General features: G+C 39.5%; 2 protein-coding genes across 3 annotated transcripts; one reads left to right on the top strand and one right to left on the bottom strand.

Annotated features, from left to right (window-relative positions):
* The first annotated feature begins 5,479 nt into the window (after positions 1 to 5,479).
* On the top strand, positions 5,480 to 68,713 carry GUCY1B1 (guanylate cyclase 1 soluble subunit beta 1). 2 transcript variants are annotated; one of them, XM_027567207.1, is made up of 14 exons: positions 5,480 to 5,667; positions 6,296 to 6,369; positions 26,533 to 26,633; positions 28,381 to 28,499; positions 42,580 to 42,777; positions 50,268 to 50,498; positions 50,949 to 51,065; positions 51,787 to 51,920; positions 58,517 to 58,714; positions 61,666 to 61,903; positions 62,928 to 63,068; positions 64,945 to 65,099; positions 65,602 to 65,728; positions 67,502 to 68,713. In XM_027567207.1, exons 1-14 carry the CDS (start codon positions 5,665 to 5,667, stop codon positions 67,523 to 67,525), a joined length of 1,860 nt encoding a protein of 619 aa, XP_027423008.1. In that variant the 5' UTR covers positions 5,480 to 5,664; the 3' UTR covers positions 67,526 to 68,713. The 2 variants fall into 2 exon arrangements, with proteins under 2 accessions (XP_027423008.1, XP_027423009.1); XM_027567208.1 differs by lacking the exon at positions 5,480 to 5,667 and adding an exon at positions 5,966 to 6,053.
* A 21,787-nt stretch (positions 68,714 to 90,500) lies between these two features.
* ASIC5 (acid sensing ion channel subunit family member 5) lies at positions 90,501 to 138,742 on the bottom strand. Its single transcript, XM_027566268.1, has 10 exons — positions 138,703 to 138,742; positions 135,843 to 136,149; positions 124,994 to 125,231; positions 124,245 to 124,370; positions 121,270 to 121,419; positions 118,211 to 118,358; positions 115,502 to 115,558; positions 113,280 to 113,448; positions 93,747 to 93,838; positions 90,501 to 90,691 (listed from the first exon to the last, which is right to left on the bottom strand). The coding sequence occupies exons 1-10, from the start codon at positions 138,740 to 138,742 to the stop codon at positions 90,501 to 90,503; spliced, it is 1,518 nt and encodes a 505-aa protein (XP_027422069.1).
* Between the last annotated feature and the right edge of the window lie 5,437 nt (positions 138,743 to 144,179).

Consider the following 144,179-nt stretch of genomic DNA (forward strand, 5'->3'; position numbering starts at 1 on the left):
GAGAACAATAATTCATGACTTTACTAATTATTACTTCTTAAAAAGGCTGAGACTTAAAATTTTCATTGTTCCCCAACAAAGCAAAGTGCTTAAAGGTTTCCTGATATAGAAAAAGAAAGTTTCTACTGAATGGCCTTTAAAATATGTTTCAAAGCTCAAAGTAGCTGAATCTTTGACATATTAATGGTAAATCTATTTTTATTAAAAAAGTCTATAAATGTGGACTGTGGCCAAGGTACGACCAGTTACTTTTTATTTTAATCTGACTCCAGAAGCATAACATGAGAGCTGAATCTGGTTTTCATAAGTTTCCTCAGGAATATAATGTATTTTATTTAATTATATATATTCCAAATATAGGCGATGAGTTCATTTATCTTAAAGTTTTTAATTATTATAACATCAGCAGGATGCATCACTTTAAATTCTCTTTTAATTTCTTTCCATTTATTTATGGAGTTCAAGTATTACTTTTATTTTATATATATCTTATATATAGCATACATATTTATATAATGTATATATATTATATATATATCATATATATTATATATGAATATATATATATTCAAATATATATATGTATGTGTGTTTATAAATTTCAATGGCACAATAAACATTGAAAGGAATTTGGTACAAACAAGTAACTTCAGAAAGTGTTTCTTTTGCTCTTCAAAATACCTTTTTCAAGTAACTAAACTTGCAGTTAATTTGCAAATTAAAAGGAAATCTGAATGTCACTGCTTTAGGAATCTGAATTATTGAATCTCTGTTTTCCATTGATCCAGAACCATGTCAAATAAAACATCATCCAGAACTTACTTTTCTCTTTGCTCATAAGAATTCTGCATTCTCTGCTATAAGTACTGAGTGACTGTATTAGCGAAAATCATGGGAGAGGTGATTACTCTGTGCTTACCGAGCACTGAGCACCAGAAACTTCATGAAGAAAAAAACAACTGAGCTCTGAGCCATGCAGATGAAAGAAGCATATGAGTACCAAGTAAAATGTATAAGGAATCACTGAAATTAAAGAACATGATGCTCCACAACAGGATCCAAAAACAGAAGCCTTAATTCCCTGGTGAAAAAAACTGGCAAAACACCAAAAAGCTCTGAAAAACAATGCACAGACAGAAGAACAACCCCCAAAGGTTTGTTTCCTCTTTATCTCCAACCCAAGGTACGTATCTTCCCATCACTGGAAAAGCTTTGGGAACAATGCTTTCAATAGCTTAATGTTTAACTTACCCAACACATTTATTGTTATTAGCTGAAAATGTGAGTCATTTCAGCTGACACTTTGGAAAGCCACATATTAGCTTTTTGCTTATTTATTTTTCATGCATTAGATTGATCTCAAATAGTTTATGTTGACTCCAGGCAGGCTAAACATTCCCCAAGCGCCTCCTTTTCCTCTGTAGCTGGTTCTCCTCAGTTTGGCCATCCAGACCGGAGTGCAGTAATAGATTGTTTCCGAGAACACAGGACAATCTTCTTGTGACCTGACTGCTCTGCTCCTTTGTCAACAGCAGTGACAATGGGGAAGTGCTTGCAAAAGCCTATAACCCCTTTGGGGCCCCTCATGGCTGGGAGGTTCCCTCTTCCTAAACGTCATGTGCTCTGTATTATTTGTGGGCCAAACAAACATTGGCAAGGTTTCCTTTACACTCAGGTGAGTATAAGATAATTAGAATATAAAATATTGTAATTTGCTGACAAACGGGGCCATGAAGGCTACAGGGTGAATTCAGGGAGAAGAAATAGTTGGCAGGGGTGCTCATCCCTCACTTCTCGTGTCTTTGTCTAGGTGGACTTCCCTGATTTTCCGTCACAACAGTGCTATATTCTCTCCCTTTTACTTGCAAAGTCTAAGGTATAGGCCACTGCACTGCAGCACGCTCTGGACTGAGACACAACTTCTGTTCAGAAGAAGACAGGTTGAGAGATAACAAAAAGTCTTTTGAACAAGTTACAAAAATATTACATCTGCATACTTTGACAGTGGCCATTCTGACCGTGTGAAGTGTTACCTCCTTGTAGTTTTGATTTGCATTTCTCTAGTAATTAGTGATGTTTAGCAATTTTCATGTGCTTTTTGGCCATCTATACATCTTCTTATATGTATTTAGATATTCTGCCCATTTTTTTATGGGGCTGTTTGTTTTTTGGATATTGAGCTGAATGAGCTGTTTGTATATTTGGAGATTAATTCCTTGTCAGTTGCTTTGTTTGCAAATATTTTCTCCCATTCTGAGGGTTGTCTTCATTTTGCTTATGATTTCCTTTGCTGTACAAAAGCTTTTAAGCTTAATTAGGTCTCATCTGGTTATTTTGTTTTTATTTTCATTACACTAGGAGGTGAGTCAAAGAGGATCTTGCTGCAATTTATGTCAAAGATTGTTCTGCTTATATTTTTCTCTAAGAACCTTACATTTAGGTTTTTAACCCATTTAGAATTTATTTTTGTGTATGGTGTTAGGGAGTGTCCTAATTTCATTTTTTTACAAGTGGCTATCCAGTTTTCCCAGCATCACTTATTGAAGAGACTTTTTTTCTCCATAATTCGAAAAGACAAATGCACTCCAGTATTCACTGCAGCACTGTTTATAATAGTCAGGACATGGAAGCAACCTAAATGTCCATCAACAAAGGAATGGATAAAGAAGATGTGAGATATATATATATATATATATATAATGTATTTCTCTAGTAATATATATAATATATAATATTATATATATATATATATATATAAAATGGAGTACTGTGTGCACGTATGTGTGTTAAGTTGCTTCAGTCATGTCTGACTCTTTGTGACCCTATGGACCGTAGCCTACCAGGCTCCTCTGTCCAAGGGATTCTCTAGGCATGAATACTGGAATGCTCTAGGGGATTATCCCTAGGGGATCCTCTCAATCCAGGAATAAAACTTGCGTCTCTTTTGTCTTCTGCTTTGGCAAGCAGGTTCTTTACCACTAGGGCCACCAGGGAAGCCCACAATGTAATATTATTCAGTCATTAAAAAAGAATGAAGGAATGCCATTTGCAGCAGCCTGAATGGAACCAGAGACTGTCATAGTGAGTGATGTAACTCAAACAGACAGACAAATATCATATGATATAGCTTATATGTGGAATCTTAAAAAAAGGAAAACAAATGAGTTTATCTAGCTTAGCGGTTAAAGCGTCTGCCTGCAATGCTGGAGACCTGGGTTCGATCCCTGGGTTGGGAAGATCCCCTGGAGAAGGAAATGGCAACCCACTCCAGTATTCTTGCCTGGAGAATCCCGTGGACGGAGGAGCCTGGTGGGCTACAGTCCACCGGGTCACAAAGAGTCGGACACGACTGAGCGACTTCACTTTCTCTTTCACTTTCATGAGACAGAAACAGAGTTACAGATATAGAAAATAAATATAGCTAAAAGGGGATAAGGGATCAGGGAGGGATATATTGGAAGATTGGGATTGACATATATATGCTGCTGCTGCTAAGTCGTTTCAGTCGTGTCTGACTCTGTGCGACCCCAAAGATGGCAGCCCACCAGGCTCCCCTGTCCCTGGGATTTTCCAGGCAAGAGTACCGGAGTGGGTTGCCATTTCCTTCTCCAATGCGTGAAAGTGAAAAGTGAAAGTGAAGTCGCTCAGTCGTGTCAGACTCTTAGCAACCCCATGAACTGCAGCCCACCAGGCTCCTCCATCCATGGGATCTTCCAGGCAAGAGTACTGGAGTGGGCTGCCATTGCCTTCTCCATATATACTCTACTACATACAAAATAGACAACTGTTAAGTATCTACTGTATAGCACAGGGAAGTCTACTCTGTATTCTGCAATGGCCTGTTTAGGAAAAGAATCTTAAAAAAAGAGTGGATATATGTATAACAGATTCACTTTGCTGTACACCTGAAACTAACACAATACTGTATATCAACTATACTCCAATAAAAATTTTAAAAAAAGTATTATATCTGCATAGAAAAAATAAAAAGGTACAGAAAGTCATGATACAAAAAGTTAAAATCTTTTTTCCTTCAACCACTGGTTCTAGTAACAGATGATAGATATTGATTGCAAAGCTTTTCTATGCATTGTCCCAGAAAGTTACCTTTATATCAATATGTGTGCTCTTATTATACAAATTGCACCTTACTCTATACAAAGATTTTATATACAAAAATTGAAGGTGATCACATACATGTGTCACTTGTTTATTCAGCAGTGCATCTTTCTGTGTCATTATGTATCTAGCTTTTTCATGATTGTATGGAGTAATGGTCTATTTTAATGGTTAAAAATTAAGTTAATATTAAAAAACGGTTCAACATTGTAATAATTATATAAGTATGAAAGCTTGTATGTATGAAAGCCTCTGATTTATAAAAATTCCATCATTAGTAATAGAAATGAGTATTTTACAGGTTATTCTTCATCTTGTTTGCTGTTTAGTATTTCTGTATCAATTATGTTTCAACGTAGGCCTCTGGTAACAGAAACCAGTACAACTTTTATTGCTGTGACATTTTTCTCTTTTCTCATCACAGAATCTCATCCTGGCTTCTTGGCTCCACTGACACTGGTGACTGGAAGCAAGGCTTGCCTTTTCTTCCCTACTCTTGACCTAACCCCAGTCAACTGTGTCCATGCACTTCCGGCACAGTTCTCATCAGCAGACAGTTCCTGCTGGCTCATCTTTTCCCTGCAGTGGGGCTCAGGGCATTAACTAACCCAAGTACCTGGAAGAAAGGAGACGACGAGCTATATAATTAAAAGTCTGTTCCTTCGGTACTGTGCCTTTTCCAGTTCAGCAGTTCTCTCTGAGAAACAGCAACAGAGGCCAAATTATGACTGGCCAACTTCGGACTCTCTGAGTCGCGGCTCCCCGCTGTGGAGTGGGGTCAGGTGTTCCATCAGGATGGAGCCCCTGGACCTGGCAGGCAGTTGAGTGAGCGGCAGAGCTGATTTAGACAGGCGCTCACCCAAACAACAGTACTGAAATTTTTAGTTGGCTCACTCAGCTCGTCTCATTGACGAAAAGTGAAATGTGCTAAGGGGAGTATTATTAGCTTTCAGCTTGCCATAAACTGTTGAGGGAACAAGCCACAAAGGAAATGTTCATCTGCAGCAAGATGATAAACAGGAGGATGCCGACCACGAGGGCGTATTCCTTTTAAGGCTTATGCGTTGCAAACGACATACGCACACATACACGTTGCAAACGACACACACACACGTTGCAAACGACACACACACACGTTGCAAACGACACACACACGCACACACCCCTCCTTAGTATGTGTTTCCCCGAGGGCATATTTTTGCGTAACAATACATTTGGTGAGACCACAGCAGCTGCGTTCTCCCCGCCCCAGAATCGGTGCCCGAGCCCGGCTGCGGCCTCTCCACCGTCACTGCTGCGGCCTCAATCCTCGTCACGGAGGCGGGGGCGGGGGCGGGCAGGCGCGGGAGCGCGGCGGCACCGGAGCATCCGAATTCCCTCCGCGGCCGCCGATTGGGCAGGAGCCGGGAGGCGGTGGCAGCCCCTCGGCTCCGCTCGCGGTAGCTGCAGGGAGGTGGCCATCAGGGCGCGCCGGGCCGGGGGCGCGGGCTAGGTGCGGGGTCGCCGCCACCCCCTGGGTCCCTCGGCCGAGCCGGCGCTGACACCATGGTGAGTGGTCTCGGCCGCTCGGACCGCGCCTCCCGCCAGCCGGGCCTGGCTGCCTGAGGGAACCGGCCGAGCGCCGAGGAAGCGCGCTGGGGGCCCCGGGAGCGCAGCGCTGGCAGCGGGGCGGCCTTGCGTTTGCCTGCATCCAGAGCGGGTAGACGGGAAAGTCGGGGGTTAGCTGCGGGGGCGGTTGGTGCCTGGCTTCCCGGGTGTCCGCACGGCGCGCGCCTTCCCGAGCTCCGGAAGGGGACGAGCGGCCGAGGCGCAGGGGCGCCCGGGCAGGGCCGGCCCGCGTGTGTGGGTCTGGGCGCTGCGGCCGGAGAGGCGTCGGGCTCGCGCCCCCTCCGCCGAGCTCTCCTGGGGCGCAACCTGCCTTGGCGCGGGGACAGGTGAGCGTGGGAGGGGGTGGCCTGGGGATGGGGCTGACAATGACGGAGACGAGCTGCCCCTGAATGGGGCGGAGGTTGCGCCTCTGTACTACCCCTCCTTAGCACCCGGACCTCAAATAGAGCGGAAGAAGGGGGCAGGGTACTAGGTTCCCCGGCGCCGTGGCGGCAGTTGCGGCGGCCTGGCCCCCAATCCCCTTCCCACCGCAGCCGGTCCCTGACTCTCGGGTCTTCCTGTCCCGCAGTATGGATTCGTGAATCACGCGCTGGAGCTGCTGGTGATCCGCAACTACGGCCCTGAGGTGTGGGAAGACATCAAGTAAGTGTAGGGTCCCCGCGCCCCGCCGCGCCCCCACTTCCTGCCCGAGGCGCGCATCCTCGGAGCAGCCGCGCTCCCACGCTCCCCAGCCTGGCCGGGGGTGGCTGGGTGGGGCGGGGCGGCCCTGGGGTAAGGATCCCCAGGGTCACCGAGGCCTCTCAACCCGGCCGAGCGTGGGAACGCGCTGCCCGTGCCCTGGCGGCTCCCAGGCTCCGAGCCCGGGAGGCTCCCACGCGCAGGGGCCCCGGGGACCGCAGAGGCCTCCGCAGGAACGAATGAAGACGGCTCGCTGGTCGTTCACACAGTTTGCAGACTTGTACGATAAATAGGGAAGCCTTTTCCGTCTGCTGAAATTCACTTTTGAGACTGCCTATCGAGCAACTGTGAGTCGACCTCGTTTATTCGTCTGAAATAAAGTGAATCCCCCGCCCCGTTTATTTTTGGTTTCTATTACCGTGGTGAGGCAGGAAGGTATCCTAGTTTTCGTCTGGAGCTGTGAGCCCAGTGCTTGGGATGTGAACGGAAACAGCGCAGCCACTGGGGGTTTCAACCTGCTGCAGTGACGGTCACCAGCTCTCTGAACACCTTGAGCATTTCAGTCCAACAGAGATCTTTTTCTCTCTCTCACTCTGGTAGAATTTGCCTTTCACTTGTACGGTTTGACCACAACCAAGCAGCCACATCAAAAGCCACCATTATGTGGACTTGCATTTTGGGACAGCCCTGTAACTGTCATGTTCAGTTAGAGGGACAGAGAGTGGAGAATCCCAGGGACGGGGGAGCCTGGTGGGCTGCTGTCTATGCGGTCGCACAGAGTCGGACACGACTGAAGCGACTTAGCAGCAGCAGCAGCAGAGTGGTACCCAGGTGGACAGAGAACACACTGTTATTTACTGCCTTTTCCTGTGCTTACTGATTTCATTTTGTTGTATCAAGTAGGTGATGGCTTTCATGCTGTTTTTTCCTAAGTATATTACAGTTAGTGGCGGTGAATTCTAACAGGCTGTATTATGAAGTTGCACGACAGTGATTTCTTACACAGATCTGTTTCTATGGAAATTACCAGAATTAAATATATAGCAGTAGACTGCAACTTTTCCTTCCCTTGGGTCAGTATCCTTGAGCATTATTTCGTGTTCCCTGAGCCGTTTATGTTACCACGGAGTGCATCTGCATGCTATAAAGAGAAGTAGGGGTTTTGTGATTATGGGGGTCAATCAAATAAGAATCTAGGCACTAAAGCTTACTTTGGGACTTGAACTCTCTACCTTATTAATACCTTCATAATTTTTACTTTGCTTGGCAGATAGTTACAGAGAGGCAGGGATCAAGAGAAAGATTTTTCACAATGTAACCTATGTATAAGACTATTTTAAAGTCATTTTCTTTGTGAATTTATGAAGGCATCATGTATACCAACCATGTGGTAATTTCTCATCCATAAGATAGAAATTCCCAAATTTCCTAGTGGATGTGTGATGACAATGAATATATTCAGAATTTTCAGAGCACAGGATAGCTCTTGTGGTTAAACAGTCTTATGCATAATTGGATTTAGAACATGTGTCTTCCTCATTATAGATTTTGATGAAGTCCAATACAGAAATGAAAAATTGTACTTCATAGAGAAAAGTGTAGGAAATTTAGAAATGAAAATTATCAAGTGCTTCATTTATACTGGCCATATTTTCCACAGAGGTGGTCAGAAATATCTAACGATTTACAAATTCCCTTGATGTGAAACCTTAACTCTGCCAAATCACACTAAGAATGTTGTTGCATTCTTTTTACAAATGTATTAATTTTAGTTAAACATCAATATCTTCTAACTCATGAATTTATTTTTAAGTTTCATCAAACAGTATTCTTCATCTGTTTAAGTGCTAATAATTTAAATCAGATGAAACATTCTTTTTTTTTCTGGTAAAATGGAGCAAATCATATGAACCTTTTTCAAGGATTATGTGCCCCTGCAAGAGAAATGCTATTAGTTTTACTAGTGTTTGCAATTCAGGTATTAAGTTTGCCTTTTTTGTATGGTTTCAGCATCCCTCCTGTTAGGGTCCATTTTGTCTTGGATACAATTTAGTATCCGGATGAGAGAACCTTGCTGAGTTTTCTGCATGGAGGGCCTTAGAACAGTTCATTGTTGGGACCCCTGAGGGATCCCTGGAAGAGTATTTGCTTAGAGCCTCAGAGATCCTCACTGCCTGGGCCAGGATGGGAGACTTTGGCAGGGTTTAACTTTGAAATGCTCCCTGGGAGATTCTGAGTTCTCCTCTGACCTCACCACCTACTCCAGGGAGGATCTCTGTAGTCATGGGTCCAAGATACTTTCAGTTGTACCTTTTTATGAAAACTGAATATATGAAAAACACTTTTTTTTTCATCTCAGTAAATACCAAACTCCTCTAGCTTACTTTTTGCACTGTGAAAAGCTATCTAAATTGATGTTTATAAAATTTCATATCATACTCTTTTGGTGTAGGAGGAAATGGCCATCCATCCTTCTTCAGAAAGGGTACCAAACATTTAATGACAAGTAAAATCCAAAGTAACAGATTCCAGACAGAAAATCCTAAATGGTAAGAGCCAGAAATACTTCATTGTAAACTCCCTATCCACTTACACTCTTACCAACAGTATAACCATTTCACAAGAATTTTAAATTCCACTGTTAAAGAAAAAGAAAGATTGTCAAGACTGAGGGTCAGCAAACTTTCTCTTAAAGGGCTAGATAGTAAATATTATAAGTGTTGCAGATCAAGAGTCAATTTTGAAGATATTATGTGTATCATCTTTAAAATGTAACCATTAAAAAATGTAAAAGCCATTCTTAGATCCCAAAATGGCAAAACCCGGCAGTGGGTGGGACTTGACTCACGGATTGTCGTTTGCCCTCTGATCTAGATCATAACTGCATGTAAAAAAGCCAAAGAGACTTCTGAATCTCCCTCAGATCCTGTTTTGTTCGTTTCCTTTCAGTTTTGAGATGGCCCTTTCTGGAAGCCATGCTTCCTAAGTGATGAGAAATATCAATCATTGTTTCAGGAAAACATGAAACCAGGATATATGTGTGTATATATGTGTGTATATATCTAATATATATATATGTATATATTAGAAAAGCACCTAAATATGTAATTTAATAACCATTTCTGTCACCCTGCCATTGACCCTGGCTAGACTAACATTGATTCAAACTACTGGGTTCAGAATCTTGGTATGAGATTTGGAAATGAACTAATGGCTCTGTTACTTGATAAGTTTTGGAGTGAGTTCCTCTAGAAGACTGCCAGGAAGATGACTCCCCTGTGTAAAGAATGCATACGTATTTGGTATGTTTTTATGTGATTTACCTATACAGGACAGCATACTTTTTTCATTCATTGACTCAAGTCTTCTTTCATTCTCTAGTTAAGCTTATTTTTAAGGAGCATAGTCAAGTGTTTGAGTAATGAGAATAGAAAGTTTATGATATGTTAGTTTCTACTGTACGGCAAAGTGAATTAACTATACATATACATATATCCCCTCTTTTTGGATTTCCTTTCCATTTAGGTCACCACAGAGCACTGAGTAGAGTTCCCTGTGCTGTACCGTAGATTTTCATTAGTTATCTATTTTATGCATACTATCAATAGTGTATATATGTCAATCCCAATCTCCCAATTATTTCCATCCTCCTTTTCCCCCTTGGTATTCATGAATTTGTTTTCTACATCTGTCTGTTTCTGCTTTGCAAACAAGATCATTTATATTCCAATAAAAAATAATTAAAAAAAAAAGGCTGAATAGAATCACCTCCAAATAGCAATTGAGAACAAAGAGTGGCAGAACTTCCATGTTTTATGTATTAGTTTTTGTTTATTTTGGTTTTTCTTTTCTTTTTTAGCATTTTTAAATTGAAGTATAGTTGATTTACAGTCTCATGTTGATTTCAGGTATATAGAACAGTAATTCATTTATACATAAATATATGTGTGTATGTATATATTCATTTTCGGAGAAGGCAATGGCAACCCACTCCAGTACTCTTGCCTGGAAAATCCATGGACAGAGGAGCCTGGTAGGCTACAGTCCATGGGGTCGCTAAGAGTCCGACACGACTGAGCAACTTCACTTTCACTTTTCACTTTCATGCATTGGAGAAGGACATGGCAACCCACTCCAGTGTTCTTGCCTGGAGAATCCCAGGGACGGGGAAGCTTGGTGGGCTGCCGTCTATGGGGTCACACAGAGTCGGACACGACTGAAGCGACTTAACAGCAGCATATATTCATTTTCAGACACTTTTTTTCTTACAAGTTATTATAAAATACTGAGTATAGTTTCCTGTGCTCTATCTTTCTTTTTCATCTTCTTTTTTTCACAAAGGAAACCCATGTTGATTTGGAAAGCTTCCGCCAAAATGTGTATGATATAATCCTTGCTTTCAAATACAGTCTAGAGATATCAGACTGTTTCTAATCTTATTATATCTTGATTTTTTTTGCCTGTAACTCAAATGTGGAAACATTTGGCTGTTGGACAGTATATTCTGATCTTCCAGTTTTGAAAATAATGCTCCTTGGTGAATTTGCTAATCACGAATTAATCATTATGGTTCATGTAAGCAGATGCTTGGCTGTAGGCTAGTTATATGTGACTTTCCCAGTTGCATAAACTTCCCAAGACTAAACTCTATAAGGAAATGGATAATAACTACTTCATGGGGTTTTATATTGAATGATGTCTGCAAAGTGCTTAACACAGTTCTTGATGAATAAGTGCTTAGTAAATGGTAGCTGTTACTTGTGTTACTCTAGAACCAGAGTTTTCAGGTTTTCCCTTTCCAGGTCCCCTGAAAGATAAGAAGCACCCTTACATGACAATAACTGATTGATTCCGCATACTATAGCTGTTTAAGTGTGCACTCATTGCTCTAGGACAGGTAGTGACTTCTTGTCATTTGACTTTCTCTTTCCCTTTCTCCATCTCATGCAGCTGGTACCTGCCCTTTGGATTTGAGGTGCTCTGAAATGCTCATCTTCTCCTTCCCAGCTCTGAGCACTTTCATTTCTTACTATGATGGCCCCCATCGAGTTTTCTGCGTCTGACTGGTCCCACTTCTCCCCCTTCTGTACATTATGGGAAGACTTAATCTCATGATGTTTTTCTGCTGAAGCTTTACTTTGGAATCAATCCTACATTATATTCTTCCACCTCCCAGTCTCTATCTGTTATTTGAAGATGCAGTGTATGTTCTTTTTCTTTTTTTTTAATTCATTAGTTTTTAATATTTTGGATCCCATGTGTAAGTCATAACATACTGTATTTGACTTTCTTTGTCTGACATTTCACTGAGCATCATACCCTCCAGTTCATCCATGTTATTGCAAATGGCAGAATTTTATTCATTTTTATGGCTAGTAATATCCCATTGTATATATATATTGCATCTTCTTTATCTATTCATCTGTTGATGGACACTTAGGTTGTTTCTATATGCTCTTTTTTTGATTTAGTTTTGTATTTTAGGCTGTACCATGCAGCATGCAGGATCTTAGTTTCCCTACCAGGAATTGAACCTGTGCCCTCTGCATTGGGGGTGTGGAGTCTTAAACACTGGACTGCCAAGGAAGTCCTCGTATGCTCTTAATATTCATTTTATCAAAACAAAACCAAGTCAAGTACCATATTTTGCCTTGTTTTAATCAGATTTTCATATACCCGTGGCAATATAATTAAATTTTTATACCTTCCTGTATTCTTGCTCAAGTGGGTTTTAAAATATTAAATCCTTTTTATTATAAAAGCTGTTTAAAATTTCCGAAGTCCTCTCCTCACTAATTTCACATGAGTGCCACAATACCCATTTGAAGTAAGAAAGGCCTTTCTAGCTCATTTTTTTCCAACTTTATTGAGATATAATTGGCACATAACACTGTGTAAGTTTAATGTGTTTTATGTATGGTTTAGACACATTTTTAAATTGCAGAATGATTCCCACCATAATATTCACTGAAACTTCCATCCTGTGGCATAGTGACTATTTTTTGTGGTGAGAAGGTTTAAAACCTACTCTCTTAGCAGTGTTTAAGTCTGGGATACAGTGTTAGCTGTAATCACCAAGCTGTGCACTGATACCCAGACCTATTCATCTTGTAACTGGTTGTCTGTACTCTTGGAGCAACACCTCCCTGTTTCCCCACTTCCAACCCTACTGACCACTCTACACTGTTTCTCTGAGTTTGTCTGTTTTACTTTCTACATAAATAAGTGAGCTCAGTGCTCTTTGTTTAATGATAAAGTTGAGTCTCAGGAGGTGGAATGACTGTCTAAGGAATGACGTCAGAAAACTGTAGACTCAGACCAGGCTCTGCTCTTCTGATGGCAGATCTTCTGTTCCTTTTAAGATAGAAAGTGTGAAAAGTGTTAGTTGCTCAGTCATGTCTGACTCTTTGTGACCCCATGGACTGTAGCCCACCAGTCTCCTCTGTCCATGGAATTCTCCAGACAAGAATACTGGAGTGGGTTGCCATTTCCTTCTCCAGGAGATCTTCTCAACCCAGGGATTGAACCTGGGTGTCCTGCTTTGAAGGCAGATTCTTTACTGTCTGAACCACGGGCACAATACCAAAATAGGAGCTAATGAAGTGACATACAAACATGAAGCCATATTCATTTCATCCCCAGAAACTTCCTCAGTACAAATAAATGAATACATTGCTTTAAAAAATAGGTGAACTAGATAATTGTTACAATCAAGACCTTTTTCTTTAGAAAGACCTGCTGGTCAGCCTGGAAGGTGGAGGGAGGCCCAATGCGTCCACTGGAAGCCACCTACGCCTGTGGAACTGGGTGCTTAGGGCAGACCCCTTTTCATGACCCCCAGGGAACCCGAGGTCCTAATCTCAGGGCCTTTCTTTGATGGTCTGAAGTATCCCCCAGCCAAACAATCTGGGTTTTTGTTTTCCTTATATCTGTCATCTTTGCGAAATTGAAAAAAAATCATAGATGCATATTACTTAATTACGTGTCAGAGGAGGAGCTTTGTCCATTAACAGGAGCGGCTGAGGAGTGGCCTGAGGATCTGTATTCCCCTCTCATTCCCAGACCTGCATGGATGAACATTGACTGACCTTGGTCCTGGTCCCCACAAACAATGTCCTTCCTTCCCTTGCTGCTCTCCAGAGTGAGAAGGTCTTGCAGATGTTTCTTGTCAGTATGTTGGAAAGTGATGGTCATAGTTGATACTGTGCAGACATCACCAGGAAAACACACTTAAGGAAAACTCTAGAACCGGCCCAATTCAGAGGCTGATGACTGCCAGGATATAGGGCCGGGGGGCTTTTCCATCGTTGCTTTGTTTCTTTGTTCATTCAACAGAAAACAGGGGAAACAGTGTCTCTGTTTATGTCTGGCCAAGTGGAGTGGCTTTTTCTATATTGATACTGAGATTAGAGGCGTCTACTATATGAAAAAGGGAAACTTTTTTTTATGTGTAAGAAATTTTATTGTGATACAGAAATTTTTCTTATAGGAATGTAGCTTAAAGAGTAATTTAAAGTATATAGAAGGATTTAACCATAACGATATTGAACACAGTCCCTTATAATAGCAAAGTAGTAGGAACAGTGAAACTAATCAAAGATAGAGAACTGTTTATTTGTATACTGGTTTTAAAAGGTGTTTCAGAGAAATATAAGACACAACAAGGAAGAGGTGATCTGACACGCATTTTAAAAGGAAACGGATCAGTATTTCTTGAGAGGCCCGACAAATTTTTTCATTGAAAGTTTATTAATGAAATTAATTCAAAGTTAATGTCTTTGAAATTACTGAGATAATTATGGATTCAAATGCAGTACTAAGAATTGATGGTCAGAAGCCATGAACCTTGACCTTCTTTCCCCTAGTATGTTTCAAACTGTAGTATAATGACATTAATACATCCATCTTATTCGTATTTTTCAGTTTTACTTAAAACCCTTTATGTGTATCTGTTTGATTTTATCACATGCACAGGTTCACATATCCACAACCACAGTCAAGATACAGAACATTTCCATCACCACAAGGATCCCTCATGTTGTCCTTTATAACCTGGAAAGGGAAACATTCTGACACGTTTATTGTTCCTTTTTGTTACTGTACATTTGGTTGTGCTGGAGAGTCTGATCTGTTGCCACTTATTGTTGAGTCATGAAATGCTACCTTGTTCCTCTGACCACAGAGATTCTTTGTGGTCAGTCTTCAAATCAGCCAAACATGGGAACGATCAGCCCTCAAGCCCCACTTGCTCTCAGCACCCTAGCCTCGTGGGCAAGTTTTCAAACCAGTTTTCAAGTTCCTCAACCAGGCTGACCTTTCCCATCCAGGAGGGCGACACCTGTGCTTGGAAGGGTCTCACTCCATGCTCCCCACTCCTGCCCCCAAATGAAAATATTTCCCAGCCTTAAGGAGGTGAGAAAAAAATCTTACTTTTTTATTTTTTACATTTTTATCTTTAAAATTGAGGTATAGTTGTCTTACAATGTTGTGTTGGTTTCTGCTGTACAATGAAGTGAATCAGCCGTATGTATACATACATCCCCTCCCTCTTGAGCCTCCTTCCCCCCCTGACCCCTGCCATCTCGTCACAGAGTGCCAGGCTGGGCTCCCTGTGTTATACAGCAGCTTCGCACTGGCTGTGGTTTATGTATATTGGTGGAGATATGTCAATCCTACTGTTTCAATTCGTCTGACACCCCCAACCCATGTCCACATGTCTGTTCTATGTGTCTGTGTGTGTGCTCAGTCGTGTCCGACTCTTTTGCAACCCCAATGGACTGTAGCCCACCAGACTTCTCTGTCCATGGGATTTTCCATGCAAGAACACTGGAGTTGGTTGCCATTTTCTACTTCAGGAGATCTTCCCGACCCAGGGATTGAACCCGGGTCTCCCACATTGCAGGCAGATTCTTTTACCACTAGCGCCACCTCTACAAATCTTACTTAAGGTATGGCTTCTTTCACCTCCAGAACTGTACTTTTCCTTCATAGTACGCGCACAAGTTTCTACTTACTTATTTGTGCTGTTATTTGATTGCTCTCTGTCTTATCCCACCAAGCTGTAGCATCTATAGCTAGCAGAAGGCCTCTGTGTGTGTGTGTAATATATGTGCATTAATTATCTTTCAGATTTTCAGAGAATAGAGCACGTCTGTATGTATCACACGTATTTCTTTCCTGTAACAAGGATTTACTATGTCAGAATGGTGACATCTTCAGCTTCTATTTAATAAAATATAAGCTCTGTTGAAATGGGCATTTCTTATATAAGCAATAGCAGAAGATATAGCAGTAAATTATAACATCTCTATTTGGAAGGGTCAGAGTTCACACATGGATATAATAAAAGGATTAAGAACACTGCTTTTGGATTACCAATTGCATAAACCCTCAAGACACTGGGTTGGATTCAGGACAAGACTGACTCCTTTAGCAAGTGTCTCAAAGGCAGGCCTGTGTGGTTCTGTTTAAAGGCCGTGTCTAGATTGTAGATGGGCTTCCCTGGTGGCTCAGCTGGTAAAGAATCTTGCAATGTGGGAGACCTGGGTTCAATCCTTGGGTTGGGAAGATCCCTTGGAGAAGGGAAAGGTTACCCACTCCAGTATTCTGGCCTAGAATTCCATGGACTGTAGTCCATGGGGTCACAAAGAGTCGGACATGACTGAGCGACTTTCACTTTCACTTTCAGACTGTAGGTAGATGTCTATGATGCTGAAAGTAAATTTTGAAACCGGATGAGGATGCTCCCCAGGACCTGCAGTATTGACTCTAACAGCTCATGTACGTAGGACACTCACCATGTGTTCTGCAGTCGTGGTCCTTTTTAGGCTTTGTTCTTGTTAACTCACATAATCCTCACGCCCACCTAGAGGACAGATTTGTTCTTTATTCTTATTTTAGAAATGAGGGAACTGAGGCTTCATGACTAACTCCTACCTCAAGCCACCCATGTCTTAATCATCAGAGCAGAGACTGGGGCACAGGTGGGCTTGTAATGATAGTACTATGTGCTTTCCCGTAAACACGAAGGACTCAACAAGTTTCTCTTTTCCAAAGACAACATAGCATGAGGATGGGCAGCATACATGTGTGTTACTACTACCGTCTTTGTTTTTGTTTTCCTATACTTTTCACGCGCTTGTGCAGGTACATGTGGCTGTTACATTTTTAAAGGTGGATTTACTCAGAAATAGGGCTTCCCAGGTGGCACGAGTGGTAAAGAACCTGCCTATGCAGGAGACATAAGAGACTTGGGTTTGATCCCTGGGTTGGGAAGATCTTCTGGAGGAGGGCATGGCAACCCACTCCAGTATTTTTGCCTGGAGAATCCTCATAGACAGAGGAGCCTGGCAGGCTACAGTCCATAGGGTCACAAAGAGTCAGACATGATTGAAGCGACTTAGCACGTACTCAGAAATAGAACATCTACATCTACAAAGAATATCAGAGACTCAGGACTTTTGAGCAGCTTGTGCGGTTTTGGAAACACTCTGAGCTGTGGTGCTTGTGAGCAGAGTTCAGGATGAAGGACACACAGGGCTGAAGGAGTCATTTGTCTTATGAAGCTGCTGAACAGGGCTCCTTTGAAATGTTTGAGATTGTGTTTTCAGAACTGGGACAATTTTCTTATGAGATTGTCTTGTGCCACCACTGGACATAGTCAGAAAAAAATACCGTTATGTATCCAGAGTGGGTCTTTGGTTAAACCTGTGTTGCCTGTGAAAGGATGACTGTCATCACTTACGGGACTTGGATGAATGAAGACACTGGCCTTGGAGGACTGACCTGCACCATCTGGTGAGTGGTCAGAGCATAAGGCCTCTCTCCTCCAAATCCCCTCAACTTAGTGTCTTCTTTAGGGACTCAGGCTTCCCTGGTGGCTCAGACAGTAAAAATGTCTGCCTGCAATGCGGGAGACCTGGGTTTGATTCCTGGGTCGGGAAGATCCCCTGGAGAAGGAAATGGCAATCCACTCCAGCACTCTTGCCTGGAAAATCCCATGGATGGAGGAGCCTGATAGGCTACGGTCCATGGGGTCACAAAGAGTTGGACACGACTGAGCGACTTCACTTTCACTTTCTTTCACTTTCACTTTCGGGACTCAGACTTTCTGGGAATCTTCAGATCATGCTATTGAAAATCGAGGGGCCGTTAATACTTCACAACCGCTCCCAGAAAAGCAGTGTAGATTTTTAATTTGTAAATGACATAAGTAGTTATTATCTGTGCTTCATGGTGGGAGGTTTTAATTTTAATGATTGGACACAACCCAGCCTTGAGGATGTCCTTACCTCTCTGTAAATTAGACAGACCATCCTGGGATTTATTGTCAAGACTCTGCATACTGTCTTTAAATACAGCTTGTGGTGGGGTAACAGTGTTTATAGGATCAGCAGCCCTGGGAGCTGTCATGAGTCGGGTTGATTGATATGAGCTGATTTTTCTGCCTGAGACCAGACTTTGAGACTCCTGTATTCAAGACGCCTGTGGTTAGCCTCTCTGGTATTAGAATTCCTGTTCTCACACCTCCCTAGGAAGCTTCTTTGCCTACTAGCCCCCAGTTTCTGTAGTATACTTAACTTACCTGAAAGTTTTATAATAGCAGGAACTCAGCGTCAGAATATGAATTCAGTTTCTGTCCATTCACATCCCTTAGGCAAGGAAAATCCCTTAGGTTTGAGTTCTGAGAAATGCTGCCTGGATATTTCTCACAGCTTTTATACCTACTTAAAAAAGATAAATAGTAAAGACATCCCTCAGTTTGAGAATAAATTGGACTTCTACCAGTAATGTTTGATTGTTTGATTTTTGGTAGGAAGTTTGGAAATGTGTGGAGGATATTTAATTAATTCATTTCTTTTAAAACATGCACACATTCACTGAGTGCATATTCTAATCTAAGCACCTGTGTTTAGACATTAGTGATTAAAAACAAAACCAAAACCACAAAAATCCTACCATAATAAACATGCCCTTGTGGGAAAAGGTAATTTGTGTAAGTAAATGATCAATTTAAATTCCAGCAAATAGCCATCTCAAAAGTAAGTAGGAAATCAGTTGCTACTGGGAAAATTTTTCATGGGCACAGGCTCAATTTTCAAATACTTTTTATGGCCACAAATGTATAGAATAGAATTGTTTCCTGTTTTGTCTCCAGGTGAAAGTCAGGACTTTATTTTTAAAGCTCTTTGGAGAGATGGAGCTTGCTTTGTTTTGGCTGCCTGAAGTCATGCATTCTGTCAGCTAATGACACATTGCGTACAGCTTTGGTTTAATGGTTTGGATGCTGAGTGGACCCTCCCCCCTTCTTCCACTCGATGTTTCCTTGTCCTCCTCCTGCTCCCTGCTCCGTCTTCCCCACCTTCTGACTCTTGCCAGTTAGATGTTTGGGGCATTGAGTGTGTGAAGAGCCCTCTCCCTAGATGGGTTGTGCTGCTGTTGCTTGGTTCTGCCTATGAGGAGTGAGCTTGCGCGTCCTCTGGGGACATGGGGTGAGGCTGGTCCTTCTTCCCCCTGCTGTGCAAGGGAAGGCTGTGACCTGGGATGCAGATGAAACCAGGTCATCATCTTTCTATCTGGGTTTACTTGGTTGAAGAAAATGCCCTTTTACCTCATCTGGACTCACTTAGGCCAACTTAAAACAAAGCTCTCTCTAAATATTTATCACTGTCTGCAGATTTCTTTCATAAAATAATGCGCTAGCCAGAAAGAGCTAATGCTTAACCCCCAAACAATTGTTAAGTATACAGGTAAAGATAACACACCCTGCTGTTAGTCACACTGGAAATTGTGGAAACCTATATTTGTTTGGGTTTATCCAAGGGATTTTTATAATTATGGGAAACAACAGAATGTAATCACACAAACCCAGATCATTTGATGATAGCAGTTTCATTGATTGCCATTTGATAGATAAACAGTATTGAATACAATTTAAACCAATTTGCCTATGGCTTGATATCATACTTTTTTGTCACCTAAAAATCATTGGAGGAGAAAAAGTCTTTCATTTTCAGGAAAGTTTTCTATCATATTTCTCAGAGAAGCCTGTGTTTTCCTCACATGTAAAAAAGTATGCTTTAAAATGTATCAACATACAAAACAAAGTTGGTGCTCAAAAATATATTCTGAACAAACAATGAGTCTATAAAATTTGGTCAAGGTATATGGCCGAATTTGGGTAATTTAAGCACAAAAGGAACTCTACATGTAAAAAATAAATCAAATATTGTTAGAAATGATGTATCTGTATGTTTGATTGATCCTTTGCTTTTAATGAGAAAAACACTTGAAAGTTGTGGGATGAGAAAGTGAAGGACAGAGAATAAGGTAATATTACCTGGATTATGGACGGTGTTCATGTGATCTGAATAGTAGCTCACATCCCAACTTTTCCTACATTTGTTGGTCACCCTCTGTGATTCTGGGTAGCTGGTGAAAACACATTTTCTTCCCTCAGAGATCAGGTACATCTGAGGGATTGTTGTTATCCATCTGTGCTCTCTAGAGGCCAAAATGTTTGGCAGCATAGAGTCTGAACAAGCCTAACTTTACCTTTAAGTTAGAAGAAAAGCAGTGTTGAGAATTGAGACATTCTCTCAAAATGTCTACTGGCTCCAGTGCAAGTTGCTGGAGAGTAATTTTTTGGATATTTACTTCTTTTGCACTGTAAATTCTCCTGCTCAGTTTAATGGAGGAAACCAATTATCAATGAAATGTTTGTAATATCCTCAATTAGCTTTTACTCCGAAAAGGGAAGAATTTGAAGAATGGGCTACAGAAAGAATTGAGCTGGGTCCAGAGAGATTAGATCCTAGACATAAATGGTCTCCTGGAGCCTCTGCTCGGACATAACTTCAGGATGCCTCGCATGGTCACTACATACCCTTGCATCCTGCCCCTCCTCCTACATCCCCACTTGTCCCTTCATCCTGATCTCATAATAAATTATAAAATTTGCATATATATTATGTAAACATAATAATTTATACAGATTGTAATAATATATGACCTTAATACTTCCCTGGTGGCTCAGAGGTTAAAGCGTCTGCCTCCAATGCGGGAGACCCGGGTTCGATGTCTGGGTCGGGAAGATCCCCTGGAGAAGGAAATGGTAACCCACTCCAGTATTCTTGCCTGGAGAATCCCATGGATGGAGAAGCCTGGTAGGCTACAGTCCACGGGGTTGCAAAGAGTCGGACACGACCGAGCGACTTCACTATACACTATGACCTTAATAACATATGCTTATTGTTTGTTTCCACCAGCTAAAGTGTAAACTCTAGGAGGACAGGGATCTTTATGTTTCATTCATTGATACATTAAACATGCTCTGAAGAGTGCATGGAGCATAATAGATATTCAGTTATTTGTGGCAAGACTTCTCCCCCAGGGGAAAAAAAGAAAAAGGGTGACCCAAAGATTTCTGAGATGAAAGCAAATAAGGAATACTAAGTTTATTGAATAATTTATCGGAATTCAGTGTGAAATTTTTGAGAGGGTGATTATTTCCTTTCACGTACTACTATTTATACTTTAGGCTCCCTCCAGGGAGCATGTTGGGCTGATTATTCCAGGAAGTAAGGCTTAAAAGATAAGGGTACTTATTTTATTAAGGCAATAGAAAGAAGAGTGATGCATTGACTCATGGTTAGGGGATTTCTAGGGAAATGGCCATTTCTCTGCTTTATGCAGAATTTTGTATTCTGTTTAACAGTTATGAATTGATGACTGTTTCTGAAAATCTAAGTACATTACAAAAATTTATGTTTGATTTATTCCAGTTGGAAGAAAAAACGTAGGGCATAGTGAGAGCATGAGTTAATTTGTTCTTTATTATATATTTAATTAAAAAATTTTTATATTTTATTAAATACCCTATCACCAGTGTTTTATAGTTTTCTATATATAGGTCTTTAGTTTCTTTAGGTAGATATATTCCTAAGTATTTTATTCTTTTCGTTGCAATGGTGAATGGAGTTTTTTCCTTAATTTCTCCTTCTATTTTCTCATTATTAGTGTATAGGAATGCAAGGGATTTCTGTGTGTTGATTTTATATCCTGCAACTTTACTATATTCATTGATTAGTTCTAGTAGTTTTCTGGTGGAGTCTTTAGGGTTTTCTATGTAGAGGATCATGTCATCTGCAAACAATAAGAGTTTTACTTCTTCTTTTCCAGTTTGGATTCCTTTTATTTCTTTTTCTGCTCTGATTGCTGTGGCCAAAACTTCCAAAACTATGTTGAATAGTAATGGTGGATTGGAAGAATCAATATAGTGAAAATGAGTATACTACCCAAAGCAATTTATAGATTCAATGCAATCCCTATCAAGCTACCAATGGTATTCTTCACAGAGCTAGAACAAATAATTTCACAATTTGTATGGAAATACAGAAAACCTCGAATAGCCAAAGCTATCTTGAGAAAGAAGAATGGAACTGGAGGAATCAACCTGCCTGACTTCAGGCTCTACTACAAAGCCACAGTCATCAAGACAGTATGGTACTGGCACAAAGACAGAAATATAGATCAATGGAACAAAATAGAAAGCCCAGAGATAAATCCACGCACATATGGACACCTTATCTTTGACAAAGGAGGCAAGAATATACAATGGAGGAAAGACAATCTCTTTAACAAGTGGTGCTGGGAAAACTGGTGGACCACTTGTAAAAGAATGAAACTAGAGCACTTTCTAACACCATACACAAAAATAAACTCAAAATGGATTAAAGGTCTAAATGTAAGACCAGAAACTATAAAACTCCTAGAGGAGAACATAGGCAAAACACTCTCCGACATACATCACAGCAGGATCCTCTATGACCCACCTCCCAGAATATTGGAAATAAAAGCAAAAATAAACAAATGGGACCTAATTAAACTTAAAAGCTTCTGCACAACAAAGGAAACTATAAGCAAGGTGAAAAGACAGTGAAAAGAATGGGAGAAAATAATAGCAAATGAAGCAACAGACAAACAACTAATCTCAAAAATATACAAGCAACTCCTACAGCTCAATTCCAGAAAAATAAATGACCCAATCAAAAAATGGGCCAAAGAACTAAACAGACATTTCTCCAAAGAAGACATACAGATGGCTAACAAACACATGAAAGGATGCTCAACATCACTCAGTATCAGAGAAATGCAAATCAAAACCACTATGAGGTACCATTTCACGCCAGTCAGAATGGCTGCGATCCAAAAGTCTACAAACAATAAATGCTGGAGAGGGTGTGGAGAAAAGGGAACCCTCTTACACTGTTGGTGGGAATGCAAACTAGTACAGCTACTATGGAGAACAGTGTGGAGATTCCTTAAAAAACTGGAATAGAACTGCCTTATGATCCAGCAATCCCACTGCTGGGCATACACACTGAGGAAACCAGAATTGAAAGAGACATGTGTACCCCAGTGTTCATCGCAGCACTGTTTATAATAGCCAGGACATGGAAGCAACCTAGATGTCCATCAGCAGATGAATGGATAAGACAGCTGTGGTACATATACACAATGGAGTATTACTCAGCCATTAAAAAGAATTCATTTGAATCAGTTCTAATGAGGTGGATAAAACTGGAGCCTATTATACAGAGTGAAGTAAGCCAGAAAGAAAAACACCAATACAGTATACTAATGCATATATATGGAATTTAGAGAGATGGTAACAATAACCCTGTATACGAGACAGCAAAAGAGACACTGATGTATAGAACAGTCTTTTGGACTCTGTGGGAGAGGGAGAGGGTGGGATGATTTGGGAGAATGGCATTGAAATATGTATAATATCAAATATGAAACGAGTTGCCAGTCCAGGTTCGATGCACGATACTGGATGCTTGGGGCTGGTGCACTGGAACGACCCAGAGGGATGGTATGGGGAGGGAGGGGGCAGGAGGGTTCAGGATGGGTAACACATGTATACCTGTGGCAGATTCATTTTGATATATGGCAAAACCAATACAATATTGTAAAGTTAAATAAAATTAAAAAAAAAAAAAGAAATACCGTAAATCAGAGTCTTCAGAATTCCAGTGTGTTGACCAATGCTGTTTCATAATAAAATGTTAGTTGTAAAATGAGAAAAATTAGACTCTATTCTGCAAATCAGCAATTCCATTTCTAGGAATTTATTCTAGAATAAATTAGAATTTAATTCTAAACCTAGAATTTTCATAGAGAAATAGAAATATTAGCTACAAAGATACTGATTGCAAGATTTTGTTTGGGCTTGTGGAAAAAAAGTATTTAATATCGACTAAAACTTCAACATGCCTAACCAAAGCAATTTTATGTAGTCAAGGTATAGAAATATATTTATTGACATGAAAGGATGTCCATCAAATAGTAAGTCAAAAAGGAGGTTTAAAAACTGTATGATCTGGTATGTGTTGTGTTATATACAATTATTTTTAAGCATAAACAACTTGAATATAATATTAGCAGTGAGTGAGTGAGTGATAGTTGCTCAGTTGTGTGCAACTCTGTGAGGCCATAGACTGTATCCTGCCGGTCTCCTCTGTCCATGGGATTCCCCAGGCAAGAACACTGGAGTAGGTTGCCATTTCCTTCTTCAATATTGGCGCAGTGTAGACACATAATGCTTCAGGAGCTTAGAACATACTTTCATCCTCTCTCTACAGCTGTGGAAGGAGGATTATATTATTGGTTTCATTTCAGAAGAGAGGGGTTTTTAAAAATTTATTATATTGAAGTATAGTTGAGTTACAATGTTGTGTTAATTTCTTCTGTACAGCAGAGTGATTCAGTTATATATATATATCATTTCCATTCTGGTTTGTCACAAGCTATTGAGGACAGTTACCTGTGCTGTACAATAGGACCTTGTTGTTTATCCATTCTGTATAAAATAGTTTGCATCTGCTAATACCAAACTCCATCCCTCCCTGGAGAGAGATGCTCACATGCTTTCTGTGATTTGTCCAAGTTCATTTGACAGGTAAGTCCTGGGCTCTGAAATTCATATCTCCGTGCCCACCAAAATCATGCATTTCGTCCTACATGTACTGTTATGTGGAACTGCAGGTATATACATGGTCCACTCTGCAGAACACACAGTGTCTGGGGGAATCTCCATCCTACCTGAACATCAGCTGTCCTGCTGTTTGGAGCACACACTGTGTCATGGCCACAGGTGGCTGCTGTGACAGCTCTGCTTCAAGGAGGAGAAGGCATTGAGGCTGCGGGGTGGCATGGAGGAGCTGTCCCAGCTCCTGAGGTGACAGTTCACCCAGCTTCCCTCTCCCGGAGCTTCGGGGCTGAGACAGCTGGGTTGGGCATCAGAGGTGCAGATGCGCGCTCCGCCTGTGTTTGTGTGTCTCACCCAGACAAGGTGTCTGACACCTCAGGCAGTGTTTTGAACGATGGATTTTTTCCTCCTCTTTAGATGCTGGTTTGAGAAAAATGGGCTTCCCTGGTGACTTAAATGGTAAAAAATCCTTCTGCAATGCAGAAGACCCGGGTTTGATCCCTGGGTCGGGAAGATCCCATGGAGTAGGAAATGGGAACCCACTCCACTATTCTTGCCTGGAGAATCCCATGGACAGAGGAGCCTGGTGGGCTACAGTCTATGGGATTGAAAAGGGTCAAACACGACTGAGTGACTAATACTCCACTTCACTTGAGAAAAATCATCCCAACTCTATCAAAATAAATATATAATCATTTGACCACTCTTCAAATGATAATTCTGATTTCCTTTCACTAACCCCATGTGCATTTTGAGCTGCTGCATTTATTACGCGACAGATGTGATGGAAGATATTATCTCTCCACTGGGCACCCCAGACTCATGTGTTTAATACGAAGCTCTGGATCTTATTTCTTGGTCTGCATCCCACTGTCTTTCCTAGTTCAGCTCCTGGTGACTGCTACCTTCAGCTGCTCCAAAACTTGTGTCCTCTGGTGTCCTTCCCATCCTGTGTCCAGTTCATCAGGAACATGTGGAAGCTGTCTTCAGATTAGCTGGGGTTGGGGCTACTTGCTCCCTCCACTGCTTTCACTCTGAGTCCTGTCATCAGCCTTTCTCACCTGAATGTCCCAGTGGCCTCCTAGCTGGTCTCTTCCTCTGTCCCTGCTCTGTTCTTGCTCTGTCCTTTCTCTGACCTTGCTCTGTCTTTGCTGTTACATTGCTATGACCTTGTTATGACCTTACTATGTCTTGTACTGACCTTGCTATGACCTCGCTCTGTCTCTGATATGATCTTGCCCTGTCCTTCTCTGACCTTGTTATGACATTGCTATGACATTGCTCTGTCCTTGTTCTGACCTTGCTCCATTTTATATGCCTTCAGTCCATGCCCAGTGCAGCTGGAGGGTCCATCCCCTCATTGAGGCCTCGGTTGTTCCTCCCACACCCTGCCAGTGCTTTGCACCTGTGAGCTGCCCAGGCCTCTCAGGGCTCCCTGCAGAGATGCTTCACACCTGACTCCACTGCCAGCTTCTCCATGATGCTTCTGGTTTTGTACTTGAGCCCCTCCGCACCTTGACCAGCTTTACTTTTCTCCAAACTAGTTACCATTATCTGTCATCTATGTATCTATCTGTCTATCTATCATCTATCCATCTATCATCTGTATATCTGTCCATCTACAGTTCAGGGTTTCAAAGAGTTGGGCACAACTGAGCGACTGAATTGAACTGGACCTATCTAATATATATCTTAGCTTTATGCCTCTTCTGTCCCCTGTTTTAGAATACATTTGTCCCAAGAGCTCCCTACTTTATCCCACTAAAGGGTGAATCTCTAGGGCCTCTAACTGTGCCTGGAACACATAGGGACTCAACATATATTTGTTGACTGTTTACTTAATCAAAAGCTATTTCTTGATTATATTCATTATCGGGTATAGTTCTGGGCATTAGAGTACTATACAAATGTTATTGTTGTTAAAATTACTTAAATATATTATTTTTAATTTGGGGAGGGAGATGTGAAATAAGATTTTTTTTTTTTGATAGGTACATGAAATTGATTTAAACAAATTTGCCAGAAGTGAATTCTCTTTCAAATAAAAAATTATTTTTATATGATCATTGTAGGTGTAGTATCTGTTCTTTCCTTTCAACTTTTCACCCTGTCTGCCTTGTTTTGTTTTCTAGAAAAGAGGCACAATTAGATGAAGAAGGACAGTTTCTTGTCCGAATAATTTATGATGATTCTAAAACATATGATTTGGTTGCTGCTGCAAGCAAGGTCCTCAGTAAGTTGAACGCGACTTTCTTTCTTTGGCTAAGCTGCACGTCGATGTCCAAGGGCATGCATGGTCCAAGGTCACATTGTATGGTTGCACAGGTTGTGCACTGTACAACCCTGATGGGAGGACAGTCACATATAGTATTAGGCTCAGGCTACACTAAGTTGTGTTATTCTTTTTACAAACTCTTTAGAGAATAGAGGAGCTCTCTGCCTCTCCCCACAAAAAGCCATGCGTTGAGGAAGCAAAAAATTGTTGATACTTAATGTAATAAGTTAATGATGTAAAAATAACTTAATGTTGCAGTGTCAACATCACAGTAATTACAAAAATGTATTATGTAGAAAATGTTATCTCCAAATCTCTTTTGTAATCACAAGTTTTGTTAGGTAATGGTAAAAGAAACAAGAAACTGAGATCTACATGAGGCAAAACTCATGCAAAGAAGGCAAAGTCAAAAAAAAAGCTTCATTGGAAAAAAGTTGTTCTCAAAGTAGTATCTCTTATCATTGTAGTACTTAATTTATACCGAGGCTATAGTTTGCATAGACTAGATGGATGCTTTTTAGCTTTGTCAAAATAGCTAGAAGAGAAAAGGCTACCTTTTGTAAAATACAAGAATTACTGTAAAAGTATGGTAAATTGTTAATAAGAAAAATATCCAGCATCACTAGTAATCAAATTGACACAAATATGAAATAATTTTTATATAAATTTGGCAATTAAAAAATTAAAAATCTAGTGTAGTCAAGGGTAGAGTTAAAGGGGAAATCATACACATTTAAAATCTGATGGGAAAATTAACTGTTTTGGAGAATAATTTTGCATCATCAGTCAAAGTCTGTTTAAAAATGTTTAAATTTTAGAAATATTTAGAAACTTTTCATAAAGAAATAATTAGATTTATTTACATTAAGGTGTATGTGTATTTTCATTTCAGAGTTACTTATATTATCAAAAGTTGGAAAAGTGTGCATTTTGAGCAAGTAGGCATTGGTGAAATGAATTGTTGCATATCTGTGTTAAATAAGTCTGATTAAAATTGATACTAAGAAAAATTTTAATTTTAGGAAATAACAGTAATTGAATATTAAGAAAAAGGCAGGATCTTAGGCTATATATTATTTGTAACCTGGTTATTAAACATGCATATTTTTATAAAGAAAAATGATTTTGCACCCAAATATCTGCCTGGTGGCTCAGACGGTAAAGACTCTGCCTGCCAATGTGGAAGACTTGGGTTCAATCCCTGGGTTGGGAAGATACGCTGGAGAAGAGAATGGCTTCACACTCCAGCATTCTTGCCTAGAGAAGTCCATGGACAGAGGAGCCTGGCAGGCTATAGTCCATGGGGTCACAAAAAGATACAACTGAGCGACTAACACGTTCACTTTCGCTTTTCATCTTCATGTGCATTCTTGATGGTTTTAAAGATCTTTCTCTTATTTTTCAGAAAAAGTAAGTTATACCTTACATATAAGTTTGAAAAAGCTCAAAATTTTGTCACAGAACCTGAGAAACTGGTTGCTTTGCTTTTAAGTACAGACTTAAACTGTTAACGTGTCAATATGCTTCTTCTCAGATTTCATTGTATTTTCCTGGCCAGATATTTTTCCTATGATCTGTTCACTGTGCAAAGAAATTGAGGCTATTTAACATTTCTGTCATGCACTTATCTTTATTCCTGCCTCTAATGATTTTCTACTTCTAATACGTTTTGTTTCTGTTGTTGCCTCTCAAATCTATAAACCAGATCTCAACGCTGGAGAAATCCTCCAAATGTTTGGGAAGATGTTCTTCGTCTTCTGTCAAGAATCTGGTTATGATACAATCCTGCGCGTCCTGGGATCTAACGTCAGAGAATTTCTGCAGGTGAGCAGTTTGAGTTCCTGGTCCAAAAGTTCTGATTTTCTTCTTCTCCCACGTGGGCTCTAGAATCCCTTTGTTCAGTTGGCTGGATGAGTGTCTAGCTGCTGAAATGAAACCATAGGGGCATTTTCCCTAATTCACATAAAATAATAATTATTAGATGGTCTTGAGTACATTTTAGCATTTTTCCTTCATATTTTTTCTTTAATTTTTGGTTCTGACACTAAACGTTCAAGTTCTAAGCTAGTGGTCTCTGAAAGACTCAATGTGTTGTGATCCGTTCAACTGCTTTTTAAAAAATAAGTCTTTGTGCTGGTAGCTGTGCTTTTATGTATATAACCTGGGCTTGTTTTCTAAGTCATTCTGACTTTAAGTACTTAAATAATTCATCAGTATCTGTAAAGTTCTACCTGAAGCTAATTGTTTCAGGGAAAGAGCCTGCCACCAAAACAGGTTTGAGAATCATTGCTCTGAGTTACATATTAGTTAATCTACTCTGGAGAGGAAAATAGGAACTCTTCCAGAGTCGGTCTCAGGTGAAGTCAAGATAAATAGTATCACCAGAAGCTTTTGTTTTCTTGTTAAACTACTTAATTTTTTTCTTTTTACTAGTGAATGACACATCAGGTGGGAGACTATTTTGGGATCAACTGTCCTATTTTAAGCACAGGCATTTTTGAGACTCTCATCTTAAAATGTGCTAACATTGAACGTTATGTGGTTGTTTGTAAGGGATATTTCTAAACTGGCCGCTGAGAGCAGCCAGATCTTGCTGGAAAATGATGTCAGCACAAGACCAGCTGAACTGGAGCCCAGCTTGGAGGGAATGTAAACGACATTCAGTCCAGCTGCGTTATTGATTTAACAGCCAAAATAAGAACTTGAGTGTTTAATCAAAATGTCTGTTGTTTACATAGTGACATTTTTCTTATAAACTTAAAACAGCGTTAAATCAAGATGGAAACCAGTTTCCAGTCTCTGCCATGGATTTACCAAACTACTGGTGTCCAAAAAACCTGCCACTTCCAAATGAAGTCGCTGCCAGGAGACACTTAAATTAACCTTTAACAGGCTGTATTTAAATGAATTATTTTACCTGGATTAAAGTTTGAGATTTAAAGGTATTTTGAGATTTGGGGGGTTAGAATACATTCCCATTTTTAATATTTCTGTTGACTCCTGGTCACTTAAGTTCCAGTTGCAGCTCCTTTCTCTTAATTTTATCTTTCTCTCTCAATGGTCACATCTGTGTTGACAAAGCAATCATGCAAATAGTTTACTTTTACCTTTACTCATTGTGACTGTCTGCTAAGTGTCCAGTGGCTCAGCTGAGGACTGGCGACTCCTGGTGGTTTCTCCTGGTTCTAGAGCTGTCCTGCCTGCAGGCTGGCCTCTAGGGTAAAATGCACACTGGGCTTCAAAGAGAATGCAAATAGATCGGGTCTGTTTCATATTGATTACATGGTAAAATGATAACGTTTTGGGAATACTGAGTTATATAAAAATGTATCATAAACATCAATTTCACCTGGTTCTTTTTCCTTTTTTAAATGTGCCTACTAGAAAATTTAACATATATGACTGATGTTTGTGACTTGCTTTAATGGCTCCTAAAGCCTTTTATTTTCACTGGACAGCATTGTTTTAAATAGTTTTGAGTCCATTTTCATCAAAGTCAATAGGCAGTTTTAAAATTGCACACAATTTTATTTTATTAGCATTTTTTTTTTGGTGCAAGTATGAATAGTGAGGAAATTGGAAAGTTAGAATACTATAAAGTTTTCATTAATATTGTTTATGTTTGAATTTTTTCCTGGTTTTGAAATTGAATATCTTGATGGCAAACTGGTTGTATTAACATATTGCTTTCCTGAAAAGTAGACATTTATGGTATGAGTAGGCTAATTTCAAATAAATTAAATGGACTTTTTTAAAAAAATGCCTATGAAATAAAGCAACCGATTTTCATGAAGTTTTTTAAGGTTCTAGCTCACATATAAAAGTTGACACTTTTCATTACATAAAATAATAAAACATTCTTTATGGTAGACAGCAATCCTTTGTAAAAGAGTAGGATAAACTAGGCCTTATTTTAAAGATATGTAAAAGATTTTTTTGTGTCTTTTACCACTTGATTTTAACTAATCATTAAATCCTTAGAGTCTGTTTCCTAAAAACTGAATTTTTCAGAATCCTACCACTTGTCTTCATTTCCCCTAGCCTTCTGTGGGACAGTCCACCATTCTCTACAGAATGCATAGGTTTCCTCATCTCTCTGCATGACTGCTCCATCTCCTCGCCATTCTGTAACTAGTGATTTTTCTTAAAAGCAAATATATCTCATTCCATCATTTACTTGCTTAAACCCTTCAGTAATTCCCAGTTGCTCCTTGGAAATGTAAAAAGCAATTAAAATAATTGAAACTACTTACACCCCTGTCTGTCTCTCTTCTTCTCCAGCAGCCCAGCCAAACAGAATTTCTTTCAGACCATATTTTTTTCTAACTAGCTTTCTCCACCTTCTGAGCTTTTGCACCTGCTCTTCCCTTTGTCTGGACAGTCTTCCTGCTCCTTTTCACTTAGATTGATCTTCTTCATCCTGCTGGTCAGATTACTTCTTCCAGGAAGGTTCCACTCCTCTCTTAAGGCTCTACCCTGATGGAGTCAGGGAACTGACATTTCTCATGTTTTCACAGTGCGTGTGTCTCCCTACCCACAGGAGTTCTCACTGTAGATCATTTCCTGTTTGGGACTGGAATGTAAATCCCATGAGGCCGGGGGTTGTGTATAGTTCCTTAATGATAGTATCATCACAGATACTATCTGGGAATGAAAAAACATATTTTAAAAATGAATAGTTGCTGTTTATACAAAAATGGGAAACAAATACCCCAATAGCTCAAGATTAATTCTATTAAGGGTAAAACAAATTCATTTTGAGTGAGGCTATATAACTTTACTAAGAGATTGATTATAGATTGAAATGTAGAAGAGTAGACATACTCTTGGAGAAGGCAATGGCACCCCACTCCAGTACTCTTGCCTGGAAAATCTCATGGTCAGAGGAGCCTGGTAGGCTGCAGTCCATGGGATCGCTAAGAGTCAGACACAACTGAGTGACTTCACTTTGACTTTTCACTTTCATGCATTGGAGAAGGAAATGGCAACCCACTCCAGTGTTCTTGCCTGGAGAATCCCAGGGATGGGGGAGCCTGGTGGGCTGCCGTCTCTGGGGTCACACAGAGTCGGACACGACTGAAGCAACTTAGCAGCAGCAGCAGCAGACATACTCTAGACCAATTTCCTTTTCATATGGATGTGGCAAATTACTGTTTATTAATTAATATGCAACTGACATTACTTATATCTATTGAAATTTTCAAAATGTTTACCCTGACATTTCCATCTGATGATTTCAGGTAGCAATAAAATAGCTACTGAAATTCTAACATGGGAGACCACTGGCCATGCCCTGGGCCGGGCACCTCTGTTCACTTGCATCCTTCTGAGGGGGACTTCCTTGGGGGTGTCTCCCCCAGCCTCTCAGTTGGATACATTATTAAGAATTACTGTATTAAAATGCATATTTTTTGCTTTTCTTGAAATAATTTTTATGTTTTCTGAGTACCAGGCATAGTATATAATAGGCGATCAATAAAGAGTCTTTGAATGATGGAATTAGTTAATTCTGAGTTATATGTATATATTTTTTTATTTGGCCACTAATAGGCTATTTTATCTGGTTAATAACGCTATTCCTTTATAAAAATTTTATAATCAAGGATATGCTGTGTAGATAGTATCTGTAGTTCAGTTCCAGAAAAATACTTGTTTCTCACTTAGCTTTTGTCATTTCCTTTGATTCGTGTATTTAAACATTTTGACAATTTAAACAGCTTAAATAATGGACAATTCTCCTTTGAAAGGTTTTGCTGCCAATATAAAATTCCTGGTTCTGTTTACCCAATCTCCCTTGTGTTTTCAAAGTCAATTTAAGAATTTTTACATCATACCTATTTTTAATCTACCTCAAGACTTTCACAAAAAATAGCTAAAAATTCTAAGTAGGTAAAGTAATAAAATATAAGAAGCATTTTTATAAGAAGCTTTTTAGAAAATTACTCTTCTCTAGACATTACACAATTTGGAATTGATTTTTCCTAAATGTTCTATGAAACCATCAGTTTGTGGACTGTGATAAAAGTAGATAATCCTTGCAATTAATTATTATCCTTTTCCTGATTTAGTAACCAGAAATATGATTTATTATAAAAAGATAAACAAAAGTAGAAAGACATTTTGATTTAGGTTTTTGGATTTTATAGATTTTTTTTCTGGATTTCTTGTCTTAAAGTTTAGACTATATTTCACAAGAATTTTTTTCTCTGTTTTCGCACTTTCTTATTCTTGAATTAGGAATAAAATGTGGTTTCATGCTGCTTCTGTAGTAAATTTCTATGTGAAACTTCTAGTGTATTGATTAAAATAGTGCAGAGAATATATCAGATTTGAAAGTTCAATTAAATGCTGGTAAGGAATGTCCAATCTGATGGTATTCTACCCTAATCCACAGTCACCTTGACTTTTGATATCCTATTGCATTATTGCAGGTTGTCTTTTCTCAAAATTGCTGTAATATGATTGTACTTCTCCCCCATGAAAAGTTAGAGCTCGCCCATGTCCCCTGTGACAAGGTAGAGCTCCCATCCCTTGGATCTGGGGTGACTTTAGTGATTATTTGATCAGAAGAGTATAGCAAAAGGAACATTCTTAATACTTCCTAGGCTAGTTCGTAAGAACTCTTGAAATTTCCGTATCTTGAAGCACTTGCTCTTGGGATGTTCCCTAGAGGTACCCACCATGAAATGAGATACTTCAATACAGCAGCAGTCCTGCTGGCTGAGCCCTCGGGTGTCTGGGTGACCCATCTTGGGAATCAGCCTGGTGGAACATTATGGTGACTCCATGGCAAACTTCTATGTCACCCCACTCTGAGAACTTCCCACTGAGTCCATATAACCCATAAAAACATGAGAATAATATCATTGTGTTAAGCAAATAAGTCTGAGGTGCTTTGATATGTGGATAATTGGAACAGTATTCTGTGTATTTTCCCCTTTATTTTGTGTGTGTGTTAGTAAATATGTGTCCATATGTGCACATATTAAGTTGAGCTTTGATTAATCTGGGTTTGAAAAGATAAGATTGTATATGGCCTCTGGGACTGGAATCCAAGTCAGTTCACAGCTGGGCTACTGATCCACTTTCAGTGGTGTTATGTTATTATCATGTAATATATTCTTTACCTCCCCAGTAATTTTACAGATATAAAATGAAGCCTAGATAAGCGTGGAAGGCTGTCAGGTTGACTGCTGAAAAATAAAGGAGTCATATATAATCTTAGAGGCCAGTTAGGATTTAAATTATGAACCTGCTTAAATAGCATAGGAATCTCAGTAGAAAAACAAGCCAATACTCTCTAATCATTAGCTGGAAACCTCAGCTTCTTCTACTTTTACTGTGGGTTTGAGGCTGTTTCACTCACTCTCCCAATTCATATATATCAGAGTCTTTTGCCAAGGCCTGTGTTCAGCCTGTAATGGGATTTCCTTAAATCTGTGTTGGCTCCAGGTTTTGGCTTCTAACAGACAACACTGTAATTTGGCCAGCCTGCCAGGAGCAATCTGGGATTGATGGCCCATCTAAAATTCTTAAATGTTTGTGCAGAGTGTTATTTTGGGAAAGCTGAGGTTTTTTTCCTGAACAGCTGTGAAATTCTAATACTTCCCTAAATTATTTATAATATTTTTTAGAAAAAAATGCACCATTCATTTTATTTTTAACTTTTGAATTTCAAAAGGAACTTTTCTCAACATACAAATGCCAATTTCTGTAATCTGTATCTACTTGAAGAAAATGCATAATGTGAGAGCCAAGAGTTGAGTTTAATCAGTGTCTTACTGAGGACTATGGCCAGGGAGACAGCATTTCAGGAACCTCTGAGAAACTATCCCAAAGACCTGAGGGTGGAGGTCAGTGTGTGTGTGGTGTTGGCAGAGAGGGGCATGAAGTCAATCACACATCTCCGTACAAAGCTGCTGCTGGTCACAAAGAGCAGGTATCATAGTTAATATTTTTAGTGCTTCTCTAACTGTGGAAGATGCAAGAAGCCAGGTTCATGAAAATTTCCTCCTGAAAATATCTGAGGGCCTGTTCTAGCAGTTCCCCTCATTCTTCATCCTCACCCTGACTTCTTTCTTGGGGTTGTTGAAGGTCAGCGGCTACAAGGGCTCAGGGACTAAATTCTTATAGAATACTGTGGCAAGTGACATTCCTTAGTTGGCACCTGAAATTTTAAAATTTGATAAGTTAGAATTTTTAAAGGAAGATAATATTTTAGAATTTTAAGAATTTTTCTTTGAATAAAGTATATATTTTCACAGTTTTGCAAAATATAGTCAAATGAATATAAATGGAAGTTTTTTAACATGAATTTAGAAGCAGTAAAAAAAAGTGAAATAGTTTACACAGGTAATTTTATGACTATTTTCATTTTTTTCTTTAATTAAAATTTCTCTTGAGATGATAGTAATAATAGGTAGTTTTAAAAATGCCATTTAAGTAATTTTAGTGACTCAAGTATAATTTCTTTTTAAATAAATCCTTGTGCTAAGTTGATTCAGTCATGTCAGACCCTGTGAACCCATGGACTGTAGCCCACCATGTGCCATGGGATTTTCCCGGCATGAATACTGGAGTGGGTTGCCTTGCCCTCCTTCAGGGGATCTTCCCGACCCAGGGATCAAACCTGTGACTTTTACATCTCCGGTACCGGCAGGCGAGTTCTTTACCACTAGTGCCACCTTTACATTATTTATTTTAGAAAAGAGTCTCTGTATCTTTTCAGTTGGAAAGCTACTTCTCAAGGAGTTGCTTGAAGTAGAAAAGACAAAAGTATCATTAAACATTGAGTCTGACTCATTCTGACCTCATACCACTCACACCCTGACCTTGGCGTTTCCCATTATTGGGGGTGAGTTTCTGCTTTACCTAGGTCCTGCTTATTTCCGTTTTTCACAGTAAAATTCTGACATGACATCTTTCTTAAAAACTTGAAAAATGATTTTCAAAGTACGTGACTCTCACAAGTAAATACTGTTGTTGGGCTTGCTGTTCAGAAGTGTGAGGAATCAAAAGAAAGGAAATCCTGTGCCTCATTCCTTTCCTTAAGCAGAGAGAGATTTGCAATGATTGATTTTTAAGGCTTTTTCCTGATATAAACTTCAGTAACGCTCTCAAATAACACAGATGGCTCCCTTTCTCTCCATCCACTAGAATAAAGATTCATTTTTAAAAATTAATTAATTTTAGGAGGGGCTGTGCTGCTTGGCTTGTGGATCTCAGTTTCCTGACCAGGGATTCAACCTAGGGCCACAGCAGGTAAAGCCTGGAATCCTAACCACTAGGCTGAGCCTAACCACCACTAAGGGGACTCCTTAGAATAAGGATTCTTAAAAAAAAAAAAGTATTGTTTATTTTATCTTTGGCTGTTTTGCGACGGCTTTCTCTAGTTGTGGCAAGCGGGGGCTACTCTTTTGTTGTGGTGGTGGGCTTCTCATTGCAGTGGCTTCTCTTGTCGCACAGCACAATCTCTATAGGGCTCATGGGCTTCTGTAGTTGTGGCTCACGGGCTTAGTTGCAAGTGGAATCTTCCCGGACCAGGAATTAAATGAACCCTCCCTCCTGCATTAGCAGGCAGATTCTTAACCCCTGTACCACCAGGGAAGTCCTAAGGGTTTCTGAAGACTGAAAAATCTCTTTCTCAAAACTTTTAAGGCAAGTCCTTACTACAACCTATTTATGTGCATCATTTAGGAATTTTTAATTAGATACTCTGAAAGCAGGGGAATGAGGTATTTAATTCTCAGAAACTTTCCTCTGTGTGTGTGTGTGTGTATATATATATATATATATATATATATATATATATATATATAATGCTTATGTTTGTCATATTAGAAAGAGAAAATTTGCATTTATTTTGGAACATTCCAAAATATTAAAAAATATGAATCTGGAGTATTTCTCAAAGGACTAGTAATCTCTCTTGTGTCCTAAATCTGTGGTGTAGAACTTGTTTCCTAGGATGCTAGCATTGGTTTTTCTTCTATAAATGACAAAGCTAGGAGACTTAGAGTAGAATTCCTGAGAAACAGTTCTTTCATCTTGCATGTAGAAAAAAATGGTAAAATTATATCAGAACATTAAGAGAAATGAAATGAAAACCTCAGACCAGTATTTTAATATATTGAGGCAAAATAGATGGACAGAACTCCTCTTATTCCCGTCCTGTTTTTGAGTATCATAAAGCTAAGAAGAATGATGTGAAAGCATATTTGAGGTTGGCTTTACTGTTTCCTGGGAATCTACTTGTGCTGAAACACATGTGTTATCATTCAGCTCTTTTCTTTGTATACCCACCTCCATGATTATATTTAAAAATTAAAGAATACCAGTTTCAATATGAACTCTTGTTCTTCAGAATATATTGCTACAACCATGTTGATGAATAATTAGCTTTGTATGGATGGTATTATAAAATGTAGACAGACAAGGTTTTCTCTTACCTATTTTGAGTGTCTTTTCTGTGACTTTTGAGGTTGCTGCAAGCAGTTGGAGTCTGTGAAGAAGGCACATTTTTGACAATACTAATGTACTCAGTTGGAAATAATTTAATTTTTAATCATGAATTCTATTTTTCATAATAGGCAGTGGTAATAGCTTTTATTTTGGGAGATTAAAACTCTGTAAGGGAAGCTGTAACTAAAGAAATCCCAAGAGTATTTTTATGGTTAGATACTATCTAAAGAAAATCAATATTACATTAAGTGGTGTTAAATCTTTTATGCTCCAAGAAAGCACTTTAGTTGTCCATTTAATTAACAGCAAATTCAACATAACAGTCTGTCTCTGGAGAATTGGTACCACAAAGACTTAAAAGATTAACATTTGACTTCCTGTGCTTTGGTTTCCCACTTGCTTTGAATTGATAAATTTAAGTAATGTTTTTTTATTAATACCTCAGTACCATCAATAACTTTATTTAAAGTAAATGTTAAATTAAAAAGGCTTTAGGTAATTAAATTATTTAAATTAAAATGGCTCTACATTTAGGGAGCAGTGCCAGTCCCTGTGTGACTCCTGACCTGAGTTCTGGGCTGTTCTGGCCCATCTCTCACTTTCTTTAGCATCAGTGATGCAGAGGAAGTAAATGGTACCATGGTTACTGCCTCCTGCTGTCTGCTTAGCTACACATAGAAATGTGCACATGTAATATGACTGAAGATGAAAATAGATAAGTGTGAAAGTGATGTGGGCATATTGACCTAAGATACACTGTATTTGAATATTTCATAGAAGAAAAAGTAGAAAAGAATTAAAATGTATATTTCAAGCTAGTGTTTGACTCATTAAAATTTTTTTTTCTGTAAAATGAGCCACAATCCAGTACCTGAGCCTGACTACATTAGGAAATTTCTTAAGGAACAAGAACAACAGTTTAATTTAGCAGCAACAAGCTGAATTTTGACTTTGTGGGAAACAGAGATGTGTATAAAACCCTTCTGGTGATTTCCTTTCTCACCAGATTTTTGCAGCATCAGCAGAGGGGTGTGAGGGGTCTGACAGGGTTATGAAGAGCAGGCCTCATGTCTTCCCTTCCCAGGAAAGGATTCCCAGGGGAAGAACTCGTCATAGGAAAACCCTCTGTGTTATTTACCAAGTAAAGTGGCTTGCTGCTGCTGCTGCTGCTGCTGCTGCTAAGTCGCTTCAGTTGTGTCCAATTCTGCATGACCCCATAGATGGCAGCCCACCAGACTCCCCTGTCCCTGGGATTCTCCAGGCAAGAACACTGGAGTGGGTTGCCATTTCCTTCTCCAATGCATGAAAGTGAAAAGTGAAAGTGAAGTCGCTCAGTTGTGTCTGACTCAGTGACCCCATGGACTGCAGCCTACCAGGCTCCTCCATCCATGGGATTTTCCAGGCAAGAGTACTGGAGTGGGGTGCCATTGCCTTCTCCGAAAGTGACTTGAGGCTTCTGTAAACTGACCATCCTCAGCGCTTGCCACATGGAGTTCCTTTCCCATGGCAACAGCAGCCTCTGGCGGAGTCAGAGCCACTTGATATTTGAGTTAAGAATTGGCCTGGCTTAATTAGAAGAGATGTAAATTGAGGGAAGAAAACAAGATCTTAGCACTAGGCGTGAATGCATTTCAAAAAGAAACCAGGGTCATCAGTTGAGGAGACAAGATGTTCATCCGAGTCAGAATGCCAGTTTCTGAGGCCTCAGCTCTCACCTGTGCTCTGCGTCTTTGGACCCTGGCTTCACTCTGAGGTGTTGCTCCCTTTCATGCACCCAAAGCCACTCTGAACATTGTTGGGTGATTTAAACCACGAACTGCTTACAGTCAGGGACTGCATCGTGCAGATCTGATCTAGCTCTGTGCCCTGCCCCCGCCTGCACCGCACACCCTGCGAGACATGCATACACATGCTTTATACAGTGGACATGTGATGCATGTACAGCGCACATACAGTGAGTAGATGGGATGAGCATGTGGCAGGGGCCAGGCTGCAGTGCCCTGATGGAGTCACCTTGTACCATACTCGCTCCACCTCCTTTCTGATGTCTTACTGGATCCTGTTTCCCTAAACTGGCCCCTTTGAAATGTTCAGCATGCAAACCATCCTTCAGTTTTAGCCCATTTCCAGCACTGCCTTTTCAGATGTGCTCCTTTTTTCCCCCCAAGAACACCATGCATGCTAAGCCGCTGCAGTCGCGTCTGACTCTTTGTGACCTATGGACTGTAGCCCATCAGGCTCCTCTGTCCATGGGATTCTCCAGGTAAGAATACTGCAGTGGGTTGCCATGCCCTCCTCCAGGGGATCTTCCCCACCCAGGGATCAAACCTGAATCTCTTCTGTCTCCTGCGTTGGCAGGTGGGTTCTTTACCATTAGTGCCATCTGGGATGCCCCATGAACACCATAACAAACTTTATTGCAAAATTGTACTTAAGTATCACATTTCTTGCTGAAATCAACTCTATTATGAAATTTACAAACCATTTAAATATGAGTTTGAAATCTCTGCATACTGAGTAATACTTATATGTGAAATATATATGAAATATTATTTTTCCCAAATATGTTCTTTATCTTTATTTCTTGTATTTAATCCTAGTTTTAAATGCCTTGTCATTTTAAAATTGTTCTTTTTAAGAGAAAATCTGAAAATTTGATATTTTATTTCTTATTGAAAAGTCATTTTCAAGCTGTAACTCAGAGGGGAAATAACTCTGAAGACAGGTCCAGCTTGCTGCTTTCTGCCAAAAAGACCCCAGCATAGAATCCTGTCCCCGTATTCCCCTCTGAATTGGCCCCTTGCAGAGGTGAGAGGAGTCTGTTGGGGTATCAGATGTGCTCCTGAGGCCTTTGGTATTCTGAGATCATTTGCTTTTCTCATTCTCTTTAGCAATAACCACCAGTTGTTGACAGATTACCATTTGATCAGTGAATTAGCTTTTTTATTGTTACAGTAACAAATTACCACATGCCTAAGTGTTTAAAAGAACACAGATTTATTATCCTATAGTTTCCTAGGTTGGGAGTCTAAAAGGGGTCTCCCTGGATTGTAATGTAGATACTAGCAGGACTGCGGCGGTGGGGTGGGGGGGGTGGCATTTCCTTGCTTATTCAGGTGTTGGCAGAATTCAGCTCCATGTAACCACACATAGACCCGCGGACCAGTTTTCTTACTGGCTGTCACAGGGGGCTGAGTAGGGCCCCAGGGCGCCACCCCCCCAAGGCCCTGCACAGGGTGTCCTGCATCTCAAGTCCTGCTTCCTTCTCAGCTTTCATCTCTCCTTGTAACCAGGAAATGTTCTTGGCATCTAAGACTCAGTCACTCATGGGATTAGGCTGGGTCCACCCTGGTAATCCAGGATAATTTTTCCAACTTCCCAACCCCACTTTGCCACATGAGGTAATGTATCCAAAGAGACTAGGTCTGGAAATCTTTGGGCCAACATTATTTTGCCTACTACACCTGAGTGTGCTAATGTTTTATCCACATCATTTTAGTTATTTCTATTTTATCAGAGGAAATCAAGTGGTAAATTGGCCACATTATCATGAGCTGACACTTGTTCAGTCGCTCAGTCGTGTCCGACTCTGCGACTCCATGGACTGCAGCACGCCAGGCTTCCCTGTCCTTCACTATCTCCCAGAGTTTGCTCAAACTCATCTCCATTGACTGGATGATGCCATCCAACCATCTCATCCTCTGTTGCCTCCTTCTCTTCCTGCCCTCACTCTTTCCCAGCATTAGGGTCTTTTCCAGTGAGGCAGCTCTTCACATCAGGTGGCTGAAGTATTGGAGCTTCAGCTTCAGCATCAGTCCTTCCAATGAATGCTCAGGGTTGATTTCCTTTAGGATTGACTGGTTTGATCTCCTTGCAGTCCAAGGGAATCTCAAGAGTCTTCTCCAGTACCAAAGTTCAAAAGCATCAATTCTTCGGCACTCGGCCTTCTTTATGGTTCAACACGCACATCTGTACATGACTACTGAGATGACAGGGGCAAGATTTAAATCCAAGTCTGCTTGATTCTAAAGCCACCTTCCCCGTGACTCCCAACACTGTGCTGTGCTGTGTGTGTGTCTACTATATATGTGTAGCACATACACACACACACACAAAGAAGTTACAAATGTGCTGAAAAGCCAAATCAGAAGTATCGTTTGCATCATTTCTTCTGGTGATCTTTAAACAAATCTGTTTTTTTTTTTAATATTAGAGGGTGATACTAGATAATGGGAATTTGGTATGTTCTGAATTAATCACAAAGCTATAAGAACAGAAAATATTTATTTGCAAACTTATTAGTTTTCCAAGACTTCAGTTCTGAAAGGTTCAGTTTCACAGGTTCGCTGTGAGGCTGTACTTTGATTGGAAACTCTGAAGAAATTAGACTGATTTAATTTCCAAAGTGATTTTAATTACTAAAATATTATTTCACAAATGAATATACTAACATTTTCATATGTTTATAATTCTGATATAGTTTTTTGAATTAATAGTTAAGGTTTAGTATTGTTAGAGAAACAAATGGTAATATGTGATCACTTTGGGAATTCTATACTATTTATCATAACATAAATATACAGCTGCTCAAACTCCTGTAAATATGCATATCTTTGCTTTAGCTCATAATTGTGTTTCTTTTTTCTGCTTCAGGCATCCTTTTATATCCCCTTGTTTGTTTACCCTTCCTTAAAATATTTCTACTGTAACAATCAAGATGTTTTTCTTTTTTTAAAATCTACTTTATTGAAGTATAGTTGATTCACAATGTGTTAATTTCTGCTGCACGGCAAAGTGATTCTGTTATACATATATATATGTTCTTTTTCATATTCTTTTTCATTATGGTTTATCACAGGATATTGAACATAGTTCCCTGTGCTGTTAAATAGTAGCACTTTGTTGGTTATCCATTCTGTATATAATAATTTGCATCTGCTAATCCCAAATTCCCCATTCATCTCTCCCCCACTCACTTCCCCCTTGTTAACCACAAATCTGTTCTCTAGGTCTCTTCTCTACGTCTCCATGTCTGTTTTTGTTTTGTAGATAAGTTAGTTTGTGACATAGATTGGATTCCACATTTAAGTGAAATCATATATTTGTCTTTCTGTATATCTTACTTCAGTTAGTGTGACCATCTCTATGTCCGTCCATGTTACTACAAAGGCTGAGTAGTATTCCATTGTACATATGTACCCCATCTTCTTCATTCATTCACACAGATGCTTTGCTTAATTGCATTACCTTAGTTTCAGGCTGTCTGGGTTCTGGCCTTGTCAGGATGCATCCAGGGAAGGGTGTGCTCTGGGAGCATTCATGTGACCCGTCCATCTGCCCCCAGACTCAGCTCTGAGTCTGTCTGCTCTCTCTGCTTGCTCTCCTGAGAGTGACTGTCGCTCAGAAGCAGGATTTACTCATCACCGTGTGCTCTTCCCTGCAGAACCTTGATGCTCTGCACGACCACCTTGCTACCATCTACCCAGGCATGCGGGCACCTTCCTTCCGGTGCACTGATGCGGACAAGGGCAAAGGACTCATCCTGCACTACTACTCAGAGAGAGAAGGGCTGCAGGATATTGTCATCGGAATCATCAAGACAGTAGCTCAGCAGATACATGGCACTGAAATTGACATGAAGGTAATGGGCAATAAGGGGGGCTCCTCTGAACACAGGTGACATGTGGTGTTAGAAAGGCTCCCAGTTTGCCCTTGGACATCGCTGTTAGTGGACCTCAGCAGAGGTATAGATTAGCCATAACAGTGGTGACACTGGCGATCTTCTATGCTTGGCCTTGGAATGCATGATACAGGAGAGTTTTCCTTGTGGGAGCAGATTTTTCTTTCCATTTATACATTGCTTAAGGCAATGATAAATTTAATTTGCATTTCCTGGGAGTCACACTTGCTGGGAAGCAGGAGAATTTGTGACTGGCTTAGCCGTGGCCTTCAGAATACTAAAACCCATGGACACATTCTAAAATAATATGAAGTATTATTTCACTGTTCATGGCTTCTTTGTGGATTTTTTTTGGGTCTATCCCTGAAATGTGGTTAGAATATCTCATTTTGTGAGCCAGAAGTTTTGCTTTTTTAAAAAAAAAAAAAATTAGACTGTTTTGTAAAAGCCTGGCTTTTACATCATACTTGCTTTGTTATTGATAATACCCACTGTTTTGAGTGATGGTTTTAAGGTATTGATACAATAACTGTGCAGTAAAAGGAGCCATTGTTTTTCCATATTTCTGACCCAGAGAGCTGCTTCCAGGCAGCTGTGTTTTGTGTGTCTTCATATTTAAACACAAGAGCCATTTTTTAGCGGCCCTAAATTTGACAAAAGTGGGGAGAGGGGTGCCCTATTACTGTTTAGTTTTTTCACAAATGGTAACATTTTATTATAGAAAAAGCATCCCAAATATAGGATTTTATAAACACTGGTGGGTGAACAAGTACAACTTTAAACATAAATACAAAGTAAAAAGGCAAAACCTACCAGCCTTTTGCTTTTTAGAGAAATGTCATGTTCTCCTGCAGAGGTGGTCTCACCAGAGCACAAATGTGACTCCATCTCCTGTAGAGGCTTCAGGTTCACTTTTTCAACTATGCCCCGTCGAACAGTTTCAAAACGATGGCAAGAAGTGGCATGAATAAATCACTGAGACTGATTCTTAACTTTCTCTTGACTTTTACTTGGAAAAGCCTCCCCATCACACTCTGACAATTTAAAGCCTGTGCTCTGTGTTTATTCACAAAAGGACCTCCTGGAATACTAGCCATCCTTCCTGTGCTTACTCCACACTATTTTCATAGAGCTGTGTACATTAGTTCAAGATAATACTGGCTGTTACACATCATGCAGTAAATCCAGCTACTTTCTTCTAGCTTCCTTACCTTTTTTTTTAAACTGTCATTCTTTCTTTATGGAAAATCTAATAGGCAGTGTACTTTCCTACATATACAGTTACATTCTAACATGTGTGGGAAGCCCAAACTTTAAGTATAGTATTACAGAAATAAAACTTGTAACATTTAGGTTGATTATATTAGGAAAGCATCCTGCATATTTAATCTAGTAACGTTGCATTACATTTCAGTTTTTTTTCCTTTTCTGGAGTTTCTGTTAATTCTGACATGATCCCCAGGTGCATTCTTTGTTTTTCTACTACTAGAAAGTGGGAAATGTGGAACATGATGTTATCAAATCCAGAGACATTTAAAAATTAAAAACTTAGGTAAAGGATTGAAATTCATGCATGATTAGGAATCTCACTGGAAATCATTTAAAATTCAATATGCGTTTCATTTCCAACTTCGGATTCTAACACCAAACTAACACCTCATCTCGAGTGAGGGAGCCTGTTTCAAGGGGGTTGTAAACACTGGTCTGCTCTTGGTTTGTTAATTACTTAGCCAAGTTGAGCAAGAAGCAGGTACATAGAAACTTCAGGAAAGAAACATTAACTGTTGCACACTTGGAAACTGCAATTCCCATGGTGATTAGAGTCTTTGCTTGGGAGGTTGACAGCAGAAGCACTCTATATACAATTCAAGTTTTTACTTAATCGTGGTAATCACTTATAGACACTTTATACAATATGGGTTGTTCATTGATTCAAGTACTCCAAAATAGGTGTCTGAAATATTTGTGTTTGGTATTTATATTTGGTGTATTTAGTTTTTTCAAGGGCAATGTTTTAATTTCCTGAGGTATTCTTTTTTTAATTTATTTTTTATTGAAGGGTAATTGCTTTACAGAATTTTGCTGTTTTCTGTCAAACCTCAACATGAATCAGCCATAGGTATACATATATCCTCTCCCTTTTGAAACTCCCTCCCATCTCCCTCCCCATCCCAACCCTCTAGGTTGATACAGAGCCCCTGTTTGAGTTTCCTGAGCCGTACAGCAAATTCCCATTGGCTATCTATTTTACATATGGTAATGCAAGTTTCCATGTTACTCTTGCCATACACCTCACCCTCTCCTCCCCTCTCCCCATGTCCATAAGTCTATTCCCTATGTATGTTTCTCCCATGGTTGCCCTGTAAATAAATTCTTCAGTACCATCTTTCTAGATTCCGTATATATGTGTTCAATATGGTATTTATCTTTCTCTTTCTGACTCACTTCACTCGGTATAATAGGTTCTAGGTTCATCCACCATCCTGAGGTATGCTTAAGTCTGTAAGTCTCATAAGTCTGGAGCTACCAGATAATTTAACTACTTAAGAAATAGTAGACCATGTCATGAAGTGATAAATGAAGGAGAGGTTACAAATATAATCAGAAAAGCTGTCTTGCAAATTTAAGCAAAGCAGAAGAGTAGAATTGAGGAATTCGTAAACTTGGCTTGCATATAGTTCAGTTCTTCTAGCTGAAATGGAAAGAGTAAAACATCAAAATTTTTAGATTGCTTTGTGTTGCTTTGGAGACTTTAGGGAATGAGTCTTGTTGAGGCAAAATTTTCCCATTGTAAATGAGAATACTGATCTTTAACCAGTGTAGATTGGTGTGGAAGTTTTGATAGTAATACCCTGATTTCACCGTGAAACAATATGTGGGAATATGTATACAAGAGTCCATATTAATTGCTATTTGTTCCTCAGTGCCAGAGTTTGGTGCAGTGAACTAAGGAAAAAGGGGGAAAGGAGCAGTGCTTTGCCCTTATTTAGCTGCAACTGAAGAAATACTCTCCCAACTGCCTCCCATTTTGATCTGGCTGCAACTCGAGATATGTTTTTCCCTTTTTAAGAGGACATGTTGGTTGCAGTTTCTTAAACTCAAAAGAAAAAGTCTTTTTTATACCTTAAGCATGTATTCGCTTGCGAATAATATTTAGAAATGTAGTTTTTAAAAATCAAATTATATTTACTTTATTGAATTTGTTGATACTTTACTCGTTTGAGCCACAGATCTTATTTGCAAAATTGGTTCACCATTGCAAATTTACTTCAGAGTTGATTTCAATACTACTTTAAAGATGTATGTTTGGAACTATATACTGGTGTTCAAGTTTATAATCACAAGTACCAAATACAGTATTTGAATGTTTCAGTTCAGTTCAGTTCAGTTGCTCAGTCGTGTCCGACTCTTTGCGACCCCATGAATCGCAGCATGCCAGGCCTCCCTGTCCATCACCGACTCCCAGAGTTCACTCAGACTCATGTCCATTGAGTCAGTGATGCCATCCAGCCATCTCATCCTCTGTCGTCCCCTTCTCCTCCTGCCCCCAATCCCTCCCTGCATCAGAGTCTTTTCCAATGAGTCAACTCGTCACATGAGGTGGCCAAAGTACTGGAGTTTCAGCTTTAACATCATTCCTTCCAAAGAAATCCCAGGGCTGATCTCCTTCAGAATGGACTGGTTGGATCTCCTTGCAGTCCAAGGGACTCTCAAGAGTCTTCTCCAACACCACAGTTCAAAAGCATCAATTCTTCGGCGCTCAGCCTTCTTCACAGTCCAACTCTCACATCCATACATGACCACTGGGAAAACCATAGTCTTGACTAGATGGACCTTTGTTGGCAAAGTAATGTCTCTGCTTTTCAATGTGCTATCCAGTTTGGTCATAACTTTTCTTCCAAGGAGTAAGCGTCTTTTAATTTCATGGCTGCAGTCACCATCTGCAGTGATTTTGGAGCCCAAAAAAATAAAGTCTGACACTGTTTCCACTGTTCCCCATTTATTTCCCATGAAGTAATGGGACCAGATGCTATGATCTTAGTTTTCTGAATGTTGAGTTTTAAGCCAACTTTTTCACTCTCCTTTTTCACTTTCATCAAGAGGCTTTTTAGTTCCTCTTCACTTTCTGCCATAAGGGTGGTGTCATCTGCATATCTGAGGTTATTGAGATTTCTCCCGGCAATCTTGATTCCAGCTTGTGCTTCTTCCAGCCCAGCGTTTCTCATGATGAACTCTGCATAGAAGTTAAATAAGCAGGGTGCCAATATACAGCCTTGCTGTACTCCTTCTCCTATTCGGAACCAGTCTGTTGTTCCATGTCCAGTTCTAACTGTTGCTTCCTGACCTGCATACAGGTTTCTCAAAAGGTAGGTCAGGTGGTCTGGTATTCCCATATCTTTCAGGATTTTCCACAGTTTATTGTGATCCACAAAGTCAAAGGCTTTGTCATAGTCAATAAAGCAGAAATAGATGTTTTTCTGGAACTCTCTTGCTTTTTCGATGATCCAGCAGATGTTGGCAATTTGGTCTCTGATTTCTCTGCCTTTTGTAAAACCAGCTTGAACATCTGGAAGTTCACTGTTCATGTATTGCTGAAGCCTGGCTTGGAGAATTTTGAGCGTTACTTTACTAGCGTGTGAGATGAGTGCAATTGTGCGGTAGTTTGAGCATTCTTTGGCATTGCCTTTCTTTGGGATTGAAATGAAAACTGACCTTTTCCAGTCCTGTGGCCACTGCTGAGTTTTCCAAATTTGCTGGCAAATTGAGAGTAGCACTTTCACAGCATCATCTTTCAGGATTTGAAATAGCTCAACTGGAATTCCATCACCTCCACTAGCTTTGTTTGTAGTGATGCTTTCTAAGGCCCACTTGACTTCACATTCCATGATGTCTGGCTCTAGGTGAGTGATCATACCATCATGATTATCTGGGTCGTGAAGATCTTTTTTGTACAGTTTTTCTGTGTATTCTTGCCACCTCTTCTTAATATTTTCTGCTTCTGTTAGGTCCATACCATTTCTGTTCTTTATCGAGCCCATCTTTGCATGAAATGTTCCCTTGGTATCTCTAAGTTTCTTGAAGAGATCTCTAGTCTTTCCCATTCTGTTGTTTTCCTCTATTTCTTTGCATTGATCACTGAGGAAGGCTTTCTTACCTCTTCTTGCTATTCTTTGGAACTCTGCATTCAGATGTTTATATGTTTCCTTTTCTCCTTTGCTTTTTGCTTCTCTTCTTTTCACAGCTATTTTTAAGGCCTCCCCAGACAGCTTTTTTGCTTTTTTGCATTGAATGTTTAGAATTAGTTTTAACTACTTAGAAATACATTTTCTTATGAAAGAACAAACAATCCCATTACTTTTCTGATAAAGAAACACACACACTCACACAACACACACACAGAGTCTTACGTATCAATGTATACTATTAAAAGTTTTTGGCGGTTATAATATTTATAATATCTTTTCTTGCTGTGATGTTATTAGAACAAAAAGAATACAGCATGCAATTTAACTCAGCAATTCTAAAATTGCTCATGAATACAAGTATCATGCAAGTGTATGCTCCTTGGTTTTTGTCTTGTCACAACAAAGATTTGGAGTGATGACCATTAAAGCCCCCACCGTGTGTCACAGCTCTTGGGTCTTGGACAGACCATGTTATGGTTCTCAGGTCCTAATGGACCATCTTACAGCTCTATTTTATTTAGAAGACAGCAGGAAATCCATCTTTGAGGCGTGAGGGCACATTGATCCAAAGATGCAAAGAGAAGAGCACCCTAGCGCGCAGGAGAGAGAGTGAGAGCTCTTTGGCTCCTCTTTTTACACGTTTCTTTCTTCCCCCTGGGCCTGCCCTATGCAAATTGGGCTTAGTCAGGAGTGCTGTTCTACCTGAAGTCCTCACTCCGGTCCTCGGACCTCCCTTTGACCTTCCTCTGTTCTATTTTCGCGGGCTTTTCTCTTCCTTGTCTTTTAGACATCGCCATTTTGGACTCCTTTTCCTTATTCTAACTACCTAACATTCCCCCCTCAAGAGATGGGAGGCCTAATTCTTTGGGAATAGGGGCATCGAGGTCTCTCTGGTTACTTCCTGCTGAACTGGGATGGCGAGGGGTATTGGGCCTCCCCCTCTTGCTAGTCTTATGCCTCAGAGTCCTTATAGCGGTGTCCATCTAAGGGTGAGTGATAGTTTCCGTGGTCGGCTGTAGTTTTATTTCTTTGTTGAACTGGCACTGCATGTTGTAGCTTGTTGACCTTAACTGGAGGTCTTCGGGAATATGAGACTGAGCCACGTGAGCTTTCTGCTGAGTTCATTTTTTGCTGTCCCAGTTTCCAACACGATGGGCCTTGCCCTGCACTGGGTTTTCTTCACGTTCTGCTTCTACTGAGGGAGCTTCACTGAGTTGGGCTCCTGCTGTGCTTGGCCTCTTCTGCGCGGAGGTTGTTTCCGCCAGGTTAAATCTGAGTCACGGCACCATAGATGTCACGCAAGTGTATGCTCCTCGGTTTTTGTCTCGTCACAACAAAGATTTGGAGTGACGGACATTAAAGCCCCACTCGATGTGTCACAGCTCTCGGGTCTTGGACAGACCGTGTTATAGCTCTCAGGTCTCGAACGGACCCTGTTACAGCTCTTAGACAAATCAGTGTTACACCTCTATTTTATTTAGAAGATAGCAGGAAATCCATCTTTGAGGCGTGAGGGCACATTGACCCAAAGACGCGAAGAGAAGAGCACCCCAGCACGCAGGAGAGAGAGAGAGCATTATTTTTTAAATAAGAGAGTTTCACTCATAATCAGGATTACTCCCATAAAATAAACTTATAGACTTAGAATTAAATCAAAGAATATAATTTGAGGAGGGGGATTTTTATGCATATTGTCAATCTATCCTTCAGAAAGATTAATCAAACTACCCTTCCATTAGTGATGTATGAAATGACTCTTTTTTACTGTGTCCTACCTAATATGGCACTGCAGTTTTATATACTTGCCAGTTGATAGATATAAAAGACATCACATGTATTTTAAGATATGTATTTCTATCATTTAGTTTTCCTCTGTTTCCACACAGCATTTTTTATCATATTAAACAGTACTGCTCTGTCTGATGTGTATGTCATTTACCGTAAGTGTGTGCCTGGCTTGAGGGGACACTGAGCCTATGGGGACGGGGGTGCTTTACTCCAGATTCTACCGAAGATGCTGCATGGACCACTAGGGGACTCGTACCAGATTTGCAGTTTTACTGTGAATAATTATTGCCTTCAAATTTCCTAAGTCAGTATCCAAATATAGTTTTCTATATTAGGCATATATAGTATTTGCATATTTTAAATCTTTAAAATTAACCTTCTAAATGTGGTTTTCATTACCAATTTCTTAGGTATTTAAATATTGTAACCAAATGGAAATGCCAGACAGTTAACACCATTTATCTCTTTGGCATCCAGGTTATTCAACAAAGAAATGAAGAATGTGATCATACTCAATTTTTGATTGAAGAAAAAGAGTCAAAAGAAGAGGATTTTTATGAAGATCTTGACAGATTTGAAGAAAACGGTACCCAGGAATCACGCATCAGCCCGTATACGTTCTGCAAAGCCTTTCCCTTTCACATCATATTTGACAGGGATCTTGTGGTCACTCAGTGTGGCAACGCCATCTACAGAGTCCTTCCCCAGGTAAAGGAGATTACATTCCCTGGGAGCCTGAGATGAAAGGCCACAGAAATGCTACTGTTATACATGGCCACTGATTCACTCAACCTTTGTTTATCTGTCAGGGAACATGGAGCACTTGAAACATCACAGAAGTGCTATAACTGTAAACTCAGTATGTTTGAGCATACTGCAACTTTGCCTGGGACAGAAACTTTTTTTTTCTCTCTCTCTTTTAATCACAAGAGCAGTGGGGAAATTTTGCAGGAATAGTGGTCTTGTTTTTATGAGAAAATGACTTTCCAGTAACAATCAGCTTTCACTTAATTTATTCATCATTGAGCAAATAGTCACTGTTTATCTGCTGTCTGAAAATAATGTTCAAAATCAATTGACACTTTTAGGCAAAAGAAAGGAATTTAAAATACACCAAAGTGCTAATTAAGTCCCCTTTTCTTTTCATCTACATTTTAGCTCCAGCCTGGGAACTGCAGCCTCCTGTCTGTCTTCTCCCTGGTCCGTCCTCACATTGACATCAGTTTCCATGGAATCCTCTCACACATCAATACAGTCTTCGTGTTGAGAAGCAAGGTAATCAAGATGTTATTTCACTCAATATGAGGAAGTAAGGTTTGTTACAGGTTAGAAATGTTCCACAGGGATAATTAGCTACAAAAACATTCTGTGAGATTCAGAAGGTGTAGAGAGAGCAAAACCAGACCCCGAAGGGAGTCCTGTTTCAAAAGCAATGGTGCTAGATTGGGGGTTGTCTGAGGAGCAGTGGGATTCTAGTCATGGATTAAAATGAACAGAAGTGAATTTTGAAAATGCCTTGCCTGGATGGGCCAGTCACACATCAGTGAACCAGTCATGCTTAGTTGCTCAGTTGTATCCATCTGTTTGTGACCCCAGTGGACAGTAGCCTGCCGGGCTCCTCTATGGGACTTTTCAGACAAGAAGAGTGGAGTGGGTTGCTATATCCTTCTCCAGGGGATCTTCCTAACCCAGTGATCAAACCCAGGTCTCCCACATTGCAGACTGATTCTTTACCATCTGCTCCATGGAAAATCAGAAATGAGTCACGGAAGCTTTCCACAAGGATGTCAAAGTAGCAAAGCTCCTGTCTTCGTGGGTTCAGTTTGCATTTCTGCAGTGATGTCAGGTTGTCTGGTTGTTACCTGGCAGACTCTGGTGAAAGGCCTCTTCCGTTCTGCCTGGGTTCCTGTTCTCCCTTATGGTTTGGTGGGAATGAGGTCCCTGTGCCCTTCTTGGGAGAGATGCCCGTGTTGCCTGTGTGTCTTGCCTTTTCCAGGAAGGGTTGTTGGATGTAGAGAAATCAGAGTGTGAGGATGAGCTGACGGGCACTGAAATCAGCTGCTTACGGCTCAAGGGTCAGATGATCTACTTGCCCGAAGCAGACAGCATACTTTTCCTGTGCTCACCAAGGTAATCACTTTTAGATGAATTATAATGGATATAAGCACCCATCTTTTGCTAAAAGGAAATTCAGTAACATTTTATTCAATTGTTTCTACAAAGTATACTTAGATTTTACAACTCTTCTTAGACAAGGAGAATTATGCTTATTCTCTCTATAACAAGGATAAATTCTTTGAACTTGTATAGTAACTCAGAAGAAATTATGTATTCTCTTTTATTTGCCACATCTTAATCAATCTGTTGAGTGTTTATGCCTTTAGGTCAGAGGATATGTAATCTGAAGTTGGCTAATTCTGTAGTTTTGTACCTTCCAGAGAGGCATCATGGAGAAAACAAGTCTACAAAGCATTTATTAATAATGCGATGGCATAAATACACAGGTGTATTTGGCACCAAGAAATTACTTTTCTAATGATTTCTGGATTTAAACTATTTTATGTTAAAAACATTTTTCTACTTTAACTGAGATGCACTATGCACGATGCAGTATTAAGTTAAAATTTATGTGAATTATGTGACATAGTAAACATCAGAGGGAAGTACAACTGTAGGCTGGTATTTTTATAGTTTGACAAAGCACTTTTCTAAAAGATGCATGGGAATTCAGAGTAAGTAATGTGTGTTTAAATTTATGTTAGAACAGTAGAAATAGGTAATTACAAAATTTGTTTTTAGGTAATATTTTGTACATTTTTAATTTGTATAGCCAAAATGTATGCATATTATTTAGTAACAGTTGACAAAGCCTGTTTTGGAGGGCTACTGATCAAAAATTTATTTTATTTTTTTTAAATTTTATTTTATTTTTAAACTTTACAATATTGTATTGGTTTTGCCAAATATCGAAATGAATCTGCCACAGGATGTGTTCCCCATCCTGAACCATTCTCCTTCCTCCCTCCCCATACCATCCCTCTGGGTTGTCCCAGTGCACCAGCCCCAAGCATCCAGTATCGTGCATCGAACCTGGACTGGCAACTCATTTCATATATGATATTATATGTATTTCAATGCCATTCTCCCAAATCATCCCACCCTCTCCCTCTCCCACAGAGTCCATAAGACTGTTATATATATCAGTGTCTCTTTTGCTGTCTCGTACACAGGGTTATTGTTACCATCTTTCTAAATTCCATATATATGCGTTAGTATACTGTATTGGTGTTTTTCTTTCTGGCTTACTTCACTCTGTATAATAGGTTCCAGTTTCATCCACCTCATTAGAACTGATTCAAATGTATTCTTTTTAATGGCTGAGTAATACTCCATTGTGTATATGTACCACAGCTTTCTTATCCATTCATCTGCTGATGGACATCTAGGTTGCTTCCATGTCCTGGCTGTTATAAACAGTGCTGCGATGAACATTGGGGTACACATGTCTCTTTCAATTCTGGTTTCCTCAGTGTGTATGCCCAGCAGTGGGATTGCTGGGTCATAAGGCAGTTCTATTTCCAGTTTTTTAAGGAATCTCCACACTGTTCTCCATAGTGGCTGTACTAGTTTGCATTCCCACCAACAGTGTAAGAGGGTTCCCTTTTCTCCACACCCACTCCAGCATTTATTGCTTGTAGACTTTTGGATCGCAGCCATTCTGACTGGTGTGAAATGGTACCTCATAAAGGTTTTGATTTGCATTTCTCTGATAATGAGTGATGTTGAGCATCTTTTCATGTGTTTGTTAGCCATCTGTATGTCTTCTTTGGAGAACTGTCTATTTAGTTCTTTGGCCCATTTTTTGATTGGGTCATTTATTTTTCTGGAATTGAGCTGTAGGAGTTGCTTGTATATTTTTGAGATTAGTTGTTTGTCAGTTGATTCATTTGCTATTATTTTCTCCCATTCTGAAGGCTGTCTTTTCACCTTGCTTATAGTTTCCTTTGTTGTGCAGAAGCTTTTAATTTTAATTAGGTCCCATTTGTTTATTTTTGCTTTTATTTCCAATATTCTGGGCGGTGGGTCATAGAGGATCCTGCTGTGATATATGTCGGAGAGTGTTTTGCCTATGTTCTCCTCTAGGAGTTTTATAGTTTCTGGTCTTACATTTAGACCTTTAATCCATTTTGAGTTTATTTTTGTGTATGGTGTTAGAAAGTGCTCTAGTTTCATTCTTTTACAAGTGGTCCACCAGTTTTCCCAGCACCACTTGTTAAAGAGATTGTCTTTCCTCCATTGTATATTCTTGCCTCCTTTGTCAAAGATAAGGTGTCCATATGTGCATGGATTTATCTCTGGGCTTTCTATTTTGTTCCATTGATCTATATTTCTGTCTTTGTGCCAGTACCATACTGTCTTGATGACTGTGGCTTTGTAGTAGAGCCTGAAGTCAGGCAGGTTGATTCCTCCAGTTCCATTCTTCTTTCTCAAGATAGCTTTGGCTATTCAAGGTTTTTTGTATTTCCATACAAATTGTGAAATTATTTGTTCTAGCTCTGTGATGAATACCATTGGTAGCTTGATAGGGATTGCATTGAATCTATAAATTGCTTTGGGTAGTATACTCATTTTCACTATATTGATTCTTCTAATCCATGAACATGGTATATTTCTCCATCTATTAGTGTCCTCTTTGGTTTCTTTCACCAGTGTTTTACAGTTTTCTATATATAGGTCTTTAGTTTCTTTAGGTAGATATATTCCTAAGTATTTTATTCTTTCCGTTGCAATGGTGAATGGAATTGTTTCCTTAATTTCTCTTTCTGTTTTCTCATTATTAGTGTATAGGAATGCAAGGGATTTCTGTGTGTTGATTTTATATCCTGCAACTTTACTATAATCATTGATTAGTTCTAGTAATTTTCTGGTGGAGTCTTTAGGGTTTTCTATGTAGAGGATCATGTCATCTGCAAACAGGGAGAGTTTTACTTCTTCTTTTCCAACTTGGATTCCTTTTATTTCTTCTTCTGCTCTGATTGCTGTGGCCAAAACTTCCAAAACTATGTTGAATAGTAATGGTGAAAGCGGGCACCCTTGTCTTGTTCCTGACTTTAGAGGAAATGCTTTCAATTTTTCACCATTGAGGGTAATGTTTACTGTGGGTTTGTCATATATAGCTTTTATTATGTTGAGGTATGTTCCTTCTATTTCTGCTTTCTGGAGAGTTTTTATCATAAATGGATGTTGAATTTTGTCAAAGGCTTTCTCTGCATCTATTGAGATAATCATATGGTTTTTATTTTTCAATTTGTTAATGTGGTGTATTACATTGATTGATTTGTGGATATTGAAGAATCCTTGCATCCCTGGGATAAAGCCCACTTGGTCATGGTATATGATCTTTTTAATGTGTTGTTGGATTCTGATTGCTAGAATTTTGTTAAGGATTTTTGCATCTATGTTCATCAGTGATATTGGCCTGTAGTTTTCTTTTTTTTTGTGGGATCTTTGTCAGGTTTTGGTATTAGGGTGATGGTGGCCTCATAGAATGAGTTTGGAAGTTTACCTTCCTCTGCAATTTTCTGGAAGAGTTTGAGTAGGTTGGGTGTTAGCTCTTCTCTAAATTTTTGGTAGAATTCAGTTGTGAAGCCATCTGGACCTGGGCTTTTGTTTGCTGGAAGATTTTTGATTACAGTTTCAATTTCTGTGCTTGTGATGGGTCTGTTAAGATTTTCTATTTCTTCCTGGTCGAGTTTTGGAAAGTTGTACTTTTCTAAGAATTTGTCCATTTCTTCCACGTTGTCCATTTTATTGGCATATAATTGTTGATAGTAGTCTCTTATGATCCTTTGTATTTCTGTGTTGTCTGTTGTGATCTCTCCATTTTCATTTCTAATTTTATTGATTTGATTTTTCTCCCTTTGTTTCTTGATGAGTCTGGCTAATGGTTTGTCAATTTTATATATCCTTTCAAAGAACCAGCTTTTGGCTTTGTTGATTTTTGCTATGGTCTCTTTTGTTTCTTTTGCATTTATTTCTGCCCTAATTTTTAAGATTTCTTTCCTTCTACTAACCCTGGGGTTCTTCATTTCTTCCTTTTCTAGTTGCTTTAGGTGTAGAATTAGGTTGTTTATTTGACTTTTTTCTTGTTTCTTGAGGTATGCCTGTATTGCTATGAACTTTCCCCTTAGGACTGCTTTTACAGTGTTCCACACGTTTTGGGTTGTTTGTTTTCATTTTCATTCATTTCTATGCAAATTTTGATTTCTTTTTTGATTTCTTCTGTGATTTGTTGGTTATTCAGCAGCGTGTTGTTCAGCCTCCATATGTTGATCAAAAATTTAAAGTCCAAATAATCACTTTTCATTTGATAATACTGTTTCAAAATTTATGAAAAAATTAATGGATTTTGTTACAGCCTTCTTTAAATTTTTAATAATTATTATAAATATATTAATATAATATAATATAATAATAACTATTATTATAATAACAAATCTGGTATTAAAGATTATATAAGACTAATTATGGGGTTTTTCCCCTGAGAATATATTATGAAAATAGGAGAGACAAAATTAGGGAATATAAACTCATGTTTTTTATTAATAACCTCCATTGATCAAACTGTATTTGCATCTGCTATCAATAAATGTCTTTTCCTTCTGTCTTTTTCCAAGTTGAGCATTGGTGGAAAGATAACTTTTAAATAGAGACAGTTCTTATTCATGGAGAGAATGGTTTCTTTGGAAGTACAGGCAGAAATTTGGAGTCCACTTGCTAATTACCATATGCAGAAATAGGATACATAGTAATATAATCACCAGTTGTTATATGGGACTTGTGTGTGTGGGTGTGCTCACTCAATTGTGTCCGACTCTTTCCTACCCTGTGGACTGTAGCCTGCCAGGTTCCTCTGTTCATGGGATTCTTGAGTAGGTTGCCATTTTCTCCTCCAGGGGATCTTCCCGACCCAGGGATTGAACCTGAGTCTCTTGAGTCTCCTGCATTGGCAGGTGTAGTCTTTACCACTGAGGCACCTGAGAAGCCTTCTTATATGGGAACTGCTCATGTGTATAAAAAAATTGGTACTCACATTCCATAAGAGATCAACTAAACGCACTTTAACTTGTAAAATGTATAGTTCCAAGAGGATAGGATAGTTTTGGGCTTCCCTGGTAGTTTAGCTGATAAAGAATCCGCTTCCAGGAGACCCAGGTTTGTTTCCTGGGTCGGAAGGATGCCCTGGAGGAGAGCATGGCAACCCACTCCGGTATTCTTGCCTAGAGAATCCCATGGACAGAGGAGCCTGGCAGGCTACATACAGTCCATGGGGTTGCAAAGAGTTGGACACAACTGAGCAACTAAGCACACAGCTCATTAAGATAATAGTAAGTTTTTTGAACAATGACATGATTTGATGTTCTCTCTCAATATGAGCATTTCAGTGATTCATTTTCAGTTTAAACTTATAGACATTTTTTTTCTCTACTAATTGGCTGGTCTTGAAACCACTGGTGGATGATCTGGCTTCTTTCCTGAGGGGTGTGTGTCAATAGTGGACTCTTTGTGTTTTATTTTCCTTTACTGGTGTGCTTATTTTTGCTTTTTTAATGGACATTCTGAGAATATATTTCAGGGAGACATTTTATTCATCCAAAATTCTTCAATAAATTTACAACACAATTATGTCAGTTTAGAGAAATGATTATTATGAATGACTGGAAATAATTATTTGGCATTTAAATAATTAAAGCCAATAATGTAACCTTAAGATATTTTAACCAAAGTCTAAATTTTTAAAAAACAGTCTACTTTTTAATTTACCAGATCTTCACTGAATCAATAAATATTACATTTTCTAAAAATGACAAGTCACAAAGATGCATAAAATTCAGCAAAAATAGATGAAACAAATAAGCCAAAGAAAATAAGAGTAACAGAAGAAAGTGGAGCCAGAAATTAGAGTAGTGTGTAAAAATACATGTTAGAAGTCAAGAGTACAGAAAATTCATGTTGAAGATGAGTCATAAATCTGGTGTCAACCTCCAGTCATCGTGTCTGAAAGAGAAAACAACTAGGTTCAAGAGTCATAGATCCCCTAAGATGACAATCAACTAGTTTTGTAGAAGAAGCATTGTTATCCTTGTAAAAGAGAGGAAAGATAACTTTTTTTTAAAGATTGTTTTTTTGATGTGGACCATTTGTAAAGTCTTTGTTGAATTTGTTACAACATTGCTTCTGTTTTATGTTTTGTTTTTTTGGCCTCAAAGCATGTGGGATCTTTGCTTCTCAACCAGGGATCAAACCCGCACCCCTGCACTGGAAGGCGAAGTCTTCCCCACTGGACTGCCAGGGAATTCCCAAGATAACTTTTTCTTCATTTCTTTATAGTGAGGAAAACCTCTGGCAATAATAAGTAATAACAGCCTTGAGAAGAAAACCTGAGTGGGTTTCATAAGGCAACTTTTCACATTATCTTTTAATTTAGGCTGACGGCATAAAAAAAAATTGCAGTTTGGCACAACTGCATTTCAAGTTCACTTCTCTTTGATAGATGTTTACATATTAAGAAGAATGAAGTCATATTCCTCTTGCTTTTATCTGAGTTTTCTTCAGCCTGACCTTTTGAATGGCACGCAGTGGCAGGATTAGACTCCTTGACGGAAACCAGGTGGTGTTGCCATGGAAGCATGGAGTCTGACTGTGTGTCCTTCTTCTTATGACAGTGTCATGAACCTGGACGACCTGACCCGGCGAGGGCTGTACCTGAGTGACATCCCTCTGCACGATGCCACTCGGGACCTCGTGCTCCTGGGAGAGCAGTTCAGAGAGGAGTACAAGCTGACCCAGGAACTGGAAATCCTCACAGACAGGCTGCAGCTCACGTTACGAGCCCTGGAAGATGAAAAGAAAAAGACGGACACGTAAGAATGTAACCTGTGGTTACAGACGACAGGGCTGTCCTGCATGGTGGATTCGGCGGCTCTCGTGTGGTTAAGGCTGACAGACTGACTAGGTCCAAGCTCAGGTTACTCGCCACATGATAGGCCAGTAAATCCAGAGATGCGGTGTTGGGGCAAGGAACAGAGACTTAATTATGAAAGCCAGCAGATGGAGCAGATGGTGAACTCATGTCCCAAAGACCTGTCTTGCCTGAGTTAGAATTCAGGCTCTTTTAATTTAAAGGGGAGGGACTCAAGCCAAGCGTTTCCTGGTTCCCAGCAGCCTCCAGAGGGGGTGTGTTAATTTCTTCTTGCCTGCTGCCACTCACAGGTGGGCCTTGTCAGGACATTTCCTGTGAGCTGAATAAAGATATTTTAGCTTAATGCTTATCACCCGGGAGGCAAAGTGCCCAGAGATGGGACATTACATATAATTTAGGCTTCAAGGCAACATCGCTTCAGTGATTGAATAGTAATAGCATACAAGGGTTCTTCTCTGTACAAAGACTCCAAGTTGTGGAACCTGTCTCAGTTATGGAGTCCTAAATAAATAAACTCTTGCACGTCACTTAAATCTGTCAGGTACACAGAAAGAAATCAGTCATAATAGTAATGGGGATATGTCTTCTAATTTTACAAACCAAGCTGAAAGAATATACGACAAATCATGTCTCTGCAAATCATTAGAATAACTCAAATGCATGTTTCAAGTCTGACTGCCCGTTCATCCATTTCTTCACACTGGAGTGTGTACCGAGAATCCTCTCTGTGCCAGGGCTGCCAGGTGCTGGGGTACACTGAACAGTGAGCTTAGATTTGGCCATTATATTTTCAAAGAGTTCTTGAATGCCAAATTATTTTAGAATTTGGCAGATATGAATCTGATAGACTGTAGTGTCATCTATGATGACAGTGATTACATCTGTAATTTGACTCACGAACAAAAGTATCAAAATACAAAACTATACAAAACTATGAACGGTGCTTTAAATTTTGAAATAGTAGGCAAATGACATTGAAGATCGTATTTAATTTTCAAGTAATTTATTTAAACAAATACACATTGTGCATACCACTTGGCCTTGCTTGAGGAATAGAGATATATTAGAAGTATATTAATTAAAATTAATTAAAAGCACAAAATCACTGGCTTGCATAAGAGAATTTTACCCAGGGTCTTATGTGTTCGTTTTTAACATTTGTATAATAGGAAGCAATCTTACAGAATTGACCTGACCTTCCTTCCTGTAGGACTATTTCACTCTACTTGACATCATAGCATTGGTAGCAGAATCACTTCCTGTGATGTCTGATGTCTAATCAGACTTTCTTACACTGATACATGTGTTGTTGCCCATGGATGGATGCAAGGTAAACATGTCAACTGTTTGTCAACAGCATAGATGGATAAAGAATCCAGGTGAATGTCTATCTTCGTCCTTAGCCTCTTCCTTCACTTCTCCTACTCTGTATAATGAAGATGAAAATAATAGTTTATTTGAGATCACTTTACTTTCCTTGAAGCCCTAACCCCTTAGTCTTTCCAGGTATTTTTCAAATCTCCTGAAGTATACGGGATGAGGCAGGTACTCAAAATCCCTCCTACTGCTCAAGAAACAACTCAAAATTGTATATTTTAGTATGTGGAACAGCTTCCTTCATGAAAAATAATACATTGTGAGATAGAGCTTAAGAACTGAGGCTCAAAGTCATCTGGATTTATTAAGTTTGAGTTTCTCAGATCCTGCTCAGCTGTTAAATTGGAAAATCACCTAGGTTTCTCTCTTTGTTGATATTTGATTTTCAAAGTGATTTAATTATAAACGTTGACTACTAATTTTCGTTGAAATGAAGTCATGCTACTGTTCACATGTAATATTCAAAATAGCCTTAAAGCATTTTATAAAATGTTCTATGTTTGAGAGCGAAAATGAAAGACTGAAGAAATTCCACTGGAGCTAGGAAAGAAATGTGACCTCAGCTTCTTAAACCTAGCCCTGAGTGACAGCTGGCTTCGGGGAGAAATAGGCTGGGAGGTGTCGTTTGCTCCTCCAGTTGTCTAGTCCAGGAGACTCTCAGGTCTCAGCTCTCACCTCCTGTGTGCTTGCTTCTCTCCTCCCCACGCCAGTGTCGTCTTGTGCCATTGGCCTGGTCTCAGGATTGTCAATGAAAATGAGATCTTTTCTTTCCTAGACCAGTTTCTTACCTGCTTTATCAGTTTCTTCCACAGAGAAGTGAGGCAGGAAGGAAAATCTGTTTTCTTTCTTCCTCCTGTCCTTCCTTTCTTTTATTGAAGTCTAGTTGATTTACAGTGTTATGTTAGTTTCAGGTCTACAACACAGTGATTCATTTACACATGTGTATTCTTTTTCAGATTCTTCATAGATTATTAAAAAATGTTGAGTATAGTTCCCTGTGCTGTACAGTAGGTCCTTGTTGGGGAAATCTGTTTCTTTTCATGTCAGGTGACAAATGTTGAGGCAGGCAGCTTGCCCCTGAGAGGTGAATGTGTCCCTGGGAGCCCATGGTGTTGCGAGAGTCAGACACGACTTAGCGACTCCACCACCACCACCACACCGCAGAGCTAAGTGCTGGGATGACTTCTTTCATTCCATGAATATCACAGTTGGAGCGCTGAAACCCAAGGCGCACAGAACAACTTCAGCTTCCTCGTGTCTGTCCTTTGTTTTGTCTAGTTGTTTTGTTTGGTGTATTTTGATATACTTTGAATTGGTTTGGATTGGGAGATGTTTGGATTGGTTTATAACAAACCAATTATTTATATTTTCTAGCCTTGACTTATAAATGTGGCTAATGATGAGTGTGCTAGCAGAGCCTTCACTGTGCACATGGCACCGAAGTCTCTAAAATGGGCAGTAGAAGCACTAAAGCAGCTCTCAGCATCTCTCATGATGGCTCTGTCCTGATCTCAGGTTGCTGTATTCTGTGCTTCCTCCATCTGTGGCCAACGAGCTGAGGCACAAGCGTCCGGTGCCCGCGAAGAGATATGACAACGTGACTATCCTCTTCAGTGGCATTGTGGGCTTCAATGCTTTCTGCAGCAAGCACGCGTCTGGGGAAGGGGCCATGAAGATTGTCAACCTCCTCAATGACCTCTACACTAGATTTGACACTCTGACGGACTCCCGGAAAAATCCATTTGTTTATAAGGCAAGTCCACGCCCTGTCCGAAAGCAGTGCCATTCATTACTCTGAATTTTCAGACCCTGTCTTCCAATGGTGTGGCAGTCACAGTCCCTGACTGTAGCCATGCAGCCTGGGTACAGTCAGCTCTCATGCATTCATTGTTTACCATTTTCTTAAATAATTACCTCTTGTTCTAAAATAGTCTCTTTCCTGTAACTCAAATGAATGGAGCAGATGCTTCCCTAGTTAAAATATTTAGCAACTTATTTGCACTTATGTGAATAAATCTGTACACGTGGTTTATCACACATAACATAAACGTAGCATTTGTTTCAGTGCCCTGCCAGAGATATTTTTACTGAAAGGTATAAATGTTTTGCACCGTAGAGAAGTCATGGAGCATAGGAGGGGTGCCAGGGACTCAGACCTGCTTTTAGATAACATCAACTGGAAATAAACAGTCATAAGGCATTTCTGCCCATGGTTTCAGTTAGAAAAAAATTATAACATTGAAAAAATGAAGTCCGTGGAATATTGCTTAGTAAAGGCAAGAATGTGAACTAAACCTTCCCCAGGCATCTGGAGTCATAGCAGTGCCACAGGGACTATTTATTTTTATGGCCATTTCCTGAGGAACAATGTAACACGGTGTGAGCACATCATAAAGATAAATGGTTAATGACCTGGATGAACCACTGAACTTAGGGAAGTGGTGCTTTGGCCCATCAAACCATCACTGTTTTGAGGGGGAATAGGGTCATAAATTATTCTTCTGGGTCCTAAGGATGTCTAAGGCGAGAAACTAGGACTTACTAGAAGAAAACTAATATTATGTTCTGTCCCTGCCTGTAATCAGACTTCAAGTGCCAGTTGTGTACATTTTAAATACTGACCAGTTTTCTTCTTGTTGGCATCGAATATATTAGAATTTTAAGAGAGTCGGGGGAGGAAAGTTGAAAGTTATTGATGGCAAATGGAAAAGCATGTTTTGTGTAAGGGTGGCACATGAATCAGTCATGCTTGTACTAACCGGTCTGCACCCTACCAGGTGGAGACTGTCGGGGACAAGTACATGACAGTGAGCGGGCTGCCGGAGCCATGCATCCACCACGCACGGTCCATCTGCCACCTGGCCTTGGATATGATGGAGATTGCTGGCCAGGTCCAAGTAGATGGTGAATCTGTTCAGGTTAGTAGGTAAAACACGTATTTTAATGGTCGTAATAGGCCTTTTGTACAACTGATTTATATTCTTGACCAGCTAGTCATTCATTATGCATAAGGAATTGCATCTTGACAACAAAGATTAAATATTTTTAATGTTTTTTAATTGAAGTATATTTTACAATGTTGTGTTAGTTTCTACTGTACAGCAATATGATTCAGTTATATACATATGTATGTGCGTTTTTTTTTCACATTCTTTTCCATTATGGTTTAATTCAGGATATTGAGTAGAGTTCTCTGTGCTATACAGTAGGTCCTTGTTGTGTATCTATTTTATATATAGTGGTGTGTATCTGCTAATCCCAAACTCCTATTTTATCCCTCCTCCACCCCCTTTCCTCTTTGGTAACCACGGGTCTGTTCTCTATGTCTATGAGTCTGTTTCTGTTTCGGGATAAGTTCATTTGTGTCAAATTTTAGATTCCACATATGAACGGTATCATATGATATTTGTCTTTGACTTCACTTCCTATGCTTGGTCCCTCCATGTTGCTGCAAATGGCATTATTTCATTCTTCTTATGGCTGAGTAAAATTGTATTGTATATATATACTACATCTTCCCTATCGATTCATCTCTCAGTGGACACTTAAGTTGCTTCTGTGTCCTGGTTGTCGTAAACAGTGCTTCTATGAACATTGAGGTGCATGTGTATTTTTTTTTTATTTTATTTTTAAACTTTACAATATTGTATTGGTTTTGCCAAATATTGAAATGAATCTGCCACAGGTATACATGTGTTCCCCATCCTGAACCCTCCTCCCTCCTCCCCGCCCATACCATCCCTCTGGGTCATCCTGGTGCACCAGCCCCAAGCATCCAGTATCGTTCATTGAACCTGGACTGGCGACTTGTTCCATATATGATATTATACGTATTTCAATGCCATTCTCCCAAATCATCCCACCCTCTCCCTCTCCCACAGAGTCCAAAAAACTGTTCTATACATCAGTGTCTCTTTTGCTGTCTCGTACACAGGGTTATTGTTACCATCTTTCTAAATTCCATATATATGTGTTAGTATACTGTATTGGTGCTTTTCTTTCTGGCTTACTTCACTCCATATAAAAGGCTCCAGTTTCATCCACCTCATTAGAACTAATTCAAATGTATTCTTTTTAATGGCTGAGTAATACTCCATTGTGTTATATGTATTTGAATTAAAGTTTTCTTTGGATGTGTGCCCCACAGAGGGATTGCTGGATCATATGGCAGATCTATTTTTAGTTTTTTAAGGAACCTCCATACTGCTCCACAGGGGCTGCACCAACTTATATTCCCAGCAACAGTGTAGGAGGGTTCCATTTTCTCCACACCCTCTCCAGCATTTGTTATTTGTAGACTTTTTAATGATGGCTGTTCTGACCAGTGTGAACTGATACTTCATTGTAGTTTTGATTTGCATTTCTCTAATAATTAGTGATGTTGAACATCATTTCATGTGCCTTTTGGCATCTGTGTAAACAAAGACTAATATTTTATTGAACCTATTATATTACATTCTTACATAGAAATGGGAAATCTGTCCATCTATTTGAAATTACCTTCTTTATTCCATGTGCTGAAAGTCATGAGGATGAGATTAAAACCCCCTGTCCCTTCTGGTTTATTTTTTAAAATCTCTTTCCTAAATCTAATGTAAGTGGCCAGATTCATACTTTTGAAAGCTCCAAAGAATGTTTCTCTCATGCCAGATTTTGTGAGGGTTTTTGTCTGTAATATGTTTGGAGTTCTAGAGAGTTCTTTTGATTTTTATATGATGACTCTGAATTCTTTAGTCTAGCGTGAGCAATAATTCCTATTATTGAATGTATTGAACCAGAGCTTTGATTCTGCAGATAACGATCGGGATCCACACAGGGGAGGTAGTGACCGGAGTCATAGGACAGAGGATGCCTCGCTACTGTCTTTTTGGAAACACTGTCAACCTCACAAGCCGAACAGAAACCACTGGAGAAAAAGGGAAAATAAATGTGTCTGAATATACATACAGGTTAGAGAACACATCTAGGTATCTACTGACTTGAAAAATGTCTCTTTGCAGCTGCTTTAATTCCCTGGGTGATTTTATTACCTTTTACAGTTATCAACTCTGCTTTTAGGATTACTATTATTTTTCAATTAAACAAAAACAAAACAAAAAACTGGTGTGTTGTTCTTTTTTTGGTCACACCATGGTATGTGGGATCTTAGTTTCCCAACCAGGGATCAAACCTGGGGTCCCAGCATTGGGAGTGTGGAGTCTTAACCACTGGACCACCAGGGAAGTCTTGGGATTATTTATTTTTTATTTGAGAAGATTGTGTCATTATTTCCATTTTAAATGATTCTACATACTCTTAGGGATTTCTGCTGTGGTATTTTTACTAAAGCCTTGGTACCTTTAAATAATTTACTGTGTGTCATTCCTGTCTCTTTTTATAACTTTGATGTATGTTACTTTCTCTGTGCGACCATACAGCAAGCTTCTCTGCCTGTTCCCTGTCCCCTTCTAGATGTCTCATGACACCAGAAAATTCAGACCCGCAATTCCATTTGGAGCACAGAGGCCCCGTGTCCATGAAGGGCAAAAAGGAGCCAATGCAAGTTTGGTTTCTATCCAGAAAAAATACAGGAACAGAGGTATGACTCATCAGAGTATAATTCCTTTTTAAAGACAGGGTATGAATATGGGGAGCTAAATCATAATCTCTGAAAATATGTTTCATTTGCAAAGAATTCTTGCTTACATGAACTTGTAAGTACAGCAGCGGAAACACTGACCCATTAGTGAGCTGGTTAGAACAATGCAGCTGCTAGGGGAGACCTGATGTCTGACAGTTTTGTCCTTTAATGAAATTAAAACCAAAAGCACTGGAGAGAGAGAAGCCCTGATTTTGGTTCTTCTGCCGTAATCTGGCTGGAGCCCCACAAGTGAGTGGGCGGTGAGGGGCGTCCCTGGCCCCCTCCCCAGTGCCCTGGGTTGCCATGTGGTCACTGCCAGGGCTGAGACAACATGACCATCTTCAAGGGTGGTTTCCTAACCACGATGCTCCAGATCCTTCTAAGGCCACACCATCACCTTGTGGAATGTTTGGGGATCTTTGGACATGCTAGTCCCTGGTGGGTCTTTCCTGGAGTTCAGTTCAGTTCAGTCGCTCAGTTGTGTCCGACTCGTCACGACCCCATGAATCACAGCACACTAGGCCTCCCTGTCCATCACCAACTCCCGGAGTTTACTCAAACTCATGTCCATTGCGTCGGTGATGCCATCCAGCCATCTCATCCTCTGTCGTCCCCTTCTCCTCCTGCCCCCAATCCCTCCCAGCATCAAGGTCTTTTCCAATGTGTCAACTCCGCATTAGGTGGCCAAAGTATTGGAGTTTCAGCTTCAGCATCAGCCCTTCCAACTAACACCCAGGACTGATCTCGAGAGAAGAGTGATTTATGCATGTCTAGAATCTAAATAATTCCTCAGGGAAGCTATAGGTTCATGCTCATGCTATGGCTATACTCCATCCAGAACCCATGTGCTGGGGGATAGCACTGGGGTTTGCTCGGGGGTCCTATGGCCCACCGTGGCTCACGACACCAAGGTCCCACCAGCCTTGCCCCTCTTTCAGTGGGCTGTGTCAGAAACAAGCCCGATGCTCTATTCCCTGTTGATGTACTGGTTCTGTAGAGGGGGAGAGACTCCTTGTATGTATTTTCCTGGATGTGCACATTCCCTAAAAATGCTTTTAGAATAGAAGTCGTAAAAGGAATGAAATGCCAAGTTGTAAAATATTTATCTTTATCTTCTTTTCACTGTTTTCACTTAAAATAATTTACTCTGGCACTAGCATGCTTCCAGATGTTCTGATAAATTAGTTTGCTTGAAGCTTTGTTCCTTTTATTTGGGTGGCTGTTTCAGCCAACCTGATGGTGGGAACGGCTTAAAAAAGTGGTAGGTATGAATGCAGAGCAAATTTTATTTAAAAAAAAAATATTTTGAGGAATCCTACAAGCTTTGTTTTTTTTTTTTTTTTTTTTTTTTTTCTCTCTAATTTTATTTTATTTTTAAACTTTACATAATTGTATTAGTTTTGCCAAATATCAAAATGAATCCGCCACAGGTATACATGTGCTCCCCATCCCGAACCCTCCTCCCTCCTCCCTCCCCATACCATCCCTCTGGGCCGTCCCAGTGCACCAGCCCCCAGCATCCAGCATCATGCATCGAACCTGGACTGGCAACTCGTTTCCTACATGATATTTTACATGTTTCATTGCCATTCTCCCAAATCTTCCCACCCTCTCCCTCTCCCACAGAGTCCATAAGACTGTTCTATACATCAGTGTCTCTTTTGCTGTCTCGTACACCGGGTTATTGTTACCATCTGAAAACTAATCCCCTATTTACTTGACTTTTTAAAGGAAACGGAGCAGGATGAAAACTGAATCCTGGACTGTGGGGTTAAGATCGCAGGTTGAGGTCCAGTCTACCCCTAACAGATGCCATGCCCAGGACCAGTGATTCCCTCCGTCCTTTTCATGTTTCCCCAAGCCTTTCTCCTGTGTATCTCTTTCCTTATTCATTATTCAGCTTTAGCTCTGCTTTTGATTATTTTTGAGGTTTAGTATGTTATCTGAAGTTTGGCTTTGTGTGGCTGATGTGAGCTTCACATGTCTTCAGATCGACTACGCATCGCCTGGCATGGTGGTTTTCAAGTAGTGGGCACCCAATAAATATTTGGTGAATTTAATTAAATGAAACTGAACAGTATTCAGCCATGTGTATATATATATATCATGGTTTTCCACATCTGTTCAGTGTCTCTATATGTGTATATTTTAATGACTATAACATATAAAAAGGTTTTATTGTGTTGGTGCATATCATTATAGAAATCGTTTTCTAAAGGAGTGATTTCAGAATTTTAGGGGAAAAATGCCGTTTATTTTCAGACTCCATATATCATGCTAAGAAAACAGTGTCTATTTAGAATTATGTTAATTTCCCTTCAGAAATAGAGAATATACTTCTTTGCTATTAAACTATTAGGTTATTCATTCAGATCATGTGGCGATTACAGTTCCTCTAAAATGCTGTCCTTTGCACTGTATCCTTTGCATTATAAATCTCATTAACCTCATGCAGCTGTTGGTGAAGGCAGCACTGTTTCACAATGAGCTATTGCATTAGCTTGGAGTAAACGTTAGGGGCTCTAACTACATCCAAGGATGACGCGGCAAGCACAGCTGGGGTGTTTTGGTTGGTCAGAGCCCTTCTTGGCCCTTTCTTCCCAGAAAAGAGCTCCTTTGTCTTAGCTCACAAGAACTTGATTCTATCCAGGGTGCCATCTTGAGAAAAGTTACTTTAATTTCAACATAGAGTGCATTCCTGTTGGAATCATCACCTGTTGTTCTTCATTATCTCTGATAATTTATTAATATCTATCTTTATAAAATACAGGACCACTACTTTTGTGTAAAAATGTTTGTCTTTAAATATAGCATTTCCTATCAGCACGTTGATAACCTGTATAAATGTTCCATGTTCATGTGTAAGAGAACCTGTAATAAATTATTTTTTCCACTTGTCTCTAGACGGTTTTTGATTCAATAAAAATGATGTGAATGCTCTTATTGGTCTTTTGACTAGTGCCATTTCTGGAAATATGTCGTATCATTTTGCCTCTGATAGACTTTCATTTTGAATCCCTGCTTTAATGGTAAAGCTGAGTGGCTCCTATTCCTCAGGACTATTCCTATATGATATTTTTCTTTAGGATCAACACAGTGACAGCAGCAAGACCAGCACTAGGTGGTGGGGGAGTGGATACACAGATACATGGGAAGTGACATCAGCTCTTGAAGAGCCTCCCACATTTTGGGAGTGAAAGACATGTGTCTAAGTAACTAAACTATTTGATATTCATAGTGATTTTATTGTTCAGTAGCTCAGTCGTGTCCAACTCTTTGTGACCCCATGGACTGTGGCACACCAGGCTTCCCTGTCCTTCACCATCTTGCTCAAACTCATATCCATTGAGTCTATGATTCATATTGATAAAACGTGTTCAAGACACAGAAAGAATACTTAGAGAATGAGAACCAGGAGGGATCAGAAAGAGGAGGAGGGAACCAGCTGGATTTTGTGAAGGTTTGTCTAAAGCTGAATGAATTCATCCCTTCTCTGTGGTTTCCTTCTGTTCAGCCCTCTTGTGTACCACACACAAAAGAATAAAATATTATGTAAAGGTAGGAGATCCTCACTTTGAATTGAGGATATATGTCTACGTTTTTTGGATGGGGAGCTTACCAGGTGGCTCAATGGTAAAGAATTCGCCTGCCAATGCAGGAGATGAAGGAGACTTGGGTTCCATCTCTGGATCAGGAAGATTCCCCTGGAGGAGGAAATGGCAACCCACTGCAGTATTCTTGCCTGGAGAATTCCATGGACAGAGGAGCCTGGTGGGTTAATGTTCATTGGGTCACAAAGAGTTGGACACGACTGAGTGACTCACTCAGTCAGTCAGTTCAGTTGCTGAGTCATGTCCAACTCTTTGTGACGCCATGGACTAAGCGCACACAAATATATTTTGGAACCAATTCATTATTCCATTTTATTTGCATCCATGATTCACCAGATGATGTATTCTGTTTCTTTGTCACTGAAGGGTGTGACGTTGCGATTTGTAATAAAAATTCTATATGATTGGTCCTAGTCCCTATTCTCATTTCTGGCTCAGAGCTCCAAAAACCACAGGAAATTCCTAAGAGATGAAAAATGACAAAGGCGCCTATTGTTATGTTAATAAAGCGACTCTGGGACTTCAGTGGGGTGGGGGCTGAGGTGGTTGTTGCCAGGTGAGCTGACTAGGAATTCCACCCTGATCTCTATTTTCTGGGAGGGGAGACGGTTGTTGTCATATAGTCGCTAAGTCTTGTCCTACTCTTTTGCGACCCCATGGACTGTAGCCTGCCACGCTCCTCTGTCCATGTGAGGGGAGCAGTTTTGGAGTTTAAATCCTTGCTAGTTGGGCTGGTGGGCAAGGGGAATTTCTGGTGGGTGTAAAGCTCTGTGTCTTTTCCATCAGGCTGTTTCTGAATCACATCCTTTTCATGATAAATCGGTCATCTAGTTAGTAAAATGGTTCCCCGAGTTTGTTTCTCTCTAGCAGAATAATCAAACCCAAATAGGGAGTGTGGGAACCTTGGCCCTATAGCCAGTTGGTTAGAATTACAGGTGACAGGGTGACTTTACCTTGATCTCTTAAGTGGGGGATGTTCTTGCAGGACTGAGCCATTAACCTGGGGAATTGGATGTGATATTGGGTCGACGGTGTCAGAACTGAGTTGAAGTGTAGGACATCCAGCTGGATTCTGAGAATTGCTCTGTGGTGTGTGAAGAAAACACACCCCACATTATAAATGGGTGCAGATTGTTGAAGGGGAAAAAGGAACCAATTCTCTGCTCACCTCTAAGATTTCCCTTTGCAACCTTGCTAATGGCTCTCAGAACCGCTAGAGGGCAGCAGAGGATGCTGTTTAGAATATAAGGGCTGGATGGGGGAGTGAGGACACAGGGTCTCTCACAGGAAGTGCTACTCGCTCACCCTCTTGGCTCTGCACTGAAGGGCACTTCCTGTGTGCAACCTCGAATTTTTCCCTCCCACTGTCCCTTACCGACAGTCAAAAGTATATCATAAAAATAATTGTTTTTACCCCATTATGACCATTCGTGTAGCTTGAAATCTATTCACACATATCATGGTCAGAAATTTCACCCACAATTTTTATGCTAATTCTGTAGGAAGGTGTGAAAATTTGTTAAAACAAGCAATTTGTTCTAGAAACTATAATTTTGTACAGAATCATTTTAGGTGAGCTAAGTTGCATGTAGCTCGTGTTAAAATGATTGCTTCTTGCTACTTCTACCGTATTAGAGAGATGACATATAATAGGGTAGATTTTAAAAACCAAACCAAAACAAAAATCACTGTACAGAGAGTTGAGAGCCCATATCCAGTTACGGCAAGGCTAACCCTGTGATCTTGCCACATTCTCTAACTTCTTAAATCCCTGATCTGTGAAAAGAGCTGGTCACGATGATGTCTAAAGAAGATTTTTGCTCTGAAATTCCAACATTTCTTTGGTGAAAGTTCCAGAGCAGGGATGCTATGATTTTGGCCTGACCACTGGGGAATTCTCAGAAAAACAATCCAAATTCTTAACTGAACTCCTTTTAATCGTCAAGGAACAATGAGGAGATCAACTGGGGGGCTTTAAAGCAAATTTCTAAGAAATAAACAGCTCTCTGGAAAACACCTGTTGGAGACCTGACTCCAAGCTAAAATCACAATGACTAGGTTATATTAGTGTATTTGTATTAATGCATATGTTTCTATTATAAGCTAGCCCTATAATATTTGCCTAATCAGGTTCAAATTCTTTAATAAAGAGTTGGACTTTTGATTCTTTAAATATAAGGGGAGAAAATGTACCTCTATTTCATGCAGAAATCCTTTTGAATAGAAGATAACCTCTTAAAAATTAAAGACAAGAAGTGTCAATGAGTAGTATATATAAGAGGTTTTTATTATTACCAATAATATTTACTGCCCATTTTGTACTAATTTGCAAAACATTCCCCAGTAAAAAAGAAATCCATAGTCAAAAAAGCCTTCTTCAGTGACCAATGCAAAGAAATAGAGGAAAACAATAGAATGGGAAAGATTAGAGATCTCTTCAAGAAAATTAGAGATACCAAGGGAATATTTAATGCAGAGATAAAGGACAGAAATGGTATGGACCTAACAGAAGCAGAAAATATTGAGAAGAGGTGGCAAGAATACACAGAAGAACTATACAAAAAAGATTTTAATGACCCAGATAACCACAATGGCGTGATCACTCACCTAGAGCCAGACATCCTGGAGTGTGAAGTCAAGTGGGCCTAGAAAACATCACTACAGAGAAAGCTAGTGGAGGGGATGGAATCCCAGCTGAGCTAGTTAAAATCCTAAAAGATGATGCTGTTAAAATGCTGCACTCAATATGCCATGAAATTTGGAAAACTCATCAGTGGCCACAGAAATGGAAAAGGTCAGTTTTTATTCCAAACCCAAAGAAAGGAAATGCCAAAGAATGTTCAAACTACCAGATAATTCTACTCATCTCTTACACACTAGCAAGGTAATGCTCAAAATTCTCTAAGTGAGGCTTCAAAGATACATGAACCAAGAACTTCCATATTTTTCAAGCTGGATTTAGAAAAGTCAGAGTAATCAGAGATCAAATTGCCAAAATCTGTTGAGTCATAGAAAAAAACAAGAGAATTCCAGAAAAACATCTGCTTGATTGACTACTCTAAATCCTTTGACTGTGTGGATCACAACAAACCGTGGAAAATTCTGAAAGAGGTGGGAATACCAGACCACCTGACCTGCCTTCTGAGAATCTGTATGCAGGTAAAGAAGCAACAGTTAGAACTGGACATGGCACAATGGACTGGTTCCAAATTGGGAAGGGAGTATGTCAAGGTTGTATATTGTCACCTTGCTTATTTAACTTATATGCAGAGTACATCATAAGAAATGCCAGGCTGGATGTAGCACAAGCTGGAATCAAGACTGCTGGGAGAAATAACAATAACCTGAGATATGCAGATGACACCACCCTTGTGGGAGAAAGTGAAAAGGACTAAACTGCCTCGATGAAAGAGAAAGAGAAGAGTGAAAAAGCTGACTTAAAACTCATGTTCAAAGAACTAAGATCTTGGCATCAAGTCCCATCACTTTATGGCAAATGGATGGGGGAAACAATGGAAACAGTGACAGACTATTTTTTTGAGCTCCAAAATCACTGCAGATGGTGACTGCAGCCATGAAATTAAAAGATGCTTGCTCCTTGGAAGAAAAGTTATAACCAACCTAGACAGCATATTAAAAAGCAGAGACATTACTTTGCCAATAAAGGTCCATCTAGTCAAAGCTATGGTTTTTCCAGTAGTCATGTATGGATGTGAGAGTTGGACTCTAAAGAAAGCTGAATGCTGAAGAATTGATGCTTTTGAACTGTGATGTTGGAGAAGACTGTTGAGAGTCCCTTGGACTGCAAGAAGATCCAAGCAGGACTGATGCTAAAGCTGAAGCTCCAGTACTTTGGCCATCTGATGCAAAGAACTGACTTATTGGAAAACACCCTGGTGCTTGGAAAGATTGAAGGCAAGAAGATAAAGGAACAACAGAGGATGAGATGGTTGGATGGCATCACCAACTTGATGGACTTGAATTTGAGCAAGCTCTGGAAGTTGTTGATGGACAGGGAAGCCTGGTGTGCTGCAGTCCATGGAGTCACAAAGAGTCAGACATGATTGATTGACTGAACTGAACTGTGTTATACAGTAGGACCTCGCTTATTCATTCTATATATAATGGCTTGCATCTGCTAACTCCAAACTCTCAATCCATCCTTCCCCCATATCCCTCCCTTTTGGCAACCATCAGTCCGTTCTCTATGTCCTTGATTTTGTTTCTGTTTCATAGATAGATTCATTTGTATCATTTTTAAGATTCCACATAAAATGAGAAAAATTAGTTTTATCTGAGAGATTTTTAGGAAAATATTTAAGCAATAAGAAATTGGACCTTTTTGTAAGTTACTAACATTTAGTAACTTAATGTTTTGGGATGATAAAGGACCTTTCATTTTCACATGATCATTCTTTTGAAATTTTTGCATAAGAAGCAATTATGAGGCACAAAGCAGCACCTATTATCTTTTGACAAATCTAAGCCTCTTTATAAAGATTGAGTTCATCACTTGGGAACCACCCACACTCCATTTCTCCTGTTCATTTGTATTCCTGTTAAAGATTGTTCTTTCCCTGACGACCTCAAACTCCCCAAAACTGCTATTTTTGCAGTGACAAGAATATTACCTGAGTATTAACTAAAAATGAATCATGCAAAAGACAGCTAATAGATGTTTTGCACACGTATGTACATGAACAGTTTTTACTTTGCTTGTGCTCAGCAAATTGTCCCAGAACCATAGGGACTCTTCAGACTTTAGTGGGAGTAAATGTCTCTATCACACTGACACAAGCCCTTCTCTGGGATTTTTGTCAAAACGTTGCCCTTGGTGTATGAGTTTTTGAGGTTGAGAAACTCTTTAAATACAGCTCTTTGCATTTCCTAACATGTAAAGCCTTTTTAAAAGGAGTTCTTTTAAAAATAGTGTCAACACTATAATAAAAGTTACAAACTCATTTTTAAAATGGCATTTCTTGAAATGTTGTCCATATTATAACCACTAATTGAATTTAGAAGATAGGCACAAGCTGAGATGGGAGTGATCGTAACTCCTGCTGTCCTTGAAGCTCACAACAAAGCTTACACCACCAGGTGGCAATCGGGGCAATACTACAATCACTACAGAGCATCCTTGTCCCCAGCACTGTTTGGAACATTTTGCATGTGTTGAATCCTTGTAGCAACTCATTAAGTAAATATCCTTGTTATTGCCTCCATTTTATTTAGAAGGAAACAAGGGCACATAAAGTTTGAGTTCCTCACCTGAGGTCAGAAAATAGTGAGAGAAGAGCCAGTAATTACACACTCTAAGCAGACACAGAGCCTGAGCTTCCAACCAGTGTCCTCTGACATATTCCAGATTACAGGTGAGCAGAGAAGCCGGCAAGTGATGAGTTTTCAGAGTGTGTCTTAGAGTTAGATGATTACTGGTCAGGTAATGAAGTTCTAGTTGGACAGATGGACAAGAAGTGTGAGGTGTGACAGGTGATTTTGGCCCCAAATCTGATGATGAGCACTGCAGAACAGGATTTGGAGGCCTGTGGCACAGGCAAGGGACCAAATAGGTCTAGAGAAGGGGCACAAGGTAGCAATCACAGGATAGAATAAGAGAACCCATATGATGTGCACCAGGAGAAATGTCCTACTAGTGATGGGCCCCCTCTCTGCCTGAAAACCAGATTGCTCTGGAGCTTTCAGGTTGTGAGATTGACTAGTTCCAAGAGTGAGCTGTGGTGAGCTGTGGGAGTAGAGAAATGGCATCATTAGCTTCATGCTTCATGAAGGCACCTGCTCAGAGTGCAGAGTGCAGCCTTTCAGGGACACAGAGGAAGTCCTCCAGGTGATGGGCACGTTGGACTCCTGCACCTTTCTCCATCATTAGTGTTTTCTCATTATTGGTGGGGACTGCTACTAGGGAAACTTTTTTGCTTCTCATTTCTAAAGCTTTGAACAAGGTCTCTCAAAAAATATAGAAGACATTTTCCTGGTTTCCCATACTAAAGTTAGGTCTGTATTTCTCCTGTATACAGATACAATCCATTCCCATTCTTCTACTTGTTATAATGTTGGTGACTAAAAGCAAATACCTCCATGACACTGAAATGGAAAATCTAATCAATCTCCAAATAAAAGAGGACCTGACTTCTTCAGTGTTTCTTATGATGAATTTTATTTCAGCAATAACATAAATAATGATAATATCAGGTTGTAACCCAAAGGATTGAAAAAAATCTTTCTGAATTCATGCTGATTTAAATAAACGATTGAATAAATAAATGAGGGAGAGAGGACAGCTGTTTGTTATGAAGTAATTCCAACAGAAATAATTATGAATTAAGCAGATACTTGGGGATGAAAGTGAAAAATCTGGTGAGTCTTAGTAATAGATCTAAAATGAAATCAAATTAACTAGTAGGTACCCAAAGCTAAGCTATTCCATATTTTTGGCTAGGAATTTTGCTTCACTGTAAAAGTAGTTGGAGTACATAAAAATAACTCACTGTGTTATACTCTACTTAGCATAAAAGAAATTTCATTTTTCTCAAAATATGCTCAGGGAAATGCTATATATGTATTTATACTGTATTTCCCTTTTATTGTTATATATTGTTGTATCAAATATTACACAATGCTGTGTCTAACATACTGTATATTTGTTCGAGAGACTTCTCTAGCTTGTTGGCTAAAATTATCAGATGTTGAGTTCCTATGTTCTGTTTTCCATATTCTATATGCTTAACAGATACCCAAATTTGTCTTCTCACTAAGCCATTGTATAATAGAATTTCATATATTCTTTAACAAAATTTGAATATTGTATTGTTGTTTAGCTGCTAAGCATGTCTGATTCTTTTTGATTCCATGGACTGTAGCCTGCCAGGTTCCTCTGTCCATGGATTTCCCAGCAAGAATACAGGAGTCGGTTGCCATTTCTTTCTCCAGGGGATCTTCCTGATCTAGGGATCAAACCCAAGCCTCCTGCATCTCCTGCACTGGCAGGTGGATTCTTTACCACTTTAAAGAATTCTTACTGCTTCCACCAGGGAAGCCCCAAATATTATATACACTATTTAAATCTTTGAGAACTTTCCCTTATCTTTAAAAAATAGAGATATATCATCAATTCAATTTAACAAAATTTTAAATAAGTTTATTTCCATTTGTAGCCATTACAAACAAATAATGTCTTAGTGAGCCTCGTAACTTTTTGTGCTCATTTCTTATTATTTTCAGAGCATACAGTCAAGAAGAACAATTTCTTGATAATAAATAATGTTTTCTAATGTATTCAAAGTTACTCATCAGACAGAGAGTGCTTTCAGTCAGTCAGTTCAGTCACTCAGTTGTGTCCGACTCTTCGTGACCCCATGAATCGCAGCACACCAGGCCTCCCTGTCCATCACCAACTCCCGGAGTTCACTCAGACTCATGTCCATCGAGTCAGTGATGCCATCCAGCCATCGCATCCTCTGTCGTCCCCTTCTCCTCCCGCCCCCAATCCCTCCCTGCATCAGAGTCTTTTCCAATGAGTCAACTCTTCGCATGAGGTGGCCAAAGTATTGGAGTTTCAGCTTTAGCATCATTCCCTCCAAAGAAATCCCAGGGCTGATCTCCTTCAGAATGGACTGGTTGGTTCTCCTTGCAGTCCAAGGGACTCTCAAGAGTCTTCTCCAACACCACAGTTCAAAAGCATCAATTCTTCGGCGCTCAGCCTTCTTCACAGTCCAACTCTCACATCCATACATGACCACAGGAAAAACCATAGCCTTGACTAGACGGACCTTTGTTGGCAAAGTAATGTCTCTGCTTTTGAATATGCTATCTAGGTTGGTCATAACTTTCCTTCCAAGGAGTAAGCGTCTTTTAATTTCATGGCTGCAGTCACCATCTGCAGTGATTTTGGAGCCCCTAAAAATAAAGTCTGACACTGTTTCCACTGTTTCCCATCTATTTCCCATGAAGCGATGGGACCGGATGCCATGATCTTCATTTTCTGAATGTTGAGCTTTAAGCCCACTTTTTCACTCTCCTCTTTCACTTTCATCAAGAGGCTTTTTAGTTCCTCTTCACTTTCTGCCATAAGGGTGGTGTCATCTGCATATCTGAGGTTATTGATATTTCTCCCAGCAACTTTGATTCCAGCTTGTGCTTCCTCCAGCCCAGCATTTCTCATGATGTACTCTGCATATAAGTTAAATAAACAGGGTGATAATATACAGCCTTGACGTACTCCTTTTCCTATTTGGAACCAGTCTGTTGTTCCATGTCCAGTTCTAACTGTTGCTTCCTGACCTGCATACAAATTTCTCAAGAGGCAGGTCAGGTGGTCTGGTATTCCCATCTCTTTAAGAATTTTCCACAGTTTATTGTGATTAGGAGAGTGTTTATTTTCCTGTCCATGACAAAGTGCTGGACACTTTGACAAAGTGCTGTTAGTGTCTTTATGTTCATTAAATCTTATGGCCCTGAATTCTATCTCATTATTATGTAGTGTGTTTTAGTATATACATTATTTCCTGGCATTCTTATGTGTCTCTTCCTTGGGGAAGGGCATATTTGTATTCTTTGACCTGTTTATGGATAGGATGTTTGTTTTTATGGGTACTTTGGAGTACACTGTGCAACAGGGATATTAGGACTCTGTTAATTCCCACAGTACTTCCCTCTAATTTTCATTTCCTCATGTGATGTTGGTTTTGGTTCAGCATAGTATCCTGAGGTGGATTTCTCTTCTTTGTCCTCAGACATTATGACACAGCTGAACTTGTAGAGTCATAGATCTGTGTAGCAGAAGTATTTTATGTGCAGTTTTTGTCTCTGGAATGCACAGTTCACAGAGATTGCTTTCTTTCACAGTTGTCTAAATCATGCTTAGAAAACCACATATCCCCAGTGTGCATGCAACTGTGTGCCCTTTCCTTCTCTGAAAGTGAAAGTCACTCAGTCGTGTTCGACTCTCTGCAACCCCATTGAATTATCCAGGCCAGAACACTGGAGTGGGTAGCCTTTTCCTTCTCCAGGGGATCTTCCCAACCCAGGGATAGAACCTAGATCTTCCACATTGCAGGCAGATTCTTCACCAGCTGAGCTAGCAGGTAGGCTTAAGAATACTGGAGTGGGTATCCTATCCCTTCTGTAGTGGATCTTCCCAGCCCAGGAATCTGAACCAGGGTCTCCTGCATTGCAGGTGGATTCTTTGCCAGCTGAGCTACCAGGGAAACCCTTTCCTTCTCTAAATCGTATTTTAAAATGAGTGCTGTAGATATCTTTAAAAGAATCAAGCCTGAGATTAGAATTATGCGGTCCCTGTGTCATAGGGGTAGGTACCTCTTTTCCTTTCCCTTTTTACTCCCTTCTTTCTTTCTTTCTTTTTTCTTCCCTCACTCCATTCCCCCTTCCTTCTCTCTCTCTCCTTCTTCTCCCTCTCTCCCTCCCTCTCAAACCAAAAATAATATAAAGCATTTTTCTGTAAGAAAGCTCCCTTTGGCCTCAAGAGGATAAGGGGAATAGCTCCAAGGTGATAATGACTTGCTCTTAATAGAGACAAAAACTTTGCCAGCGCTTTAGAAAGATGAATTCATTTATTCAGAATATTTGATTAGTCACTGTAGAAGTCACATTTAATTGATGGTTTACTGTGATTTGGGGCTTTCCAGGTGGCTGAGTGATAAAGAATCTGCCTGCAATGCAGGAGATGTGGGTTCGATCTCTAGGTCAGGGAGAACCCTTGGAGAAGGAAATGGCAATGCACTCCAGTATGCTTGCATGGGAAATCCCCTGGACAGAGAAGCCTGGCAGGATACAGTCCATGGGACCACAAAAGAGTCAGACACAACTTAGCAACCAAACAACAGTGAAAACAAATACTGTGGTTTCTTCAGTTCAGTTTCACTTCAGTCTCTCGGTCATGTCTGACTCTTTGCGACCCCATGAATCGCAGCACACCAGGCCTCCCTGTCCATCACCAACTCCTGGAGTTCACTCAGACTCACGTCCATCGAGTCAGTGATGCCATCCAGCCATCTCATCCTCTGTCGTCCCCTTCTCCTCCTGCCCCCAATCCCTCCCTGCATCAGAGTCTTTTCCAATGAGTCAACTCTTTGCATGAGGTGGCCAAAGTAGTGGAGTTTCAGCTTTAGCATCATTCCTTCCAAAGAACACCCCGGACTGATCTCCTTTAGGATGGACTGGTTGGATCTCCTTGCAGTCCAAGGGACTCTCAAGAGTCTTCTCCAACACCACAGTACAAAAGCATCAATTCTTCGGTGCTCAGCCTTCTTCACAGTCCAACTCTCACATCCATACATGACCACAGGAAAACCATAGCCTTGACTAGACGGACCTTTGTTGGCAAAGTAATGTCTCTGCTTTTGAATATGCTGTCTAGGTTGGTCATAACTTTCCTTCCAAGGAGTAAGCATCTTTTAATTTCATGGCTGCAATCACCATCTGCAGTGATTTTGGAGCCCCCCCAAATAAAGTCTGACACTGTTTCCACTGTTTCCCCATCTATCCCATGAAGACCAGATGCCATGATCTTTGTTTTCTGAATGTTGAGCTTTAAGCCAACTTTTTTATTCTCCTCTTTCACTTTCATCAAGAGGCTTTTTAGTTCCTCTTCACTTTCTGCCATAAGGGTGGTGTCATCTGCATATCTGATGTTATTGATATTTCTCCCAGCAATCTTGATTCCAGCTTGTGCTTCTTCCAGTCCAGCGTTTCTCATGATGTATTCTGCATATACATTAAATAAGCATGGTGACAATGTACAGGCTTGACGTACTCCTTTTCCTATTTGGAACCAGTCTGTTGTTCCATGTCCAGTTCTAACTGTTGCTTCCTGACCTGCATATAGGTTTCTCAGGAGGCAGGTCAGGTGGTCTGGTATTCCCATCTCTTTCAGAATTTTCCAGAGTTTATTGTGATCCACACAGTCAAAGGCTTTGGCATAGTCAATAAAGCAGAAATAGATGTTTTTCTGGAACTCTCTTGCTAGTTTATGTATAGCAGTGTGCATATGTCAGTCCCAGTCTCCCAGTTTACCCCTCTCTTTTCACCTTTGGTAACCATAATTTTGCTTTCTACATCTGTGACTCTATTTCTGTTTTATGGATAAGTTCATTTGTACCATATTTTTAGATTCCATATATAAGGGATGTCATGTGATGTTTGTCTTTTTCTGTCTGACTTACTTCATTACGACAATCTCTAGGTCCATCTCTAATAGGATTTGTAGATTTAAGTCCCTTTTTATATGACTTGTATTCCTGCTATTCCTCATACTTTGTTCTGATTTTGAAAATAGACATTCCAATGAGTTCATTTTTATTCTTGCTAAGGCTCACATTATAATTTGATGATAAATACAGCATAAATGGAACTCTGAATTCTCTTGCTGCTGCTGCCTGTGTGAATTGTTACAGCAACATCAGACAGAAATTTGACAGGAGACATTCAAGGTGGAGACGTATGTTTCAGAAAATCCCAGAAATTTCACTTCTAGTATCATAACCTAGATATATGTATATGTACAAATGATCACTTTGCTGTGCAGCCAAAACTAACACAACATTGTAAATCAGCTATAAAATAAAAAAAAAAATTAAATTTAAAAATAACCAAAAGGGATGTACAGAGATTCATTGCAATATCTTTGCTATAGGTAAAATACTGAAGTTATGTGAACATGAGTTAGTTGGGGGAAAATAAATAAATTATGATATATTTATTGGTAATTTTGTGCAGTAAATAAACTAGATCTTCATATGTTGACATGGACACATAGTAAACGTGTAAAATAAGAAAGCAGGCTTTAACATGATTCAATACATGTAAAACCTGAAGAGAATAAGGCAAAATGTGATATTAAGCAAATTTGTTATTAGTTAAATAAAAATGGCTGTTTATCTTATTTTCATAAATTTTTCAGTTTTTTATTATATTTAATAATCACTAAAGTGTCACTTGCATATAAATTGCTTTCTATGTTAATTTCTATATATTCAATGATCTTATTTAACTACTGATTTATTATACATTAAAGTAATTTTAAAATGTGTGCTGATTACGTGTCTTACCATATTTAGACAAACAGGAATGAAGTAGAGATTGAAGAGTCTGGGAGAAGCTAAATAGAGAAGGTGTAACACTGAAGAGTGGGAAAGATTGCAGAATTCCCATGAAAAAAGAATATTGCTGTAAAAGAGGAGAGAATGAGGAGAGTTATTGAGGAACAAATCACCATGGAAACTTTATGTGACAAAGAAAGAGCTGTCCTTGATTAAAAGGACCAGAAAGAATTAAAAAAGAAATATGCTATATGCTGACTATGTAAGATGGACATCTTGCAAAGGATGATGGGAAGTTGCAAACAGTAAAACCATTTGAGGTGAGAGGAGGGGTCAGACTATGACATGTTGTCATATAGTAAATTGTTGAGAGGAGGTATGGAATTCCAGAAGAGTATTTGATTGTCTGGGTTTGGCACTAAAGGCTTCAGTTACGACAGAGACATGAGAGAAAATGAGAAAGGAGACGAAATGTCCAAGGAGAACAAACAGGATGTTGTGATTAGAGGTGGAACACACACTCAGCGGAAACTGAGCATTGTCGGAAATTCAGACACAGCAAAATCAAAACCTCCAGTCAATAAACAGTACTTAGTAACAGTTTAGTGGGCAAAGAACAGCTCGAGAACCGGGAGCTTTACAAGAAATAACCTGGAGCTTTACAAGAAATAACCTGGTTTCATTTTCACTTGTGAGATGAGCTACATTCCATTTTGCTTAAGTGGCTTTAACAGTTTTGTCTGCTCTGGGAATTCTCAAATTTGTATAGAATTTTTTTTAAGGTTTTAAAAAATGTAGATCTTTTTTTTTCCATTTTTCTTTTTTTAATTTTTTTATTATTTTATTTTATTTTTTAAGTTTACAATATTGTATTGGTTTTGCCATATATCAACATGAATCCACCACAGGTATACATGGGTTCCCCATCCTGAACCCTCATCCCTCCTCCCTCCCCCTACCATCCCTCTGGGTCATTTTCTTAAAGTCTTTATTGAATTTGTTGCAATATTGCTTCTGTTTTATGTTTTAGTTTTTTGGCTGTGAGGCATGTGGGATCTTAGGTCTCTGACCAAGGAGCCAATCCCCACCCCTTCATTGGAAGATGAAGTATTAACCACTGGACCACCAGGGAAATCCCCATTTTGTATTGAATTTTTAACAGTGGTCATGCTCACAGCATTAAAGAGTCTTCATGATAGCCAGGAATTGTTACCAATGTTCCCCAGACACTCTGCTCTCAGGACATGTGCTGTCACGTAAGGCAGTGGTGGCCTCCAGTTCTGGGGCTTCTCCAGCTTTTATTCCTTGCTGATCATGGGGGTTCTCAGGGTTTGTGACCAGCTCTTAGCTCCAGGGCAGCTCAATAAACACCCCCAACAATGCAGGTGCATGTGTTTCCCATGACCCACAGTGCTTGGCCTAATTTTCAGTTATCTTGGTATTTTGCTGGAAGTTTTAAATTTTGTTTTAGGTTCAAAGGATTCATTAACAAAAGAAACCACTCATATATACAAATAAGTATATATAAGTGTATATACATATATACAAATAAGTAATTTCAATATTTAATAGAGAATTACCTAACTTGTTTTCAATATACAATCATTAAAAGAAAAGAGAAACAGAAACAGTAGAAGGGAATAACAGCACAAACATCACCTAATTGGGGCCAGCTAACATCCAGATTTAAACAGCGCTGGGACTTCCCGGCATAACAGCAATCTGGAGTCCCCATTGAGAAAAGGTCCCAGGCAGAGCATCCACCTCACTGGTGGGACTTCAAAATTGTAATTTGGGGGGTTCCCACTTAGAATCCCAGGCCACAAATGGATATCATCATCAGTTTGCAAGCAAATTGCAGCTCTGATTTCACATTAATATTTTTTACAATGCTGTTTCTTTTATCTTACTTGTCGTAGGATTTTGTTAAGACCCAAGCTTGGTTGTCCAGGCCTCCTCCAGAGGCTCAAGAATTCCAAGACCCACTCCCTATCTTATCTATATTGTCATTCATCTTACTGGTAATGATTGGTGTACTCGCTATCAGGCACACAGTCAGGACAGTGTCCAGGCAGGTCAGAAAAAAGGTCAAAGGCCTGCTCTGCTTTCTTGGCTCTGCAGCCTGAACAAGGCTGCTTCCATTTAATGTCCATAACACTTGGCTCTGAGCCAAGTTGACTCCCATAAATCCCTTGAATTTTCAAGGTAATTAATCCTTGAGGCTGGGGGAGAGGCCACAGAACCAATCCTTTATTCTCACTTCCATCTCCTTGCTACGCATCCCCCAGGCATTGCTTGTCATTCTTGCTATAGTAATTTCTATAATAGTCAACCCATAGAAGCAGACTAACTAAAACACTGATGACTGTCAGGACCTGCAGCTTCCAGTGAAGTGTAGCGATTCGCTTTCAAAACATGCTGATGATGACCACAGGTCTCACAATTTTTTTATATTCCTTAACCACTTGGATTATTCATTTCCTTCCTTAATCCATTATTTTTTGCACCTTCCAATAGCTTTTATAGAGGAATTCAACTGCATATGGTTACTCTCCCAAACTTAAATTTACTTCTTTCTCTGGCCAATTAATCTCATGAGCTCTGACATTGGTGGGGAGTTTTAGGTTAATTCCTGAAAACTTACCTTTATCCTGAGATTATAGTTTACTTAAGTTTCATTTATTTTAAGGTTTACAAGTAGATCATAAATCTTTTATTATGACATATAGCTGCTGTGGAGAGCTTCAAATATACTTTATATAACACATCTCAGTTAACAGAAGGGCTTCCAGGGTGGCTTAGCAGGTAAAGAATCTGCCTGCCACTTCAGGAGACTCTGGTTTGATCCCTGGGTCTGGAAGATCCCCTGAAGAAGGCAATGGAGACTCACTCCAGTATCCTTGCCAGGGAAATCCCATGGGCAGAGGAGGCTTGTCTATGGATTCCAAGTGGTGTCCACGGTGTCCAAGAGTCAGACACCACTTAGTGACTAAATTACAACTCAGTTAATATTACAATGTTATGTCTCAAACTTTCCCACAAAGATCTCTTTTTATACAAAATGCACTTCCAATGAACAAAGGAGTTACTGGAGGCCAGTGGTCACTAAATTTCAGGTCCATCTGGACTGGGGGATCATTCCATACTTTAATCTTTAAGAAACAGATTTTCAGTAACACAGGATTCCAGGTATCATTTTGACACACTGACATTCTGCCTTCTGACTCATTCCATGTACTGTGGGGAAAGTTCTTTGGTAATTCAGAGTGCTCTGGCCAGAAAATTATTGTCACACTGTAGTCTGTGTATAGTCATGCTACAAATGCATCCCTCTATTCAGAGTCTCCATCATCCCTCACCACTGCACTTTGAAAAAATAATTAATACACTTTATTTTTTTGAGCAGTTTTAGGTTGACAGAAAAATTGAGTGGAAAGTAGGGAATTCACATACACCCATTACTCCACCACCTCTGGTTTACTCTATTATTGATGTTTTGCATTAATATGTACATATGTTACATATGATATCCCTATGTTGGTATATTATTATTAATGCACATCCATAGTTTACTTGAGAGATCACTCTTTTATTTTTTTAACATTCTGTAAATTTTGACAAATGTCTAATGTGTCCACCACTACAGTATCATGCAGAATATTTTCACTGCCCTAAAAATCTTCTGGGTGTTACTTCCTTTCCTTCCCTGAGTCCTGTAAACCACTGATTTTTCTTCTTACATTTTTGTCTTTTTCCAGAATGCCATATAGTTGGAATCATACAATATGTTGTCTTTTCAGATTTGTTTCTTTCACTTAGCAATGTGCGTTTAAGGATCTGCTATGTCTTTTTTATGGCTTGGTGGCTTATTTCTTTTTACACTGTTGCACTTTTAACACAATAGGTTTTATTGTAATCAAGACATTAATGAAAGATATAAGCCCTTTCCCAGCATGGTTGGCAAGTACAATGCTCCACTGGTTTAGAGATATGAATAGTGTATCATGTCTACACATAATCCTCTCAGGCATCCTCCAGTAATGCCAGGACCACTTGGCTCAACACACCAAGTCCTATTTCCCACATACCTACTCTCTTAGGATGTTGAGATCAACATTATCTAAGCCAGTGGTGACACTTCTACTTGTTATATTTTATGCATGTACATGAATAGTATCCCCCAGAGGTTGTGAGTTTAAACATTCAGCTTCTATGTGCAATTATTTCTGAAGATTCTTTGGATGACTCATCGGTGACTTACGGCTGTGTAAAAGCATCTGCGTGATAAGCATGACTTGAAAAATAAAACCCAGTGATGATTTCAACCTGCTCTTCGTTCAGGCAGGTCATCAAGGAGTGCTGATGATACCTCTTCTGCTATGAACTCAAGTAGTTTTTTGGGTTAACTTTATAAATAGGCTTAAGGTCACTTTTCCATCTTAGAGGAAAAACAAATCCAGGGGTCTTTTCCGCATGGATCATGAACTACTGCTGCTCCTGAGAGAATTAAAAACATTAATTCTTTCATTCAAGCCCTCTCTCAGGGAAAGTATGACACCATCCTTCCTGATGTTATTTGTATTCACAAGCTCCTTTCCCATCTCCCCAGTCTCTCTTCCGTTGTTGACATGTCTTAACTCAGACTTGGTTTTTCAGGCAAGTAGCAGAAATCTCCTTTCTGGAATGTTCCCTTTGTCCAGTCCTAAGGAGCACCTTCCAAAGGCAAAGGCTCTGGGACCGCTGTGGCCAGGAGCAGGGGGCCAGCATTCTGGTCAGTCCTAGGCGAGCCACACAGTGTGCGTTTCTCTGTTCTCCTAGGGATATTTATACTTTCAGAGGAATTGACATTGTGGTGTCAATTGTTTGCACAGTGATGCTCCCCTCCTTCAGGACACACGAGTGCAACCCTTGATGCGCAGTGACTAGATCCAGGAAAATAAGGAAAGTATTTTGAGATGAGAAGTCAGTGTGTGATCGTAGCATCTTCAGCCTTCATTCTCATCCCTGAACTCTTTGGAAAGAAACCTTCTCAGAGATGCTTCTCCTCCACTGTCCCTCATAGTGTCAGCTCAGTTCTTCAAGACTATATCACAGTCTCTGCATCTTTGAGTAAAAGTGTTTTAAGTCCAGTTTGAAGGTGGTAGGAAATATCCTAAGACCAGACAGCATTAAGCTTCTCACTGTTTTGGTGCACTGACAGCAGTGATGTGTCACTTTGGTCCATGAAATGTAGTGGGTAGAATCAAACAGAAGCACAACCTGTTGCATCAAACCCTTAATGATGAGACTGGTTCCAGTCAAAGGGTAATACAGCCCATGGTAGAAATCATGCCTATTCCTGTCAGAACCACTTTGAAGCCACCAGGGTTACTGGTAAGGATTTTAACAATCTACATGCTAGTGTTTGTCCTTAAGCATCTTACCCAAAGCCTTTGAAAGCAGTTCCTTTCCTCTCAGTCTTCTGGACTGTGCCTGACCACATGGGAAAGGAATACACCATCTTCCTACCTATTATTACGTAGCTGGGACATCTCTGTGCTCATTTACATTCATTTGCCAATTAACCAGCTCCAGGGCCAGAACAAGCAAGCCTCAGCCTTCACATCCCACATTCCCTCTGAGTCAGCCATGGGGTTTTCCAGGCGGGCATCTCATAAGCTGCTCTGATTCTCCTTCAGAATTCTGACAGAGATTTCCAAAATCACCTTCCTCATTGAGAGAAATTCCTAATCGTCCAATTATTGTGGGCCCATTTGACTGGCCACACATACCTATAAATATCCAAGTATTGCTCTGGAGTGGGAATCCTGAGGGTCAGGCTCCCCAATGAGCCTTCTGTTTTCCCAGTGTGTGGACTCACTTTTACCTTCTGCAACCAAAGTGTCACCCTCTAAGTCTGAAGGGAGGCTGGTTTCCAAACGGACTTTCAGTTAAGAATTTTCCATCAGTACCTCAGGTGGCTGCTTTGAGATAGCAGAGAGGGGATTGTAACGTTTAGGGCATAGAGCAATAGGAGCTGGCCACTGAGGAGATTTTGTTTACTGGCTTTATTTTTTACTTGTAATATTTACTTGTTGAGTTTCAGAATATAAGTTCTGTGCATCATTTTTATACACCATGTTCATTTTTTAATTTTCATTTTTAAATTAATTTTTGTTGGCGAATAGTTGATTTATAATGTTGTGCTAGTTTCTACTGCACAGCAAAGTGAATCAGCTATACATACACATACACCTCCTCTTTTTTGGATTTCCTTCCCATTTAGGTCATGACAGAGCACTGAGAACAGTTCCCGGAAATTAGTTTTATACACAGTATCAGTAGTGTGTATATGTCAGTCCCAATCTCCCAATTCATCCCATTCTATCCCCTTACCCGTCTTGGTGTCCATATGTTTGTTCTCTATGACTGTGTCTCTATTTCTGTTTTGCAAATAACATCATCTATACCATTTTTACATTTCATATATGTGCAATAATTGTTTTTCTCTTTATGACTTATCTAACTCTGTATAACAGTCATATATATATCCACTCACGTCTCTACAAATAGCACAATTTTGTTCTTTTTATGGTTGAGTACTATTCCATTGTATATATGTAGCTTCTTTATCCACTCCTCTGTTGATGGACCGTTAAGTTGCTTCCATGTCCTGGCTATTGTAAATGGTGCTGCAGTGAACATTGGGGTGCATGTATCTGAATTGTGGTTTTCTCTGTGTATATGCCCAGGAATGGGATTGCTAAATCATATGCAATGTGTATGCTGGGTTCTATTTTTAGTTTTTTAAGGAACCTCCATACTGGCTTTAAATGCACAGCTACAAACTGGTTTTGTATACAATGTTCTTCTTCCCTTCCCTCCATGTGCTCCAGAGTCACCATCAAATGGGCTCCCTGGGTACCATTTCCATTGCATGAGTGACTCTGCTGAGTTGCTCTGTCTTTATTGGAAAGTCCTTCTGATATTGCAGTTATGAGGGGACTTAGATGTCTCAGTGGCAGGATATATCTTCAATAAAACCTGGTAATACATGAACAATTGACTCCTGAAAGAATTCTAAGTAGTTGCTGCATCTAGTGACTGACAATCCTAAATTTTCAGTATTTTATGCTGAGATTTGATATTAAATTTCTACCAAAGACTCTAATCTGCATATATCCATTTTCTGATACTTCCAAAAAGATTCTTGCTTTAATTAAAGTTACAGTAGTCACTGTGGATGGAAATCGGGCAATTCTAGAGGTTCTCAAATAAAAATGGAGCAAAAGGTGAAACTGACATTTAAGTGATAAGCCTCTAGTGGCAAAGCCCTCTATCTTATGTGATAAATGTATCATTAGAGGGCTTTTTCTTTCTTGCTCCCCAACCCACAATTTCTTGTTTACCCTAATGCCTTCCACTGCAGCAGCACTGCATCCTCCAAACTGTCCTTTCAGCTTTAGGATATTGCCTTCTGCAGCTTCAGCTTTCTTTATGGCTTCATCCCTTCTTAAGAGGAGGTTTGTATTAGGGACTCAAACCTTTATCCACATCCACCATCACTCTCTTCAGTGTTGTATCACTTGAGGGTGACCCATTACTGGCTGTCATGTCACAAATATGGGTTTGCTTGTTTCCACAATATTTAAAATGCTTCAGAAGGACTAGTCCTTTTTTTTTTGGGGGGGGGGCAAGGGGTAGAGTTGCAATTTTGACTTTCAAAGCAAAATATCTCTATGTGGCTACCTTCATCAATCCCCAAAGAAGTAACACTCATAAATGAATACTCATCTCAAGGACTCTTCTCCATTTCATTTTCTTCTTCATTCCATTGCATTTACTCTCTGACTATTTGCCCTTGATTATTTAAGCAAAGAAATGAAGAAAACAGATTCCCAGATGGGTGATGGTACCTTTCAGCCACATGGTCCAACTCTCATCTGCCCTATAACCATGTGCTGTTTATTTATTTATTTTTGAAAATTTTAATTTAGTTAGTTACTTTTGGCTGTGCTGGATCTTCGCTGCTGCTCAGGCTTTTCTCTAGTTGTGGCAAACAGGGGTTACTCTCTAGTTGCATTGGGCAGGCTTCTCATTGCGGTAGCTTCTTTTGCTGCAGAGTATGGGCTCTAGGGTGTGCGGGCTTTAGTAGTCGTGGTTCTAGGACTCAGTAGTTGCAACTCCCGGGCTCTGGAGCACAGGCTCAATTGTTGTGGTGCACCAGCTTAGTTGCTACACAGTATGTGGGAATTTCCTGGACCAGGGATCAAACCCTGTGGCAGGTAGATTCTTTACCACTGGACCTCCAGGGATGCCCCCCAACCCCTGACACATGCTATTTAGATGGTGCATTTAATAACAGAGTCACAAAGAGAAGAGTAGACTAACTGCCTTAGGGATGATGACAGAACAGCAAATCTTGAATTTCCTCCCGAAATTAAAGAAGTATACATAGATATTAGAGATAAACACTGTGTTCTCCCAATATACTACAAATTTACTTTCAAACAGATTTATTTTAAGTATCCACCTGTACAGGAAATAGACATAGATACTGTCCAGAAGTCAGTTGTATAATAGGACTTTCCAGACAAAAGAAAAGAAATCATGTTGACCTTTCCCCAAAATAAAATCTCTCAGAAATTTTATAAAGCACAAATTACATGCACTGTTTCCTGAATAAAGAAGTATCTTGTCTCCTCAAATATAGAGTATCTACCATGTCTAACTTATGTAGTTAATCATAGAGTGTCTTTTCTATTGCACAAGCTTTCAATCATTAAGAAGTATTTTTGAAATGCCTACTATATAATCTCTACTGTTCTGGGTGCTGGGGATTAATCAATTAATTCCATGGTGGAAAAAAACCCAAGACAGTGCCTGTTTCTTTTTTTAATATATAAATCAATATGCATGTGTAATTAAAGACACAGACAGAGATGAAGTATGTATAAAAAGATATCTCCAGGACTATAACATAAAGTTACAAAGCAGTGAATAAGCCATGAGTAAATCTGAAGGTATCATGAAGAGAAGAGCAAATGCTTTTGTCCTAAGTGGACATCAGCATACCTCGATGCTGTCTTTATTCCCCAGGTGATTCTGAGGTGCAGGAGCTCCCTGGGCCATTTCAGGGATCTTCAACAAGAACAAAATGCATATCCAGTAGAAATTGGTGAATATATACTCAATAATTTCTATAATTGTAATCACACTGGCCCCACAAAATAGGCCCAGCTGACCACCAACATCTGCTGTAATAAAACCAATAAAGAAAGTGAATAAATCATGCTTATTCCATAAAAAGCAAACTAAACTTTACTAGATTTTAAATTATTTGAAGCTAAAAAGTTAATAATAGCTGATATATGAATATGAGCTAATGGTATTAAGTTTAGCATAAATAATGCAGTAGCAATAAATAATACCTTAGAGTAACATTCACATAATTGTCTCAAAAAAGGGAGCAAAAGAAAACATAAATTCTATTTCCAAAAATACAACTCAAGGACTTTGGAGGGTATTAAATCTCAGCAAATTCATAAAACATCCTAGACAATCACACATTCATTTCTAAGTGGAGAACAGAATGGAGAACAGAAATTGGACACCAGGACAGCCTTACTTGTTAATGATACTTTCCAGAAACAGATTTCCAAGTAGTTTATTACCTCAAGTGTCCAAACAATTTCTTTGTAAGCATTCGCCGTATTTCATTGAACTAAGATGTATGAACACAATACTGCCTTCTTTTTAACAAGTTTTTCAGCATCTATAAGTCTTTATTGTTTGTGCTTTTTTTTGGTGGTAAAATGTATATAGTATAGAATTAGCCGTGTTAGTCAGTTTTAAATGTACAATTAAATGTACAATTAAAATGTACAAATTAAAAAAAAAAGTTAAATGGAATAGCAAGTTATAACTTTGGTTAAAGAAAAAAAAATAAATGTACAATTCTGTGGCATTAAGTATGTTTCCACTGTCATAGAATCATCACCAGCCTCTGTCTCCAGAACTTTCTCATCTTTCCCAGCAGAAACTCTGTCCTCATTAAATACTGACTCTTCACTGCCCCCTTCCCCAGTCCCTTGCACTCACCACCCTATTTTTTGTCTCTGTGAATCTGACTCCTCAAGCACTGCCTTTGTAAATAGATTACATTACTAATCTTTTCCTCCTTGCCCTGAGCCATTCTTAGGACAATGTTATTTTTGTAAGGCCTGGTGATGGATTGAGTATGAAAGTGAAAGTTGCTCAGTCCTATCCGACTCTATGTGACCCCATAGACTATACAGTCGATGGAATTCTCCAGGCCAGAATACTGAGTAGATAGCCATTTACTTCTCCAGGGGATCTTCCCAACACAGGAATCAAACCCAGGTCTCCCACATTGTAGGTGGATTCTTTACCAGCTGAGCTACCAGGGAAGCCCATCCAAGAACATTGAGGATTCTGCATTGTGTTGAGGAGATTGGCTCAGCCACCAGGGTTTGACCATGGTCACTTAGCCTGACTCTGATTCCTGTTCTGTTTGTTCCACAACCTCCTCTGAGAGACAGTGAGATCTGGAATTCAGCAGTTAAGTTTGCCAAGGATGGAATGATGGAGGAGTATGAACAGGTGGTGGTTGTACCTTAAATGCAGATTTTACTTTTTCGGGTTCTTTGCAGCCCAGTCTGGGTGGAATTTGTTGCAGAGGTCAGTGACGCTGACATGGGGTTAGATACATCTGAGTGAAGGAAGATGCCGAGTGACCATGAGACCACGTGCTGTGCACTGTACTGTGCCCAGTCATGGCTAATTCTTTGCGACCCCATGGACTGTAGCCCGCCAGGTTCCTCTGTTGTGCACAGAGTTTTCCAGGCAAGAATATTGGAATGGGTTGCCATTTCCTTCTCCAGGGGATCTTTCGAACCCAGGGATGGAACTCATGTCTCTTGAGTCTCCTACATTGGCAGGTGATTCTTTACCACTGCGCCACCTGGGAAGTCCATGAGCCCTGCCTTATTTGTGAGCACCCCGCTGCATTTGCTGGAGACATGTCCAGGGACTGGAAAGGTGTCAGATTTACATGACAAGTGAATGACAAGCACCATGGATTATTTTTCTCCATTGATAAGCTAAACCTTAAATATGAAAGGAAAATAAACTAATAGAAATCTTTTTAAAAATTGAGGAACAGACATTTCTACAAAGAAGACATGCAGATGGCTAACAAACATGAGAAGATGCTCAACATCACTCATTATCAGAGAAATACAAATCAAAACCACAATGAGGTACCATCTCATGCTGGTCAGAATGGCTGCCATCAAAAAGTCTACAAACAATAAATGCTGGAGAGGGTGTGGAGAAAAGGGAACCCTCTTACCCTGTTGGTGGGAATGCAAACTAGTACAGCCACTATGGAGAACAGTGTGGAGATTCCTTAAAAAACTGGAAATAGAACTGCCATATGATGCAGCAACCCCATTACTGGGCACACACACCAAGGAAACCAGAATTGAAAGAGACACGTGTACCCCAGTGTTCATTGCAGCACTGTTTACAATAGCTAGGACATGGAAGCAACCTAGATGTCCATCTCACACACACACACACACACACACACACAGAAGTCGCTCAGTTGTGTCCGACTCTTTGCGACCCCATGGATTGTAGCCCACCAGGCTCCTCGATCCATGGGATTTTCCAGGCATGAATACTGGAGTGGGTTGCTGTTTCCTTCTCCAGATGTCCATCAGCAGATGGATGGATAAGAAAGCTGTGGTGCATATACACAATGGAATATTACTCAGTTATTAAAAAGAATGCATTTGAGTCAGTTCTAATAAGGTAGATGAAACTGGAGCTGATTATACAGAGTGAAGTCAGTCAGAAAGAAAAACACCAATACAGTATATTAACACATATATATGGAATTTAGAAAGATGGCGACGACGACCCTATATGCAAGACAACAAAAGAGGTACAGATATAAAGAACAGACTTTTGGACTCTGTGGGAGAAGGTGAGGGTGGGATGATTTGAGAGAATAGCACTGAAGCATGCATATTACCATATGTGAAACAGATGACCAGTGCAAGTTCGATGCATGAAATAGGGCACTCAAAGCCGGTGCACTGGGACAACCCAGAGGGATGGGATGGGGAGGGAAGGGGGTTGGGGGTTCAGGATGGGACGACACATGCACACCCATGGCTGATTCAGGTCAATGTGTGTCAAAAACCACCACAAAATTTAAAGTAATTAGCCTTCAATTAAAATAGATATATTTAAAAAAATGAGGAACAGCTAGATAATACTTACCAAGTAACTCAGAGACACTCACTGCTTTTTGCTGCTGGGTTATCTTATAGTTTAAGTCACTATAGTTTATTTCAATATTTACAAGATTCTCCCTGGGGATAAAACAGAGTTAATTGAGCTCAAGATTGTCAGCCAGATTTTTTTTCAGCTTTTGAATTACTTCCTCGTTTTTTGGTTACTCATATAAACATTGCCCACACTCAAACATGTGCAATATAATTAAATTTATCTATCTTTGATATTTGCCAACTTTCAATCATATGAAAAGAAATCTATGGTTTCTTCTGATATTTTTGACTCTGTCATTTTGACCATGTACTTGAGGTAGGTGGGCAAGCATATTTTACCAAACACTTAGGTATCTTATTTTGTACCTTTAAAATATTTAGTCCTGAGGGGGAGGAGCTAAGATGGCGGAGGAGTAGGACGGGGAGAACACTTTCTCCCCCACAAATTCATCAAAAGAACATTTAAACGCCGAGTAAATTCCACAAAACAACTTCTGAGAGCCGGCAGAGGACATCAGGCACCCAGAAAAGCAACCCAAGTCTTCGAAAGGAGGTAGGAAAAAATATAAAAGACAAGAAAAGGGACAAAAGAGGGAGGGACAGAGTTCCGTCCTGGGAAGGGAGTCTTAAAAAGAGAGAAGTTTCCAAACACCAGGAAACCTTCTCACTGCCGAATCTGTGCCGAGCCTTGGAAGCACAGAGGGCAACATTACAGGGAGGAAAAATAAATAATTAAAACCCGCACATTGCCAGCCCTACGGTAACTCCCCCAGCGGAGAAGCAGCGCAGACGCCTGCATCTGCCATTAGCAAGCGGGGGCTGGGCAGGCAGGCACGGCGCGGGCTGCATCGCAAGAATCTGGCCTGAATACCCGGAGCGCTATCTGAGTGAAATAATTTGGGCTAGCAAACCAGACTGTGGGATATCTACCACGCGAAAAGCCAGCCCTAACCTATGACACTGCCAGGCCTGCGCACAGAACAAAGGACTGAACAGAGATAGCCGGCGGCAGACCATCCCCCTCCGGTGATAGGCAGCCAGAGCCAGAAGGGGACAATTGCAGCCCCAGAGAGACATTATCTATAAAACTGTAAGCAGGCTTCTTTGCTAACTAAAACTTCTTGGGGGTCTGGACGGTCAACATCTGCCTGAGAAGGTGTGCCGGTGCACAACTAGATAACCGAGAGGAGGGGAGGCGATAAGTCGCAGTAATCGCGTGCGCAAAACATCTCATCACCTGAGCTGCTCGGATCTGGGAAGGGCACAAAACGCAGGCCCAACTGAGAGTCTGCGCCTCTGGGGACTACCCGAATGCCTGAACCTGAGCGGCTTGGACCTGGGAAGTACAGGCAGCCCAGGGCTGGCCGCGGATGGTTCCCGGTGGAGCAACCTAGAGCCTGAGCAGCGTGGGCATTGAGGCCACATGCGCCGTGAAGCGGGGGCAGACCCAGTGTGGCTGAGGCACTATGAGCACACGACAGTGTTATTTGTTTGCAGCATCCCTCCCTACCTCCCCTCAGCGCGACTGAACAAGTGAGGCTAAAAAAAAAAAATAAGTGTCCTCCACCGTCCCCTTTGTGTCAGGGCGGAAACCAGACACTGAAGAGACCAGCAAACAGAAGAAACTATAACAGAGGGAACCGCCTTGGAAGCTACAGGCAATATATTAAAACGCTGTGGTTACTACTATCTACATAGGAAGGGGCCTATAGATCTTGAGAAATATAAGTCGGACCAAGGAATTAGCCAAAAATGAACTGAACCCACAATACTCACAACAAAACCGGAGAAAGTCCTAGATATATTTTTACTATTTGTACAATCATTCTTTCTTTCTTTTTTTTTTTAATTAAAAAAAATTTTAAGTCCTCTATTATTTCTTTAATTTCCACTTTTATAACCGATTACTTTGCAAAAAAAAGATAAGACCCTATTTTTTTTAAAGCAAACTTCATATATATTTTTTTAATATAATTTTTTTGACCTGTTTTTTCCCTTCTTTTCTTTAACATTGTATTTTTGAAATTCCAAACTCTACTCTAGATTTTTAATTTTAGCTTTTTAGTATTTGTTATCAATTTTGTACCTATAGTTTTTTTTTATATATAATTTCTGTGACCCTTTTTTCTTTTTTCTTTTTCTTTTTCTCTGTTTCTTTCTCTTCTTCTTTTAAATAACATTGTATATCTGAAATCCCAAACTCTACTCTAGATTTTTTATTTATGCTTTTTGGTATTTGTTATCAATTTTGTACCTGTATTTTTTTTTATAATTTATGCGACTTTGTTTGTTCTTGTTTGGTTTTTTTTTCTCTCTCTCTCTCTCTTTCTTTTTCTTCTTCTTTTTTTAACATTGTATTTTTTAAATTCCAAACTCTACTCTAGATTTTTAACTTTTGCTTTTTGGTATTAGTTATCAATTTTGTACCTATATTTTCTTTATAACTTTCGCAACCTTGTTTGTTTTTGTTTGTTCGTTTTTTTCTCGCTTTCTTTTCCTTCTTCTTTTCTTTAACATCGTATTTTTGAAATTCCAAACTCTACTCTAGATTTTTAATTTTTGCTTTTATGTATTTGTTACCAATTTTGTACCTTTAAGAACTCAATCTTCAGTACCCATTTTTCACTAGGAAGTGAGATTACTGGCTTAACTGCTTTCTCTCCCTTTGGACTCTCCTTTTTCTCCACCAGGTCGCCTGTGTCTCCTCCCTAACCCCTCTCTACTCTACCCAACTCTGTGAATTTCTGTGTGTTCCAGACGGTGGAGAACACTTAGGGAACTGATTACTGGCTGGATCTGTCTCCCTCCTTTTCATTCCCCCCATTTATCCTCCTGGCCACCTCTGCCACCTTCCTCCTTCTTCTCTTCTCTGTATAACTCTGTGAACAACTCTGAGTGGTCCAGTTGTGGAGTGCACATAAGGAAGAGATTACTGAATAGCCCACTCTCTCCTCTATTGATTCCACCTCATCTCATTCGGGTCACCTCTTACTCCCTCCTCACTCTTCTCTTCTCCATATAACACTGTAAACCTCTCTGGGTGAAACAAGTTTCAGGGCAAGACATGCCAAGCAAATTCTCCAGCAGCAAGGAACACAGCCCTGAGCTCCAAGATACAGGCAGCCCAAAGTCACCCCAAAACCATAGACATCCCATAACTCATTACTGGACATTTCATTGCACTCCAGAGAGAAGAAATACAGCTCCACTCACCAGAACACCGACACAAGCTTCCCTAACCAAGAAACCTTGACAAGCCACCTGTACAAACCCACACAGAGCGAGGAAACGCCACAATAAAGAGAACTCCACAAACTGCCAGAATACAGAAAGGACACCCCAAACTCAGCAATTTAAACAAGATGAAGAGACAGAGGAATACCCAGCAGATAAAGGAACAGGATAAATGCCCACCAAACCAAACAAAAGAGGAAGAGATAGGGAATCTACCTGATAAAGAATTCCTAATAATGATAGTGAAATTGATCCAAAATTTTGAAATCAAAATGGAATCACAGATAAATAGCTTGGAGACAAAGATTGAGAAGATGCAAGAAAGGCTTAACAAGGACCTAGAAGAAATAAAAGAGAGTCAGTATAAAATGAACAATGCAATAAATGAAATTAAAAACACTCTGGCGGCAACAAATAGTAGAATAACAGAGGCAGAAGATAGGATTAGTGAATTAGAAGATAGAATGGTAGAAATAAATGAATCAGAGAGGATAAAAGAAAAACGAATTAAAAGAAATGAGGACAATCTCAGAGACCTCCAGGACAATATTAAATGCTACAACATTCGAATCATAGGAGTCCCAGAAGAAGAAGACAAAAAGAAAGACCATGAGAAAATACTTGAAGAGATAATAGTTGAAAACTTCCCTAAAATGGGGAAGGAAATAATCACCCAAGTCCAAGAAACCCAGAGAGTTCCAAACAGGATAAACTCAAGGCGAAGCACCCCAAGACACATATTAATCAAATTAACAAAGATCAAACACAAAGAACAAATATTAAAAGCAGCAAGGGAAAAACAACAAATAACACACAAGGGAATTCCCATAAGGATAACAGCTGATCTTTCAATAGAAACTCTTCAAGCCAGGAGGGAATGGCAAGACATACTTAAAATGATGAAAGAAAATAACCTACAGCCCAGATTATTGTACCCAGCAAGGATCTCATTCAAATATGAAGGAGAAATCAAAAGCTTCTCAGACAAGAAAAAGCTTAGAGAATTCAGCACCACCAAACCAGCTCTCCAACAAATACTAAAGGATATTCTCTAGACAGGAAACACAAAAACGGTGTATAAATTCGAACCCAAAACAATAAAGTAAATGGCAATGGGATCATACTTATCAGTAATTACCTTAAACGTAAATGGGTTGAATGCCCCAACCAAAAGACAAAGACTGGCTGAATGGATACAAAAATAAGACCCCTACATGTGTTGTCTACAAGAGACCCACCTCAAAACAGGGGACACATACAGACTGAAAGTGAAGGGCTGGAAAAAGATTTTCCATGCAAATAGGGACCAAAAGAAAGCAGGAGTAGCAATACTTATATCAGATAAAATAGACTTTAAAACAAAGGCTGTGAAAAGAGACAAAGATGGTCACTACATAATGATCAAAGGATCAATCCAAGAAGAAGATATAACAATTATAAATATATATGCACCCAACACGGGAGTGCTGCAATATGTAAGAAAAATGCTAACAAGTGTGAAAGGAGAAATTAACATAACACAATAATAGTGGGAGACTTTAATACCCCACTCACACCTATGGATAGATCAACTAAACAGAAAATTAACAAGGAAACACAAACGTTAAACGATACAATAGACCAGTTAGACCTAATTGATATCTATAGGACATTTCATCCCAAAACAATGAATTTCACCTTTTTCTCAAGGGCACATGGAACCTTCTCCAGGATAGATCACATCCTGGGCCATAAATCTAGCCTTGGTAAATTCAAAAGAATAGAAATCATTCCAAGCATCTTTTCTGACCACAATGCAGTAAGATTAGATCTCAATTACAGGAGAAAAACTATTAAAAATTCCAACATATGGAGGCTAAACAACATGCTGCTGGATAACCAACAAATCACAGAAGAAATAAAAAAAAATCAAAATTTGCATAGAAACAAATGAAAATGAACACACAACAACTCAAAACCTGTGGGACACTTTGAAAGCAGTCCTAAGGGGAAAGTTCATAGCAATACAGGCATACCTCAAGAAACAAGAAAAAAGTCAAATAAATAACCTAACCCTACACCTAAAGCAACTAGAAAAGGAAGAATTGAAGAACCCCAGGGTTAGTAGAAGGAAAGAAATCTTAAAAATTAGGGCAGAAATAAATGCAAAAGAAACAAAAGAGACCATAGCAAAAATCAACAAAGCCAAAAGCTGGTTCTTTGAAAGGATAAATAAAATTGACAAACCATTAGCCAGACTCATCAAGAAACAAAGGGAGAAAAATCAAATCAATAAAATTAGAAATGAAAATGGAGAGATCACAACAGACAACACAGAAATACAAAGGATCATAAGAGACTACTATCAACAATTATATGCCAATAAAATGGACAACGTGGAAGAAATGGACAAATTCTTAGAAAAGTACAACTTTCCAAAACTCGACCAGGAAGAAATAGAAAATCTTAACAGACCCATGACAAGCACGGAAATTGAAACTGTAATCAAAAATCTTCCAGCAAACAAAAGCCCAGGTCCAGACGGCTTCACAGCTGAATTCTACCAAAAATTTAGAGAAGAGCTAACACCTATCCTGCTCAAACTCTTCCAGAAAATTGCAGAGGAAGGTAAACTTCCAAACTCATTCTATGAGGCCACCATCACCCTAATACCGAAACCTGACAAAGATCCCACAAAAAAAGAAAACTGCAGGCCAATATCACTGATGAACATAGATGCAAAAATCCTTAACAGAATTCTAGCAATCAGAATCCAACAACACATTAAAAAGATCATACACCATGACCAAGTGGGCTTTATCCCAGGGATGCAGGGATTCTTCAATATCCACAAATCAATCAATGTTATACACCACATTAACAATTTGAAAAATAAAAACCATATGATTATCTCAATAGATGCAGAGAAAGCCTTTGACAAAATTCAACATCCATTTATGATAAGAACTCTCCAGAAAGCAGAAATAGAAGGAACATACCTCAACATAATAAAAGCTATATATGACAAACCCACAGCGAACATTATCCTCAATGGTGAAAAATTGAAAGCATTTCCTCTAAAGTCAGGAACAAGACAAGGGTGCCCGCTTTCACCATTACTATTCAACATAGTTTTGGAAGTTTTGGCCACAGCAATCAGAGCAGAAAAAGAAATAAAAGGAGTCCAAATTGGAAAAGAGGAAGTAAAACTCACTATTTGCAGATGACATGATCCTCTACATAGAAAACCCTAAAGACTCCACCAGAAAGTTACTAGAACTAATCAATGATTATAGTAAAGTTGCAGGATATAAAATCAACACACAGAAATCCCTTGCATTCCTATACACTAATAATGAGAAAACAGAAAGAGAAATTAAGGAAACAATTCCATTCACCATTGCAACGGAAAGAATAAAATACTTAGGAATATATCTACCTAAAGAAACTAAAGACCTATATATAGAAAACTATAAAACACTGGTGAAAGAAATCAAAGAGGACACTAATAGATGGAGAAATATATCATGTTCATGGATTGAAAGAATCAATATAGTGAAAATGAGTATACTACCCAAAGCAATTTATAGATTCAATGCAATCCCTATCAAGCTACCAACGGTATTCTTCACAGAGCTAGAACAAATAATTTCACAATTTGTATGGAAATACAAAAAACCTCGAATAGCCAAAGCTATCTTGAGAAAGAAGAATGGAACTGGAGGAATCAACCTACCTGACTTCAGGCTCTATTACAAAGCCACAGTTATCAAGACAGTATGGTACTGGCACGAAGACAGAAATATTGATCAATGGAACAAAATAGAAAGCCCAGAGATAAATCCACACACATATGGACACCTTATCTTTGACAAAGGAGGCAAGAATATACAATGGATTAAAGACAATCTCTTTAACAAGTGGTGCTGGGAAAACTGGTCAACCACTTGTAAAAGAATGAAACTATAGCACTTTCTAACACCATACACAAAAATAAACTCAAAATGGATCAAAGATCTCAACGTAAGACCAGAAACTATAAAACTCCTAGAGGAGAACATAGGCAAAACACTCTCCGACATACGTCACAGCAGGATCCTCTATGACCCACCTCCCAGAATATTGGAAATAAAAGCAAAAATAAACAAATGGGACCTAATTAAACTTAAAAGCTTCTGCACAACAAAGGAAACTATTAGCAAGGTGAAAAGGCAGCCTTCAGAATGGGAGAAAATAATAGCAAATGAAGCAACGGACAAACAACTCATCTCAAAAATATACAAGCAACTCCTACAGCTCAATTCCAGAAAAATAAATGACCCAATCAAAAAATGGGCCAAAGAACTAAATAGACACTTCTCCAAAGAAGACATACAGATGGCTAACAAACACATGAAAAGATGCTCAATATCACTCATTATCAGAGAAATGCAAATCAAAACCACTATGAGGTACTAATACAATATTGTAAAGTTTAAAAATAAAATAAAATAAAAATATTTAGTCCTAAGTTATGTTGCCCTGTTTACAGCATCAAACCTTACTTCTATCACCACTCACATCCACAGCTGGGTGTTGTTTTTGCTTTGGCTCTGTCTCTTCATTATTTCTGGAGTTATTTCTCCACTGATCTCCAGTAGCATATTGGGCACCTACCAACCTGGGGAGTTCATCTTTCAGTGTCCCATCTTTTTGCCTTTTCATACTGTTCATGGGGTTCTCAAGGCAAGAATACTGAAGTGGTTTGCCATTCCCTTCACCAGTGGACCACATTCGAAATCAGATTGAATGTTTTCTTTGCACCCAAAGATGGAGAAGCTCTATATAGTCAGTGAAAACAAGACTGGGAGCTGACTGTGGCTCAGATCATGAACTCCTTGTTGCCAAATTCAGACTTGCCAAATTGAAGAAAGTAGGGGAAACCACTAGACCATTCAGGTATGACCTATATCATATCCCTTATGATTATACAGTGGAAGTGAGAAATGGATTTAAGGGACTAGATCTGATAGAGTGCCTGATGATCTATGGACGGAGTTTCGTGACATTGTACAGGAGACAGAGATCAAGACCATCCCAAAGAAAAAGAAATGCAAAGAAGCAAAATGGCTGTCTGAGGAGGCCTTACAAATAACTGTGAAAAGAAGAAAAGCGAAAAGTTAGGAGAAAAGGAAAGATATTCCCATTTGAATGCAGAGTTCCAAAGAATAGCAAGGAGAGATAAGAAAGCCTTCCTCAGTGATCAATGCAAAGAAATAGAGGAAAACAATAGAATGGGAAAGACTAGAGATCCCCTTGAGAAAATTAGAGATACCAAGGGACCATTTCATGCAAAGATGGGCTCAATAAAGGACAGAAATGGTATGGACTTAACAGAAGCAAAAGATATTAAGAAGAGGTGGCAAGAATACACAGAAGAACTGTACAAAAATATATTCATGACCCAGTTAATCATGATGGTGTGATCACTCACCTAGAGCCAGACATCCTGGAATGTGAAGTCAAGTGGGCCTTAGGAAACATCACTATGAAAAAAGCTAGTGGAGGTGATGGAATGCCAGTTGAGCTATTTCAAATCCTGAAAGATGATGCTGTGAAAGTGTTGCACTCAATATGCCAGCAAATTTGGAAAACTCGGCAGTGGCCACAGGACTGGAAAAGGTCAGTTTTCATTCCAATCCCAAAGAAAGGCAATGCCAAAGAATGCTCAAACTACTGCACAATTGCATTCGTCTCACACACTAGTAAAGTAATGCTCAAAATTCTCCAAGTCAGGCTTCAGCAATACGTGAACCATGAACTTTCAGATGTACAAGCTGGTTTTAGAAAAGGCAGAGGAACCAGAGATCAAATTGCCAACATCCACTGGATCATGGAGAAAGCAAAAGAGTTCCAGAAAAACATCTACTTCTGCTTTATTGACTATGCCAAAGCCTTTGACTGTGTGGATCACAATCAACTGTGGAAAATTCTGAAAGAGATGGGAATACCAGACCACCTGACCTGCCTCTTGATAAATCTGAATGCAGGTCAGGAAGCAACTGGACATGGAACAACAGACTGTTTCCGAATAGGAAAAGGAGTACATCAAGGCTGTATATTGTCACCGTGCTTATTTAACTTATATGCAGAGTACATCATGAGAAATGCTGGGCTGGACGAAGCACAAGCTGGAATCAAGATTGGAGTTGCCGGGAGAAATATCAATAACCTCAGATATGTAGATGACACCACCCTTATGGCAGAAAGTGAAGAAGAACTAAAGAGCCTCTTGATGAAAGTGAAAGAGGAGAGTGGAAAAGTTGGCGTAAAGATCAATATTCAGAAAACTAGTATCATGGCATCTGGTCCTATCATTTCATGGCAAATAGACGGGAAGCAGTGGAAACAGTGGCTTTATTTTGGGGGGGCTCCAAAATCACTGCAGCTGGTGACCACAGCCAGGAAATTAAAAGACACTAACTCCTTGGAAGGAAAGTTATGACCAACCTAGATAGCATATTAAAAACAGAGACATTACTTTGCCAGGAAAGGTCCATCTCATCAAGACTATGGCTTTTCCAGTAATCTTGTATGGATGTGAGAGTTGGACTATAAAGAAAGCTGAGCACTGAAGAACTGATGCTTTTGAACTGTGGTATTGGAGAAGACTCTTGAGAGTCCCTAGGACTGCAAGGAGTCCAACCAGTCCATCCTAAAGGAGATCAGTCCTGAGTGTTCATTAGAAGGACTGATGCTGGAGCTAAAACTCCAATACTTTGGCCAGTTAATGCGAAGAGTTAAAAAGACCCTGATGCTGGGAAAGATTGAAGGCAGGAGGAGAAGGGGATGACAGAGGATGAGATGGTTGGATGGCATCACCAACTCAGTGGACATGAGTTTGGGTAAACTCTGGGAGCTGGTGAACTCAGGGTAAACTCAGGGACAAGGAGGCCTGGTGTGCTGCAGTTCATGGGGTCGCAAATTGTCGGACACAACTGAGCGACTGAACTGAACTGAACTACGTTGCCCTCTGTTGCCCTGGGCTACCCCCACATTAGGAGAGGTTCTGACCACCTTTTGTGACAGTCTTAGCTGACTTATTCTATTCTCAGCCTTTATTCTAACACGGTAGCCCTCACAGGCACAGATAGAAGGTTTGGCAAATGGTCATTTAATTCCCATTTGACAAAGGTAGTATTTATTTTTGTCTCAGAGGTTGTTTAGTATTGAATTAGACATGACATTGTGTTCAGTACTAATCACTATAGCTACATTTTGAATACATTCATGTCATGTTGGTATTTAGGGAAAATAATTTTTCTCCTGACCTAATAACTTTTCTGTGCTTCATTCCTAAGAAACTGGAAAAGACATTAAAAGTAAATATCTACTGAGTATATGATTTACAAATGCTTGAGTGTGTGTCTAACTTTAATTCAAATCTGGGTCCTGTTCTTTGTGACTTATGTGGTCCTGGAGAAACCACCTTCTTTTCCCGAGTCTTGGTTGCTTTTTCTGTAGTCAGGATTTCAGTTCTGTGGCAAGAAGCAATTAAATAATATATGCAAAGAACTGACGCAGAACCTGCATATATTGTGCTTTTAATAAGTGGTAGTCATTTATCTCGGAGAAGGCAATCCACCCCACTCCAGTACTCTTGCCTGGAGAATCCTATGGATGGAGGAGCCTGGAAGGCTGCGGTCCATGGGGTCGCTGAGGGTTGGACACGAATGAGCGACTTCACTTTCACTTTTCACTTTCATGCATTGGAGAAGGAAATGGCAACCCACTCCAGTATTCTTGCCTGGAGAATCCCAGGGACGGGGGAGCCTGGTAGGCTGCCGTCTATGGGGTCGCACAGAATCGGACACGACTGAAGTGACTTAGCCTAGCCTTAGCCTAGTCATTTACCTTACATGATTAGTATTTTGGGCAGAGACTTTTCTCAGTGTTTGCTGGAAATCTTTATATGAAGCCAGAGTGGCTAAATAACTATTTTGAAATAACTCTTATGTACACTTACCATCTTCAGCCCAGACACCACCTTGAAATTCATTAACACATCAAATTGCCTCTTGGTATTCTACTTGATGGTCAACAGATATTTCAAATATTCCAAGTCAAACTTTATATATTTCTTCATTTTTAATGCAATAACACTTCACAGCTAATCCATCAGTAAATATTTGCTTTACTTTCAAATATACCCAGAATCCAACCTCTCACCCATCCACTGAGACCACCTTTGCCTAAACCTCCATCATCTCTCACCTGGATTTTTCCAATCGCTTTCTGATTTCTCCTTCTGCTTCTGACCTTAGTGTACTCCATCTCAACAGATACTCACCCTCCACTCTTCACACAAGAACAAAGGCAATACTTTTGCAACTTGTAAATCATATCACTTTCCTGCTGAGAGCTCACCAGAGACTCACCCTCTATGTTGTTATGAGATTTCTGTCTACCACTGACCTGTTCATGGTGACTGATGTTTGCCCATCCTTGGCTATCATCTGCTCTGCTTCCTGCCACACCAATTTCCAGGCTATTCTGCCCATATACAAGATGCGCTGTCAGTCTAGGACTTTTCTTGGCATGTGGTTTTCCTTCCTGGGGAAGGAAAGTTTTGCCTTTTCCCCATTACTATTGAGACCAGCTCTTATATCACCTTCAGTTCAGTTCAGTTCAGTTGCTCAGTCATGTCCGGCTCTTTGCGACCCCATGAATCACAGCACGCCAGGCCTCCCTGTCCATCATCATCTCCCGGAGTTCACTCAAACTCATGTTCATCGGGTTGGTGATGACATCCAGCCATCTCATCCTCTGTCGTCGCCTTTTCCTCCTGCCCCCAATCCCTCCAAGCATCAGAGTCTTCTCCAATGGGTCAATTCTTCACATGAGGTGGCCAAAGTACTGGAGTTTCAGCTTTAGCATCATTCCTTCCAAAGAACACCCAGGGCTGATCTCCTTTAGAATGGACTGGTTGGATCTCCTTGCAGTCCAAGGGACTCTCAAGAATCTTCTCCAACACCACAGTTCAAAAGCATCAATTCTTTGGCGCTCAGCTTTCTTCACAGTCCAACTCTGGCATGTGGTCTCGCATGACCCCTGTAAAAACCATAGCCTTGACTAGATGGAGCTTTGTTGGCAAAGTAATGTCTCTGCTTTTCAATATGCTATCTAGGTTGTTCATAACTTTTCTTCCAAGGAGTAAGCGTCTTTTAATTTCATGGCTGCAGTCACCATCTGCAGTGATTTTGGAGCCCCCCAAAATAAAGTCTGACACTGTTTCCACTGTTTCCCCATCTATTTGCCATGAAGTGATGGGACCAGATGCCATGATCTTAGTTTTCTGAATGTTGAGCTTTATGCCAACTTTTTCAGTCTCCTCTTTCACTTTCAACAAGAGGCTTTTTAGTTCCTCTTCACTCTGCCATAAGGGTGGTGTCATCTGCATATCTGAGGTTAATGATATTTCCCCAGCAATCTTGATTCCAGCTTGTGCTTCTTCCAGCCCAGCATTTCTCACGATGTACTCTGCATATAAGTTAAATAAGCAGGGTGACAATACACAACCTTGATGTACTCCTTTTCCTATTTGGAACCAGTCTGTTGTTCCATGTCCAGTTCTAACTGTTGCTTCCTGACCTGCATACAGGTTTCTCAAGAGGCAGGTCAGGTGGTCTGGTATTCCCATCTCTTTCAGAATTTTCCACAGTTGATTGTGATCCACACAGTCAAAGGCTTTGGCATAGTCAATAAAGCAGAAGTAGATGTTTTTCTGGAATTCTTTTGCTTTCTCCATGATCCAACAGATGTTGGCAATTTGATCTCTGGTTCCTCTGCCTTTTCTAAAACCAGCTTGAACATCTGGAATTTCATGGTTCACGCATTGCTGAAGAATGACTTGGAGAATTTTGAGCATTACTTTACTTGCGTGTGAGATGAGTGCAATTGTGCAGTAGTTTGAGCATTCTTTGGCATTGCCTTTCTTTGGGATTAGAGTGAAAATTGACCTTTTCCAGTCCTGTGGCCACTGCCGAGTTTTCCAAATTTGCTGGCATATTGAGTGTAGCACTTTCACAGCATCATCTTTCAGGATTTGAAATAGCTCAACTGGAATTCCATCACCTCCACCAGCTTTGCTCATAGTGATGCTTTCTAAGGCCCACTTGACTTCACATTCCAGGATGTCTGGCTCTAGGTGAGTGATCATATCATTGTGATTATCTTGGTTGTGTTCTTTTTTGTACAGTTCTTCTGTGTATTCTTGCCACCTCTTCTTAATATCTTCTGCTTCTGTCAGGTCCATAACATTTCTGTCTTTTATCAAGCCCATCTTTGCATGAAATGTTCCCTTGGTGTCTCTAATTTTCTTGAAGAGATCTCTAGTCTTTCCCATTCTATTGTTTTCCTCTATTTCTTTGCATTGATCGCTGAGGAAGGCTTTCTTATCTCTCCTTGCTATTCTTTGGAACTCTGCATTCAGATGCTTATATCTTTCCTTTTCTCCTTTGTTTTTTCTTCTCTTCTTTTCACAGCTATTTGTAAGGCCTCCCCAGACAGCCATTTTACTGTTTTTGCATTTTTTCCCCATGGGAATGGTCTTGATCCCTGTCTCCTGTACAATGTCACGAACCTCAGTCCATAGTTCATCAGGCACTCTATCTATCAGATCTAGTACCTTAAATCTGTCTCTCACTTCCACTGTATAATCATAAGGGATTTGATTATCACCTTAAAGCCTAACAATTTTCAAAGTGTGGTTATAGACCCCTACTGTGCATGCCTGCTTAGTCACTCGGTATCACACTCTTTGCAACCTCATAAACTGTAGCCTGCCAGGCTCCTCTGTCCATGGGAGTCTCCAGGCCAGAATACTGGAGTAGGTTGCCATGCCATCCTCCAGGGGGTCTTCCTCACCCAGGGATGGAACTCACACCTCATGGATTGCAGGTGGATTCTTTACCACTTGAGCCATCAGGGAAGCCCACACAGACCCCTAGGGGTCCTTGTTATCTCTTTTGGAAGTTCACAAAGTCAAAATTATTTTCATAAAATACTGACATGTTATCTAACATTTCCACTATGATTATTATTTAAAGAAAGCTGCAGTAGCCACTTTTGATATGAAACATCATTTTCACTTGAAGGAATGGCTGACAAACTATAGTTCTTAAGAATGTGAAATTTGGCAGAGATTTTCACAATAATAAACAAAATGAACTTGTTGCATCAAGGAGAATAACTGATAAGACTTGAGGTCAATAATAAATTTTAAGCTTTTAACTTTTAGGGTAAAGTTAAAATTTTGGAAAATTTATGTCTGCTATGATGAGCTTGATAACTCAATTTTTAAAGACTTTTATGATAGGAAACAGAGAAGGCAATGGCAATCCACTCCAGTACTCTTGCCTGGAAAATCTCATATATGGAGGAGCCTGGTAAGCTGCAGTCCACGGGGTCATTGAGTTGGACACGACTGAGCGACTTCCCTTTCACTTTTCTCTTTCATGCATTGGAGAAGGAAATGGCAACCCCCTCCTGGGTTGCCAGAGCCTGGTGGGCTGCCATCTCTGGGATTGCACAGAGTCGGACATGACTGAAGCGACTTAACAGCAGCAGCAGCATGATAGGAAAAGTAATGTTATTACATTCCAATGTGTATTATATAATAAAGTAGATCGATATTTGGAAAATGTGCATAGCTAAAAGAATTTTTCTAACACCCAATAAATGATATTCCAAACCATGCACAAATAAAAGACCCATTCAAAGTGCAAGTTCAGTGAATATAAATAGAATTGAATATGAAAAATTCACTGATATGTCTTGACATTTCATAGATGACAGCTTTCAAATGTCACCCTGCCCCTTTCTTGTCCTCAAAGAGTTAAACTGATGAGAAAGCCATGGTTTTCCCCCTTTGGCATCTGGGAAAGTTCAACCACACAGACCCTGGCCATCATCTTGGATTATTTGTCCAAGTCCTTCCTCAAAACCATAAGGCCAGGCAGAGCCAGCTGCCATTTCTTGTTCTGTCACAAACCAGGAAAAATTCTGCCTGGAAGCCTGCCCTTCTGTTCACAGAAAGTGTCATTATGTGAACAATATGTACATTTTTCATACCCTCCTGATGCTTGTATGGCAGCATGAATCTCAACAGTTCCATCAAATATTGAGTCAAGAGTTGACCGCAGTCCCTCTGGGCAAATTACAAAACACATACTGCTGTTAACATGTAACAAGCTAGTCTTGTTGATTTTTGATGTATCATCAAAGAAAAATATCACAATTATCTATTACGGCTATTAAAATAGGCCTCCCTTTTTGAACTATACATGTGCTTCATACAAGCTTTCCTTCATGTTCTCCAACCAAACAACATAACCCGACAGATTAAATGCAAAAATGAGAATCCAGCTGTCTTCTCTTGTCAGACACTGAAGAAACCTACCACATCCTAAAACAATACCACTCCTCTTCCTAAACATTTTTGAAAATAGTTAATCTTTATAAAAACTTTTACTTATGTCACTGTATAGCACATTCACTATTGTTGTTTTAAGTGAATCAATAAATTTAAGAAGTCACACCTTACTTTCCTAATATGGCAAATATTGATACTCAAATCTCACATGAAGGAGAACTCACTGGACTCCTCAGTGGTTCTGAAGACTGTAAAGGGACCTTGACACTGACAAGTTTGAGAAGCACCGGGTCTTTGCTCAGCTGTCACCCTGCCAGGACAGTCTTATTGATCTCAGTCCTTCATGCTGAGACCAGCCCTCCCCAACTCTGACTCCTTCTTTTCTGTCCCTTCCCCTCCCAGGCACTCAGCACCATGGCTGGTTGCCCCATATATTTATTGTCCATCTTCACTCCACAGGGCACGCATGCAGCATGGCAGGGGTTTATCTTTTATGCACAGAAGTATCTCTAGTTTCTAGAGCACTCTGGAACACTGACACACAAAAGGCATTCATTTCCAATTTGTGAAATGGACAAATAAGGGAACAAATCAAAGAAGAAAACAATGAATGAATAAATTTATAAATATTTAACCTCTCTGTCTTTTAAACTGGGGTAAAAATCAACTACCTGATGGTTTTCATATGCAACAATAGTTTCATTAAAAAAGATCCTATTATGTAATACAATATGTAAATGGGAAAAGATTTTGGAAAAGAAGAGATATATGTATATGTGTAACTGGAACAGCTGTACATCTGAAACTAACACAACATTATTAATCAGCTATAATTCAGTATAAAATAAAAAGTAAAAAAGAATAGATTTTATTAGCAATGATTCCTGGAATTATGTGGTATCTTTAATATCTGAGAGGCATGGTTGTAAATCACTCACTTTATTGTTTACCATTTAGAAATCAATATTCCCAAATAGAATTAATTCAAAATATATCATTAATATGTTTACTTAATTTCTATTGGTTTAACCCTGGGTAACAGGGGAATGTACTGTGTTTAAGTAGCTAAGCAAGGGGTATCATAATATTTGCAAATAATAAAACAGCAGCCAAAGTGAAGGAAATAATAAAGTTGTTTTGGAAGTTGAGAAATTTTAGCAATATTGCAATCTTTTTGTGATCCAAATTTGCATGTAAACTGATAATACTGTTTAATTTCCCAAGCACAAAACTTAGAGCCATTTTCCAGAATTATCTATTTGTGTTTTGGGGAGAAGATAAATTCAACCCCTATAAAAATATCACAAGGTTTACTCAGCTCCTCCAAAGTGAGTGACTTGCTGGTAATTTGGGTCTTGTAGAATCTACATTTCATGGTGATAGGAAAAATTTTCAGAATTTAGATGCAAGAATATTTATGTCAAGAGGTACAATTATAAAATAAAATCTGGATTTTAATGAGGGTAAGAAGATCAAAGAAAAAATAGAGTGTTTATTGCATTTATAAAACACTAAAAAATGCTTCCACATGCTTAAGTTTTAGTGCTGGATTAATTAAGGGGAATACTTTTTTTTATAAACCAAATCATTTTATACAAATTTCACTTGAAAATTCGTTCAATTAAGCACACAAAAAATTACTTTGCTAATGAAATTGGCCTAAATTCAGCCGCAATTCACTTCCGTAGGGCCTGCTTCAATCAGGCTAATCTTCTAACCTCCTTCTTGATGGGACCCAGCAACTGCCACTTGGGGCTTCAGACTGGTCATAGTCTGGGGCTGGTTTGTGCCACTGCCATCACACTTCATGATTAAATTAAGAGTGCTTTAAGTCCTACTGATGCTAAGCTTTTATATCTGCTTTCCTAATGAACTGTATGGTCTTTCCTGGTGGCTCAGTGGTAAAGAATCCACCTGCCAATTCAGGAGATGCAGGTTCGATCCCTGGGTCGGGAAGATCCCATGGAGAAGGAAATGGCAACTCACTCCAGTTTTCTTGCCTGGAAAATCCCATAAACAAAGGAGGCTGGTGGGCTACAGTTCATGGGGTGGCGAAAGAATGAGACACCACTTAGCAACTAAACAACAAACTCTTCATGTTTTCTGATTAACCACTCTTCGATTTTTGATCTCTGTGCACAAAGCAAATTTTTAATTATATGCGTGATTTCTAACCCCTGGCTCTGTCTAGGATTTGGACAGCCCTGAGTCCAGCTGTGTTTGTTTAGCCACTCACCTTAGCCCTCCCGGCACTGGCCTCTGCTAGTCACAAGCCTGCAAGGTCCCCATGTGTCAGTTATAGGATGAGGTTAATGGGTAGCTACTTACAGTAATATAAATTTTAGGAGAAAAAACAACAATGTTCTCTAGAGTCATTTTGTATAACAATGAGTTTCTTTTCTGACTTCACCAATATGTCTCTAAAATAAAGTCTATATCCTCTGCATGATAAACAGTGAGCCCAGGAGATTTTTTTCTAGCCAAAAAATCACATAAACTGCTCTTCTCAGGCACAGCTAAGTATAATAGGGATAATATTATAAATACACCAGTTTTCCATATTAAAATGAAATAGAGGCATCTATACTAGAGACAGAAGTGCTAACAAAGATATAGCTGCAAATTTTCTAGCTTTCTATCTTTTTATCCAAGTTTTTAAAGTGCTACCCTATCAACCCCATCTTAAGGAAAAGACTTTTTCTTCCTGATTTGAAAGATAATTTTATTGTCTAGGAATTTATACTGGGAGAATGCTTTTTTGTTTGTTTCATTAAAATACATACCAGCTTAAAACCTGAAATATGCTTTCAAAGTCAGATACTTGGCTGTGCAAAAGTAAATCCATTTTTAATTAGTTAATATATTTTATTATAAGAGACTTAAGTACAAACACCAAATGTACTATATTGCTATTTTAGGTCCTCAGCTTAAAAATATGAATAAAATACAAAGATAAATGTTATGATGCTGCCTGATTTTTAAAATATTTTTTAGGAAGTTTGATTTGTTATTTCTGATAGGAGAGTGATATAGCAGGAGATCTAATATAATCTGTAGTTCATCAAAATTGTAGTGATGTATCTCTGTGGAAAATATACAGAGACCAGAGTTATAGGTTTGGGGCATAAATTCCCTGTGTGCCACTAAGGACCTTCACAGGACAGTTCACTTGAAATGCAGTAACTTCATTCCTCTCCTCTGTAAAATGAGAATAGTTTGTATTCCCTTTAATTAATACAGTTATTAGTATACCCAAACTTTATAATATGTGGTTGTACTTAGCTGCTCAGTCGTATCTGACTCTTTATGACCCCATGGACTGTAGCCCGCCAGGCTCCTCTGTCCATGGGTATTCTCCAAGCAAGAATACTGGAGTGAGTAGCTGTTCCCTTCTCCAGGGAATCTTCCCAGCCCAGGAATCGAACCCAGGTCTCCTGCATTGCATGTGGATTCTTTACCATCTGAGCTACCAGGGAAGCCCAAGAATACTGGACTGGGTAGCCTATCGCTTCTCCAGGGGAACTTCCCGACCTAGGAATTGAATTGGGGTCTCCTGCATTGCAGGTGGATTCTTTACCAGCTGAGCTCCCAGGGAAGCCCTTATAATGTACAGGTAAGGGATTTTCATGTTTTTAGTCATGTTAGCATTATTTCCCAGTTGGGCCAAAAATGTAAGATTATAAGCAAATTACTCAGTCCTTATTTCACTTTTCACTCAATTAAGTTAAAAGATGGAAAGACAAGCTCTTTTCTACCTTTAAAATTCTAGGCTTTCATTGATGATTCACTGCTGTCAGCCCTTGCTTTCTGTGATTGATCAGAATTTTATTCCTGGAGTCTTTGAAAGTAAAGAAAATATGTATGTTAATTAGAAATAATGTACAAAGCTGAAACAAATACCTGATATATTGCTGGCTTTGATTCAACTTCTTGGAAAGATATTTCAAAGCTTTTTGGCTTGGAAAAGTAGAATAAGAAATGAATGCAGGGTATTCTGTTTCTTCACAAGGTACAGGGCAGCTGGAATTGTGTGTTCCCACTGTACACAATCCCTTAATTTCAATGTGGTCTGAAATGAAAATTAGGATAGGATATTCGGAGAAAAAGATTATTTCACAGTGGGGAGGACAGAGCTTTTAAAAATTTTATCATTTCACTTTCGCTGTGCAAGAATACTGGGGTGGATTGCCATTTCCTTCTGAAGGGGATATTTCTGACCCAGGGAATGAATCCACATCTCCTGCTTGAAGGTGGATTCTATACAGTCAGAGCCTTTAGGGAAACTCCTATGTTTAAAACAGTGGTTAACAAGCTCAATCACTGCTTCTTTAAGAAGTGGTATTTATATTCTGTTTACAGTTTAGTATAAATACAGCAAAGAAGACAATCATAGGGTTTAACCTTGGATTCATGGTGTCACTGGATTCATATCTTTGTTAGAAGTAAGAATTTCTTACCAGAAAGTCTCAGGGCTTGTTTTCACAAGAAATTAGACATTTGGATAAAAGATGGAAAGTTTTTGTGACCTTACGTCACCTTGAGAGGAACTTAGAAACATCATCTTGAAAGTGAGTGACACGGGTTTAAACAAAATGTACTCTTGGGCTTGTCTCAATAAAGATGGTGTGCATCGTGCTGTGGGCTGCTGAGGTCCTCGGGTCTGGGGATGCCGTGACTTTCTCACTCAGTTCCCTGTCCTCTGGCTTCTCCTCAGCAACCACACCACCCATGTGAGTGTGTCGGGAAGGGAGTGGTGTTTGCCCACAGGCACTTTTGGACCAGTGCCGGGGCCCATCTCACTGTTCTTTGCTTTCAGCAAATGTTCCAGTTCTTGTTTTCCTTGTGGTTTTGTTAGTGAAACTCTTTCCTGTGAATCCTTTGTTCACCAAGACCTTGAATAAGGACCAACTTTGGGCTTGTTTTCTGGATTCTCCTATTGACACTCCTCTGAGCATGACTTTTGTAGGCATCCCCTGGTTCTGAAAGATGACTGGCAATAACCTCCATGTTTTCCCTACACACACACACACGCACACACATATACATGCACAGACACATACATGCACACACACACACACACACACACACACACACACACATGCACTCCTCTGATCCCATTTTCCCATAAAACTCCCCCAAGAAGTAACTACATACATAATGTTTCCCCAAACTTTACATTCATCCTTTTTCAGGGATAGGAAATGACAAGAAATTTGACAATGTAACTTTAACTCCTCACTTAGTAATGTGACTTCTGCATATTCAGCTTGTAAAGCTGTTTAAAAATATCAGATCATTTGTACCCATGCCCATTCCATGAAATATTTTACAGCCATTAAAAGGAGTCTCTGAAATCTTGTCCTGCTGTCCTGGAGATATTTCTGCAATAGGTTAGATAAGCAAGTTTCATAGAAGGGTATATAGTATGATTCCATTTTAATAAAATAACCAATGACTTAAAATCATAAATAGAAAACTATATTTGTGGAGAAAATTATGGTAGAATGTGCTGGAGTGTTAACATTGGTTGAGAGTTAAGGTGAGAGATACATAAGTGAAAAATGCTGTTTAAGAGGAAGCTGTCCCCAGTATGTGTGCCATGTACGTTGTGATTCCATTTATGTAAAAACTATCCATACACACTTCTGTATAAGTTACATATAGTGAAATGAATGAGGAAAAGAATGGTCACCTAAATTGTGACAGTAATTTTCAAAGTGATGTTACTGCTATTGATTTTCAAGTGATTCTTTCCTATTCTGTAATGTTTGAACTAATCACAACAAGTGTGATTTATGTATGTAAGAAGAAAACCCAACAAAGCTACTTTCATTATAAAAATGTTTACAGTTGAAAAAAATTAGAAGTAAAAACCACAGCTCTCTTACTGTCACTTTGATAGTGCGTATCTTTGATTCAGATGTATTTTGAAATAAGAAAGGCTTTTCATTGTGTTTTACTGTGTAAGCTATTGTTATTAAATTTAAGAACATTGAAAACCTACCTCTTATAGTCTCTTTTTTTCATTTCTGAACTATCTATAGTATGATTTAAAGTCTTGTATGATTCTGAGCAACTTTCATATAAATCTTGAAAATAAAGAAATAAATTAAGCCACTTACCAAGTATAGGAGACACACAGTTGTAAAACTTTTGTAGGTCACACTCTATCCCATTACCTTAAAAATAAAAAGGGTAAATATAGAGACTTTACATTTTGTGAAATGAGTGAAATAATGACAAAAACACTATCATTTTGCAAAAGCTAGGATGAAAATACAATACCCAATGAAAATGCACTCTGGGAGGAAGAAAATAATGTTTTTGTTTCCTCCATGTTTCTTTCCATTTGTCCATGTCACTTAAAATCTTAAGACCCTGATGCTAGAAAAGATTGAAGGCAGGAGGAGAAGGGGATGACAGAGAATGAGATGGTTGGATAGCATCACTGACTTTATGGACATGAGTTTGAGCAAGTTCCAGGAGTTGGTGAAGGGCAGGGAAGCCTGGTGTGCTGCAGTCCATGGGGTTACAAAGAGCTGGACGTGACTGAGAGACTGAACTGAACTGAAAGTAGGAATAATAATTTTCAACAGTTCATATCTTTGGAATTTAAACTTGCTTTTACATTTATCATCTCATTTTTTTTCTACAGTAATTGTAAGATGTGCAAACCACTGTTTTACAAATGAAGAAACCAAGTTTCAGAAAGTGGCTTGGCTAAGCAGTTAGGGGGCTTAGACTTATCTCTTCACCTTCTGTCCAGCTCCCTGTATCCATTGTTTTAAATATACATAAACCCACGCACCTGGTGGGGCTGCCTGTCTAGTGGTAGGATGGGGCAGGGAAGTAGCACTCTGTGGAGCACCTGCTGTGAACCTTGGGAAAGAATCAATCTCAATCAGAACTGGGTTTCATCCCAGGCTGATTCTAAAACTTCAGTCTTTTCACTTTAATGCAGCACTTGTCTCTTGCTATAACCCATGCATCTCTGGGGTAAGCTCAATGTTTATTCAATGGTCCTGAAAACAAACAACAGAGAGCATCACTTACAGTCTGTGGAGAAGTTCAGCTGACAAGGGGGAAGTGTGCTTTGTGAAGAAGTGAAAATAAAAAAGAAAAGTCTACCTTGAACACTGAATCTATAAGAAGTCTCTCTTACCACACTGTGGCTTACTTCTTGAATGATATTTCTCTCATTACCAAAGTGGCTTAGGCAAGCCACTTTCTGAAACTTGGTTTCTTCATTTGTAAAATGGTGATTTGCACATCTTACAATCACCGTAGAAAAAAATGAGATGATAAATGTAAAAGTGAGTTTAAACTCTCAGGTGGCTCAGTGGTAAAGAGTCTGCCTGCAATGCAGGAGATGCAGGTTCAATCCCTGGATGGGGAAGATCCCCTGGAGGAAGGCACAGCAACCCACTCCAGTATTCTTGCCTGGAGAATCTCATGGACAGAGGACCCTGGCAGGTTACAGTCCACAGGCTTGCAAAGAGTCAGACACGACTGAAGCGACGGGACATATACACATCAAGAACGATGAAATTTTGGAAATGACCCACATCTGAAAGGCTGATTTTTAGAACTGCCTCTACAATTTGCTAGTGGGAGTTCTTCAGCTAGTTCATTTAATGTGTATAAATCTCATTGCTCATCTGTAAGCAGACTTAGAGGGATAACTAAGGATCAAATCGAATAAGCTATGTTTCTGCAAGCACCCCAAAGTTTGTGCACATGTCATGCTTTGTGTTTTATGTTTCATTTTGCCTAGTGTCTGATTCTTATTAGTTATTTCATCTTTGTTTTGTTTTGTCAGAAATGATACATTTTAAAACTGTAACATTATTTTTCATATATCAATTTAGACCCTTTCCTATAACTTTGGAATTTCCTGTAATTAGGAATGAGAATTAGAGCCCAGAATTAGCAGTTTTATAGAATGCCAGTTTTGGAGGAGCCACAAGACCAAAAATTAAAATTCTGGAAAGAAGGAAGTGATGATTCTCAAAATTTCTGAGAAGCCGTTTGCCGAGTTGCAACCCCTGTTATAGGGGCAGTATTAGCATGTTCCTGTGTGAGTGTGTGTGTGGTGTGTGTGAGTGTTTGTGTGTGTGTGTGTGTGTGTGTGGTGTGTGATGGGCCATCTCATGGGGAACTGGTAAACTTGTAGGACTAGACTGGTTCACCGCTTAAATCACTCTACACTTCTTCATAAATACACTGGAGAATAGGGTGAAGGAAATTTGAATAGAAATATCTGGCTGTTACATGGAGTGAGTTCTGTGTCAAGCAGTTTTGAGACCACCTGCATCCTCACTTCCCCTGTTATAACTTGTCAGGCCATGCAGGTTGGATACATCCTGCTGCTCCTTACTTTCCAGGAGCTGCAGAACTGAAGTGTGAGGCCAGCTCCATCCACCCTGCTCCAATGCCCTGTCCAGGGCTCGGCTCCGACATCCGTGGCTCTGAAAGCATTCAGACTGGGTGCAAAGGGAGACTACAGAGTCTTTCTAACAACAACAAAAAGGTCTCAACAAGGAAATATTCAGCATTGGTAAGAAGATCTACTGTTTCTTTCAAACGGAGAAAAATCTTGATGAGCAGCTTAAGAGCACCCAATTGAAAATGTTGAAATCAGATTTGGGGACCGGCTCAGACAACACAAGGCTCTTTTCTTTTCCAGATATCCCTGCTAGGAGGTTTATTTGTCAGGTGGATGGTTTTCCAGCATAGTATTACTTAAGAATGTGAAACAGCTTTCTGATACATTTATTTCCATGTTTCAGATTAAGTAAAGAGTTACAGAACAGGACACAGCCTTTATTTACCAGGAAGAAGGAAAGGCAGACATCCGCACTGCTTCTTGATGTGCCAAGCTTTGCATTCCTGCAAGCAGCCCGAGGTGCTATAGGTCCTGAAGTTCTGCAGTTTCATGTGGGGATTGCATTCTCCCCAAGGGTATTCCTGATGGACTGTCTTAAGACAAAATAAACACCCGGGTCAGGAGATCTGTCTGACTCAATATATCCCTTTCCTTTTCTCTCAAGCCTTTGATATTCTTTAGTTGACTACATTTGTCCACTATGCCTACTCTATTAACCTGAAAACCCCTGAAGTTAAGTCTACTGTTTGCCCTTTAGTATCCACCCTAAATGCTCTGTGTTGTTCAGTTGTTCAGTCGGGTCTGACTCTTTGTGACCCCGTGAAGTGCAGCATGACAAGCTTCCCTGTCCTTCACCATCTCCTGGAGTCTGCTCAAACTCATGTCAGTTGAGTCAGTGATGCCTGTACCTGTAGTGATTCAATAAAATCAAAGTGCTCTAAAACTGAACTCCTACAAGGAAAAAAAAATTTATTGATATATTTTAGCATATTCATCAACCCACTCACAAAACGGCAACCAAAATTATACACACAAAAAGATCCTTTAAAACAGAATCAAAACATGAGACTAGACTTATGGTTGCCAAGGTTGGGAGAAAATGGGCTGAGAGTTTGGGATTAGCAGATGCAAACTAGTATATATATAGAATGGATACACAACAAGGTCCCACTGTATAACACAGAACTATATTCAATATCCCATGGTATATCATAATGGAAAAGAATGTAAAAATAATGTATATATAGATAGATAGATAGATATGTATAACTGAATCACTTTACTGTACAGAAGAAATTAGCACAACATTGTAAATCAACTAAACTTCAATTAAGAAAAGATCCTTTGGTGGTGGTTTAGCCCCACCAAACATCCTTTCAGATCAGATCAGATCAGTCGCTCAGTCCTCTCCGACTCTTTGCGACCCCATGAATCGCAGCAGGCCAGGCCTCCCTGTCCATCACCAACTCCCTGAGTTCACTCAGACTCACGTCCATCAAGTCAGTGATGCCATCCAGCCATCTCATCCTCTGTCGTCCCCTTCTCCTCTTGCCCCCAATCCCTCCCAGCATCAGAGTCTTTTCCAATGAGTCAACTCTTCGCATGAGGTGGCCAAAGGACTGGAGTTTCAGCTTTAGCATCATTCCTTCCCAAGAAATCCCAGGGCTGATCTCCTTCAGAATGGACTGGTTGGATCTCCTTGCAGTCCAAGGGACTCTCAAGAGTCTTCTCCAACACCACAGTTCAAAACCATCAATTCTTCGGCACTCAGCCTTCTTCACAGTCCAACTCTCACATCCATACATGACCACAGGAAAAACCATAGCCTTGACTAGACGAAACTTTGTTGGCAAAGTAATGTTTCTGCTTTTGAATATGCTATCTAGGTTGGTCATAACTTTCCTTCCAAGGAGCAACTGTCTTTTAATTTCATGGCTGCAGTCACCATCTGCAGTGATTTTGGAGCCCAGAAAAATAAAGTCTGACACTGTTTCCACTATTTCCCCATTTATTTCCCATGAAGTGATGGGACCAGATGCCATGATCTTCGCTTTCTGAATGTTGAGCTCTAAGCCCACTTTTTCACTCTCCTCTTTCACTTTCATCAAGAGGCTTTTGAGTTCCTTTTCACTTTCTGCCATAAGGGTGGTGTCATCTGCATATCTGAGGTTATTGATACTTCTCCTGGCAATCTTGATTCCAGCTTGTGTTTCTTCCAGTCCAGCGTTTCTCGTGATATACTCTGCATATAAGTTAAACAAACAGGGTGACAATATACAGCCTTGACAAACTCCTTTTCCTATTTGGAACCAGTGTGTTGTTCCATGTCCAGTTCTAACTGTTGCTTCCTGACCTGCATACAAATTTCTCAAGAGGCATGTCAGGTGGTCTGGTATTCCCATCTCTTTCAGAATTTTCCACAGTTGATTGTGACCCACAGAGTCAAAGGCTTTGGCATAGTCAATAAAGCAGAAATAGATGCTTTTCTGGAACTCTCTTGCTTTTTCCATGATCCAGCAGATGTTGGCAATTTGATCTCTGGTTCCTCTGCCTTTTCTAAAACCAACTTGAACATCAGGAAGTTCATGGTTCACATATTGCTGAAGCCTGGCCAGGCAATATGGTAATGTTTTCTTTATATTATTTCACTTAAACCTCAAAGTAACTGTGATTTGGCCACCTGATGCGAAGAGCCGACTCATTGGAAAAGACCCTGCTGCTGGAAAAGATTGAGGGCAGAAGAAGATGGTTGGATGGTGTTAGAGGCTGAGATGGTTTGATGGCATCACCAACTCAATGGACATGAGTTTGAGTAAGCTCTGGGAGACGGTGAAGGACAGCCTGGAATGCTGCAGTCTGTGGGGTCACAAAGAGTCAGACACAGCTGAGTGACTGAACAACAACAGAGTAACTGTGAAAGGAAACACTAGCCCTTGGCCCTCAGTGTGCAGAGAGGAGATGGAAATTCAGGAAGTTAACCCAGAAAATTACAGAGCAAGGGGCTGGAAAGTGGAAACCTGTTAGACACTGGGATTCTAAGACCTGCTCTGCCCATTGACTTTTTCCTTCCTAGAAAGTCCTGTTGAGAAAAAGTACAGTTCAGCCACATGGGCTTCCTTTTTAATGTCCATTTTCAACCCAAATAAAATTCAAAGTTGACTTGGGTTTGCTGGGCTTCCCAGCCCTCACTTAAACTGTATCTGTGAATTTGCTGTTTTTGAGGCTCCCAGTAATGGAAAAGTATCTGAACTGAAACTGTTGAATTTCTGGCGATGTTTGAAATGCAGGAGAGAAAAGAGTTTCTAATGAAATGTGTTGTTATGTATTTATGGGATCATTACCCCACTGAGGGACACAGCCTCTATTTATCAGGAAGAAGGAAAGGCAGACACCGGCACTGCTTCTTGATGTGCCAAGCTTTGCATTCCTCTGATTAGCTGGGGGTCAGAGATCCCTCAGACTCTGAATTTTGTGATTATATGTATGTCTTTATTTGATATTTACCTTCACCTGGCGGATGGTCACCCGTGTATGCATTCCCACTGGTGAGGACAAGCCCAAACCATCAAACTGCGGCACCTTCATGGGTGAATGGATAACAAAGGTGATCCCAGCGTCAACAAAGCCAAGGGTTGGGTCATCAGTAAATTCCTCCTGAAACAAACAAGTATTTCTTCCCAGATTACAAATTGATGTCAATTATGCACAAGATGAGTTCGTGCAGAATTTTGTGCAGAGTTCAAGACTGATTTTTATCATCTCATGATAGCATTTGAATAACTTAAAAATCAAATACTTCATGTCAATATGAGAGCTCCTTTTATATAAAAACTGTGAAAATTAAACACCTGAAGACCTACTTTTCACGGTTAAACTGCACATCAAGGCCTTGGCCGTTTTCTCCAGGCCACCTCTTGCCTGAGGCAATTTGAATAGAATATATGGAACGTATGGTATCCTGACTGTCAGCCACCTGGTTCCCCTGGCCCTCTCCTCACCTGCCTCTTTAGTTTCTTTCTTTTTGGCTGTTCTCTTTACTTATTTGTCTCAGAAAATCCTTTGGCCCTCTGCTTCTCTTTGTAATTAAAATATTCGGCCTGACTTAAAATTCAAGTTTATTTTCTCCTAAAAGTGAAGACTTATATTACTTCTTTAGCACTAGTGCTTTTCTTCTGTAAATCTTATGTTGGATAAAGAATTTTTTACAAGAAAACAAATATATATATATATATATATATATATATATATATATATATGTAATTGCTCATTACATAAAAGCATACATTTCAGGAACTCAAGCTTTGCTTTATTGGTTAGGTTTCTTGGTTGGTTTTCATATATCATCATAAAACCAAATTTCTGATTTATTGTTTCTCTTTTTTTTCCTAAGAAGCCAGTAGTTCTTCATGATCAGGATCAGAAAGGGCTTTTGGAGGCATGCTGTTAAAAGATGCTTACTCCTTGGAAGGAAAGTTATGACCAACCTAGACAGCACATTCAAAAGCAGAGACATTACTTTGCCAACAAAGGTTCGTCTAGTCAAGGCTATGGTTTTTCCTGTGGTCATGTATGGATGTGAGAGTTGGACTGTGAAGAAAGCTGAGCACCGAAGAATTGATGGTTTTGAACTGTGGTGTTGGAGAAGACTCTTGAGAGTCCCTTGGACTGCAAGGAGATCCAACCAGTCCATTCTGAAGGAGATCAGCTCTGGGATTTCTTGGGAAGGAATGATGCTAAAGCTGAAACTCCAGTCCTTTGGCCACCTCATGCGAAGAGTTGACTCATTGGAAAAGACTCTGATGCTGGGAGGGATTGGGGACAAGAGGAGAAGGGGACGACAGAGGATGAGATGGCTGGATGGCATCACTGACTTGATGGACATGAGTCTGAGTGAACTCAGGGAGTTGGTGATGGACAGGGAGGCCTGGTGTGCTGTGATTCATGGGGTTGCAGAGAGTCGGACACGACTGAGCGACTGAACTGTGTTTATTCCTGTAACTCTGAGGCAGGAAGAGCACACTCCCAAGGAGGCATCACAGTGAGCCTGTTTCACCAACCCACAGCAGCGAGCACAGCTGAAAGGAACCCCACCAGTGCAGACATGAGCACCAGATGCAGTTCGACTTCCAAAAGGCAGGACCCAAAGCAGCCGGTTTGTCACAGGGGCAAAGGAAATTTAAGATCAAACTTCTGGTGACTTTATTAGTTATAATTTCAAGCTATAAGGAGAAGGGGTGGCCTTGATGAGGGACTAGGATGATTTTTCTTGTGAACAGGTTAACTGCACATATAACTGCACATATAACAACAATAAACTTGCGTTTGATACTCAGGACCCTATTTCTCCTAGCCCCACTGTAACTCTCTAAGGAACACTTAACTGCTAGTCTGGAGAAATATCTCAGCTCTATTTACTTATTGAACTTTGCACTGAATTTGCAGATTTTAATTGCACCCTAAAAACACTGGGGGAAATTCTAGCTTGTAGAAGTTATTATATAATATTTGAAGTGAACATATGGCTTATATTTAAATAACTTGAAAATATCAATGAACTAGATATACAATCCTGGCTGTGTGTATCGCAATGTGCAGTGTTGTGGACTCTTGAATGGAATACAGGGGAAACTATGAAGTGTGGCTTAGCAGAAATTCCTGGAAAGTAATCAGTTGCCTTGTTCATTTGGATTGTGGAGTAGTGTGGTGAAATTCAGGCATGCTACTTTTATTTCTCATCTCTACCATTAATTGTGTGATTCTGAATACTTCATTCAATAGCATTTCAAATCTTGACTTACCAAATCATAACAATGGAATACTTCTAAGTGTGTAACACTACAAATGCTTGTGCAAGATAAAGGGTGAGGATCAGCCTTGGGTGAGAGTTACACCAGGTAGTCTTGAAGGAACACCTCTGAATTTCTAAGGAGCCTGGACAGCTGCCACCTAGGTCTAAACACTTAGAATCTACTTACACCAATTACAGATTTAAAAAACTGGCTTAGGCAAAGCCCACTGATACAATATTTTTGCAAAGCAATATTTTTCATCACTTTATCAGACTATAGATTTCTATGGTTTGTCAAATATCTCTGTATGGCTTCTTTCTAAAACATATTGCCTATTTTCATGAAAATCTAAACATCATCTGAACATTAAAAATACATAGGTCTTCTTAAATTACTATACACATTGAGATTTAGAAATCTTTAGTTTCCTTGTTTTGTGACATGAACATTTCCAGCGTCATAAAAATGACAGTAAGTAATACAGCTAAAAAAGTCCAGGTTATTCCTCTAAACTGTACCTTTTCAATCTCCAAGTCTGTATTTTCATCATGGGAGTCTTGACTAAATTAATTAAACAAACAAACAAACAAAAAAGACATGTGGGAACGATTTAACAGGGCACAGCGTCCTGAAACTCCTGTGCATTCTTCTTTACCTTAAACCTTGGTGAAGTTTAAAGAAATTCAATACCTGATTGACATTGAAGAGCAAGTGTAAGCCTCTTCCAGAAACACTCACTTTTTCCTTCGCTTGGATATTTTCACCATGATTAAAGGTAAAACAGTTTCCATATTCAGTGAAGACATGTGCAAAATCCTCCAATATGAAAATAAACCAAAGAAAACACAATCAGGTGAGTATTTTGGTCCTTTCAAGGTTTAAATGCCTATAACTTTCTTTTCTTAATCATACTGCTGAGTGAGAAGGCAAAAACAGCAGGAAGAATAGAAATCTGGTGATTTTAGTCTGTATTCCAAAAACAGTTTTCATTTTTTTGTAAAATGCACCTGTCAATTTGTATCTGATTATCTAGTTGAGACATTTTCATATACAGTTGACCCTTGAAAAACAGGGATTTGAACTTCATAGACACATTGTTTTAAAATAAATACCCACCACAGTACAGCTCAACCTATGGTTGGTAGAATCCTCAGCTGGGACTTGGACCCACAGATAGGGGTTTCCCTTTAAGGACAATCCTGCAAGAAATATCACCAAATATTTCTGTCCTCTATCTTTCCCTATATAACTGTATGAAAAAGGAGGCATGTCCCATGTGTATTCACACCTTCTGATTCCATAAGGCTGAGCTAAGGACATGTGATCTTGGAGCAAATTTAAACTGATTCCGCATGGGAGTAAACTTTACCTCAATGCAAAATAATACAAAGAAGTAGCTTGTTATATTGATGAAATTTGAAGAAATATTGCAACATTACCTCTGGGCCACATGGCTTTCCAAAAAATTCACATTCTAACAATGTGCTGCTGTTGAGATAAAAACCATTTTCCTTGACAAATTCTGTAATGCTGAAGTTTCGCTCACTTGCGAGGAAATCAATAGCCTCTTTAGAGCCAGTAGAATTGGTACTGATTTCCTGAAGATGAAGGACTTTGGATACAATATTCCATAAGAAAAAAATTATGCCAAATGTGGCTGCAGCTCCTGCTTGGAACCTATTTGTGGGAATAAAGGCACTATTTAGAATAATAAACACTTGTTGTTATCTCAAAGATGGTATCTGAACTCTATCATCTTCTCCTCCTATCTCCTATATTTTCCCTTATTTGTAATACATTCAAGCAAAATTGGATTACTAAGAGGTCTTTGTCACCTGCTGCAATCTACCTTGAATTTCTACATATAGTTTTATTTACCTAGAATACCTTCCAGACCTTGCTCTGGATACATCCAAATGGATCTTCACCCAACACAGAGAGGTATTAGGAATTGTTAACACTATAGGAATCAGATTTCCAGGGTTCACATCCAAGCCCTGCTGTGCTCTATGCTGAATCTGTGTGGCTGCCTCAACTGCATTGCTAAACCTCTCCCTCTTGTCTGCATCTGGTTACAACCTGCAGTTCATTGCAGAGTGGAGTTGTGGTTGTTCTGTACATTGTGTATGTGGATCTGCAACCCCAGCTTGTCTGCACTGGGCAGATCCCCCAGCCCTGTCCAGTCTCCTCAGACAGCTTCTGCTCCTGGGTCAAGCACGGGTGCAATCTGAAAAAGATGCCAACTCCTCCTGCAGGTCACCGGCACCACCAGGATCAGAGATGAAACACGCATTCCCAGCTCATGTTTCTTTCCTTCATTTCAAATTTATCTCCCTTTCTAGTCACGGATCCTGTTGACTTTAGATCCAACACCAGAAACAGAGGCAACAGACCTGCAAAGACTGCTTACCCAGCCCCTATGTTTCAGTGGGCTGAATCCCTATAGTAAACCCCTGGTTTTCTGCCATTCACAGTGGTTCTGCTTCTTGGATGGAGCCCTGATTGTCACAGCCATCTAAGGTTATGATAGTGCACTTTTTCATCTCACTGTCGCACAGCTTCCTCACTTATGAAACTGGTATTTGTTAATACAACAATGATGAAGGTTAATATATTGATATATTTTAATAACACGTCAAACAATCATTTAGATGATTGAACTACTTTTCCTAACATATTTAGAAGAGTGTAAGGTAAATATTTATTAAATAAATGCCTCATTATTGGCAAAGCAACTTGCTGGCAATCAAAGCAGAAGTAATGTGTTTGCCCTAATAAGTGCCTTGTAATTCTTTTATTTTGCTGGACAATTTCTGCTTTGCATTCTGTATGGTTCTTTATTTTCATACCTTAACTTCTTTCAAAATGTGATTTTCATATTTTGGATATTATATTATATTATTACACAATCTGAAATGGAACAAACTTTCTTTCCTCAAATCGGATGCCAAACAGCATGGAATAAAATACATAGCCAGTTGGTAAAGAATCTGCCTGCAATGTGGGAGACCTGGGTTTGATCCCTTGGTTGGGAAGATCCCCTGGAGAAGGGAACTACTACCCACTCCAGTATTCTGGCCTGGAGAATTCCATGAACTGTATAATCCATGGGGTCACAAAGAGCGACTTTCATGTCATTCTTGGTGAGCATACAGGACCACACGATGCATGGTTTGTGTGTGACTTTGCTTCTATGTCACAAAATCTATATTTTATTTTCACTTTCCTTTTGTATTATCTGTACTGTAATTTTTCATTCTCAGGGCAGTCACATTAAACCCTTTCTCAATCAAGGTGGGATATACACAAAACCAAAAATGGGAAAAAAAAAAAAAAGACAACCAAACCAACAGCATATCCTTTTAGAGATGCAAAACAGCTTTTTTGGACCAGTTTTTAATAGAATACCTTATGTAACTAGCTCTAAGCCTTGCAAGACCTCTCTTAAAACAGCTGACCTAGGTCCCAGAACCCTATAAATATTCTCTTTGACCTCCTTTTTCTTCAGAGACACTATTAAGCCTCCACCCTTGTGGTATTTTATCTAACTAGAATATATTTAACAACCTTGATTTTCTTGGGCAAAAGTGTTTTTAGTGATCTTTTGAGGAGTTAAAAACCTACACTAGTAACAGATTTTGTGAAGAAGAAGTGTTTGCTTTAAATGGAGGGATGAACCTTTGGCTGGCTTCAGGTTTCTAACTCTGACTGACAGGGGACCAAGGGTCTGCTCCAAAGCCCTGCGACCTTGGAATCCTACACCACTTCATACAATGTTCACTGCATTCTTTTCATGATGATTATGCAGAGAAATGAAGAAATTATTACAGGTGTAGGAGGTCTGAGCACAATATATTAAAAGGTTAAAGAGGAGAGCATTTTAGAACATTATTTTAGAACTATTTTTTATACTATTAATAGTTAGATCATAGAGTAATTTAGGTGGATGAATTAAACTTAGTGAATAAAGTCCAACATTATTTGGAACAAAGGAAGTGATAAATCTTGTGAGACATTTTTGTTTAGCGTAAAATCTAAGTGTTTTGCTCCAAGTTTATTTTCAACTTTAATTCAAGCTCCAAAACTCTTCCAAATATAATTTGTCAGAAACCTTGTTTAGTGATAGCTTGTCTTACTCTTTCATTTCCTATACTGATAAGTCTAGTAAAACAAAACAATAAAAATACATCAATATGTTTAAACAGTTTAATAACTGATAACCAATTACTAAACCCGTCTTTCTTAGGTGTGTTAATACCTCTAAGTACATTTCCCCAAATTATATGACCCAAATGAATAAGCTTCATTTCAAGTCCACATTGATGCCTCACTCAGTCCTTTGTTGAGTTCCATCAAAATAGATCCAAGTGTATGTGTGTTAGAATCAATTTCCAGATCCTCTGCTCTAACTCAGCATTTAAAAAGAAACACCCACAAGGATTCTTCTCCAATTTATGAAAGAGTTCTTACCTGTCAATCATTACAAATCTTAGCATATAATGCACCTGGTGTATTGCAATCTCAAGGCCCGTAACAAAGGCAAACACTGGTGGAAGACTCCTCTAAGAATTAATCAAAGCTCCTTAAACTTTGTCTTGTCCTGTTATGCACATATTTCTGGCTAGGGTGAAGCTTGGCATTAAACATAGGGTATTTGAGCCCCTACTGGATCCTCTGAATTGAGAAAAGTTGAAGTAATATGATAAAATTTGTCATTTCATATTTATTTTCTGAGTTACTAAAAAATAGGGTTTTAAAATTTTTATTGGAGTATAGTTGCTTTATAACATTGTGTTAATTTCTACTGTACACAAAAGCAAATTACCTGTATGCATATATATATATATATACTCCTTCTTTTTTGGATTTCCTGCATATTATTTTAAATGAAACTGGGTTGTTGTGTGCAAATTCCAGATTACTGTAATATTAAAAAATGTGAAGTGTAGTGAAGTGAAGACATTTAGTCGTGTCCGACTCTTTGCGATCCCATGGACTGTAGCCTACCAGGATCCTCCATCCATGGGATTTTCCAGGCAAGAATACTGGAGTGGGTTGCCATTTCCTTCTCCAATTAAAAAATGTACACAGGTTAAAATTTACATGATTTTTATCAATGAAGTAATTAAATATTTAGAAAATCACAAATATTCTTAATAGTCAATCCTTATCATATTTTATCTCATAATATTTATTTATCTCATAATATTTATTTTTGATCTTCTAAAACTAAGACATTAAGTTATTTAAAGCTATGGTTAAAATTTTAGCTGCCAATTTAAAATTTGCAACTGAAATACATAGTTTTTCAAACTTTCTTTATATGGAACATGAGGGAAAATGTTTGAAGACCACTGGCTGTGAGAACAGGGGAGTTTGCAACCTAAGTTCTTTTCCTGATCCATCAGTCATTTGCTAAAGAGTGTTGGTGAGATGCTGGTGAACTGACATTCAAAGTATCTATTTGTAAAATCAGACTTTGAGAGTTGAAGATGTCTCTAACCACCACAGTATTGATGATGTATTACTTGCTACCTAAGAAAGAGTAATTTTCTTATAATTCATAATTTTCCTCTTCTACAATTTTAGTTTCTACACTATTGAATCTCATTTTTCATCTGGATATTAACTATATCTAACTGCAGGGTACACTATCAGTTTTGTCTTAATGCCACCATCAACACCAGAGTTTAAATCATTGACTTGAGATTTGGATTATGCAAAATAAACTTTTTTTTTAGTATTTTATTTAATTTTTTAATTTAAATTTATTTATTTTAATTACTTTACAATATTGTATTGGTTTTGCCATACATCAACATGAATCGGCCACGGGTGTACACGTGTTCCCCATCCTGAACCCCCCTCCCACCTCCCTCCCCATACTAAAAACATGAAAGTACTTACATTATAGGGTATTAAATATTTTCCTTGAGATCATTCTTTTTTTAATCCATGCATTTCCCGATCAGCACTGCTTGAGTTGCAAATGTAAGTTTAGGTACGCTGTGTGTTTTTCCATTCATCTCAGAGTGTTGTCTAACACCCTGTGACTTTTTCCTTTCATGGTTATTTCATGTGTGCTGTGTAATATCTATATATTAGTTCATATCCCAAATTTCTTCCTATTATTGACTACTTATTTCACTCTGCTGTAGTTGATAAACATACTCTGAATGATTGCAAATCTTCTAAATGTATTGAAGCTTGTTTTATGGTCTTGCTACAACTTGCCCTAGAAAGTGTTGCATGCACACATGAGAAGAGTGTGTAATCTGCTGTTATATAGAGTGATCTATAGGTATTATGGGCCCAAGTATTACACATTTGCATTTTAAAACAAGCAAGAGAAGAAACAAGAACAAACACACATTTATAATGTCTTTTAAAATTGCAAAAGTATATTTACAGGTGCTTTTAGTTTTTCATATGGATTTGAAAACTCTCTGAGTTCACTTGCTTTAAGTCTGAACAACTTTTTAGTATTTCTTGTATGATGGGTCTGCTAGAATGAATTCTCTCTGAATGTTTTTATTTTATCTTCATTTTAAAGATACATTTTTGTGCAAACTTGGGGAGTTTTGACACATTATATTAAAAAGAAATTTTTCCACTGTATTTTCTCTCCTCTTCTGGTACTCTCATTTTACATATATTTTTATGCTTTTTAGTATCCCCCATTTCTCTGAGGCCCTTTTCATTTTCCTTCATTTAGTTTTTCTCTCTGTTTCTCAGCTCACATACTTTGTTAATTTATCTTCCAGTTCACTGATTCTTTCTTCAGCCACCTCAAACCTATTGCTCAGTCCCTTAATGGATGTAGTGAATTTTAACTTCAGTAATACACTTTTCAAAACCAGAATGTCCCTTTGGTTCTTTGTATAATTTCTGTCCTTACTGATATTGTTTGCTTAATGAGACATTATATCTTCCTTTATGTCTTCAATCACAGTTTCTTCAATTATTTGTATTTATAATAGCTGATTTGATGTCTGCTAAGTCTGATACCCCATGTCCAAGGTAAGAGAAACCCAGGTAAGATGATAGGTGTTGCGAGAGGGCATCAGAGGGCTGACACATGGAAACCATAACCACAGAAAACTAGCCAATCTGATCAACAGACCACAGCCTTGTCTACTCAATGAAACTAAGCCATGCTGTGTGGGGCCACCCAAGATGCATGGGTCATGGTGGAGAGGTCTGACAGAAAGTGGTCCACTGGAGAAGGGAATGGCAAACCACTTCAGTATTCTTGCCTTGGAAACCCCATGAACAGTATGAAAAGGCAAAATGTTAAGATACTGAAAGGGGAACTCCCGGGGTCGGTAGGTGCCCAATATGCTACTGGAGAACAGTGGAGAAATAACTCCAGAATGAATGAAGGGATGGAGCCAAAGCAAAAACAATACCCAGTTGTGGATGCGACTGGTGATAGAAGCAAGCTCCGATGCTGTAAAGAGCAATATTGCATAGGAGTCTGGAATGTCAGGTCCATGAATCAAGCTAAATTGGAAGTGGTCAAACAGGAGATGGCAAGAGTGAATGTCGACATTCTAGGAATCAGCGAACTAAAATGGACTGGAATGGGTGAATTAACTCAGATCTACTACTGTGGGCAGGAATCCTTTGGAAGAAATGGAGTAGCCATCATGGTCAACAAGAGTCCGAAATGCAGTACTTGGATGCAATCTCAAAAACAACAGAATGATCTCTGTTCATTTCCAAGGCAAACCATTCAATGTCACAGTAATCCAAGTCTATGACCCAACCAGTAACGCTGAAGAAGCTGAACGGTTTTATGAAGATCTACAAGACCTTTTAGAACTAACACCCAGAAAAGATGTCCTTTTCATTATAGGGGACTGGAATGCAAAAGTAGGAAGTCAAGAAACACCTGTGGTAACAGGCAAATTTGACCTTGGAATGTGGAATGAAGCAGGGAAAAGGCTAATAGAGTTTTACCAACAGAATGCACTGGTCATAACAAACACTCTCTTCCAACAACACAAGAGAAGACTCTAAACAAGGACATCACCAGATGGTCAACACTGAAATCAGATTGATTATATTCTTTGCAGCCAAAAATGGACAAGCTTTAGACAGTCAGCAAAAACAAGACTGGGAGCTGACTGTGGCTCAGATCATGAATTCCTTCTTGCCAAATTCAGACTTAAATTGAAGAAAGTGGGGAAAACCACTAGACCATTCAGGTATGACCTAAAATCCCTTATGATTATACAGTGGAAGTGAGAAATAGATATAAGGGACTAGATCTCATATACAGAGTGCTTGATTAACTATGGATGGAGGTTTGTGACATTGTACAGGAGACAGGGATTGAGACCATCCCCATGGAAAAGAAATGCAAAAAAGCAAACGGCTGTCTGAGGAGGACTTACAAATAGCTGTGAAAAGAAGAGAAGCGAAAAACAAAGGAGAAAAGGAAAGATATAAACATCTGAATGCAGAGTTCCAAAGAATAGCAAGGAGAGATAAGAAAGCCTTCCTCAGTGATCAATGCAAAGAAATAGAGGAAAACAACAGAATGGGAAAGACTAGAGATCGCTTCAAGAATATTAGAGATACCAAGGGAACATTTCATGCAAGATGGGCTCAAAAAAGGACAGAAATGATATGGACCTAACAGAAGCAGAAGATATTAGAAGAGGTGGCAAGAATACACAGAAGAACTGTACAAAAAAGATATTCATGACCCAGATAATCACAATGGTGTGATCACTCACCTAGAGCCAAACATCCTGGAATGTGAAGAGAAGTGGGCCTTAGAAAGCATCACTACGAACAAAGCTAGTGGAGGTGATGGAATTCCAGTTGAACTCTTTCAAATCCTGAAAGATGATGCTGTGAAAGTGCTGCACTCAACATGCCAGTAAATTTGGAAAACTCAGCAGTGGCCACAGGACTGGAAAAGGTCAGTTTTCATTCCAATCCCAAAGAAAGGCAATGCCAAAGAATGCTCAAACTACCACACAATTGCGCTCATCTCACACTCTAGTAAATTAATGCTCAAAATTCTCCAAAGCAGGCTTCAGCAGTAGGTGAATCATGAACTTCCAGATGTTCAAGTTAGTTTTAGAAAAGGCAGAGGAACCAGAGATCAAGTTTCCAACATCTGCTGGATCATGGAAAAAGCAAGAGAGTTCCAGAAAAACATCTATTTCTGCTTTATTGACTATGCCAAAGCTTTTGACTGTGTGGATCACAATAAACTCTGGAAAATTCTGAAAGAGATGGGAATACCAGACCATCTGACCTGCCTCCTGAGAAACCTATATGCAGGTCAGGAAGCAACAGATAGAACTGGACATGGAACAACAGACTGGTTCCAAATAAGAAAAGGAGTACGTCAAGCCTGTATATTGTCACCCTGCTTATTTAACTTCTATGCAGAGTACATCATGAAAAACGCTGGGCTGGAAGAAGCACAAGCTGGAATTAAGATTGCCGGGAGAAATATCAATAACCTCACATATGCAGATGACACCACCCTTATGGCAGAAAGTGAAGAGGAACTGAAAAGCCTCTTGATGAAAGTGAAAGAGGAGAGTGAAAAAGTGGGCTTAAAGCTCAACATTCAGAAAGCAAAGATCATGGCATCCGGTCCCATCACTTCATGGGAAATAAATGGGGAAATAGTGGAAACAGTGTCAGACTTTATTTTTCTGGGCTCCAAAATCTCTGCAGATGGTGACTGCAGCCATGAAATTAAAAGACGCTTACTCCTTGGAAGGAAAGTTATGACCAACCTAGATAGCATATTCAAAAGCAGAGATATTACTTTGCCAAGAAAAGTCCATCTAGTCAAGGCTATGGTTTTTCCAGTAGTCATGTATGGATGTGAGAGTTGGACTGTGAAGAAAACTGAGCGCCGAAGAATTGATGCTTTTGAACTGTGGTGTTGGAGAAGACCCTTGAGAGTCCCTTGTACTGCAAGGAGATCCAACCAGTCCATCCTAAAGGAGATCAGTCCTGGGTGTTCATTGGAAGAACTGATGCTAAAGCTGAAACTTGAATACTTTGGCCACCTCATGCGAAGAGTTAACTCATTGGAAAAGATTCTGATGCTGGGAGGGATTGGGGGCAGGCGGAGAAGGGGACGACAGGGGATGAGATGGCTGGATGGCATCACTGACTCGATGGACATAAGTTTGAGTGAACTCCGGGAGTTGGTGATGGACAAGGAGGACTGGTGTGCTTCAGTTCATGGGGTCGCAAAGAGTCGGACACAACTGAGCGAGTGAACTGAACTGAAGTCTGATATCTAAGTTGGGCAATTTATGTTGACTGTTATTTAAGATTCCTCCATCTATTTATGGCTTGATAACTTATTTTTTTTTTTTACCACTAATAATATTTCACTGAGTTGTAGGAGTTGCTTCTGTATTTTGGTGATTAGCTTCTAAATGGTTGTTTTTTTGAGTAAATTGTACCAGTTATGGTTGTTTCTCTCAGGAAAATTTCTGTTAAGGTCCTCACACTGGCATACTCAAAATGATATGTGCAATTTCTTTTTAATAATGGCTATCTTCAACCAGCCTTGCTTTTGTTAGACCATATACCATTTGGACATCCCTCGTGGTCCAATGGTTAAAAAACTGCCTGCCAATGCAGAAGACGTGAATTCAGTTCTTGCTCTGGGATCCCATGTGTGGCAGGACAACTAAGCCCATGCATCACAACTACTGAGCTCACGCTCCAGAACCCAGAAGATGCAACTACTGAGCACATCCGCCCTAGAGCCTGTGCTTTACAACAAGAGAAGCCACAACACTGAGAAGTCTGTGCACCGCAACTAGAGAGCCGCCTCCCACCGGCTGCAACTAGCGAAAACCCGCACACGGCAGTGAAGACCTGGTGCCACCAAAAAGAAGTAGAGAAATTAAAAAGTTTTTAAATAAATAAAATTTTAAAAAAGAACACATGCCATTTAAAATACAGTATGGTGCAACCGTATTGAATATCTTTGTGGGGCCTTTGGTTTTGTTTTACTCTTTGGCACCTTGACACATATCTTGAAATAAATCTAACTATTACCCATGCTGTAATATCAACTATATATTGAACCCTGGTGCTTCCCTTGTGGCTCAGATGGTAAAGAATCTGCCTGCAATGTGGGAGACCCAGGTTCGATCCCTGGGTTGGGAAGATCCCTGGAGAAGGCAATGGCAACCTGCTCTAGTATTTGTGCCTGGAGAATTTCATGGACAGAGGAGTCTGGCAGGCTACAGTCCATGGAGTCGCAAAGAGTCAGACGAAACTGAGTGACTAACACACACACATTGAACACCTGTCCAAAGAACCACCCCAGGGATGAGACAAAATGGTGTATATACCACCTGAACTAATGTAACAGAAAATGCATGAAGTAGATATTACATCATTTTGTACACACAGAAGTTGAAACTTTAAAAGGTGAAGTGATTTGTCCATGGCCAAATAGCTGATTAGTGGTGAATCTGAAGGAAACTACCTCCCCCACCTGCTAGGTGAAAATCCCATGTACAGAATTTCAGGCTTGACCACAGGCAGTAACAAGGGTTTTCATGAATGGCCTCATGGGGAAATTCCCTCCCTACTCCCCACAGGAGACCTGGTACGCAATCAGGGACTTGCAGATCTCTGGAGGGAGTTGTGGTCAAGGGTGCAATAGCAACAGAGTGCTGAACCAAGTGTGTGCACAGGTCACATGCCCATGGAGCTGGGCATGTTCCTATCACAATAAACATCTCACCCTGAACACATGGGAACTTTTCACATCTCCAACTTTAGCACAGTGCTTTCCTGTATCTTCAAGTTATTCCTCATCTCCCCCTACAAACTGCCTGGCCACCTTTTGACACTCACACTCCGTGACACCTAGACAGGGACGTCACCTGTCTGTCCTCTGTGCTCGCAGAGTCCTTGCACATACCTTTCATGTAATCTACAGTCACCATATATATTGCATTGTGATTGCTGATGTTTCTCAGTTTTTGGCTAATTGAAATAAACTTTTTAAATGCAAGGATAAAGACTTGTACATCTATTTAACCACAGGGTTTGGTGCTTAGCCTAGCATATAATTGTGGAGGGAAAAAAGGAAGAAAAAAAGGAAAATAGAGAAGAAATCAATAAGCTTCTTAGCACCCAACATTTCTGTTTTTAAGACAATTTAAGACCACGAGTGGTTTTGTGTATATTAAATAGCACACAATAAACTATTTCAGTCATCCAAGGAAGATTATACCTAGTAAAGTTACAGAGACTTATTAAAAGTGTAGTTTTTACCTGTTTAAATTGCAGAAGGTCACAGCTGGGAACTCTATCTTCTCCACATACTGTACCTCCATAGATGTCGTGGTGGGCCACCTGAAGTAATTGACGAGACGGCTGTATACCTGCCAGACGAGGAGACTGATGGAGCCCAGGACCACCAGCAACCAGATCACCTTGCGAATCCTACTCGGATTCCTGACAATGTTGTGGACTCCGTGGAAGGAAGTGGAGATGGCAAAGTCATGGTCAAACTTCCTACGGTCAGTGTGAGGTGGCAAAGTTTTCTTTGAAAGGTAGAGCTTGATCTTTTCCAAGAGTCCTTAAATTCAACCAAAGACAAAATCAGCAATAAGTTAGGAAAACCTAACACTGTATGTGAAAAACACAACTCACATGACTTTAAACATGCTCCCTTTTATGTGTACACATAAGGACTCAAAATTCATCTTGAGTTGCACAGATTCTTCAGGAGTCAAGAAGTGTCTACTATAGAGATCTAATAAGTAGGTGAGGCCTCTCATGAGAGAATGCCTCTAGTTAATGCAAACTTACTTTAGCCCATTTCTTATTCTAATAGTGTATTTCTCTTTAGTCAAATAGGAAAAATATTCTCTGCCTCATGAGTTGGTTGTATTAAATAAAAAACACCTGGGGATAGCTTGGCACCTCACCCAGACCATGATAAGTACTCAATTCATATTAGCAGCTTGTGTTTTTCTATTAATTTGGTAGTGATGTGGTAGATGGAAAAGTTTCATGTCTAAAATTCTCATTTAAGAAATGAGTTCTTGGGTCTTCCTTGGTGGCTCAGTGGTAAAGAATCTCCTGTCAATGCAGGACACATGGGCACAGTCCCTGATCTGGGATGAGGCTACATGCCGTGGAGCAACTGAGCTCTCGTGTCACAACTACTGAGCCTGTGCTCTGGAGTCCAGGAGATGTGACTGCTGAACTCAACATGCTGCTGAAGCTCGTGCACACTAGAGCCCACGCTCCACAACAAGAGAAGCTGCTGCAATGAGAAGCCCACATACCGCAACTAGAGAAAAGCCCAGACAGCAACAAAGACCCAGGGCAGCCAAAAATAAATAAATAAATAAAGAGAGATGAGTTCTAAGTCTCGCAAATGCTCATGATTAGCTGAATTAACTTATATCCTTTGTTTCAGTTCAGGAAGTATTCTTTCTGTCAACTAATCAACATTAATTTATTGTGTTTATTGGAAATTTTTGGAAATTAATTAATTTATAGGAAATTAATTAATTTCCAAAAGGTTTCATTAAATCATTAGTTAACATTCCCCAGGTCTCTAATCAATTAACTAAGTTTAAGTTATGGGATATACAATGATGCATAAAGACACCTATGAACATTTTCTAAGGGACTCTATCTCATCTGCAAAGCATTAGGGCACAATTACAAATTGTTTTATGATTGTTTTACACAGATTGTACACTGAGCAGGAAATTACGTATTAGTCTGATTAGCTTGACTTTGTACTAAGATCTTATAATATCTCCACGAATGGTTTTTTTAAATTTTTTGAATTTTAAACAGGTTATATATAATATATATATTATATATATATCCTGTCATGTGGTTATATATTAATACATACTTATTATATATATATGGGGGTTCCCAGGTGGCTCAGTGGGTAAAGAACCTGCCTGCAGTGCAGGAGGCGCTGGAGATATGGGTTTAATTCTTGGCTCGGGAAGATATCCTGGAAGAGGGCACAGCAACACTCCAGTATTCTTGCCCGGAGAATCCCATGGACAGAGGAACCTGGCAGGCTACAGTCCACAGGTCGCAAAGAGTTGGACATGACTGAAGCTACTGAGCATAGCACATTTTCTTTATATACATATATTCCTGCACGCGGAATCTCAGCTTCCTGACAAGGGATCAAACTCATGCCACCTGCGGTGGAACAGCAGAATTTTAACTTACTGGACTGCCAGGGAAGTCCCTAAATATGTGTATTTATAGTAACTGCACAGCTCCAGAGCAAAATCAGAAATGTATGAAAAGCTTTTGTTATTATTACTGATGAGCAAAATAAACTTAATAATGCTTGTTTACATACTATTTATCCATTAGCTACAATACATGTGCGGAATTGACTCTGACAGAAGGACAATTCAGTCTCAAGGAACCTGATGCCCCCTTCCTTCCACAAGGGAAGAGTGATCTAGAAATCAGTAATTGGTCAACTGCAGTGTTTCTGGTTGTAAACATTACTCTGAAAAATGTAAGTTTTAAGTAGCTCTGTCAAAACTCAGCTCATTTATTATAAATCTACTTCTTGACAACTGCTCTGACTTTCCTGGGGTGTTCTCCATCATTTGCTAGGGCATTAAAAGAATTCTTAAAAATATTTTTGGATGGATAGTGAAGTAACAAGGTCATGTATTACTGTCAGGAAGATTAGAATTTGTTTAATAAGGAGTCTACCAGTCTACAAAGCAAGAAACTTCTTACTTTACCACTGAAATGGATACTTTGTAATTATTGCAAGTGGCCCTTGCATTGAATATTGATCTTTACAGAAGCATTCTAAAGAACATCAAACAAGATTTGCTGTATTTTAATATAAAAATTGTAGGCACATGATAAATAGAAACCAAATAAATAAAACTACAAAAACTGATTCTGGTATACAAGGATATTTTAAAACTGCATATATTTGACTCCTGCATACAAAATAACACTTTTCCTAGGTAACAGAAACTGTATTACTTATAGTATATCCAAGTAATATTGGAAATCAAATTTCCCCAATGAAAATCTAACCTCCTTTTCCTTTGTTAATTTCTGGCTTTTACAGATAAAAATTCTACCTGTTCTGAGGATTTTACTCCTTACCCACCTTTCTTAGCCTGGGTGTTTGATTTCTCAAACTGCTCCATCTCCAATTTCAATAAGCAGGAGTCCTTGAGGTCTAACCAATTTCCATCAATAACCATACTCATTTTGTGGCCTTTATATAAAATACAGCAGTTGAGGCTATAAAACGTGGGCGCAATTTAAATGTTTGTGTTGCTATGCTTTGCTTCATAAAGTGCATAACCTGCAAGCTGAACACACTGGCAGAACCAGCTATGGGCCTCCGTGGACTCATGAGAAGCTGGCAGAGTGAAACCAAAAAGTATAATTAAGGAAACCATTTTCTCAGAACTAAAGGGACAATCCCTACAGATATTTGTGGTTTTAGAATCCCCCTGAACAGGCCACGTGACTCTGAAGACTCACCCGGGAGAAAGTCTTCTTGTTCTTTATTTCCACCTCTCTTTACATCACTTTGAATCAAAATGCAGTTGGAGTGAAATTTGTGGGGATAAAGATGCCTTTTCCTTGTTGAATTTTCTTTCTAAATAGCGGATGAAGGTTTTGAACAGAAATAATAATCAAATGAAAATGACAAAATAAAACCCCAGAAAAATATCTCCTTGAGAGGAAATGGGTGTTGAAAGCATTCAAACTCAATCGAGCACAAAGGCTGGTTATTTGTTCATAGGAACAATTCTGAGAAATTATAAGCATTTATTATATTAAATAATAAACTGGAGACTATGCATTGTTGTGTTTAAACGGCACCATCTCTTGACAGAACTGAGGAACTGTCTGTATCACTACTTAAAGCCTTTTAGAGTTGCCATGGTAGCATTTCATATGATCACTAACCTTTAACATATGTGTTACATGTATTTTCTTGGAAACTCAGGACTCTAAGTTGAAACTATTCTTATATGGAAGCAAACTAAGAAATTTCAAGAGATGTAAATGAAACTCCTGGGACTTCCATAACCATGAAATTAAAAATTACAGGAAGAGGGTCAATCTTAACGTATGAATTTCTCCCTTAGAGGGCTCTCCTTTGGGGTTAATGACAGCTTCAGTTACAGTCTGTTAAAATCCAGGTGCTCCTCACTTACCTGATCACTTTTCCTTCCCCTGCATGTCCTCCTCCTTTTCTTCTTCTGAACATCTTTCTGCAGCATTCCTGGAGGTTACCTGTTCATGTCCTGTCACTCACTGTCTGAACTTTTAGGGGCAGACTCACGGGGTGATTTCAGTTTGGGAACAGACTGGTAGGTGATGGTGCCAACATGGAAAGGGCAGGCCAGGTGGGGGGCAATAATAAAACTGGGAGTGGGTACCCTGGGGGGAAAATGCTGGAAGGGAAATCAAGAGAGAGAAAGATAGCCTCCAAAGCCACATTTTATCTGCATGACAATTTAATGAAGGCTCAGGCATAACCAGGGCTTCCCTGGTGGCTCAGCAGTAAAGAATCTGCCTGCCAGTGCAGGAGGCACAGGGGCTGTGCGTTCAACCCCTGCGTCAGGAAGATCCCCTGAAGGAGGGCATGGCAACCCACTCCAGTGTTCTTGTCTGGAGAATCCTATAGACCAAGAAGCCTGAGGGGCTACAGTCCATGCAGCAGCAAAGAGTCAGACAGAACTGAAGTGACTGAGCATGCAAGCAGGCAGGCATAACTAGAAATATTTCTTTTTTTGATTTTTAAAATTTTTTGATGTGGAACATTTTTTTCAAGTCTTTATTGAATTTTTTTATAATATTGCTTCTGTTTTATGTTTTTTTTTTTTTTTTTTAATCCCAAGGCATGTGAGACCTTACCTCCCTGATCGGGGATCAAACCTTTACCTCCTCCATTGGAAAGCACAGTCTTAACCACTGGACCACCAGGGAAATCCCCACTAGAACATTCCTAAAGTCCCTTTCATGTATTCCCTCCCTCTCCCTCTTGCTCACAACTGCTGGTTACTTCCACATAAGACCTCAGGGCAAAGAGGAAAGAAGAGTGAAACAGACAGGAAGCAAAGAAGGTTGCCAAGACTTCTCTTGTTTTGCCTACCCTTTACTTAATAGAGAATAGCATTTTAAAAGCCTCTTATTTTTGTGTGTATTCCTCACATGTGACACAATTGAAGACTGTGGTTGCTCTGGCCTGCTTGCTCTGACACCTCCTCCTCTCTCTTCTACTTTAGGATGGCCTTTCCAACATTGCTTCCTTTTCTCCTTCTCTGCTCAGTTTTAAAAATATTTTACTGTCACTTTCCTCTATCAGCAGCTGGTAGTAAATTTGAACTCAATCTTTGTCCAGTTGAGGAAATGCCCCCGTTTGCTTCATCACGTCCTTGTGTGAAATCTAAGCCACCATGCATCTCGGAAGTGCCTCTGGTTTCTTCTTTGTTAATTAATGTACCTCTTTAAGTAGCTCAGTGAAAACACAGAACCTCCCACTCCCTTCCTTCTGCTTGCCCTGCCCACTGCCCTTGATTTGTATAGCAAGGGCCTTTGGCAAAAGATCCTATCTCCAGATTTCTCCCATCACCACCCCTTAACATGCTCATGAACAGACAAAATCATATCCAGAGGAAGTCCAGAGATTTCTAAATTATTATTATCTCCCACCCTTACACCAATAGTAGCAGCAGCAGAAAACCACTCATTACTACTGATAAAAACAAAAGGTGAAATAGAGTGGATGGTGGGGGAGAGCATTTTCTCTGCCCTTGCATTTGAATTCAGAGCATAAGCAACATTAAGAATTTTGTGCAGTGTCTAGACAAGTATATTCTGGTACCACATTCGTTATACAGACACATTTTTATTCTACTTTTCAAAAAAATCTTATGTGTTTTTGTTGTTGTTGTTGTTGTTGTTGCTTGTTTTTTTGCCACACAGCAGGTGGGGTCTTAGTTTCCTGGCCAGGGATTGAACCTGCACCCCCTGCATAGGAAGCGTGGAGTCTTAACCGGTGCACCACCAGAGAAGCCCCAAATCTTATGTGTTTTTAATAAAATTTTTGATCCCATTGAATCGACCTACATCTAAAGGTATCAAAAAGATCATCTTTAGCTACTTTTAAGTTTACCTTTGAATTAAAACTTTTACTTTCTCTTTAGGGAAATGCATAACTATTAATAGTAATGCACAACTTTTTTAGATTTAGACAGATCTGATAATGACTATACGTTCTGCAAAGGAAGACAATGTAAAAAATACCTTTTCTTGTATTATTTTAAGACACTGTTCTTAATAATCTTGGAAAGGAAAAAAGAAAGCAAACTCACAGCTTAGCATATCTTAACAAATACTTTCTCTCATTATATCTATTATTGTGGGTAAGAATCCCTTAGAAGAAATGGAATAGCCCCCATAGTAAAAAAAAGAGTCCAAAATGCAGTACTTGGATGTAGTCTCAAAAAAGACAGAATTATCTTGGTTCGTTTTCAAGGCAAACCATTCAGCATCACAGTAAGTCTATGCCCAAATCTATGCCCCAACCACTAATGCCAAAGAAGCTGAAGTTGAATGGTTCTATGAAGACCTAACAGACCTTCTAAAATTAAGACCAAATAAAGATGTCCTTTTCATCATAGGGAATTAGAATGCGAAAGTAAGAATTCAAGAGATAGCTGGAGTAAAAGGCAAATATGGCCTTGGAGTACAAAATGAAGCAGGGTGAATGCTAACAGAGTTTTGCCAAGAGAACACACTGGTCATAGCAGACACCTTCTTTCAACAACACAAGAGATGACTCTACATATTGACATCACCAAATGGTTGTTACCAAAATCAGATTGATTATATTCTTTGCAGCTGAAGATGAAGAAGCTCTATACAGCCAGCAAAAATAAGACCTGGAGCTGACTGTGGCTCAGATCATCAGCTCCTTATTGCAAAATTCGGGCTTAAATTGAAGAAAGTAGGGAAAACATCATTCAGGTATGACTTAAATAAAATCCTGTATGATTATACAGTGGAGGTGAGAATAGATTCAAGAGATTAGATCTGGTAGACAAGACAGAAGAACTATGGACAGAGTTTTGAAACATTGCACAGTAGGTGGTGACCAAAACCTCAAAGAAAAAGAAATGCAAGAAAGCAAAGTGGTTGTCTGAAGAGTCCTTACAAACAGCTGAGCAAAGAAGAGAAGTGAAAGGCAAAGGACAAAGGAAAAGATATACTCACCTGAATGTGGAGGTCCAGAGAATAGCAAGGAGAGATAAGAAAGCTTTCTTAAGTGAACACTGCAAATAAATAGAGGCAAACAATAGAATGGGAAAGACTAAAGATCTCTTTAAGAAAACTGGAGATAACAAGTGAACATTTCACGCAAAAATGGGCACAATAAAGAACAGAAATGCAAGGACCTAACAGAAGCAGAAGAGATTAAGAAGAGGTGGCAAGAATACACAGAAGAACTATGCAAGAAAGTCTTAATGACCCAGACAACCACGATGATACAGTCATTCACCTAGAGTCAGACAACTTGGAGTGTGAAGTCAAGTGGGCCTTAGGAAGCATTACTATAAACCAAGTTAGTGGAACAGATGGAATTCCAGCTGAGCTATTTTAAATCCTAAAAGTTGATGCTGTTAAAATGCTGCATTCAATATGACAGCAAATTTGGAAAGCTCAGCAGTGGCCACAGGACTAGAAAATGTCAGTTTTCATTCCAATCCTAAAGAAAGGCAATGCCAAAGAATGTTCAAACTACCACATAACTGTACTCATTTCACATGCTAGCAAGGTAATGCTCAAAATCCTTCAAAGAAGGCTTTAGCAGTATGTAAAGAGAGAACTTCCAGATGTACAAGCTAGATTTACAAAAGGCAGAGGAACCAGAGATGGAATTGCCAACATTCTTTAGGTCACAGAAAAAGCAAAGGAATTCCAGAAAAATTTCTGTTCCACTGACTACACTAAAGACTTTGACTGTGTGGATCACAACAAACTGTAGAAAATTCTTCAAGAGATGGGAGTACCAGACCAGTTTACTTGCCTCCTGACAATCTTGTATTAGGTCAAGAAGCAACAGTTCAAACCAGACATGGAACAACTGGCTGGTTCCAAATTGGGAAAGGAGTATGTCAAGGCTGTATATTATCACCCTGCTTATTTAACTTAAATGCAGAGTACATTATGCAGAATGACAGGCTGGAATCAAGATTGCTGGAAGAAGTATCAACAACCTCAGATATGCAGATGATACCACTCTAATGGCAGAAAGTGCAGAGTAAGTAAAGAGCCTCTTGATAAGGGTGAAAGAGGAGAGTGAAAAAGCTGGCTTAAAACTCAACGTTCAAAAAACTAAAATTATGACATACGATCCCATCACTTAATGGCAAATACATGGGGAAAAAGTGGAAACAGGTTTCATTTTCTTTGGCTCCCAAAATCACTGCAGATGGTTAATGCAGCCATGACATTAAGATGCTTGCTCCTTGGAAGAAAAGCTATGAGAATCCTAGTAGCATATTACAAAGCAGAGACATCACTTTGCCAAGAAAGTTTCATCTAATCAAAGCTATGGTT

Source organism: Bos indicus x Bos taurus, chromosome 17 (assembly GCF_003369695.1).
Source record: "Bos indicus x Bos taurus breed Angus x Brahman F1 hybrid chromosome 17, Bos_hybrid_MaternalHap_v2.0, whole genome shotgun sequence".
Lineage (NCBI taxonomy): Eukaryota > Metazoa > Chordata > Mammalia > Artiodactyla > Bovidae > Bos > Bos indicus x Bos taurus.

Excerpts from the sequence above, each read along its gene's own strand:
- ASIC5 (XM_027566268.1), bottom strand. The coding sequence starts at position 138,742 with ATGGAGCAGTTTGAGAAATCAAACACCCAGGCTAAGAAAG. Across the intron at positions 115,559-118,210 it reads TCTGCCTTTCCTTCTTCCTG|GTAATGGGATAGAGTGTGAC; the intron begins GTAAATAAAGGC and ends TTTATTTTTAAG. Across the intron at positions 113,449-115,501 it reads CTGTGTGTCTCCTATACTTG|ACCACATTGAAATTAAGGGA; the intron begins GTAAGTGGCTTA and ends TTTTCATTTCAG.
- GUCY1B1 (XM_027567207.1), top strand. Across the intron at positions 28,500-42,579 it reads ACGTCAGAGAATTTCTGCAG|AACCTTGATGCTCTGCACGA; the intron begins GTGAGCAGTTTG and ends TCTTCCCTGCAG. Across the intron at positions 65,100-65,601 it reads GTGTCTGAATATACATACAG|ATGTCTCATGACACCAGAAA; the intron begins GTTAGAGAACAC and ends GTCCCCTTCTAG.